This window comes from Anabrus simplex, chromosome X (assembly GCF_040414725.1).
Source record: "Anabrus simplex isolate iqAnaSimp1 chromosome X, ASM4041472v1, whole genome shotgun sequence".
NCBI classification, from domain to species: Eukaryota; Metazoa; Arthropoda; class Insecta; order Orthoptera; family Tettigoniidae; genus Anabrus; species Anabrus simplex.
In genome coordinates this window covers 151,574,215-151,718,393 of record NC_090279.1, presented here as the reverse complement: position 1 = coordinate 151,718,393, position 144,179 = coordinate 151,574,215, and positions in this window count along the sequence as shown.

Genomic DNA, 144,179 nt, shown 5'->3' with positions numbered 1-144,179 from the left:
TGGGAAGGAATCAGCCATGGCTTTAATTGAGGTTCAGCCCCAGCATTTGCCTGGTGTGAAAAAGGGAAACCATGGAAAACCAGCTTCAGGGCTGCTGGCAGTGGGGTTTGAACCCACTATCTCCTGAAAACTGGCCACACTTAAACAACTGCAGCTATCAAGCTTGGTCATTTGATAGTTGCATGTTGATGTATTCTTCCACACACATCATATTCGCTGCAAATGAAAAGGTTTATGAATTGTTATTGGGATGTGTAAACGTGTGGAGTACCCGGCCTCGCAGTGTAGGGATAGCATCTCTGCCTCTTACCTGGAGGCCCCCTGTTCAATTCTCAGGCAGGTCAGTGATTTTTACCTGAATTTGAGGGCTGATTCGAGGTCCACTCACCGTACGTGATTACAATTGAGGAGATTTCTGGTCGGTGAGATGGAGGCCGTGGTCTAGAAAGCCAAAAATAATGGGTGAGGGGATTCATCATGCTGACTACAATACTTCATAATCTGCAGGCCTTTGGCATGAGCAGCGGTCGCTTGGTAGGCCATGGCCCTATGGGCTGTTGCACCATCGGTTTGGTTTGCTAAAGTTAGTATTTGTATACACACTGCTTTTCGAAAGGATACTTGTTGTATACAACTTGATTTGCTCTTTCCAATACATATAGATGTCAAAGATGTTGCAATGAACAGTATATAAACTAAGTATAGCCAAATAGAACTTTTGATCTTGCTAGATTAAAGATTCATTTCAACTAACTTACCTGGAACACAGGTTGCTAAATTACACATTCCAAGAATGCAATGTTGAAGTGATGTGACGCAAGTGAATCCGTCGCTACACCTCACCATCGCACAGTCGCTGATGCCCAGTGTTCTCTCTGGAATATAGATAAAGAGGCATTGAAGAACCTTCATAAAAAAATCGATATTTACATTTTATCACATATGAAATTCTTTCTTCCAAATAGACTGAGCCAAAAATACATCCTGTTCTATCCAGACATGTCCTCCTTTTCAGACCATTGTCCAGGGTCCGGGTATATTATTTATAAAACCAGAAATGTCCTCTTTTTTTTTTTTGAAAGTGAATCTGTTTATTTTGGGGTAATCTATTTTACTACTTCATTTTTACAAGTATTCGTCATTACACCACAGCATCATTGATATACAGAACTTAGATCCATCTTGAACCTCAAATGGGAGGACCATGTCACCGACCTTGCAGTTCTTGAGAAACCGCATACTACCATCATTGGCCACTGTCTCAGATGGATAGGCCACGTCCATTACCAGTGAAACCAAGGCTCTTTGTTGACTTCTGTATGGTGAACTCTGTTCTGGCACAAAACCCCTTTGAGGCGTTTCAAGGATCAGCTAAAGCATACTATAAAAAAAGCTGGAATTAACACTCAATCCTGGGATACGCTTGCTGAGAATGGTACACTTTGGTGGCACACTGTTTTTACACCAGTTTCAGCGTCTGAAAAGGAACAACAGCGATGTGAAGAGGATAAAAGACAAGCATGGAAGCTCCGTCAATATCAGTTCCGCCTTTCCGCAACCATATGAGTAACAACACAGTAAAGGTTTCCACCTATTCAATACAAAATATATTCACAATATTTTAAAATTACATGGGACTAGTTTCGACCCATCTAGGGCAAAGATCACTCTTGACGAAATCCTAAGAACATGTTAATTTTAACAGTAAGATTATTATGGAATAACAAGTGAATGTGGTAAATGAAAAGAGATGTTAGTATGGGACAGGTGAGTAATAGCTAATAAATATACAAGGAATATACATAAAAGGTTTGGAACAAAGTATAAAAGGGAGCTTAGTGTTGTAAAAATTATATAATCATGGAAAACAGTAAGTCCTTATAATGAAGAATGCAATGTGAAATGACATATATAAAATTATATATGGCTTAGGAAGAGTGGAGGTGGTTTAGGAGGGGAAGAGGGCTTAAGGTGGGGTTGAAGGGTGCGGGAGAAAGGGTAATTTTCTCGGAAAAGTACCTTTGATTAAATTTAGGATTGAGTTTTGGTTGGCTGCATTATTGTTTCTGAGGAAAGTGATAAATATATCGAAGAGTATGTTGGCTTTCTCTGAGATTTCATTGAGATTGTGACTGGCATTAAAGTATTGGTCTGGGTGTATGTAGTAATTTTCCATTATGTCGAGTAAAGGGCCCTTGTTTGCTAATACGAGGATGTCCATGTCTTGTTCGATGTTGGTGAAATTATGGTTATAATCTTGCATGTGTTGGCCAATGGCTGAAAACTTGTTGTATTTTATTGCGTTAGTGTGCTCGTGGTATCTGATATTGAAGTTTCTACCGGTTTGCCCGATGTAGGTTTTTCCACAGGTGTTACATTTGATCTTATAAACTCCTGATTTTAAAAAACTGCTGGTCTTGTTGATGTGTGAAGTATTGTGTAAAATGTTCATGTTCTTATAGTTGGTTTTGAAGGCTATTTTAACACCTTGTTATTCTCAGTTCAATACGGACCAACAACATGAAATTTATAACCCTTAATTTCCCCAACCATTTCATGTGATCTGTGTGGACGTATGTTTCAAGCCAAGATTGGGCTACGTACTGTAAGTCATATGAAACATATTCCCAAACCTTTGTGATTGTGAAAATGTAAACTGGTGAAGAATATGTTTACTTGGATACGAATTGCAGCCGCTGCCACCAACGATACAGAAATGTGATGATGGATATACAGTACTTGTGATTTTTCTATGCATGTCTTGTATTGTGATAATAGATGCTATGTAGTACACTGTGTATTGCATGCTTCTCTCTCAACAACACCCTGTCAGAACACTGCTGTGTTAATGTGTGACAGCTGATAATGTGACAAACCAAAAGAGATAACCGTATTTGAAAGAAGCCTATTTTAAATGGATGACACAAAAAAGTTATATTGAATATTGTGATCTTGAAAAATGTATTTTGTTTTTGCAAGTTAAGTGTAAATCATTTCGAACTGATGCTGTGAAATCTTTTGATCAGTTCTGCAATTTCAAACAATTCCTGAATGAGATTAGTAATGAACCTAAATTTAATAATATTAATGTTATTTGCTTTACGTCCCCCTAACTACTTTTACGGTTTTTGGAGACACTGAGGTGCCGGAATTTAGTCCCACAGGAGATCTTTTACGTGCCAGTAAATCAATCGACACGAGGCTGACATATTTGAGCTCCTTCAAATAGCACCAGGATCGAATCTGCAAAGTTGGGGTCAGAAGGCCAGCACCACAATTGTCTGAGCCCAGTGACCCTGAATTTAACAAGTTATGTTGTAGTCCGAAATGGGCAAAGTATTTCAAGTCATGTAAGACATGTATTTCAGAGTTATTAAAACTTGCAGAATACATTTTTCTATACCAGGGCACAATGAGAGCATAGAAAAACTATTTTCATTGATCTCAGCACAATAGAGTGATAACAGGAACCATCTCTAAGTAAAACCTGAGAAAATTATTTTAGATCAAAATAAATCAATATTATCTAAAGGACCAGGTGAGTTGACTGTGCATTAGGGGTGCGCAGCTGTGAGCTTGCATCCAGGAGATAGTGGGTTCGAACCCCACCGGCCGCAGCCCTGGAGATGGTTTTCCATCCTTTCCCATTTTTCCACCGCTTCCTTCCTATACCACCTATCTGTGTCGGGGCAATGTAAAACAAATTGTAAATAAATAATAATCTTAAGGAATTCACGTGTGTGTCTTTTTATAAGTATACTAGCAAGATACCCGTGCTTCGCTACGGTATTATACTGAAATTTACAATTGAATGCTTATTGTTTTAGATATATAATCCGCCGAAATTCGCGATCTGACTCGTTTTCTGCGAGAATCCACCAAAATTCCCGATCTGACTTGTTTTCTATTAGATTAGGGCACGTTTCCTCCCATTTTTCAATCTTCCTTTCCAGGAATCAATTTCGTACTTCCCAGGCTAGGCTCAGGTATTCCTCTCGGTCATTTGGGTCCGTAAATCTTTGCCATCTTTTCCTATAATCATTTTTATATGTATAAAATCCTTCAGAAGATCCGGCGTGGTGTCATATTGGGTGCTTTGGCGGCACTGAACCCGCGGCCGGACTGCATTCTTAGTCATTACCCGTCCAGGAGCCGTTTCCAGCGCGGTCCGCACATTTGACGACGGTCCGGAACATTATTATTATTATTATTATTATTACTATTATGTGTTGCTGGAATGGCTGATGACAGGGAAAACCGGAGTATCCGGAGAAAAAACTGTCCCGCCTCCGTTTTTTCCAGCATGAATGTCACATGGAGTCACCGGGATTTGAACCACGGAACCCAGCTGTGAGAGGCCGGCGCGCTGCCGCCTGAGCAACGGAGAATACTTATAAGTACATTAAGAACAGTAAAATCAATAGGTCTCACCTCCTTCTACACCCCACCGCCGTTAAGTTTATTTACCGCCACCCCTCCACCCCCCCTCAAAAAAAATTAAAAGAAGGCTTGTTTCTTTATGTTTAAAGGTGATTCCAAACACCAATGTTCACGTCTATTGCCTTCAGTTTTGAGATATAAGTATCCCCATAAAAATAATTTACTTTTTTCACTTCATTTCACACTACTCCCCCCCCCCCCCCTAAGTGAATTTTCCCGCAAAAAATACTTGTTTCTTTAATAGTAACAGATCTTCTAAATACCAATTATCACGACTCTAACTTCTTCAGTTTTTGATTTATGTGTCCTCATGAAAGGAATTCAACTCCTTTACACTCCCACCCCCCAAGATGGTTTCCCCACCAAAACGCGTTTTTCTTTGTTTTTAAAGGAGATCGAAATACGAATTTTCACGTCTGTAACAACTTTAGTTTTTATTAGATGTATGCATTCTCATACAATTAAGTCAATTAAATTTTCAATTCTTTCACCCCCCCACTTTCATTGGATTTTCCGAGAATACGTCTTTCTTTACTTTTAAAGCAGATTGCAATATCAAATTTCACGTCTGTAATATCTTCATTTTTGAGATATCAGTAGCCTAATTAAAATAATTCAACACCATTTTCAGTCACTTTTACCCACCCCCCACCACCAAAGTAGTATTTCCGAAAACTAAAAATACACGATTCGTCATGTTTAATAGAGATAAAAAATACCATTTTTCACTTCTGTAACATGTTAAGTTTTTTTAGATATACTGTAAAAATTCTCATTTTAAAATTTCACCCCTTTTGAGTTCCCCTTAAGTGGAGTTTCCAAAAACAAATCACCTATGTTTCCTTACATTTACAGGAGATTCCAAACACCCACTTTTTACGTCTGTAACATTTTACGTTTCCAAGATATTCTGTAGATATAGTCTTTAAAAAAATTCACCCCAATTTGTCACTCCTGTTTAAGAGCCATTAATTGGATTTTCCAAAAACTAAAATATACGTGTTTCTTTATTTTTAAAGCAGGTCCCATATACAAATTTTCAATTCTGTAATATCTTCAGGTTCTGAAATATATGTATCTTCATTAAAGGCATTCAACCCATTTTTCACCCTTTTACACCCCTCCTATTAGGATTTACAGGAAACCAAAAAATACGTGTTCCTTTATTTTTAGAGGAGATTCTAACTACCAACTTTTACATCTGTAAATTTTAAAGTTTTAAGATGTAGACACACTCATTTTAAAAAATTCACCCCCCTTTTCACCCCCCAATATTTGGATTTTTAAAAAACGAAAAAATACGTGTTTCTTTACTTTTAAAGTAGATACAAAATACCAATTTTCAGGTCTGTAATATCTTCAGGTTCTGAAATATAAGTAGCCTCATTAAAACCATTCAACCCATTATTCACCCTTTTACACCCTTCCTATTGGGATTTTCCGAAAACAAAAGAATACGTGTTTCTTTATTTTTAAAGGAGATTCTAAATACCAATTTTTACATCCATACACTTTAAAAGTTTTGGGATATAGATACACTCATTTTAAAAAATCACCCCCTTTTCACCCCCATTAATTGGATTTTCCAAAAACAAAAAAACACGTGTTTCTTTATTTTTAAAAGAGATCCCAAACACCAATTTTCAGGTCTGTAATATCTTCAGGTTCTGAGATATAAGTAGCCTCATTAAAGGCATTCAACCCCTTTTTCACCCCTTTTCACGATTCCTATTGCGATTTTCCGAAAACAAAAAAATACGTGTTTCTTTATTTTTAATGAAGATTCTAAATACCAAATTTTACATCTGCAAACTTTAAAAGTTTGGAGATATAGATTCACTCATTTTAAAAATTCACCCCCTTTTCACACTCCCATTAATTGGATTTTCCAAAAACAAAAAAATGTGTGTTTCTTTATTTTTAAAAGAGAACAAAAGTACCAATTTTCAGGTCTGTAATATCTTCAGTTTCTGAGATATAAGTACCGGTATCCTGATTAAAGGCATTCAACCCATTTTTCCCCATTTTCACCCTTTTTCACCCCTCCTATTGGGATTTTCTGAAAACAAAAAAATACGTGTTTCCTTATTTTTAAATAAGATTCTAAATACCAATTTTTACATCTGTAAACGTTTAAACTTTTGAGATATAGATACACTCATTTTAAAATTTCACCCACCTTTTTACCCCCTTCGCGACGGAATATCCAAAACTCCTCTCTTAGCGAGCACTTACTTGTTAATACGAATGTATCCTCAAAATTTCATACCTTTATGTCCAGTAGTTTTGGCTAGGCGATGATGAATCAGTCAGTCAGTCAGTCAGTCAGTCAGTCAGTCAGTCAGGACAAGTTACTTTATATATATAGATGGTAGGCACGCCAAAACTCCTGAAGACATCACGAGAAAAGTACCGGCAAGGTGTGTAAATTAGTTTCACTCCCCTGTGGGTGGGGGCGGTAGAATAACACCCAAGGTATCCCCTGCCTGTCGTAAGAGGTGACTAAAAGGGGCCTCAGAGGCTTTGAACTTTGGAGCGTGGGTTGGCGACCACGGGGTCCTCAGCTGAGTCCTGGCATTGCTTCCAATTACTTGTGCCAGGCTCATCACTTTTATCTATCCTATCCGACCTCCCTTGGTCAACTCTTGTTCTTTTCCGACCCCGACGCTATTAGGTTTGCGAGGGCTAGGGAGTCTTTCATCTTCACGCCCTTCGTGGCCCTTGCCTTCCTTTGGCCGATATTTTCATTTTTCGAAGTGTCGGATCCCTTCCATTTTTCTTTCTGATTAGTGTTATATAGAGGATGGTTGCCTAGTTGTACTTCCTCTTAAAACAATAATCACTACCACCACTAAATTAGTTTCATTGTTTAAATCGTAAAGAATTCACTGTATAATATGAAAATGGATACATTTTGTTTATGTACGAGAACGTTAGAATATACGGCTAAATTCAGACTCTCAATGGAGAATATTTGTGTCCTCTTCTGGCATTGTCCTCCTTTTTAAATAATTTTGTCTTCTTTTAATCTATTTGCATCTGGTGACCTTCTGACATTCAGGAAATAATAATATCATCAACATTAACCATCAACATGAAATATATCAAGAAAATGGATCGGTAGATACTGAAGAAAATACTCATACCCAAGCTTCAAGATGTTATCTGGATGCTCAGAAGAACTGTATTCATTGACTGAATGATTCTCTTTAATTAAATAGTTTATTTTCCAGGTAGTTTATGAATTTATTTATTCTTAAATAGTTTTGGCAGACTGAAAAACGCGGCCTCTCACCGCTGGGTTCCGTGGTATAAATCCCGGTCACTCTGTATGAGATTTGTGCTAGACAAAGTGGAAGTAGGACAGGTTTTCCCTGCCATCTTTCATTTCATCAACACTCTTCAATATCATTTCATTTGATCTGTCAGTCATTAAACATAGCCCCAGAGGAATGCAACAGGCTTTGGCAGCCAGCACAGTTCCTGTCCTTGCTGTTAGATGGGGCTTTATTCATTCCATTCCTGACCCAGTCAAATGACTGGAAACAGGTTGAGGATTTAATACTGAGGAACCTAACAGTTATAAGTTAATTCCCCTCTGTAATACACCGTAATAAGTTGTAGCGACAAAAGAATCGTTTAGGAGCGTATACCTCTGCCATCTCTTTGTAAATTTTAGAGTTAACTACTGACACTCATAGCACGGAGTATTTAGAAAAGGTTGATATTTATTGTAATGTTTAGTGATCTTTGGACAGTAGTTTAAATGCCTTTGGAATTATGTGACGCACTTATCATGGAAAGGTCGCACTCGATGTAAACAGAGATGGCAGCACGGTGAGCGGTGGGTTGTGTTACTGTTGAGGAAATACCACATTTGCAGGATGAACGTGTTAATTTAGGAGGTTATACTAATTAAAGTGATAGCTACGGCAGTGGTCATAGTGGTTTTGAAATAGAAATCAAAGGATTTGAAGATGAGAAGTGTTAAATAAGAAAGATGATGGACCTCCGCTGGCGAAGGTATCTCAATGAATTAGGCCTATGACTGTACAATGGTCTAATAATTTGGATTATGTTGCACCCGATCCCTTCATTGAATATCAGGGTGTGTTCCACAACTTATCCCCCTGTGGGTGGGGGCAGTAGAATAACACCCACGATATCCCCTGCCTGTCATAAGAGATGACTAAAAGGGACCTCAGGGTCTCTGAACTTTGGAGCGTGGGTTGGCGACTACGGGGCCCTCAGCTGAGTCCTGACATTGATTCCACTTACTTGTGCCAGGCTCCTCACTTTCATCTATCCTATCTGACCTCCCTTGGTCAACTCTTGTTCTTTTCCGACCCCGATGCTATTAGGTTTGCGAGGGCTAGGGAGTCTTCCATTTTCACGCCCTTCATGGCCCTTGTCTTTCTTTGGCCAATACCTTCATTTCTCGAAGTGTCGGATCCCTTCCATATTTCCCTCCGATTAGTGTTATATAGAGGATGGTTGCCTAGTTCTACTTCCTCTTAAAACAATAATCACCACCACCACCACCTGTCCCACAACTTACTAATAGGATCAGGTGTGTGTGACTAGTTTTCATTGTATTTTGGAGAGTACTATTTTAAACTTTCAGCAGGAAATAGAAACCAGTATGCGGAAATGAAGCAACAAAATAAAGAGGATCAGAAATGGGAATCTACAATCACATAATATACTGAAAATAAATATTCAAAACTAATATATGCCCTTAGAAATAAAAACAAAACTGTTATATTTGTACCGAGCAAGTTGTCCGTGTGCTTAGGGGCACGCAGCTGTGAGCTTGTATCCGGGTGACAGTGGGTTCGAACCCCACTATCGGCAGCCCTGAATATGGTTTTCCATGGTTTCCCATTTTCACACCAGGCAATTGCTGGGGCTGTACCCTAATCAAGACCACGGCCGCTTCCTTCTTACTCCTAGGACTTTCCTCTCCCATCGTCACCACGAAACCTATCTGTGTTGGTGTGACGTAAAGCAAATTGTAAAAATTGTGTTATATTTGAACAATGAGTTACGTCTCTTTGGTTGTTCAAATCACACACTATAAATTTTCCAAACTATTTTAATCTGTCAGAATTAATCTGCCCAATTTTGGTTAGTGAAATTTTAATTTTCCTTTGCCGCACTGTTACATGCATCCCTCATAAAAATTACAGGTATATAGGAGTAGTAATTTTATATGTATTACTGTTCAAATGTTGGCTCTACAGATGTTGAGTCATATCCCCCTGTGGGTGGGGACGGTAGAATAACACCCACGGTATCCCCTGCCTGTCGTAAGAGGCAACTAAAAGGGGCCCCAAGGGCTCTGAACTTTGGAGCGTGGGTTGGCAACCACGGGGCCCACAGCTGAGTCCTGGCATTGCTTCCACTTACTCATGCCAGGCTCCTCACTTTCATCTATCCTATCCGACCTCCCTTGGTCAACACTTGTTCTTTTCCGACCCCGACGCTATTAGGTTTTCGAGGGCTAGGGAGTCTTTCATTTTCATGCCCTTCATGGCCCTTGTCTTCCTTTGGCCGATATCTTCATTTTTCGAAGTGTCGGACCCCTTCCATATTTTCCCTCTGATTAGTGTTATATAGAGGATGGTTGCCCAGTTGTACTTCCTCTTAAAACAATAATCACCACCACCACCACCTGTCCCACAACTTACTAATAGGATCAGGTGTCTGTGACTAGTTTTCATTGTATTTTGGTGAGTACTATTTTAAACTTTCAGCAGGAAATAGAAACCATTATGCGGAAATGAAGCAACAAAATAAAGAGGATCAGAAATGGGAATCTACAAATACATAATATACTGAAAATAAATATTCAAAACTAATATATGCCCTTAGAAATAAAAACAAAACTGTTATATTTGTACCGGGCAAGTTGGCCGTGTGCTTAGGAGCACGCAGCTGTGAGCTTGTATCCGGGTGACAGTGGGTTCGAACCCCACTATCGGCAGCCCTGAATATGGTTTTCCATGGTTTCCCATTTTCACACCAGGCAATTGCTGGGGCTGTACCCTAATCAAGACCACGGCCGCTTCCTTCTTACTCCTAGGACTTTCCTCTCCCATCGTCGCCACGAAACCTATCTGTGTTGGTGTGACGTAAAGCAAATTGTAAAAATTGTGTTATATTTGAACAATGAGTTACGTCTCTTTGGTTGTTCAAATCACACACTATAAATTTTCCAAACTATTTTAATCTGTCAGAATTAATCTGCCCAATTTTGATTAGTGAAATTTTAATTTTCCTTTGCCGCACTGTTACATGCATCCCTCATAAAAATTACAGGTATATAGGAGTAGTAATTTTATATGTATTACTGTTCAAATGTTGGCTCTACAGATGTTGAGTCATAAAAAAAGAAGATGTCTGGAAAGTTTCATTTGAGTAGCCTCAAAGATCCGAGGAAGAGGGTTAGCTGAGTAGAAACTGAAAAGGCATGGCTTCGAATATTATGAAATATGTATGGAATTCTTAAGGATATACAGCACGAATGGACGACTCACGCTTAACCAAGAAAATCTTCCTCATCATCAATGGAACATGAAAAGCCAAGTTCATTCCCCGTGGGTGGGGATGCAGATGAAGAATACACCCACAGTATCCCCTGTCTCTTCTATGAAGTGACTAAGAGGGACGAACAAGGAATGATGGAATTAGAATCATGAGACTACTTGCGATTAGTACCACCATGTGAGGAACACGGCGAGTCTGAGCATTTAAAGATAAAAATTTCTTTGTTCCGTACTGAAAAGTATCACAGTTAAAATTGAAATAATAAATAAAGAAGTTCAACCTATTCAATACCAAAGAGTAAGAAATGCAGTGATTACATTCTTATTTAATAATAAGTAGAAGTGGTACCGGTTTTGACCCTAGTCCAGGTCATCATCAGCCGATTAAAACATGAAAAACAATGCATAGGAAAAAGAAAATAAAAGATCAAGTTCAGTCTGGATCAGTAGAAGAGGTGATATAAAAAAATAACGGGGATAGACACTGTAAAATTCGGAAGAAGTAAAATGTAAGTCACTTAAAAGAAACAGTGCATAATTTTCTGAAGAAAGTGTTGTGATTGGTCAATCTGGGCAGGCTCCTGTGTTCTAATTGGCTACTCCAAGGCCAGGTTTCCCTTTAAAAGGGGCTAGGCAGCATTTCGTGTGTGGTCTTAAGTCCTTGAGCCGTCAATGGATTCATACACTACTCGAGTTTACGTTCACTGTTCGTCCTTCCATCAACAGTCAGTCAGTGGAAAGCTTTGTGTGTAAGTCTCGTCGTTGCCACCATGTGCGACTTATGGTGTTTGCCATCTGCAGTCTTTGTTGTTGTTGGTATAGAAGTGTTTTGTGAGATTCATGGATATATTTTTCGTTAACACATTGTGGACCGCGTGCTCATCACACTGCCCTACCACTGTGCCCGGCCATTTTCTGTGCAACTTATTGCTACAGCATATGTGACACAGGTGTAGAATATATGGGAAATGGAAAGTGTTTGTAGAAGATTTTATTTGTAAATATTTTTAAGTAGTACTTACTGTATGATCTGGAGTGTTGTGCTAGAATATTTTATGTGTAATCCATTCAGCTACCTAACTGTACAGTGTAAGAAATATTGTTCTACATAGGTTGGTTGTAACTAGTAGATTACATTTCGATAGTTACTGGAACAGTCCAGAAAGTTTGTGATGCAAATTTTTGAACAGGGTGTTGGCCTTTGTTAGTTATGCATTCTAAAAATATGTTCCTACCTTTCTGGAAATAGATTCACGATCGCATGTGTTCGAGAAAGTAATTTAAACATCACGACCGAAGAAAGTGTTGTGATTGGTCAATCTGGGCAGGCTCCTGTGTTCTAATTGGCTACTCCAAGGCCAGGTTTCCCTTTAAAAGGGGCTAGGCAGCATTTCGTGTGTGGTCTTAAGTCCTTGAGCCGTCTTGGTCTTGGCCTGCCGAGCCTGCCGAAGTTTTGACGTGGTCGATGCCGTCTTGCTACCAGAATGGGCTGCCTTAGGGTAAGCGCTGTTGTTTTCTGTCCAGTTTTAAGTTAAATTTAGTTTTTGTTGGTGTTTCACAGGAGATTGCCCTAATTGCCACTATTATGTTGTTCAAATGTTTTGAAAGATAAGTTTAACTTCACTCTGTATTGTAATAGCGTATTGGTTTCCTCTTACCTCCTAGATTGTATTGCCAGCTTGGTTTGTAAATTGATGTACCATATTTGCTTGACTCTTTGAACTTATAGGAAGCTCTCATCAAGGAATATCTAACTTATGTGTCTCTAAGAACATGTATCTGTATCTTAGGAAAGGTGTATCGGTATTTTCCGCATTGACTGAAACTGTTCATAATTTATTTGTTTTTGTAAAGTCCATTTGGTAAATAATATTTTGAAAATCAAAGATCACTGTTGATTTGTCCGAAAACCGCAACCTAGACATCTCCATCCCCCTGGTAGGTTCCCAGTACCGTCCCACGTTCCTTGTTTGTTATCATCAAGTTGCCCTCACTGATATTTACTTCTGCTGTTTTCGCTACAGTTAATTACATGATTATGGTGTGTATAGTGTTTAGGTCCCTTATAATTTGATTTACTTTCCTCCCTTTAACTGTGTTTATGTAACCGCTGAAGCACCGGTAACAATATGCACATAAACAAATGAGTTTAGCTTCACTAACCTTGTACCGATTGTGGCAAAATTTACTGGAGACCTTTGGTAAGAGTCCTAATAATGTTTCCTGGTGTGGTATCTGCTCAAATCTATTTCTCCTCATTGTTTTGGAATATATAGGGGTTTCAACGAGGGGATCATTTGAACAGTAGTCTTTCCAATATAACTTTTTTTTACCTGTCCCATCAATATAAACAAAGCAAAAAAATGTTTGCATCTCACTACTAGTTACATCGGTCCACTTCAATCTCTTCAGGAATATTTTGCGTGATGATGCAGTTTGCTGATGATACAAGTTTGTCTGCTTGGCAACAAGTTCAAAGAAATCAAATCCAAAATTAAGCCCTACTACTTCTTCAATGTTTTGAGGTTTATCGAGTCTTTCCATTATGCCAAGAGCTCCTGGGAAATCCTCTAAAGTCAGTGAACTATTATTTTCTATCCATTCATCAGAAGAAAGAGACACATTACTTCCCTTTACACTCAAACATCACTTTCAGCCTCATTCTTGACCACCACTACTTCACGTTGATTTGGAGGGCGTACATCATTATTATCACCCGAGACACTTTCGTCAGAATAGCTTTCAAAATCGAATCGTCAACATCACTGGGACAATCCGAATACTTATCCGCATATAATTCATTAAAAATCTTCTCTGCACCTAAGCACATGTTCAGTCTGGGAAGTGCCATCTTACCCACCACATGGCTCCTTGAATGATGTAAACATGAGGTCGGAAAACTTAGCAAAGCAGAAGAATAACGTAAAGCAAAGCTACCATGGAATGAACAAAAGCTTCAACACCGAGATTGTAGTAACCTTGACCGCCGGCTAGTTTCAGAAGTTTCGACAGATGCCATCAAATGTATGAGTCCCATGAAGACGAGTTAACTCATCTCCCGTTCGCAACGCTCGACCAGCCAAACACGAGTAAACTCGTTTCCCATCCACAATGTGTTAATAATACAATGTGTTTTGCTATAAAAGCTAGTATTTTTTTTAATGGATATACTTTCTTACACAATTATGATGCATTTTGCTACAAAAACTGGTATATTATACTCTCTGGTCAAATCGACTGTGCGCGACCCATCACGCAACTATTTTGACGTGACCCCTCACAACTTAACAATGAAGAATGGCTAATGAAATACTAATGTTTCGTTATTGACCTATCCAAGACCTTTGATAGGGTAGATCATGGGAGATTACTGTTGAAAATGAGAGCTATTTGACTAGACAGAAGTATGGTTGAATGGGTGGCTACATTTCTAGACAATAGAACTCAGATTCCCTATGGGAATCAACATCTATATCAATAGAACTCAGAGAATTAGAGTAGCAGAGTTGTTATCTGATCCTGTAATGTCTTGGAGGGGATCCCACAGGGCAGTATATTTGAACTTTATGTTTTCTTGTAGATATAAATGATATGAGTAAACAACTGGAATCAAAGATAACACTATTTGTGGATGATGTTATACTCTATAGAGTAGTAAATGAGTTGCAGGATTGTGAGCAACTGCAGGGGGACGTACACAACGTTGTGAGATGGATAGCGGATTATAGTATAAATGAAAATGGGATGAAAAGTTGAGTTGTAAGTTCCACCAAGAGGAAAAGTCCTCTCAGTTTTTTATTACGGTACCTCATGGGGAACACTATAAGTACCTAGATGTTAATATGTGGAATAATCTTCATTGGGGTAATTGTATTAAAAAGGTTGTTTATAAGGTTACAAATACCTTCACATGGTTATGAGGGTATTTAGGTGTTGTAGTAAGGATAAAAAGGAGAGGGTGAATAATTCTCTGGTAAGACTGCACTTAAGAGTATGGCTCCAGTGTCTGGGACTCTCACCAGGATTACTTGATTTGAGAACTGGAGAAAATTCAAATGAAAGCAGCTCGATTTGTTCTGGGGGATTTATGACAAAGGAGTAGTGTTATGTTAATGTTGCAAACTTTGGGCTGAGAAGACTTGGGAGTAAGGAGACAAGCTGCATGACTATGTGGTATATAAGTTATAAATTTTATTCTTGTTCCATATTGACTTTGAATATTCAGAATATATAGAGATTTGAGGATTTCCACCCAATCAATACAATTTTTAATCACTCTTAGCAATTAATTATATTTTTAAAACTATGCAGTACATGTTTAATCTCCTAGGAGACATCTTTAGCTGCTTCACTAAAAGTTGTAACTATACTAGATCGTTGTCATAGCCTATTATGTTTATTTTATGTTAATTTTAATTTAAACTGTGTTATTTATTTTTTTTAAATACTTTTAAAAATATCATTAATCTCTAAGAGTGAGGTTAGAGTTAGGATTCGACGGGAACCGGCCATAGGGAGGAACGTCCCCCTGTGGGTGGGGGCGGTAGAATAACACCCACGGTATCCCCTGCCTGTCGTAAGAGGCGACTAAAAGGGGCCCCAGGGGCTCTGAACTTTGGAGCGTGGGCTGGCGACCACGGGGCCCTCAGCTGAGTGCTGGCATTGCTTCCACTTACTTGTGCCAGTCTCCTCACTTTCATCTATCCTATCCGACCTACCTTGGTCAACTCTTGTTCTTTTCCGACCCTGACGCTATTAGGTTTGCGAGGGCTAGGGAGTCTTTCATTTTCACGCCCTTCGTGGCCCTTGTCTTTCTTTGACCGATATCTTCATTTTTCGAAGTGTCGGATCCCTTCCATTTTTCCCTCTGATTAGTGTTATATAGAGGATGGTTGCCTAGTTGTACTTCCTCTTAAAACAATAATCACCACCACCACCACCACCACTAGGGAGGAACGTCAATTTGAGAGTAAGTTTCTGTATTATGTATTCGTAATAAAAACTCACTTTTCTTATCTCTGAAAGTTCAAACCCACTAAACTATATATAGGTATTTTATTTTCTTTCCAGACCTTGTCTCTTGAATGCTATCAGATTGAAAGCTTCAATATTGTCTAATTGATGATTTAAGGAATGATAAGATCCTATTCTCTCATTTCCGAGGCCCAAGTTTAACTTCTACCTCATTCAGTACACTGAAGCTATGTCAAACCTCAAGCAACATTAATTAGAAGATAATGCTAAGAATAAAATTTTAACATGTAAAAGATTTCTTTCTAAGAAAGTGGTGGATTGTATTACAGAAAAACAGAGTGTATGTATCCTCTCTAGAAAGAGTAAATGCTCTATACATAAAAAGAGCGATTGGAGTATCCAAGACAACAAGATCAAGACTTGTCTACCTCCTAGCGCGAGAATCTTTCCTTATTGAAGACTTCAGAACACACCTGAGCCTACCCAACACCAGAGCATCAGAAAATCTCCTAGCAACACTCAACAAAAAAATAGAAGACATTCCTTCAGAATTTTTTGAAACTGGGGCCATGATAGACCGGACATGGACAACATCCAACTTCGAGATGAGGCACATGTTCACAAGACTGGCAGTACATGGTTTCCACTATCTAATTTGTACCAACACGTTATACCATGAACCGAGAGAGATATGTAAATGCAAACTATGTGGATACATGTGTGAACATTACCACGTAGAACTCTGCATCAAAAGAACAAAAACAATTAAAGAATATGGAATCCAAGGCGCAAGCGTGCAAGTACAGTGTATATAAATGTATTATTTTTCTCTCTTTCTGTATGGCTATTTGGCTGCAATAAATATTTTTTATTATTATTAAACATTCTAGAAAGGATATGGGTTCATCAATTTTAAATTATTGGACAGTAATATTTCTCTATTTTAATTAGATAAAATAATTTTTTGATGCTATGGCCTGCAGTTCTTGATGTAAAGCTTGTTATTGTGTGGTAGAAGGCAATGATACTTTTAATTGCAGTTCTGCTATATGGAACGGTGTGAGCTCATAGGTTAATCTCAAAGGAATGTTTCTTGCCAGGCAAAGAACTTTCCTAAGATACATGGCCTTCACTCTTTCTAGTGTCCGCCTCCGTTGTGTAACGGTTAGTGTTATTAGCTGCCGTCCTCGGGGGCCCGAGTTTGATTCCCGGTACTGCCAGAAATATAAGAATGGCAGGAGGGCTGGTATGTGGTTGAAATGGTACATGCAGCTCACCTCCATTGGAGGTATGCCTGAAAAGAGCTGCACCATCTCGAGATGTGGACACGAGTTTAGTTTACTCTTCTCTTTCTAGTGTAGCAAGGTTATCCTTCAATAGGTGTTCCCACTCTCTCTATTTTTTTTTTCCTACTGACTTTACGTCGCACCAAAACAGATAGGTCTTATGGTGATGGTGGGATAGGAAAGGGCTAGGAGTTGGAAGGAAGCAGCCATAGTCTTAATTAAGGTACAGCCCCATCATTTGCCTGGTGTGAAAATGGGAAACAATTTTCAGGGTTGCCGACAATATATCAATCAATCAGTCAATACTGATCTGCATTTAGGGCAGTCGCCCAGGTGGCAGATTCCCTATCTGTTGCTTTCCTAGCCTTTTCTGAAATGATTTCAAAGAAATTGGAAATTTATGGAACATCTCCCTTGGCAAGTTATTCCAATCCCTAACTCCCCTTTCTATAAATGAATATTTGCCCCAGTTTGTTCTCTTGAATTCCAACTTTATCTTCATATTGTGATCTTTCCTACTTTTATAGACGCCATTCAAACCTATTCGTCTACTAATGTCATTCAACGCCATCTCTCCGCTGACAGCTCGGAACATACCACTTAGTCGAGCAGCTCTTCTTCTTTCTCTCAGTTCTTCCCAACCCAAACATTGCAACATTTTTGTAATGCTACTCTTTTGTCGGAAATCACCCAGAACAAATCGAGCTGCTATTCTTTGGATTTTTTCCAGTTCTTGAATCAGGTAATCCTGGTGAGGGTCCCATACACTGGAACCATACTCTAGTTGGGGTCTTACCAGAGACTTATATGCACTCTCCTTTACATCCTTACTACAACCCCTAAACACCCTCATAACCATGTGCAGAGATCGGTACCCTTTATTTACAATGCCATTTATGTGATTACCCCAGTGAAGATCTTTCCTTATATTAACACCTAGATACTTACAATGATCCCCAAAAGGAACTTTCACCCCATCAATGCAGTAATTAAAACTGAGAGGACTTTTCCTATTTGTGAAACTCACAACCTGACTTTTAGCCCTGTTTATCAACATACCATTGCCTGCTGTCCATCTCACAATATTTTCGAGGTCACGTTGCAGTTGCTGACAATCTTGTAACTTATTTATCACTCTATAGAGAATAACATCATCCGCAAAAAGCCTTACCTCCGATTCCACTCCTTTACTCATATCATTTATATATATAAGAAAACATAAAGGTCCGATAACACTGCCCTGAGGAACTCCCCTCTCAACTATTACAGGGTCAGACAAAGCTTCACCTACTCTAACTCTCTGAGATCTATTTTCTAGAAATATAGCAACCCATTCAGTCACTCTTTTGTCTAGTCCAATTGCACTCATTTTTGCCAGTAGTCTCCCATGATCCACCCTATCAAATGCTTTAGACATGTCAATCGCGATACAGTCCATTTGACCTCCAGAATCCAAGATATCTGCTATATCTTGCTGGAATCCTACAAGTTGAGCTTCAGTGGAATAACCTTTCCTAAAACCGAATTGCCTTCTATCGAACCAGTTATTAATTTCACAAACATGTCTAATATAATCAGAAAGAATGCCTTCCCAAAGCTTACATACAATAGGATTCAAACCCACTATCTCCTGGATGCAAGCTCACACCTGCGCGCCACTAACCGCACGGCCAACTTGCCCAGTTGTTTTCTCTTAGCAGCAAGATATTAGATATTCTGCCATCTGGTGAATATATTTCGAAGCTGGGGAAGGTTAGAGAATCAAAGAGTATCTAGCAGGGAATAGTATTCTTCCGTGATAAGAGGAAATTTATACTCTCTGGCTTAACAGGAAGTAATCAAACATGGCTGAATGCAATTATATTACTAAGGATGAAAATCACGTATCAGGATATTAATGAAATTGTTAGTCGCTTAGCAACCTGCTAAGTACAGAATGTGTTGCGGGTTACGGTAAGCCTTTGCCTACAGTTATTGGAGTAATCATTTCATGTTTTGATTTTATGATTACTCCATGTTGGCTGTACTTAGAGACCTACCAATGTCTCACGATTCACCAGCAGGTAATTTCAGAGAGAATAAAATATAAATGAAGCAGATCGGTCCAGTAGAATGGACGGGCAGATTTGCCAACGCTGTTTTTAGTAAATACTTTTAATATATACCAGATGGATTACCAGCCCCTTGCGATCCACTTTCATGCATCCCTTCACATTTACTACAATTCCGAAACACATCAGTCCTTCTCCCTAAACTGGGGTAATATAACAAGATGTGTGTTTACGGGCTAGAAGACAGCAGAAATTGTGAGTGCCACTGTTAATTCATTATGGGTACCTCGAATGAACCTGTAAAACAAGTGCAGATACGCAGAACACATACTTTAAGACAGGAGGTTGAGGCACGGGTTCATTCAAGGTACCCATAATGATTTAATAATGGTGTCCACGATTCCTGCTGTCTTCTAGCCTGTAAACACACATCTTGTTACGTTACCCCAGTTTAGGCAGAGGGACAAATGTCTTTCAGAATTGTAGTAATTGTGAAGGGATACATAAAACTGGATCACAAGGGGCTGGTGGACCACCTGGTAGATAAGCACTGGAAAAATATGTTCAAATTTACTTACCAACCAAGTCCTTGGCACAGTAAACCATTCTTGGGCACCTGCCTTCCTCGCATTTGAGATCTTTTACCGTACAGACCAATGGTGTTTTGCAGTTCAAGAGATAGCACATGTTCTTCGAATCTGTAAAGACACATAAAAATAACATATGACATATTAGCAAATACTTAGAATGGGTAGACATGAAACAGACTAGACGAACGAGAGATATAATCAAACACGACATCGCAGAAGCACAGCCCAATCTCCCTCCTCCCTCACATGTTATTTTAGATGACGATAAAACTCTACTTCCCTTCTCTCCAGAGCTTTCCATGAACTGTCAAACTGTATCACATCGTTACTTCACCAGGTTGCGCTCAAAGACAGACCCTCTAGACAGCGCAGAATAAACATCTTTTCCAAACAAGAACGAGAGGCAAGATGACCTATTCTGATGACCTCCATTTTTATCAAAGGAGTCTCCAAAGAACTTTTATTTGTGCTTATTGTCATAATGTTTTTCTTTTCAGTTCTTTATTTATACAGCTGAAGAGGACCACTAAGTGGTCGAAACATGTCCTGTAAGTTTTAATTTTATTCAATTTTGCCTGAGGCATTAATAAAGTATCGATTAGGTGGTTATTTATACTTACTTCTTGATTAAACATTGATACGGTCATGAAATGGACAACTTGTGATATGAACCCTGTCAAACATTTATGGAATGTGCTGGTGAGATCAATTCACACTCAACACCTGCAAGTAGAAGGATTCTGTGGATTGCTCTCCAAGCGGCATGGGTCTGGTTCTCCCCACAAGTGTTTCTTCCACTTGTGGAATCAACACCACGACTAGTTGTTGCACTTGGCTGAGTTAGAGGAAGGCCTACGTGATACTAGACCCCTGTCCCATGAAGTTTGGTACCGCAAAAAATAAATTTCATAATAAATCCGTATTGTCAGCCTCAACAAGAAATACGGTCTTAATGATTGAGTGACTCCACATTTACAATACAGTACATTTCTTTTACTTTATTTTAAGAAAAGGGAGATGTTTTGTCTCTTCTATTGTGAAACATCTTCAGCCTAAGCTATATGGTAAAACACACGATAATCTTAATGCTAAAAAATAATGACATAAGTTAAAATGTTGAAGAGTCAAGGTGACTCAATCTGTCACACGTAAACACAGAATTTTTAAAAACACAGTTCATGAATGTCTTAAGACCAATTGTTGAATGATAAAAGCCCCATTGAGCTTTTAATGTACAAAATGAAATTAAAAAGATGACCATAGCGTGCTAAAATTGGAGTTCAAACTTGAAATACATCTATTTGATCTCATGTTGGAAGTCTTGAGTCCGACACGGAGCTACACTCGAGCTGCCCGAACAAGAGAGAGAGAGACAAACAGGGCAGAGAAATCTTCCAAATAATGTATGGATTGTTGCATGTTATAAATCTAATTCCATATTGACAGTTATCACTTTACAACAAATAGTATTTATACGATCCTCCTTTTCAATACAAAACAACCATCTATATTAGATGGGACGATATCTATACATGTTTCAGCCTAATCTAAAGGCCATCCTCAGTAGAAGTTCAATTATTATATTATACAAACAAATTAAAAAAACTGATGAAGTGAAATTAAAATACAAACGATTATGATTGATCAAGTAAAAACATGTTGAGGTAAAATCCTCTTGTCTGAAAAATCATATTGATTGACAATAAAACTTGCTGATTCTTTTTTCTAAATGAGACACTGTATTGGGCAGCATAGCGAGACCATCAATAGTAGGATTAATAAGTGTGCATCATTTGTTAAAAGGCAGTCGTCTCAAGTGGTGCGACCTTGTCAGTCTTATTGACAGTCTCACTACACTGCCCAACACAGCGTCTCATTTTTTAAAAAGAATCAGCAAGTTTTATTGTCAATCAATACGATTCTTCAGAATGCATCAGAATAGACATATAGTATGTCCTATATATCACTCTTTTGCTTTTCTGAGGTACATCCTTGCTCCAAACCAGGCTTCTGACACTTTTCAGGAATGCTCCTGCTTGTCTTCCATGCTCGATTCTTTCCTTATCATTTTTTACACTCTCCTCTATGATAGTTCCCGGGTACTTAAACTCCCTACCTTCCTAGCTGTTACCCTCTGATAGGTCTCTCCTTCTTTCTAGTTGTGATAACAATCTTGCCCTTTTTGGCATTAAATTTAATTCCATATCGTTACACCTCATCTTCCCATGCATCTAACTGTTCTTGGATATCCTCTTCCTCTTTCCTCCAGATTAACAAGTCATCTGTAGCCATCATCATATTGACTCGTTGGCTGAACGGTCAGCATACTGGCCTTCGGTTCAGAGGGTCCCGGGTTCGATTCCCGGCCGGGTCGGGAATTTTAACCTTCATTGGTTAATTCCAATGGCACGGGGGCTGGGTGTATGAGTTGTCTTCATCATCATTTCATCCTCATTGCGACGCGCAGGTCGCCTACGGGAGTCAAATAGAAAGACCTGAACCTGGCAAGCCGAACCCTTCCTAAAGCCATACGACATTTCATTTTTCATCATATTCATTTTCCCCCAGTTTTTGTTGCCACTTTTGTCATTAACTCGTCCATTACTACAATGAAGAGCAAAAGTGACAGAGCATTTCCTAAGGATACACCTGTCAATCAATCAATCAATCAATCAATCAATCAATCAATCAATCAATCAATCAATCAATCAATCAATCAATCAATCAATCAATCAATCAATCAATCAATCAGTCAATACTGATCTGCATTTAGGGCAGTCGCCCAGGTGGCAGATTCCCTATCTGTTGTTTTCCTAGCCTTTTCTTAAATGATTTCAAAGAAATTGGAAATTTATTGAACGTCTCCCTTGGTAAGTTATTCCAGTCCCTAACTCCCCTTCCTATAAATGAATATTTGCCCCAGTTTGTCCTCTTGAATTCCAACTTTATCTTCATATTGTGATCTTTCCTACTTTTATAAAGGCCACTCAAATTTATTCGTCTACTGATGTCATTCCACACCATCTCTCCACTGACAGCTCGGAACATACCACTTAGTCGAGCAGCTCTCTTTCTTTCTCTCAATTTTTCCCAACCCAAACATTGCAACATTTTTGTAACGCTACTCTTTTGTCGGAAATCGCCCAGAACAAATCGAGCTGCTTTTCTTTGGATTTTTTCCAGTTCTTGAATCAGGTAATCCTGGTGAGGGTCCCATACACTGGAGCCATACTCTAGTTGGGGTCTTACCAGAGACTTATATGCCCTCTCCTTTACATCCTTACTACAACCCCTGAACACCCTCATAACCATGTGCAGAGATCTGTACCCTTTATTTACAATCCCAGTTATGTGATTACCCCAGTGAAGATCTTTCCTTATATTAACACCTAAATACTTACAATGATCCCCAAAAGGAACTTTCACCCCATCAACGCAGTAATTAAAACTGAGAGGACTTTTCCTATTTGTGAAACTCACAACCTGACTTTTAACCCCGTTTATCAACATACCATTGCCTGCTGTCCATCTCACAATATTTTCGAGGTCACGTTGTAGTTGCTCACAATCTTGTAACTTATTTATCACTCTACAGAGAATGACATCATCCGCAAAAAGCCTTACCTCCGATTCCACTCCTTTACTCATATCATTTATATATATATAAGAAAACATAAAGGTCCGATAACACTGCCTTGAGGAATTCCCCTCTTAATTATTACAGGGTCAGATAAAGCTTCACCTACTCTAATTCCTGGGTACTTGAAACTCCTACCTTCCTAGCTGTTCCCCTCTCATAGGTCTCTCCTTCTTTCTAGTTGTGATAATTCTCTGAGATCTATTTTCTAGAAATATAGCAACCCATTCAGTCACTCTTTTGTCTAGTCCAATTGCACTCATTTTTACAAGTAGTCTCTCATGATCCACCCTATCAAATGTTGTTCTGTTGTCCTCCTACATGTCAATTGTGCTGGTGACCTCTTTGATGTGGTACCATTCATGTGGGACTTACTCAAACCAGTTAACATTAATTCAATTTGACAAAGCTTTTATTGGCTCACATATAGTAATTTTAAATTTTTAAAAATTCTTTATATGTAGTATTTTAATGCATTTTCATGTTTTTGAATGGTTTTTTTCTAGGTTTTAAATGTTTTGTATACTTTTATTAACTTGCCAATTTTAAATTACATGGGTGAAATATGAAATTGTGCAATTTTTTGTTATTCCATTTAAGTTTGTATTGAAAGGTGGACAATTCCTCTCCTATTCTCCTGAATACTGTGTCAATATGGATCAAATATGAAGTTTCTTACTTATGATATCAATGGTAAGTTCAGGTGGAGCGTTTTTGATCTTCTTTTCTTCTTCATCCCTTCCCTTTTCCAGATTCTCTCTGGGTATGGTAGTTTACCAAAGCCCTCCACCTTACTCTATCTTTCCACCAGTCCTCTTCCAGTACTTTATTGCTATCGACTCCTCTATTTGCAGTACAGTCCACAACACAGCTCCTCCATCTCATTCTAGGCCGTCCCCTAAGACCTCTTTGCAGTCTCTGTATCATGAATGTTCTCTTTGGTATTCTATCTCCTGGCATTCTCATCAAGTTTCTAAACCATTTCAGCTTTGCTATATCAGTCTCTTTTTGAAGTTTACAAACTCCCACACTTCCCTTTATTTCCTCATTTTGTATTCTATCTCGTCTTGTCTTTCCCTGCTTGGAGCATTTTTTTATATTTGCCATAAACTTATTTATTTCATATGAGATTTTAAGTCCTATTTTTTGTTGCTTGCTCTTCCAGTATAGCAATCTGTTTCTGTGCGTCAGAGATGCCTTTGGTAGTTAGTGCCATATCATCAGCAAACGCTAGACAGTACCTTTTATATTTGGTCCTAGTCAGTGACATGGTGCATCTGTTTTACTCCAGTCTCTGACAAATTTTTCAAGAGCACAATTAAACAATAAAGGGGAGGGCCCATTATTTTGACGTACACCTGTTTTTATTTCTAACTCATCACTACATCCACCCATAAACTTTACTTTAGTTTTCGTTTCAATGTATCCTTTACATCCTTTACATTATTGGACCTTTTAGTTTTTTTATATATTGTATATCAATGATATGTGTAAAGAAGTGGAATCAGAGATAAGGCTTTTTGCAGGCAGTGTTATTCTGTACAGAGTAATAAATAAGTTACAAGATTGACCTCAATAATGTTGTGAGATGGACAGTACACAATGGTATGTTGATAAACGGGGTTAAAAGTCAGGTTGCGAGTTTCACAAATACGAAAAGTTCTCTCACTTTTAATTACTGCATTGATGGGGTGAAAGTTCCTTTTGGGGATCATTGTAAGTACTTAGGTGTTAATATAAGGAAAAATCTTCATTGGGGTAATCACATAAATGGGATTGTAAATAAAGGGTACAGATCTCTGCACATGGTTATGAGGGTGTTCAGGGGTTGTAGTAAGGATGTAAAGGAGAGGATATATAAGTCTCTGGTAAGACCCCAACTAGGGTATGGTTCCAGTGTATGGGACCCTCACCAGAATTACTTTATTCAGAACTGAACAAAATCCAAAGAAAAGCAGCTCGATTTGTTCTGGGTGATTTCCGACAAAAGAATAGCATTACAAAAATGTTGCAAAGTTTGAGCTGGGAAGACTTAGAAGAAAGGAGATGAGCTGCTCGACTAAGTGGTATATTTCAAAAATAATAAAGGTGTTCTTTAATCCACCTATTCAATACTTTAATTTCCACTTATAGTGGTTACATAAACAGACTATCAGTTAAATGGGACATGTTTCGCCCTCAATTTAGGGCATCTTCAGCCTAAAAACAATCTTCAAGAATACACCTTATATTAATATGGAAGCTAAAAGTTTAGCCAGTTGCTAAAATTCAGTACATAAAAATGTGAAAAATGATACATTATAAAAACATGTTAATGGAAACACTGTTGTCAATGATTAAACCATAAACTATTTTGTCAGAGACTAAAACTTATTCCATTAAAAATTCTAATTAAAATGGTTCATTTAAAATTGTTAGTGAAATACCAAAGTGACAATGACATAATGCCAACAACAATTTTAAATGAACCATTTTAATTAGAATTTTTAACGGAATAAGTTTTAGTCTCTGACAAAATAGTTTATGGTTTAATCATTGACAGTGTTTCCATTAACATGTTTGTATAATGTATCATTTTTCACATTTTTATGTACTGAATTTTAGTAACTGGCTAAACTTTTAGCTTTCATATTAATATAAGTTGTACTCTTGATTATTGTTTTTAGGCTGAAAATGCCCTAAATTGAGGGCGAAACATGTCCCATTTAACTGATAGTCTGTTTATGTGACCAGTATAAGTGGAAATTAAAGTATTGAATAGGTGGATTAAAGAACACCTTTATTATTTTTGAACTGTAAATTTTCAATACGGACCAAAAATGAGGTTTATAACATGTATTAAGTGGTATATTCTGAGCTGTCAGTGGAGAAATGGCGTGGAATTACATAAGTAGACAAATAAGTTTGAGTGGTGTCTTTAAAAGTAGGAAAGATCACAATATGAAGATAAAGTTGGAATTCAAGAGGACAAATTGGGGCAGATATTTATTTATAGGGAGGGAAGTTAAGGATTGGAATAACTTACCAAGGGAGATGTTCCATAAATTTCCAATTTCTTTGCAATCATTTAAGAAAAGTCTAGGAAAATGTCTGATAAGGATTTTGCCACCTGGGTGAGAGCCTTAAATGCAGATCAGTAGTGATTGATCAATTATTGATTCACTGTGGCTGTTTGTATATTTTGATTACATTTTCCAAAATGGCAAATACACTCATTTATTATTACAATTCTTATAATTCCATTATTCATTTTATAAGTCTATTCATTGGTTATTGTATCTGGTAAAAAAGATTTTCCCCTGTAGAACATAAATAGATCGCTTGAAAGAACTTCATCGTCTCCTCAAGTGTACCAGTTTTGAACCAGCAACTCCTATGAAATACCCACACCATGCCACTGCAAATTTCCCATTAACATAAATATGTAATGATACTGATGATGTAGCACTCACCTATAGAAAATCCTGAAACACTAAGGAAGGTAGCGATGAGGATTATTCCCAGCATGGTTGCCATCACAAGCTTATAGAAACAGGACTCAGCAGGTATCTGGAATGGTAAAAGAAACATTGGTGTGGTTATAGACAACAACATTCTACATACTCGTAAATATGCAGCATGTGCATAAAAGAATGTTCCAGTTTCAGGGATGTTAACATAGGCGTCAGGATTAATGTCAATGTCATTAATAACATCCACTTTGCTGATGATACAGCCAGTAGCCTAAATGTTCTAAAATTATTACTAACAAGCTGATGTACCCGTGCTTCGCAACGGGATTCTCAGAAAGACTGACTTTGTGGTTTTCCTAACTGAAATCAACATAGGTCATTACAAAAACGTAAGTATGAATGTAGCGATTAAAAGCAATGCTATCATATAAAATACTCGATCAAATGGAAAGCCGCACGTTTTATCACTTTTAACGAACAGTGCTGAGGTTAGATTGCGGTGCCAATCTAATAGTCCAAAGTTCCAGAAATGGGATGACCAGGCTGCAGATTGCCATGAACACTTATCTGCCATTATTCCGTTAAATATGCACACTGTTCATTCCAATCAGTGCCTCAGAGTAGGGATTGAATAGCCCGAATGCTATGATGATCCAGTGTGTTACGTACCAGTAGTATCAGAAAATTTATAAACCAGGGGAACGGCATGCTAAAGAAGAAAGTTATCTAACTTCACAGCTACTTCCCATCAATATTCAGGCAGGCTGTTACACTCTGTACGACTGGGAGAGTTGACTGTGTGGTTAGCGGTGCGCAGCTGTGAGCTTGCATCCGAGAGATAGGATTCGAACCCCATTGCCGGCAGTTCTGAAGATGGTATTCTGTGGTTTCCCACTTTCACATCAGTCAAATGCTGGGCCTGTACCTTAATTAAGGCCTAAGGTACTCCTAGCCCTTTCCTATCCCATTGTCGCCATAAAACCTATCTACGTTGGTGCGACGTAAATCAAATAAAAAAATACTCTGTACACAGCAGTAATCCTATCTACCGGACATGAGGGGCAACAGAAGACAGAAAGCACATCACGACAAACAATGGTCAATGTAATGGTATTGTTGATCAATGTTATAAGCTTTCTATATTGTAGGTCTTCACATTTAGTTTTCTTTCAACTCTGTGATTTGTAAAATATTTTATACCGTAAACTGTAGTTTCTTATTTTCCAAATTTACACACTAATTTTCATTAAATACTGTTTACCCATTTTCTCGTTACTCGGTGCTGATATGGACTTAGTAACAAAAATCCAAATTCGTGAATATCTTTGTGATCATAGCCAGTACAGTAACAATGTATAAGACATGAATAATAGGAAATTTAATACTATATAACCTTAGTTATGTAGCATTCATCGATTACACCTCTAATAAGAAATATTTGAGAATTACATTTTAGGCCTTCCACTAAACTACCATTTCACTCAGCGTGAATAAAATAATTTACAGCCTAGACTATAGCAACTTATTTCCTGACTTTACATACCGATTTTCATCAAAATAGGACTACTAATAACAATATTTGAGAATTCAATTTTAGGCCTTCCCCTAAACTACCATTTTTCTCAGCGTGAATACAATTATTGATAGCTTAGATTGTAGCAACTTATTCCCCAACTTTGCATACCCATTTTTTTTTTTTAAATACGACCACTAATAACATAAATAATTGAGAATTCAATATTAGGCCTTCCCCTAAACTACCATTTCACTCAGCGTGAGTAAAATAATTTATAATCTAGATTGTAGAGGTTCATCCCCCGACTTCACATACCAATTTTCATTAAATTCTCTTCAACCGTTTTCTCATGATGCGTGTACATACATACAGACAGACAGAAATTACGGAAAAGCAAAAAGTGCATTTTCTGGTTACTATGGACATGACCGATACAGAAATACCATTATTTTCAAATTCTGAGCAATGTACAGACAAAACTCTTATTTTATATATATAGATATATAGATAACATTATAATATTCAGTATTTATTTAGTGTATGGCATAAAATCTACATTTATACAATTGAATATATTACAGAAACAAGAAAACAATTTCATATCAGAATGTCCATCCCTTTCATTCACTCTAACACTGCCTTTGATGATATAAAGAAATCAGTCCAGCTACTCAAGTAAGCATGTAGCTTGTAGCTGCTGACGATGTGAGCGATGGTTTGCCGTGGGGCACCACAGTCACATTCCGGTGATGTTATGCAGTTGCACTTGTAGAGTGAGTCCCTGCATCTTCCGTGGCCTGTCCGAACTCTGTTAACAACGAACCACTGCATGCGCGGTAGATGGAATCCACTAATAATTTACGCACCAGAAAACATGTTGTGAAGGGACAGGTCTATTGAAGATTTCCAGCAGTCTTTCCAAACTTTCACAGTGTTAAAGTTGTTGAGGATCATATCAGCAGCATCACGCAAAGGTGGATAGCGTGACTTCAACCTTTGAAGATTGAGCACAGGGATGTCTTCTTGTACTGGTAGCTGGTTTTTTTTTGTAGTTTTACAATACTCTCTTAAGAGGGCGTTCGATATGTGCAGATCAGGTGGCATCATTCCCATGAACAGCAGGATCTGATTGTGCCCGAAATAAGGTGCATGCTGTTGATTGATGTTATTTGCTTTACGTCCCACTGACTACTCTTTTACGGTTTTGGGAGACGCCCAGGTGCCAGAATTTAGTCCCGCAGGAGTTCTTTTACGTGCCTGTAAATCTACAGACACGAGGCTGACGTATTTGAGCACCTTGAAATACCACCGGACTGAGCCAGGATCGAACCTGCCAAGTTGGGGTCAGAAGGCCAGCGCCTCAACCGTCTGAGCCACTCAGCCCGGCATTGTGCATGCTGTTCTTCAGCTGTGTATCAACATAGCGGGTATATGCGCTATTAAGCCATACAGGAGAACAATACTATGCACTGGAATAAACCAAACCAAGGGCAGAATGTCATAGAGTTCTTGCAGTAGATTCCCAAGTTGTCCCACACAGTTTCTGAAGAATATTGTTTAGTTTTCAGTTGCTCATATCTGTAGGTATAACCTTAAAGTACCCTACACATGACCTGTGGGTGGTGCTACATGAGCAACAATATTCTGGCAGCCAATCTACCTGTAAAGATCTCCTAGCTATCACATGATGTAATGTCAGTGCTACATTCCGTCTGTTCATGAATATTGACAAGACCTAGGTGATTCTACTTTCAAAAACACCAAAGCAGGCCTCTGTGCACATCACAATTGTTTAGCAAGTTTCATACTTTAGAAATGCGTTGAGACTCTAGTGAACGAGGATTGTGATTCCAAGAAAGAAATCTTATCCAGGATTGGAGAAAAAATATATTTGATAGTAGAGATCTCAATCTTCAATTCTGAGTTCAGCTATTGTGATGCTATATTTTTCCTGTCCTTCTGTATGGTTTAGGAGGCTGGATGCACAGCCCTCTGCTGGAGAGGCAGATTGAAGCTTTCGAAATGTGCTTGTACAGAACAATACTCTGAATATCGTGGGTAGAAAGTCCTGAACTTGTAATACCAAGTATTTCATATTCCCTTTGGGAATCAACATCTATGTCATCCTCAACTTGCTACATAAGATAAAAAGAGCTTCTACAAAGGTAATCCCAAAACTAAGGTCTCCTACATTTTTATAAATGCATAGATCTGTTTATATCTACAATGGTTTACATCATTTCACAGCTTGAACATTTAGCTGTTTTTCTACATAATCACCATTTCGGTCGATGCATTTTTGTAGACGCTGTGACGGTTTTTGTATGCCCATGTCATACCAGCTCGCCGCCATGCTGTTCAGGAAGTGTGGTCTTCAGTCAGCATGCGTGGCACCCATCTTGCACACACCTTCTGGTATTTCAACTTTTCCGTTAAAATTCTGTGAGCGGCGCTTCGGAAAACCTCGGGAACCAAAGTGCAGAGATCATCCAGAGTGATCCAAAGATCTTCACGCATGATTTGCTCAACCCTCATGACTGTCTCCATGGAAATTGACGGTTTCCCGCTCCTTTGTTCGTCAATTAGCGATGGATTTCAATCGGTTCAGTAACTTTTGCGTTCAAAAACCGAATAACTGCACGCACTTTGCACTTGGCAGTAACATCCAACGGGAGCTCCATCCTCAACGGCTGCCAAGCCAAGACTGAGTGCCTCAGCGCTACGTGCGCATGTTTATATGTGAGCACGGGAAACACTCTTCACAATATTGTGACCAACAGCCACACAAACAGAGTTCTGTATTTATAAAAAAATAGGAGACCTTATTTTTGGGATTACCCCCATAACAACCATCAAGGAGTGAAAGCTCAGGTACATGATGAGAGGTGAATGATATGCACTTCTACAACTCATCATCAAGGGGAAAATGATCCGTGGGGAAACAGAGAAATTCTTGGCTTAAAGTTCTGGGTCACTGATATGGATGAACTTCGATTGAAATCTTTTGAGACTCTGTTTCACAAGTAATCATAATGAATGGGATTGCCAACCTTCATTGGGAGGTGGCGTCCTAAGAGGCCTGCGCAGTTAGGGGTGCACAGCTGTGAGCTTCCATTCGAACCCCACTGGAAGCAGCCTTGAAGATGGTTTTCTGTGGTTTCCCATTTTCACACCAGGCTGTACCTTAATTAAGGCCTTGGTCACTTCCTTCTCACTCCTAGCCCTTTCCTATCCCATCATCTCCATAAGACCTATCTGTGTTGGACCAATATAAAGCAAATTGTAAAAAAACGAACAAAGAGGATATATTTATTTATTATTGTATGGCTTGGTGAGTACTGTACATGCAAATGAAAATCCACAGTCTGTTTCCAGTCATTGGACCGGGTCAGGAATGCAATGAATGGAGCCCCCATCTAGAGACAAAGATAGGGACTGCACTGGCAGCCAAAGCCTGTTGCATTTCTCTGGGCAGTGATTAATGACTGACAGATACAATGATATTGGAGAGTGTTGCTGGAATGAAAGATGACAGGGAAAACCAGAGTACCCAGAGAAAAACCTGTCCTACTTCTGCTTTGTCCAGCACAGATCTCACAAGGAGTGACCAGGATTCGAACCACAGAGGCCAGCGCACTACTGCCTGAGCTATGGAGTCTCTGATAAATAGATATATCAAGTAGCAAAATCAGGCAGCAAATATTTAAGAATAATTTAAATATTATATTTATGCAGTCTGCCTATTCAATACGTATATAATTTATTAAATCTAGCTCATGTTTCCTCCCTTAAGGGACATTGTCAGCTAGAATAAATCACACAATCTATCAGATACAAAATTACATTACTAGATTGGTAAGACAAAAAATGAAGCTGTTAAAGCTTGTTACATGTAAAGGACATATATAAAATAAATATGTACAACAATTATAGTGATAAACAACAAATATAGGCAAAAGTCAGGCATTTATACAAGTGGAGGCACATGCTTCCCGTAGTGCACCATCACTACATTGTCCTACATAGGAGACTTGCAGTGGTGTCTCAATGGCGCACTAGCCGCCAGCATCTTGGAAAGGTGTAGCATTCCAACTGATGAGCCTACTGCTACACTGGGATGAAATGCTGGTAATTTCATGGTTGAAAAATCCTAAAGACTTAAGAGCTTAAATGTTTTTAACAAAATTTGTTAATGGGCTAAAATATTTGACAACAAGATTTATCTTGTGCTTTTCCAAATGAGATAGGATATAAAGTTCTATGATATATATTTTGCGCCTGTGACCATTTGCCTAATTCATGATACAGGCCAGTAATACCACAGCTACACTGTAGCTCTATTTGTACCTGAATATGCAATTAAAGATATCCAGAGGTTTCTGCACTTGGCATCATGCCACAACCAAACCTTCTCCGAATGTTTGAAGCAGTGGCGAATATAGAATATATATTTTGGGGGGGGCCAAGATTGATGTAAGGTTAGATTAAGTAAATTTTAAGAGGTCAGACGATTTCAAACACTTTAGAAAGGAAAAAGGAAACATTGATTTGGGCTGATACATACATACATACATACATACATACATACATACATACATACATACAGTACACCAATGGTTACAAAACGAAGTCCAGGTTTCTTGGTACACTTGCAAACTTATCAAGAACTTCTTCGTCACTAACTATAATATATCTGTGGATAGAGAGTAAAGCAAGCCCGTTAAGCCTACTTTCAGATGTGCTGTTCCTTAAGTAAGTCTTCAGTCTCCTTATGCTAGAGAAAGTTCTTTCTACGGTTGCGATAGAAACAGGAAGAACGGCGAGTAATTTGAGAAGGGTATACATGTTGGGGAAGAAAGTCTTGTCACATTTTTCTAGAGAACTTACAGCCATTTTGGGAAGATTTGAAGGATTTTCCTGACTCCACTTTTCTTTCCACAACATAAACTCACTTTGCACAATCTCTTTATGTGACAGATTTCCTTTGTAGAAACTAAAAGCAGCCTCCAATGAACCGAAATCTGTTACGATACACAATTGTGGAAGGATGTTTTGTAAGGATGCAACTATTTCCTTGTGAGATTCGAAGCATTATTTTAGTGAGTTACAAAAATCGTCCAGGTATGGCACATAAACTGCTAACTGTTGGCTCGGAATCTCAACAACGACCGAAAATTCCCATCATTTTGGTCCGGTTCTTCAAGGCTTATACATTTTTTTGGGGGGGGCCTGGGCCCCCTGGGCCCCCCCCCCCCCCCCTTATATACGCCCCTGGCTTGAAGTGAGCAGTTCTCCACAATGTGTGTCATTGTTTGTTGTTCTGCTCCACAGTTGTCTATCAGTCCTCTTGTTTGAATCATAAGACTACATGTCCCATGACAAAGACAAAGACAAAGTCACCTCCATACAGGCCATGAAGGCCCTTGGAGGAGTGGAAGGTAAAGGCTTCCACCATTGTTAACCGCGGCACGTGATGGGGTAGAGTGGTTAGCTCTACGCCTGGCTGCCTTTGCCCCCAGGAATTAACCTGGTACTCATTTTTGGTGTAGGCTGAGTGAACCTCAGGGCCATATGCACCTCCAGAAGTGGAAATGTTGTTTCTTAAATTTTACGACTTCCTGACGGGGATTCGAACCCACGTCCTTCCGGGCGAACCGAGCACACCTTTACCGCCTTGGCCAGGCAGCCCCTACATGCCCCAAGGCCTGTTCTAATTTGCTTTAGTGTAGTCCACTCTTTGTGAGCCAGATTGAAGCCCTCCACTTTTCTAACAGGATTCTTAATCAAGTGTGCATTATGAGCTGTATGTTATTTTCCAACATTATCTATATTTTTTCTTCTTCTTAATGAATGGGTCACTGAGGACCACACGGAATCAACATTTGTTGGGCTTTCCTTCTTGCTTAATAGTTCTTCATTTTCATCAATTGTTGTAACTTCTGTTCCTCCAACCAGGTATGTTGTGTTAGTTTCTTTTCATCTTTTTCAAATCCCCTTGTGTGAAAAATTTTCCTGACCACATTTCTATTATGCTGATTTGGTGATCCTACTTCAGTGATCCCCCTGTGGGTGGGGGCAGTAGAATAACACCCACGGTATCCCTACCTGTCGTAAGAGGCGACTAAAAGGGGCCTCAGGGGCTCTGAACTTTGGAGCGTGGGTTGGCGTCCACGGGGCCCTTATCTGAGTCCTGGCATTGCTTCCACTTACTTGTGCCAGGCTCCTCACTTTCATCTCTCCTATCCGACCTCCCTCGGTCAACTCTTGTTCTTTTCCGACCCCAACGCTATTAGGTTTGCGAGGGCTAGGGAGTCTTTCATTTTCACGCCCTTCGTGGCCCTTGTCTTCCTTTGGCCGATATCTTCATTTTTCGAAGAGTCGGACCCCTTCCATATTTTCCCTCTCATTAGTGTTATATAGAGGATGGTTGCCCAGTTGTACTTCCTCTTAAAACAATAATCACCACCACCTACTTCAGTGAGGTATTTCTCTACCTGCTTATACCATTTTGATCTTGTACGTTTGGTTTGAAAAAATTTTGTATAATAGATAAGTCAGTCTGTTGTTATTCATTCTTTCCAAATGACTTATAAATTGAATTTGTTTGCACCGGGCGAGTTGGCCGTGCGCGTAGAGGCGCGCGGCTGTGAGCTTGCATCCGGGAGATAGTAGGTTCGAATCCCACTATCGGCAGCCCTGAAGATGGTTTTCCGTGGTTTCCCATTTTCACACCAGGCAAATGCTGGGGCTGTACCTTAATTAAGGCCACGGCCGCTTCCTTCCAACTCCTAGGCCTTTCCCATCCCATCGTCGCCATAAGACCTATCTGTGTCGGTGCGACGTAAAGCCCCTAGCAAAAAAAAAGAAAAAAAAAAAATTGAATTTGTAGCACTCTCATTGTATCAGTAAGTTTAGATTTTTTAAATATACTTCCCAGATGGGTTTTGGGGTAATGTATTCCATTCTTAATTCTTGGGCCTAAGATTTTTCTCATGATTTTCCTCTCTTTAATTTCTAATTGTTCCTTTAAATTTTCATGACATAAATTGAGTGTTTCTGAAGCATAGAGAGCTTCAGGTTTCATCACTGTTAAGTAATGATGAATTTTACTGTTCCAGGACAAGCATTCTTTGTGTGTTGAAAAGTCATTTCCATGTTTCTGAATTCTTGAAGCTACTGATTTATTTTCACTGCCATTTTCAGTGATGCATTCAGCTAAGTACTTAAATTCCTTTACTCTTGCTATTTTATTCATATCAGTTTGATATTTGTTATACATTTAGTTTTATCATACGAGATTTATTATTAACATTGAAATTTTTCAGTTCTTGAAGGTCATTCCATGGTGGTCTACATTATTTTAATTGGATCTCTATAAGAATTTGTTCAAAAGTGAGATTTTTTGGGACTCAGTCTTATTGAAAAGTATTGCATTTGAAGTTTTCTTCTGAAATAAGGAGGAGCAATATTTGACAAGGCTGGTGATCTGACAGTACCAGTGGTAATCCCTCATACAATACAGTAATTTTTATATTTAAGAAGTTTACTAAAAACACCTCTTTAGCTGTCCATCTCGGGCAAAATCATTTGAAAATATTAAAATCCAGATACACCCAAATGGTCAAAATAAAGTGAATATTCTATGGAAAGAAGTATTACAAACTACAAATGAATGAATCAATTACTGGTATTATATACCAGTATTAAATTTTCATCAAACTATTGATAAGGGCAGGCAAAACAACATGACTCTTTGTTAGGCGTATCAAGGCGAGTTATCTGACCTATTTATAATCCGGTCGTACTCCTGGACCGATTTGCTTCATTCCTTTTTATTCTCTCTGGAATTACCTGCCGGTGAATCATCATACAACGACAGGTCTCTAAGTTCAGCCAACTTTGAGTAAAGTCAAATCACTAAATGGTCACTCCAATTATTTGCAGGTGAAGGCTTGCCCTAGCCTGCAATACATTCTGTACTTAACAGATTGCTAGGAAATTAACACATTTTTTAATATTCTGATAAATGTGATTTTCATCCTTAGTAATTTGATTGGATGCAGCCATGTTTCCCCCTGTGGGTGGGGGCGGTAGAATAACACCCAACGTATCCCCTGCCTGTCGTAAGAGGCAACTAAAAGGGGCCCCAGGGGCTCTAAACTTTGGAGCGTGGGTTGGCGTCCACGGGGCCCTAAGCTGAGTCCTGGCATTGCTTCCACTTACTTGTGCCAGGCTCCTCACTTTCATCTATCCTATCCGACCCCCCTTGGTCAACTCTTGTTCTTTTCAGACCCCGATGCTATTAGGTTTGCGAGGGCTAGGGAGTCTTTAACTTTCACGCCCTTCATGGCCCTTGTCTTTCTTTGGCCGATATCCTCATTTTTCGAAGTGTCGGACCCCTTCCATTTCTTCTCTCTGATTAGTGTTAAATAGAGGATGGTTGCCTAGTTGTACTTCCTCTTAAAACAATAATCACCACCACCACCTGCAGCCATGTTTGATTACTACCTGTAAAGCCAGTGAGTATACACTTTCCCTGATCACAGAAGAATACTATTCTCTGCTAGATACTCTTTGCTTCTCTGACTTTCCCCAGCTTCTGAATGTACTCAAGAGATGGCAGATCATTCCATAATAACTTACATGCTGCTAAGTTAAACAGTCGACATATGCACTGCCGGGAAGGTATAAAGTTGACAAGTCTTCTGCATGACCATTAATAAAGCGCAGGGAATACTCTTTGAAAAGTGGGTGTCTACTTACCGAACCAGTATTCAGTAATGTATCGTATTGTAATTGTATGTTGCACTATCTTGGGCAAAATCATTTGAAAATATAAAAATCCAGATACACCCAAATGGTCAAAGTAAAGTGAACATTGTATGGAAAGAAGTGTTATAAACTACATTATGTATTAATCAATTACTGGTATTATATACTGGAATTAAATTTTCATCAAACTATTAATAAGGGCAGGCAAAATAATATGACTTTGTTAGGCATATCAAGGCGAGTTATCTGACCTATTTATAACAACTGCTGCAGAGCAGGATGGGTTCACTAGTAAGTAATAAATAACAAATAGATATACTGTATATACCAGGATATGCATCGTACACATATATACTGCAATATGGCAAACCACATCACGTACAAGTGTTATGGTATTAGCCCCAGTTTAAAGTTTTTGGTAAATCTAAGACACTGAACGCTAGATGAAGTTTAAAGCTTGAAATTTCTGTCATAAAATGCAAATGAACAGTTAAGGAAACATTAAGTTCCAATAACACTGCCTTGAGAAATTCCTGTCTTAATGATTACAGGATCAGATAATACTACTTCACCTACTCTAATTCTCTGAGTTGTATTTTTGAGAAGTTGAGCCTCCCATCAGTCACTCTTTTGTCTAGTCCATCATATTTTTTTCAGTAGTCTCCCATGATATACTCTATCATCTATCAGCAGCTAATAAAGAAATAAAATTACAAGTTTTGTAATGACTTGTGTCTACTTACCGTAGCTGATGAAGTGAAGAGTTTGGCTGTAGCTCAGATGTCCCCAGCTTGAAGTTCCACGACAGAATGGCTAGGAGCGATGCAGACCTGCTTTATATATCATGGGTTGGAGAAAGGTGGGGGAAGTTTAACCATTGCTTGATTGGTCGAATTACAAATATTTAAGATACTCATCACCCTGTTGAAGTATGACAGGTGAAATATGATAACATTCCTGTGATTCACATGACAGCTGTAAGAGATTAGACTGTTTCTACAAAGAAAGTTAGGGAAGGAGACAGCTGCAACAACCAGGGATGAACAAATGATAGCTCAGTTTTGAAATTTCAACAACACGGAGCAGCAGAAAGAAGAGGCAAGGATAGGGTGACCAGATACAAATAGATTTAAAAAAAGAGGACAAAACTATTTTAGACGGAGGGCAATGCTGGAAAAAAAGAGGACACAAAATTCCTCCATCTGAATTCAGACATGTATATTCTAAATAGCTGTTACCAGTGGCTTCGTGGAATTCGTAATTTGATCAAAGTAATCATTCCTCGGTACTGCATTAAGACATTATATAAACATTCCTAAAGTATAAAAACTACCAAAAAGTTGAGTTTTAGTTACCCCAGAACGTCATAAAAAGAATTCAGCCCATTTTTGGTCTTCCCCACTTCTCCCCGCCCTTAAATGGTTTTTCCGAAAACAACAAACTATGTTTTTCTTTATTTTTAAAGGAGATTCCAAACACCAATGTTCATGTCCGTAACATGTTCAGTTTTTGAGATATAAGTAACCTCATAAAAAGGAGTCAACCCCATTTTCACTGATTCTTACCCCCCTTAAGTGAATTTTCCGAAAACAAAAAAATTGTGTTTATTTTTAAAGGAGATAGCAAATATCAATTTTCACACTTTTAAATTGTTAAATTTTAGAGATATATCCCCAAACCCCATGGCACTACAGCCCTTGAAGGGCCTTGGTCTACCTAGCGACCGCTGCTCAGCCCAAAGGCCTGCAGATTACGAGGTCTCATGTGGTCAGCACGACGAATCCTCTCGGCCGTTATTCTTGGTTTTCTAGACCGGGTCTGCTATCTTACAGTCAGATAACTCCTCAATTCCAATCACGTAGCCTGAGTGGACCTCGAAGCAGCCCTCAGGTCCACGTAAAAATCCCTGACCTGACCGGGAATTGAACCTGGGGCCTCCGGGTAAGAGGCAGGCACGCTACCCCTACACCACGAGGCCAGGCTTTAGAGATATATACATTTTAAAAATTAACCCCCTTTTTCACCCCCTTAGCATCCTCTTCCGTACTGTAATGGTCGGTGCTATAGATGGGAGCTCAAGGGAAGAGTTTCACTAGGAATGTGGCCGGGAATGCGTTAGCCCTCGCTTCTCACCTTGTCCCTGGGTTCTCGTCACCAAGCTTGTGTACGTACTTGAGTTTCTGAAAACGTTCGCCCTCGCAATCGCAGTGTCCTCAGGTGGTCTCTTCCTGCAAGGCACTCGATGTATTTTTGTATATGACAGGTGGGTAACATTATTCATCTATTAATAGACTACATCTGACCAGCGAAATATTAAGAAAAGGCAGTTTCCAACTAACAATAATCTAGGTTATTTTCCACTGACACTGGGAATTTATGCCATCTTCAACATTAGATTTTTATCACGGGCAGAGTCCATCCTCAAGGTGCAAATTGAAAGAGCTTCTGTTATTATTTTAATTTTAATATATATACTGTATTATTATAATATCTTTTACATATTTTTACAAAATGATCGCCAACGTCCGATGACGGTTACAGTACTAGAAGAAGACGATATTTATTTCCTATATTTCAAATGTAGTAAGTTACACGAAGCGAGCTACAGGCAGGTCAGTTTCGTTCGTCAGTGTGCCGAGTTACGAATTCATTCTCTCTCACACACATGTCCCGGCGTGTTCGTTACGTGAAGAAAATAATAATAATAATGAACCAGATTGAATATGTGCGCGTATAACAATTTAAGATTACGATCCAATCATGCAACTCATCCAGACATGCAGTCATTCACTCATTCAGCCATTCTGTTAATTTATAATGTTTATTGTAAGCTAAGGAGAAATCTGGTCGGACTCTTAAAAAAACTTACACTAATTAATAATAGGAGTACCGGTAAGATACATATTGTCCTAGACAATATAACACTGTAGATGTGTAGGACAAAAAGAAATAAAAAGAAATAAAATTAAAAACTGTACTTTAGAGATTGGGTGTAAATAGTGATTAGGAGTAATTATAATGTTTAATGTAGTAATAGATACAAGAAAACATTCATATCAAAAATAGCAATAAATGATTACTCTGTCCACAGTTCCAGGCGATCCAGAACTCAGGGATGGGACTATTCTATTCTACTATTTTGTATAACAATGTTCTCGCTTGTACGTCATGAATTCTGTGCCGCAAGGGTTATTTTCCATGTCGATAAATCTGTCGACACGACGCTGACGTAGTTCAGCACCTTTAAATACCATTGCACTTAGCCGAGATCGAACCCACCAACTTAAGCTCAGAAAGCCAGTGTTGTACCGTCTGAAAAGGGTGAGAGAGGACGGAATTTATTCATTATTCGACGAGTTAGTTTACTGAAGAACTCGATTTTATAGAATTTTATTTAATCACAAAATATTTAAAAATGCTGTAGGCATAAATTAGCTTCATCTATCCTTGTGTCCATATGTCACTTGTCTTGATACACAAAACTATGAAATAAAATAACATTTAAAACAATACACTGTAGGCCTAAATTAGCTTTATCAAAACTTGTGTCCCCATGTCACTTTTTATACACAAAACTATGAAATAAAATAACATTTAAAACAATGGACTATAGGCCTAAATTAGCTTCATTAATCCTTGTGTCTCTATATCACTTTTCTTGATACACAAAACTATGAAATAAAATAACATTTAAAACAATACACTGTGGGCCTAAATTAGCTTTATCAATCCTTGTGTCCCTATATCACTTTTTATACACAAAACTATGAAATAAAATAACATTTAAAATAATACACTGTGGGCCTAAATTAGCTTTATCAATCCTTGTGTCCCTATGTCACTTTTTATACACAAAACTATGAAATAAAATAACATTTAAAACAATACACTGTATGCCTAAATTAGCTTTATCAATCCTTGTGTTCCCATGTCACTTTTTATACACAAAATTATGAAATAAAATAACATTTAAAACAATACACTGTAGGTAGGCCTAAATTAGCTTTATCAATCCTTGTGTCCCATGTCACTTTTTATACACAAAACTATGAAATAAATTAACATTTAAAACAATAGGCTGTAGGCCTAAATTAGCTTAATTAATTCTTGTGTGTCTATGTCACTTTTTATACACAAAACTATGAAATAAAATAACATTTAAAACAATACACAGTAGGCCTAAATTAGCGTTATCAATCCTCGTGTCCCCATAACACTTTTTATACACAAAACTATGAAATAAATTAACATTTAAAACAACAGACTGTAGGCCTAAATTAGCTATATCAATCCTTGTGTCCCTATGTCACTTTTCTTGATACACAAAACTATGAAACAATGTAACATCTAAAGCAATAGGCTGTAGGCCTAAATTAGCTTCATTAATTCTTGTCTCTCTATGTCACTTTTTATACACAAAACTATGAAATAAAATAACATTTAAAACAATACACTGTAGGCCTAAATTAGCTTTATCAATCCTTGTGTCCCTATGTCACTTTTCTTGATACACAAAACTATGAAACAATGTAACATCTAAAGCAATAGACTGTAGGCCGAAATTAGCTTCATTAATTCTTGTGTCCCTTTATCACTTTTCTTGATACCCACAACTATGAAATAAATTAACATTTAAAACAATAGATTTTAGGCCCCACGGAAATTCAATTTTCTCCTTGATGGCACTCAAAAGCTTGGGGCATGTTGGCACTTTCTTCTGGACTACATCAAAGTCTTGAATTACTTCTCTTATTACCCCTCTGTTAAACCCATCACACTGCACTTTTCTTTCTTCGGGCTGTGGGCGATGCTTCCCTGGTGTTGATAGTGACGTATAGCCAGCTGCTGTACTTTCCTTGCTAATTCTACTCATTGTGCTGACTGAAATGCCTGTGTAATTAGATACACGCAAATTACTTTGCCTCAGTAAGTGTTTCAGTTGCCCTTCTTGTGCCTCTTCATCACATTCTGGGATAGCATGTCTGATAACCTCCCTAACTTCGCTTTGGATAATCTTTCATTTCTTCCGGCAGGGTACAAAGTAGCACTATAATAACATAAATGTTTTATAACACAGTTATGTAAGCCTCAATATATAACACACAGACAAGATCAACACTACCGAACTGTTCGACTGGCCACTTGTATCATAGAATAACACCCACGGTATCCCCTGCCTGTCGTAAGAGGCGACTAAAAGGGGCCCCAGGGGCTCTGAACTTTAGAGCGTGGGTTGGCGACCACGGGGCCCTCAGCTGAGTCCTGGCATTGCTTCCACTTACTTGTGCCAGGCTCCTCACTTTCATCTATCCTATTCGACCTCACTTGGTCAACTCTTGTTCTTTTCCGACCCCGACGCTATTAGGTTTGCGAGGGCTAGGGAGTCTTTCTTTTTCACGCCCTTCGTGGCCCGTGTCTTGCTTTGGCCGATATCTTCATTTTTCGAAGTGTCGGATCCCTTCCATTTTTCCGTCTGATTAGTGTTATATAGAGGATGGTTGCCTAGTTGTACTTCCTCTTAAAACAATAATCACCACCACCACCACCTCACCTCCATTGGGGGTGTGCCTGAAAAGAGCTGAACCACCTCGGGATGAGGACACGAGTTTACTTTTTACACACAACCCCCCCCCCCGGTGACAGAATATCCAAAAATCCTTCCTTAATGAGCACTTATACTGTAATATAAATGTATCCAAAAAATGTTGCTACTTTATGTCCAGTAGTTTTGGCTCAGCAGTGATGAATAAGTCAGTCAGTTAGAACATATTATTTTATATACAGAGATTTTCACATACATAAACACAGTTTATCCATTACAGTACATCCTTACAAAATTTAAACAATGAAACTAATTTACGTGCTTTGCTAGTACTTTTCTGAAGATTCAGTTGCCTTCAGGAGTTTTGGCATGTCTAACATGTAAAAAGTTACACAAGTAAATTACTTTGGATTATATTGAACCATTAAGAGGATTTTCACAGATTCTACTTTGAAATTGTTCCTATTTTCAGTCCGTTGTGCTGAGATCAATGAAAACTGTCATTCTACATCTGCATTGTGCCCTGGTATAGAAAAAAGGTATTCTGCAAGTTTTAATATCTCTGAACTACTATCAACTGACACGTGAATTGAAATACTTTGCCTGTTTCTTACTACAAGGTAACTATCTCTGGATCATGATGTCGTGTTCCAAGGTGTTCGAGCTCTTGCCCACACCAGCCACTACTAACCAAACTAATCCCATGTCACTACTGCCCTGAAGGGCCTTGGCCTACCAAGCAACCGCTGCTCTTCCCGAAGGCCTGCAGATTACGAGGTGTTGTGTGGTCAGCACGACAAATCCTACATATGGAAATCCTTATTGGCTGCCAACCATGTATTACTTAATTGATAGCCAGTGTTCCTGTTGAAATTGTTAGGATTTCTACGTATTTCCACAGCTTCCTGTATAATTCTGGACCTGTAGTGTCTAGTGCCGGCCCCGTGGTGTAGGGGTAGCATGCCTGCCTCTTACCCGGAGGACCCCGGTTCGATTCCTGGCCAGGTCGGGGATTTTTCTCTGGATCTGAGGGCTGGTTTGAGGTCCACTCAGCCTACTGTACGTGATTAGAATTGAGGAGCTATCTGACGGTGAGATGGCGGCCCCGGTCTAGAAAGCCAAGAATAACGGCCGAGAGGATTCGTTGTGCTGACCATACGACACCTCGCAATCTGCAGGCCTTCAGGCTGAGCAACGGTCGCTTGGTAGGCCAAGGCCCTTCAAGGGCTGTAGTGCCATGGGGTTTGGTTTGGTTTGGTTTTATAACCCCAGTGATGGAGTTATACTGTTTAGGATGCAAAACAAATATATGATCAGTGTCAATCCATGGTATGGGGTGATACCGATCATAAAATACAGTTTTCATCTATTTTATGGAAAGCTGAAAAAATTAAATTCATTGCCAAAATAATGGCAAGTTATAATTAAACATAATTTAATTTTTGCAGTTCAGTATTTTAATTCCTGGAAAAGTTACACTAAAAAACCAAGAAAATTGGTCAGTGTTCTACCACATTACGGTACAGACAAGATTTCCTTCTGAAGATGGGGGGGGAGGGGGAGTTCTCTGCAAAATGTAAAGAATTTCACCTTGTTTTCTTGACATGGCAAAAGCTTATTAATATGTCTAAAATTATGGGCTGTGAAAACCTCAGTCTAAAAATTCTAAACAAATTTTATAAAGAGAATATTTCCTCTAAATGTGATGTTTTGGTTCTCAGAGAAATAATAAATTAATTTTGATTCATGTGGGGTATATCAACAATTTTGTACTTAAAAACTGTTATTTTTTTCTTCTGAAAAGTTTAAGATAGGAAGTTACATTAGTTTCACACTAAGCCTTTGAATTTTACGATAACATGACTAACTATTCTTATCAACAGCTGACTAGATTTGTGGTGAGCAGCTGGAACACTAGGAAGAGGGACATGATTATCTTTTCTTCAGGTGACCAGATAGGACACTAGTCAGTAGACAAAGTTATCTGAATATGAGTCACGTTATGAGGAACTTTGATATCTGCCAGGTGAAGAGATTGAATCATCATCTGGGTCATCAGCAGCAATGATTGCGAATTAGAAGTTGTGGGGCACAAAAATGTATAGATACGGTAATAGAAACTACCCAGGTTTGAGCGGGTGGGGAAGGGTACATCGAAATTGAAAGAAAAAGTAGCTACAATGTTTTTTTAATGCTCTCTGAGTGAATGTTGACATAAAGGTAAAGAATATATGAGTAATAATGACACAGTAAACGTTTCCACCTTTTCAATACTAAAATGTATTCACAATATTATAAATTACATGGAACTAGTTTCGACCCATCTAGGGGTCATCATCAGCCATATCAAAGCAAAGATCACTCTTGGCGAAATCCTAAGAACATGTTATTTTAACAGTAAGATTTTTATGGAATAACAAGTGAATGTGGTAGATGAAATGAGATGTTAGTATGGTAATAGTTAATAATACAAGGAATATACATACTAAGAGGTTTGGAACAAAGAATAAAGTATAAATGGGGTGCTGTAAAAATTATAATCATGGAAATCAGTAAGTCCTCGTAATGAAGAATGCAATGTGAAATGACATATATAAAATTATATATGGCTTAGGAAGAGTGGAGGTGGTTTGGGAGGGGAAGAGGGCTTAAGGTGGGGCTGAAGGGTGCGGGAGAAAGGGTAATTGTCTCGGAAAAGTACCTTTGATTAAATTTAGGATTGAGTTTAGGTTGGCTGCATTATTGTTTCTGAGGAAAGTGATAAATAGATCGAAGAGTATGTTGGGTTTCTCTGAGATTTCATTGAGATTGTGACTGGTGTTAAAGTATTGGTCTAGGTGTATGTAGTAATTTTCCATTATGTTGAGTAAAGGGCCCTTGTTTGCTAATACGAGGATGTCCATGTCTTGTTCGATATTGGTGAAATTATGGTTATAATCTTGCATGTGTTGGCCAATGGCTGAAAACCTGTTGTATTTTATTGCGTTAGTGTGCTCGTGGTATCTGATAATGAAGTTTCTTCCGGTTTGCCCGATGTAGGTTTTTTCACAGGTGTTATATTTGATCCTATAAACTCCTGATTTTTAAAAACTGCTGGTCTTGTTGATGTGTGAAGTATTGTATAAAACGTTCATGTTCTTATTGTTGGTTTTGAAGGCTATTTTAACGCCTTGTTTCTTAAAGATGTTGGTATTATTCTCAGTTCAATATGGACGAGCAACATGAAATTCATAACCCTTGATAAAGGTAAAGATTCAAAACTATGAGATTTGCTGATGATATTGTTATTTTGTCTGAGACTGCAGAGAATCTGGATAAATTGATGAATGGTATGGACATAGCCTTGGAGCAGGAGTACAAGATGAAAATAATTAAATCCAAAACAAAAGTAATGGAGTGCAGTCGAACAAAGTCTTATGATGCAGGAAATATTTGATTAGGAAATGAAGTCCTACAGGAAGTGGATGAATATTGTAGAATAACTAATGAACGTAGAAGAAAGGAGGACATAAGAAGCACAAGAAGGAAGGTCTTTCTTAAGAAAAGAAATTTGATCACTTTGAACATTGATATAGGAAGTAGGAACATTTTTTTTAAAGACATCTGGAGTATGGCATTGTATGGAAATGAAACAGGACAATATCTAGCTCAGAAAGAAAGAGAATAGAAAATTTTGAAATGTGGTGTTACAGAAGAATGCTGAATGAGATGGGTAGATAGAATCCCAAGTAAAGAGATACTGAATCGAATTGGTGGCAGAATGATTTTTCAGAATTTGACCAGAAGAAGAGATAGAACTATAGGACACATCTTAATACACCCAGGACTTGTTCAGTTGGTTTTTGAGTGAAGTTGAGGCTGTAAAAACAGTAAGGTCAGACCGAGGTATGAATTTGATGAACGGATTAGAGCAGATGTAGGATGTCGTAGTTTCGTAGATATGAAAAGGACAGGATAGGGTGGCATGGAGACTGCATCAAACCAGTCTATTTACTGATGACTCAAATAACAACAATTTCTTATCGCTAGATCACAGTGATGTTGATGGGGACGTTGAGCCTCGAGCAGACCCAATGATGTTATTCGGCATGAGTGTGTGCTGATCCCACGTCTCCCTCTCCCTATCTATTCATCATCATCATCTGACAACCAAATGAACAGGTTGCCCGTGGGTGTCAAATAGAATGACCTGCTCCATATGAGCCGAACATGTACTCAAACAAATAAATAAATGAATAAAAGTTGGAGAGAGTGAATTACAATTTGAGAGTAATTGTTAAAAGAAAACAATATTGTGGTCTGGGGAACAAACAGCAAAGAAGTACAAGACCAAATTGGTGCACTGAACAAGAAAATTGAAACGTATGGTATGAAAATCTGTGCCAATAAAAGCAAGACCATGGTGATATCAAGAAGAGAAAGACAAGGGAAAGGCATTGTGAAATTGGTGGTTAAAGCCTTGAAATTGTTGACAGTTTCAAACACTTAGGGAGTGAATTAATGCAGAATACACAGCTGGACATGGAGATTAGCAAGAGAGGGCAACAATGCATTCTACCAGAGTGTAAGAAACCTTGCCTGGAATAAGTGTAAAGAGATAATGTACAAAATGTATTATGTACACATATTGATCTATAAAGCTGAAATATGGACAATGACAAGTGGGGAGGAGAGTAGAATTCAAGCCACGAAAGGAAATACGAGGTGTGTTCAAAAAAAGACCGAACTGTGGCTAGAAAAACTTTATTATGTAGCTTACATCATTTCACAGACTGTCCCCTTCAAAATAGTCCCCTGCACTATCAACAGCGTATTGCCAACGTTTCTTCCACTTTTGGAATGCTTCCTGGAATGCATTTTCTTTGATGGCGCGAAGTTGCCTCATCGCATTCTCCTTGATCTCTTCAATGTCTTGGAAACGATGTCCTTTCAAGGTGGTTTTCAATTTGAGGAATAAAAAAAAGTCTGCTGGAGCCAAGTCGGGAGAATACGGCGGATGGGGCACAACAGGAATTTGGTGTTTTGCCAGATAACTGCGGACCGAGAGAGAGGCATGTGCTGGCGCATTGTCATGGTGCAACATCCAGGATTTGTTTTCTCACAGTTCAGGCCTCTTCCTGCGCACAGCATCTCTCAAATGCGTTAAAACATTCTGGTACAGTTCTTTGTTCACTGTCTGGCCTCGGGGTACAAACTCGTGATGGACAATGCCTTTCCAATCAAAAAACACAATCAGCATCACCTTGATGTTTGAATGACTCATTCGTGCTTTTTTCGGTCGAGGAGAACCTTTCCCCACCCACTGTAATGATTGCCTTTTGGTTTCGACATCGTAACCGTACACCCACGTCTCATCTCCAGTGATGATGTTCTTCAGGAAGTTGTCATCAGCATCTGCGTTAGCAAGCATTTCCTGACTGATGCTGACTCGGTTCTCTTTTTGATCGTCAGTCAGCAAACGAGGGACAAATTTTTCGGTTAAAATTGCATGACATGATCCTACGCTGATGCACACCTGATCAGCAACCTCTCGGACTGTCAAACGACGATTTCCACAAATCACTTCACGAACTCTCTCGACATGGCGGTCGTCTGTTGATGTGGAAGGTCGCCCAGGCCTAGGGTCTTCAGTGACAGACGTTCTACCGTCTTTGAAAAATTTAAACCAGATTCACAATGAAGTATTTATTTATTTATTTTCCACCTAGTCGAAAATAAATAAATAAATACTTCATTGTGAATCTATTGAAGTGCGATACGGACCATGAAGCTGATTTTATGTAACATTTAAACCACTCGTAGCAATGTGTACGACTCATGCATTCCTCCCCGTATGCTAGCTTCAACATTTCAAATGTTTCCACGAACGTTTTCCCAACTTTGAAGCAGAACTTCACGCACACGCGTTGTTCCTCAAGCTGTTTCATTATAGAATTCGACGAACATGTGACACACGCAATCACTTCAGAGGTTCTAACTCAACTGATAATGCAGGCAATGGAATGCGGAAAGCAGCGGTCTGTTGTCAGAAGTTGCCGCTAGGCGCCGCCATAGTCACAACTCGCTCAATGTTGCGGTTTGCGCGCAATTTATAAAGTTCGGTCTTTTTTTGAACACACTTCGTACATAAGAAGTGTGATAGGAAGGACAGATTGAGAAATGAAGATGTGAGAAAGGAGGTCAGAAAGCTTAAACAAGAGAACTGATAAGCATAAACTAAGATGGTTTGGACATGTAAAAAGGATGGAGGGAGATCTAGAACAAAGTGGACCTATTCAAAAAGGAGTGCAAGAAGAAATAACCTGGACTGGGACAAAATGGAAGAGGAAGTTGGAGAAGTGCCATTAATGCCGCATTGTTGCAGGAGTGGGATAATGGGAAAGGAAGAGGATAATGATGATGTTGAAAGCTATTTTAAGAATACCATAAACAGTAGTTATTCATTATCTCTCCAGGTACAATATCAAACTTATTCTGGGCCCAGTGGGCCCCACTGCATTGTAGGTCCTCTGGGGTTATAAGATATGCCCCTGGAGAGGAGTCATATCTGACATGATTGGGCTACATCTGGATAATGATTAACTAACAGCAATAGTAATTTGCACTGCTTAATCTTGACATTGTATGCCAGCTAAAATATACTGGGCTTTGCTTTAAAGATATTATCATAATCAAGAAGCTCAATTGAAATCAGACAACTCACATCAAAACTGGAGACTACATTACTGAAGAGATCATGATGAAATGAAATGGCAAATGGCTTTTAGTGCCGGGAGTGTCCAAGGACAAGTTCAGCTCGCCAGATCCAGGTCTTTTTGATTTGACGTCCGTAGGTGACCTGCGCATCGTGATGAGGATGAAATTATGATGAAGACGACACATACACCCAGCCCCGTGCCAGCGAAATTAACCAATCAAGGTTAAAATTCCTGACCCTGACGGGAATCGAACCCGGGAGCCCTGTGACCGAAGGCCAGCACGCTAACCATTTAGCCATGGAGCCGGACAGAGATCATGATATAAAATGTTGTTACCTAGCAAACGTGCAGGCTGTGATGGGAGTAACAATGGATGCCCATGGCTGAGAGGCATAAAAGGCATATCTATGATCATTTGATTTTTAACTTAAACTATGCTTCTATTTTTCAAATTCCCTTGATAAAGTTGATAAAAGACCATGGTTTCCCACTTCTCTAGGCAAACACCACGATGGTACCTAACTTACGGCCACGGCCGCTTCCTTGTCTATCCCTTCCGATATTCCTATCCCCCACAAGGCCCCTGTTCACCATAGCAGGTGAGTTGATACAACTCCAGTTGTAGGCCTATCCCCGTTCACAAGTCTCATGCTCCAGGATACTGCCCTTGAGGCACAGATGGTGGGATCCCTTGCTGAATCTGAGGGAAAAGCCAACCCTGGATGGTAAACAGATTGAGATAGAAAGTTGATAAAGGAATTAAGTACTTTTAATATACCATACTTATTTGAAAAAATAAAAATAAAACCATACCAAAGTTACAAATGGAACTTTACATAATGTAGCAAAGCTCTATGATGTGATGTGGTGATGGTGATTATTCTTTTAAGGGCGGATGTCAACAATAATTCAGTGTTTGTTTAAAAAAAATCACTGTGGGTTTGTTTTTCAAGATAGAATTTTCATATTTTGCACATGTAATAAAATGGTATTAGTGAGTCTAAATGCTTTATTACAGTTAGAAATATTATACAGTGTGGTCAAAAAGTTGATATCATTTTTTAGAAAATCCATTGTAACAAAAGTGCACCTTTCTCCTAAGACCAATGGACATATCACTATGAAATTTGTTGTGCATAATTTACAAACATATGTTAGTTTTGGGAACTAGAATTTTTTATCTGAGTGAAATGATTGGGTAGAAAATAAATTTTTAATTTCCAAAATTTTTTCAACCCCATTTTTCAGTTCATAATAACCCCATAATTTGGTTTCTAATAACTGTAGTCCCATTATTCTAGTTCCTAAGGGATTTTGTGTTGCCATAAGCAAGTACTGAAAATTACATAACTCTGGCTCTAATTGCTGCTGAGAAAAGGTACAAAATATTTTGAAAACTGTGATTGTGAGAAATGAAGGTTTAAAATTTTTTCTTTGCATTCAGTATGAAAATACTCGTTTTTTAAAGCCAGAGAATTAATGTCCTCCATAAGAATAGTGTTCTTCATCATCCTCTTGCCTTCACTTCTCTGATCTTCTGTGTTGTCTTGCAGTCTGCTGTAATTTTGGTAGACTGGCTTCAGCTTTTGCAATCCTCTTCTGATCTATTTCATTCAATATCTGGATAGTATGTACTCCTGGTTCCATTCCTGCCTGCCTTAGAACTTCAATTCCGCCTTTATTTCCCTCATTAAACCACAACAGAGCATCATAAACAGCAATAGATAACACTTTCAGTCCACAGAATGTAGTTTTTGGACACCGACCCCACACTAGGTTGTCAAAACTTACATTATTATTATTTTGTGTCTTCCCATGAATACACTTTTTTAGTAATTCTGGGTCAGCCAGAACTCTGAATGTTGGCTTTATTTCATTCATAACGCCTCAGGGAGTGAATGTAGTCCCCCTGTGGGTGGGGGCGGTAGAATAACACCCACGGTAACCCCTGCCTGTCTTAAGAGGCGACTAAAAGGGGCCCCAGGGGCTCCGAACATTGGAGCGTGGGTTGGCGTCCACGGGGCCCTTAGCTGAGTCCTGGTGTTGCTTCCACTTACTTGTGCCAGGCTCCTCACTTTCATCTATCCTATCAGATCTTCCTTGATCAGCTCTTGTTCTTTTCCGACCCCGACGCTATTAGGTTTGCGAGGGCTAGGGAGTCTTTCACCCCCGTCGTGGCCCTTGTCTTCCTTTGGCCGATACCTTCATTTTTCGAAGTGTCGGATCCCTTCCATTTTTTCCCTCTGATTAGTGTAATATAGAGGATGGTTGCCTAGTTGTACTTCCTCTTAAAACAATAATCACCACCACCACCAGTGAATGTAGTTCTATAAATATTGTACTTACACCAGTCATCCTTGGGGCATCCAAAAGCAACAGAGTAGGTTGAAACTTGGGGCGATACATTCGCGCACCCACATAAACATTAATTTTTTCAGCCACTTCTAGGAAAGATATTACCATGAAAATTTCACAAGATGAAAACAACATCCCAAATATTCAAAAAGCACCATTTTCAAAAAATCAAAATTTTAAACCATTCTCATTGACATCCCCCCTTAAGGTAAAGCTATACAGATATTGTATGCCACCTTACTGTAGTTGCATGCCAGCATGTTCCCCAGTCAGTCAATTGCTCCCCTAATCTTCACTTTGAAATATGTAAGAATGAGAAGAATGTTTCACAAATGTACATTAATTTGAATATAGGAAGCAGCTGATATGCAGGAAACTTGGAGTATCATTCTTGCAAACTGTGTGAGTGGAATATAACCTATCATTAAGCAAGCGCAATTCTACCCTTTGGTCACACGATCATGTGCCTGTTCCATCCATAAACCATTTAAAATAACTTGAATTAATGACATTATTTTCCTTTAAAAGATGCTCCTTTAGCTTTTATGTGCTATGCTCCTTTCCCGAATATTGTAAGGAACTCCAGAACTTAGAAGTGGTCAGATTATACTTATGGACTTCCTCTCCCTGTTGAGGATCCAACCAGCCTTCGGGCTGAGTACCCAACATATACAAAGCTGCGAGGGACGGGTGGTTACAGTGAATACAACAGACTAAGATCACAAAGATTTTGTGACCTTCTGCATAATTGATATTCAGTACACTAGTTGATGACAAGAATAGTCAACAACTTTCACTCAGCCACACCAACATTCTCATCAGTGCAGCGGAGCCAGCATAGGAACTCCTTCTATAAGTATCCATTTGACTTTGCTTTAAGTCTCATTACCAATTCAATGTTTTACGAGACAAACTTGTGTCCTCGTTCCCCTACATTTACTAACTTTAAATTTAATGTAATAATCAACTGCCAAATAAATTATTATATGCAAATGATGCTTCATAGCAGAAACCTCAAGACAACTTTTAATGTGTTTTCTTGAAACGTTTTATCTTGGCCTTATTTTAATGAACATTGTTAGTCATTTTATAATACAATTGGATTTGACAAAAGACAAAAACTAAGGAAGCCCTACAGTGTTCCTATCATTGTGCATGCCTTGTTTTATACTTTTTATGGCCAATTTTAACTCATGTATTTGAATATTGGATGTCTTGTAATTGTCTTCATCAGTTGAAGATGTCTCTAACTAGGAGACGAAACATGTACTGAAATGTTAAAGATGTAATGTAATGTATTGAAAAGGTTGACTCCTTCTCCTTTAAATAATATAATATTAGTTTTGTTAAATTTCTTTAGAGCTTTCTTGAATGTGAAAGGAAATTTCTTTCTTTTTCCTTTTCTTTTTCGTTGCTCAAGCATTTCTGGAAGCGACTTAGGAAATTGTTCATTACTCTCTGCAGTTCCCTCTGAGAAATGGCAGCAATTTCTTGACGAATTTTATTTCGAAGTTCATCTAAAGTGTGTAGTTTTGTTTTGTACACTTTCTCTTTCAATCACCACCCCCTACCCCCAGAGATAAAAATCGCAGGGGTTTAAATTCGGGAACCGAGGAAGCCATATGTTCGTTGTGATAACTCTGTCTTCAAACACTGCATGGATTTTGTGTAAGGAGAACTGGGCTATTTGTGCCGTCACAGAGTCTTGCTGGACACTTCTTTCCCTCTTAGTTAATTCTCCAAAAAACGGCCGTAAAATGGTTTGCACATACCCAGTGGCGGCTGGTGGTATCTGAAACTGGGTGTTGCACCAAAATTATCAGTGTCATATTTTTATAGCTTACAGAAGTACTAAGAAACTCTAGTATCATTAAGTATTGAACTATATTTCTACTAAAACTGAAATATATCTGGCAGTTACAACCCAGGAAATAAGAGGCTAATTATACACTGTAACTACAGTTACTCTTAATAATAATCTTATTGGCTTTACATCCCGCTAACAACTTTTTATGGTTTTTGGAGACGCCGAGGTGCCCGAATTTAGTCCCGCAGGAGTTCCTTTACATGCCACTAAATCTACTGACACGAGGCTGACATACTTGAGCACCTTCAAATACCACCGGACTCAGCCAGGATCGAACCTGACACGTTCGGGTCAGAAGGCCAGCGCCTCAACTGTGTGAGCCACTCAGCCTGGCACAGTTAGTTTTGCCTCGCATGAACTGAAAATTTTCCGTCCTGTTTTTCATTGAAGCAAGGTGGCAATATTATGGGTGGTTGGTTGTGGCTTGGGAAAGAAATCGCCCAGCAAGTTGGCCATGCGGTTAGGGTTGCGTAGCTGTGAGTTTGCATTTGGGTGATAGCGTGTTCAAACACTATTGTCGGAAGCCCTGAAGATGGTTTTCCGCTGTTCCCCATTTTCACACCAGGGAAATGCTGTGGCTGTGCCTTAATTAAAGCCAAGGTCGCTTCCTTCCAGTTCCTAGCCCTTTCCTATCCCATCGTCGCCGTAAGACCTATCTGCATCGGTGCAACGTAAAGCAAAAATTGTAAATTAAAAAAATAGAAATGAAATAACTTTGCGAGAGGAGAGAAAGTAGGAAATAAAGTGTAATCTCCACAGAGTGGTGCAAGCTAACAGGGACATTTGGAACTGTTTCTCGATAGGGGACTTGCTAGTCTCGTCCTCGTGCAACTCCCTGAGACCGATACTGGCGAGCATGCTACCTGATGCTATGCAGGCTTAGGCTCGTCCCTGTTGAGGTACATTGCGCCGCGCTGTCCGCTAGGGAGTTGCCGTAGGAAAGCAAACCCCCTGAGTTTGACTCGAAGCCAGCAGCATTTATTGGTCCGTTCGTACAGCGAACAACCAAAGATGGTTGATTTTATCATATTTTCGAATATATGTTAGGTTTATTAAACTAAAACATTAGAAGAAAAGACGACAAATGAAGTGCAAAATTATTGGGAGGTGTGCAACACTGCATCAATACCACGCACCGCCCCTGCACATACCTATCACTTTTGATAGTTTCCGAAAAAAAAATTGGGCCTATTATTCTCTCGCCGCTATGAGCGCACCCCTTTCCTATTTTTGCATCGTGCAGGGATACTTGTTGAAGCTGATTAGTCTTTTCACTACTCCAGTAACGATTACTTTGTGTATTAATATACCCACTTAGGTGAAACCACGATTTGTCCGAAAAGAACGTTAGATTAGGGTCAATTTCGCCATCATGTATCGCATTCAAAGCCCGGTTTAAGTTCTTGAATTGCAGTAATTTTATACGGCTTTAACTTCAGTAACTTTGTACCCGTTTGAACAGAACCATAGGAACTTTCCATTTCCTGAGCAAGTCATCAAAGTAATTTTGCCGGCTCACTCACTCAGGAATTCCCGCACACAGGATGGAGCGGTTCCACTTTATTCTGCTCACCCGGTATAATAAAGTATGGGAATATATTCTTTATTTTAATTATCGCTATCTGGTCGATTACATTAGCAGTTTGCCTTTTTCTAACACTATGAGTGCAAATGTGAATCAAAGCAGAGTTTCATTTAAGCCCTTATAACTACATTCGGTGTGGAGATTTTTCAGAAAGTCAAAAGACACCTGAGGGTATTGAACCAAGGAATCCACAGAAAGAATTACGTAAATAAGCTAATTTGGTTAGGAGATGTTCAATAAATTTCCAATTTCTTTGCAATCATTTAAGAGGGGGCTGAGCGACTGCCCTAAATGCAGATCAGTAGTGATTGATTGATGATGATGATTTGAATAAAAATAAAATTAATAAAGAAACAACAATTTGAAACCTTTCCAGGCTCGTTAGCCTGCAGATGTCGGCAGGGAAATCAAAAGACTAAATGAGAATAAGTCTCATGAAAGTCGAAAACAATGTGTCTTATATACGCTAATGTAGAATTAAACAAGGAAAATATTGGTATGACTCGCATTGCAATACGGCTATTGGTTCGTTTGTTTGTAATTAAAGACTAAACTCGAGTGTCCATAATAAAAAATCCGACAGTAGACAATGTTGTGAGATGGACAACAGGCAATGGTATGATGGTAAATGGGGTGAAAAGTCAGGTTGTAAGTTTCACCAAGAGAAAAAGTCCTCTCGGCTTTAAAATATGTTACATGTTATAAATCTCATTTTTGGTCCGTATTGAAAATGTACAGTTCAACAACAATAAAGGTGTTTTCATTTAATCCACCTATTCAATACTTTTATTTTCACTTATAGTGGTTACATAAATAGACTCACAGTTAAATGGGACATGTTTCACCCTCAATTAAGGGCATCTTCAGCCTAAAAACAATCATCAAGAGTACAACCAATATTAAAAGTGAAAGCTAAAAGTTTAGCCAGTTATTAAAATTCGGGACATAAAAATGTGAAAAATGATACAATATAAAGATGCTAATGGAAACACTGTCAATGATTAAACTATAATCTTGTCGGAGACTAAAACTTCTTCCATTAAAAGACCAATTGAAACAGTCCATTTAAAATGTTAGTGGAAAACCAAAGTGGTAATAATATAAAGCCGATGACATGAGGGCGTGAACACAAGCATAAACATGATTGTCATAAATACAATATGTCCAAGGCCGCTGATGAAATTCGTCAGCATGGAATGAGACAGAAAAATCAGTTGAAAAATTGTAAGTGGCCCTTAGCACCGGTAGGTAATACTATTGGCTGAAACCTTGCCAGGAAATGTCAGTAGATACTGAAATAATGTTTTATGTTAGTTGAAAGTTGTTATTTGTTATCTACTGTTGTGTTGGTTGCTGCCCTTCTGTTGGCTCTGAGTCTGGTGTTGTAACTAGTGAGAAAATGGGAAACCATCTTCAGGGCTGCCGAAAGTGAGGTTCGAACTGACCATCTCCCGAATGCAAGTTGATTGGTGCATGGTCAACTCGCTCGGTAGAAAGATCTTCATTGGAATAATCATATTAATGAGGTTGTATTTAGGGGTTGTGGTAAGAATGTAAAGGTGAGGGTTTATAAGTCACTGGTAAGACCGCAAGTAGAGTATGGCTCCAATGTATGTGACCCACACCAGACCTACTTCATACACGTGCCGCTGCAACCATTCTGCTGTTTTCTTCATTTCCTATCAAATTTCAGGATATGACCTACACGTTTTAATAAATTTACTTCTTTCCATCTCCTTTATCAGTCTCCGTTTCTAATTGACTTCGTTCAGAAAATCTCGATTAGTCTTTCTTTTTTTGAGTCCAGCATGTCGTCGTCATTTTCCTCCTAATCCACATTTCAGTTGTTTTTTTCATTGAATCTCTTCACTGATGCCAGGCTGTATGTAGTGGTTGTGCTAAGAATGCCGAGGCAATTTTCATGAAAATGCACACACTAAGAAAAAAACATTCTCCTACTTAGATTTTTGGAGGTAAATCCCTACTATTTTTTTCTGTAACAAACAGGTCAATAGAGAACATGTGAGTGTGACTATAATTGCAATAGAGTTTCATTTTCTTCATTTAACACGTTGACGACGGCGTATTGTTTTCGGAGTTTATTCATTAGAAACGAAGTGAAAAATCAGAGATACTTGAACTCTAATGGATATATTACATACTATTACACATCTTAAATAGAGCCTATAGGCGTTAGGGTGCACTGTGTGCACTGTGTGCTTAGACCGCCCGGCGGGTCTCATCGTCCACAAGTAACGCACGGGGTTCGCGCGCACTCTGTGACCCGCCGGCGACCTCACTGAAATTGGCGGTCTTTATGCAGCATTGTTCGTTTTGATCGAATGTAGTGTTGTGAAGCAACATGTTAAGTGCGTGTCTATTCTTATATTTGTACATATTTTCTTCATATAAAATGATTTAAATAATGGAACAAGCATATTGAATAATTTCTTAATTATCCTAGCTCCTATGTACGCCCTGCATGTCCCACTGTATACAAAGTTAGATTGCCTTATGTAGAGACGAAACAGAAAGGAAAAAAGCATAATCTGTGAACGGCGCGCGATACAGCTCCAGTATATATAATGTGTCATGAGACCACCGGTGAGTCTCACCGTCCAGAAGTAAAGAGTTGGCGTGACCCGCCGGCGGGTCTCATAGTCACCAAAGTGTTAAAAGTGTACACATTTTAAATTATTTTTTGGAAAACTTTTATCTCAAAATTTGACCTAATTTTTATATGTATAGTATAATCTTATCGTGGGTATGATACCTTTATGATAATAGTCAGCTAATTTTGAATATAAACTAAAGCTTTACCCAATTATTGATAGTAATATCTGAGAATTACGAATTTTTACAAACGTACATCATCGGCTGTAACTCGATCCGAGTATATATAACTTCCTCCTGCATACATTGACCAGTTCAACTCAGTTTATGGATGTGTTTACGCTAAACAGACCAATCCTGGCATAAAACATAAAACGAATCACACTGAATGGATGGAGGAGAGCGGTGTTGTAATTGACGGAGTTTTCTTGCTTGTCGCTTGGCCTCTTGATGTCTCCGGTGTTCTCTTTCAAACAAGATGACAGCGGTGGACGTAGTGTTCCCCCACAGTGAATGGTCCACAGCACTTTCTTCTCATGTCTGTATTTCTATACCAGTTGTCCTCATGATGTATTTTAGCTGGTTCTTAAAACGCTTAAGAGGGGCTCCATGAGGTCTACTGCCGGAGCGAAGTTCACGATAAAGAATTTGGCGGGGAAGCCTGGTATCACCCATGCGGTGAACATGGCCTGACCATCTCTGTTGATAAGCGATGATTGTTGCCTCAATGCTATTTAGCTGCGCTTTGTCGAGAACTGCCGTGTTGGTCACCTAGTCATCCCACTTAATATTCAAGATTAATCTCATTTTCTGTTGGTGGAAGCGCACAAGTTTTTTGATACCACGGCGATAGGGTGTCCAAGTTTCACAGCCATACAGTAGCGTGGAAATGACAACAGCTTTGTACACCATGAGTTTGGTATGCAGTTTTAGGTCGTTATTCATGAAGACTCTGTGTATTAACCATCCGAATGCTGCATGAGCAGCCCCAATTCTTTTATCAACGTCTTGTTCACAGGTACACCGTTTAGACAAGATGCTTCCAAGATATGAAAAGTGATCAACCTGTTGCAGTGTTGTGTCTAAGATGGAAATACTGAAAAGAAGAGTTCATCCTGGGGCAAGTTCTGCAAGTATCTTCGTTTTTCTCGCATTAAAGGCAAGACCAAAGCGAACTGGAGTGTGTATCGTAGAGATAGGATAGGAATGGTGGGAGGGGGAGTGTTTATTCTGGTGAAAGAAGAATTTGTAAGCTACGAAAAAGTTAAAGATGAGACACATGAAATTCTAGGTGTAAGGCTCATATCTAAAGATAATAGGCAACTTGATATATTTGGAGTGTACAGATCGGGAAAGGGTAGCACTGACGTGGATTCGGAATTATTTGATAGGATAGTCAGCTATGTGGGAAACGACATGGAAAGAAATGTGATTGTAGCTGGAGATCTGAATTTGCCAGATGTAAATTGGGAAGGAAATGCAAACGACAGGAAGCAACAAATGGCAAATAAGTTAATATGGGAAGGACAGCTGATTCAGAAAGTGATGGAACCAACCAGAGGGAAAAATATCCTGGATGTGGTGCTGATAAAACCAGATGAGCTCTATAGGGAAACTGAAGTAATAGATGGTATTTGTGATCATGAAGCTGTTTTTGTGGTAGTTAAAAATAAATGTGATAGAAAGGAAGGTCTTAAAAGTAGGACTGTTAGGCAGTACCATATGGTTGATAAAGCAGGCATGAGGCAGTTTCTAAAAAGTAACTATGATCGGTGGAAAACGGTAAATAAAAATGTAAACAGACTCTGGGATGGGTTAAAAGAAATTGTTGATTAATGCGAAAACAGGTTTGCACCTTTAAGGGTGGTTAGGAATGGTAAAGACCCACCTTATTATAATAGAGAAATAAAGAGAATAAGAAGGAGGTGCAGACTGGAAAGAAATAGAGTTAGAAATGGCTGTGGAAGTAAGGAGAAATTGAAGGAACTTACTAGAAAATTGAATCTAGCAAAGAAGGCAGCTAAGGATAACATGATGGCAAGCATAATTGGCAGTCATACAAATTTTAGTGAAAAATGGAAGGGTATGTATAGGTATTTTAAGGCAGAAACAGGTTCCAAGAAGGACATTCCAGGAATAATTAATGAACAAGGGGAGTGTGTATGTGAAGATCTTCAAAAGGCAGAAGTATTCAGTCAGCAGTATGTAAAGATTGTTGGTTTCAAGGATAATGTCGAGATAGAGGAGGAGACTAAGGCCAAAGAAGTAATAAAATTTACATATGATAACAATGACATTTACAATAAGATACAAAAGTTGAAAACTAGAAAAGCGGCTGGAATTGATCAGATTTCTGGGGATATACTAAAGACAATGGGTTGGGATATAGTACCATATCTGAAGTACTTATTTGATTATTGTTTGGTCGGAGGAGCTATACCAGATGAATGGAGAGTTGCTATAGTAGCCCCTGTGTATAAAGGAAAAGGTGACAGACATAAAGCTGAGAATTACAGGCCAGTACGTTTGACATGCATTGTATGTAAGCTTTGGGAAGGCATTCTTTCTGATTATATTAGACATGTTTGCGAAATTAATAACTGGTTTGATAGAAGGCAATTCGGTTTTAGGAAGGATTATTCCACTGAAGCTCAACTTGTAGGATTCCAGCAAGATATAGCAGATATCTTGGATTCTGAAGGTCAAATGGACTGTATCACGATTGACCTGTCTAAAACATTTGATAGGGTGGATCATGGGAGACTACAGGCAAAAATGAGTGCAATTGGACTAGACAAAAGAGTGACTGAATGGGTTGCTATATTTCTAGAAAATAGATCTCAGAGAGTTAGAGTAGGTGTAGTTTGGTCTGACCCCGTAATAGTTGAGAGGGGAGTTCCTCAGGGCAGTGTTATCGGACCTTTATGTTTTCTTATATACACTGACTGACAGAGCAAATGCAACACCAAGAAGGAGTGGTCAGAACTTTATGCCAATTGCAGGGTAGACTGACGTCACTGAGGTATGCTCATGATGTGAAATGCGCCACTGTGCTGCGCACGTAGCGAACGATAAATGGGACACGGCGTTGGCGAATGGCCCACTTCGTACCGTGATTTCTCAGCCGACAGTCATTGTAGAACGTGTTGTCGTGTGCCACAGGACACGTGTATAGCTAAGAATGCCAGGCCGCCGTCAACAGAGGCATTTCCAGCAGACAGACGACTTTACGAGGGGTATGGTGATCGGGCTGAGAAGGGCAGATTGGTCGCTTCGTCAAATCGCAGCCGATACCCATAGGGATGTGTCCACGGTGCAGCGCCTGTGGCGAAGATGGTTGGCGCAGGGACATGTGGCACGTGCGAGGGGTCCAGGCGCAGCCCGAGTGACGTCAGCACGCGAGGATCGGCGCATCCGCCGCCAAGCGGTGGCAGCCCCGCACGCCACGTCAACTGCCATTCTACAGCATGTGCAAGACACCCTGGCTGTTCCAATATCGACCAGAACAATTTCCCGTCGATTGGTTGAAGGAGGCCTGCACTCCCGGCGTCCGCTCAGAAGACTACCATTGACTCCACAGCATAGACGTGCACGCCTGGCATGGTGCCGGGCTAGAGCGACTTGGATGAGGGAATGGCGGAACGTCGTGTTCTCCGATGAGTCACGCTTCTGTTCTGTCAGTGATAGTCACCGCAGACGAGTGTGGCGTCGGCGTGGAGAAAGGTCAAATCCGGCAGTAACTGTGGAGCGCTCTACCGCTAGACAACGCGGCATCATGGTTTGGGGCGCTATTGCGTATGATTCCACGTCACCTCTAGTGCGTATTCAAGGCACGTTAAATGCCCACCGCTACGTGCAGCATGTGCTGCGGCCGGTGGCACTCCCGTACCTTCAGGGGCTGCCCAATGCTCTGTTTCAGCAGGATAATGCCCGCCCACACACTGCTCGCATCTCCCAACAGGCTCTACGAGGTGTACAGATGCTTCCGTGACCAGCGTACTCTCCGGATCTCTCACCAATCGAACACGTGTGGGATCTCATTGGACGCCGTTTGCAAACTCTGCCCCAGCCTCGTACGGACGACCAACTGTGGCAAATGGTTGACAGAGAATGGAGAACCATCCCTCAGGACACCATCCGCACTCTTATTGACTGTACCTCGACGTGTTTCTGCGTGCATCGCCGCTCGCGGTGGTCCTACATCCTACTGAGTCGATGCCGTGCGCATTGTGTAACCTGCATATCGGTTTGAAATAAACATCAATTATTCGTCCGTGCCGTCTCTGTTTTTTCCCCAACTTTCATCCCTTTCGAACCACTCCTTCTTCGTGTTGCATTTGCTCTGTCAGTCAGTGTATATAAATGATATGAGTAAAGGAGTGGAATCTGAGGTAAGGCTTTTTGCAGATGATGTTATTCTCTATAGAGTGATAAATAAGTTACAAGGTTGTGAGCAACTGCAACGTGACCTCGAAAATGTTGTGAGATGGACAGCAGGCAATGGTATGTTGATAAACGGGGTTAACAGTCAGGTTGTGAGTTTCACAAATAGGAAAAGTCCTCTCAGTTCTAATTACTGCGTTGATGGGGTGAAAGTTCCTTTTGGGGATCATTGTAAGTATCTAGGTGTTAATATAAGGAAAGATCTTTATTGGGGTAATCACATAAATGGGATTGTAAATAAAGGGTACAGATCTCTGCACATGGTTATGAGGGTGTTTAGGGGTTGTAGTAAGGATGTAAAAGAGAGGGCATATAAGTCTCTGGTAAGACCCCAACTAGAGTATGGTTCCAGTGTATGGGACCCTCACCAGGATTACCTGATTCAAGAACTGGAAAAAATCCAAAGAAAAGCAGCTCGATTTGTTCTGAGTGATTTCCGACAAAAGAGTAGCGTTACAAAAATGTTGCAATGTTTGGGTTGGGAAGAATTGAGAGAAAGAAGAAGAGCTGCTCGACTAAGTGGTATATTCTGAGCTGTCAGCTGAGAGATGGCGTGGAATGACATTAGTAGACGAATAAGTTTGAATGGCGTTTATAAAAGTAGGAAAGATCACAATATGAAGATAAAGTTTGAATTCAAGAGGACAAACTGGGGCAAATATTCATTTATAGGAAGGGGAGTTAGGGATTGGAATAACTTACCAAGGGAGACGTTCCATAAATTTCCAATTTCTTTGAAATCATTTTGGAAAAGGCTAGGAAAGCAACAGATAGGGAATCTGCCACCTGGGCGACTGCCCTAAATGCAGATCAGTATTGATTGATTGATTGATCACATGCAGTTTTAAAGCAGTTGACTGACTGTTGTAGTTCTGCAGGTGTTAGAGCTGGCTGGTGGTGGTGATTATTGTTTTAAGAGGAAGTACAACTAGGCAACCATCCTCTATATAACACTAATCAGATAGAAAAATGGAAGGGACCGACGCTTCGAAAAATGAAGATATCGGCCAAAGGAAGACAAGGGCCACGAAGGGCGTGAAAATGAAAGACTCCCTAGCCCTCGCAAACCTAATAGCGTCGGGGTCGGAAAAGAACAAGAGTTGACCAAGGTAGGTCGGATAGAATAGATGAAAGTGAGGAGCCTGGCACAAGTAAGTGGAAGCAATGCCAGAACTCAGCTGAGGGCCTCGTGGTCGCCAACCCACACTCCAAAGTTAAGAGCCCCTGAGGCTCCTTTTAGTCGCCTCTTACGGCAGGCAGGGGATACCGTGGGTGTTATTCTACCGCCCCCACCCACAGGGGAATGTTAGAGCAGTAGATGCGGTGTCATCGGCATACTGCAGTTCTGTCACCCGGGTAACCAGAGTACATCTTTGTGAGCGAAGTCTTGCCAGATTGAAAAAGCCTCCATCAAAACGAAATTTAATCTCCATGCCTAAGTTGTTTGCAGATGATTCATGCAGTATGGCAGCCATGTACAGTGCAAAGAGTGTAGGAGCAAGCACACAGCCTTGTTTCAATCCATGAGTGATTGGGAACGAATCTGATACTGAGTTACCATGAAGAGCTTGAACTAATTCCACATAACATTCGGGACATCCAAAGTGTCTCAATACTTTCCACATAGCAGATCTTGGTACTGAATCAAAGGCCTTTTCCAGATCATTGGAAACTAAATACAGAGGCTGCTGTTGTTCTCTGAATTTTTCCTGGAGTTGTATAGAACAAAAGATCATATCTGTTGTGTCTCTGGACGTTCGGAAACCACACTGAGACTCAGGCAAAATTCTTGCGAGAATTTTACCTGCAGTTGATAAAACTGATATACTACGGTAGTTCCCACATACACTACGATCGCCTTTCTTGAAGATAGTGATGACGGTAGAATTCTTCAAGTCATCAGGTACTTCTGGAGTTTCCCAAATCAAGAGGATGAGTGTGAAAAGTCTAGTCTTCAAGGGTATACCCCCATTTTCCAGAGGGATGTTATCAGGACCAGGAGCCTTTCTTGATTTTAGTTGATTGGGTGCTTTGGTGAAGTTTCTCTATGTAGGTGGAACTGCCATCCATGGTTGTTGAGGCTGCTGAGTGACATTACGAAGAAAGTCCTCAGCAACATTGAAGACACGATTTGGAAACGCAGAGAAATGTTCCTTCCAACACTCTAATAAAATTTCTCCATTATAAGTTAAAATGATGGAGTTGTCAGCAGTCTTCAATGACCCCGATGAAGATCGAATTGGACCATATAGCTCCTTTATGCCAGCATAGAAGTTTTGCAGGTCACAGGCATCAGATAGACTTTGCAGTTCATCAGCTTTCTGTTGCCACCATTTATTCTTACTTTCCCTAATTTGTGTCTGACATTTTCCTTTAAGTTCCAAGAAATGTGATTGGGATTGTGGTTGGGATGGGGTGGCATATATATAAAAATAATCGAAAATAGTTCGAAACTGTAAGTTTCGGGTTCGTTGAGATGAACAGTGACACTCGGCATGTCGTTTAAGTCCAAGTTCAGTCCCCATCGGCGTGGGGGTGAGAAGTACTGAAAAAAGTCCAAAGTGATCCAGTTTATGGATTTATGTGTGTGCACCCCTCTGAGCGGGAGTGAAAATGGGATGAAGTAAGAAAGTAATACAGGGTGAAGCGAAATTCACGCACTCGGGTATCGCAGCGCGACTCCTCACATGCCAGCAATAAAAAAATATCTCTCACAAAAGTTCGTCCTGCGAGTATATCCGGGAGAAAAAGGTCGTTGAATAGTGGCAATCTGGCAACACGGTAACCACATGTAGCGTAACTTCCTCTGTCAGCACGTAGTAGTCGAGCTGTACAGTTCGTACAATGGATAGAGTCTTGGGTTAGCACACAAGAGGTCGAGGGTTCCATCCTGGGTTGAGGGGTATGTTTTTTATTTCGTAGATGTAGTCCAGGTGGTATCGTATCTGGCATCTTAATCGTCAACAGCAACTGCAGCGGGTCCGTTAGAAACACGTAATTAACAGGTAATAAAATACATAAAAGTAAGCAATCAGTAAAATGCCCTGGCAGCGCCGGGTGGCATATTAAAGATGAACAAGCGTGTAACGGGTTACTTTTCATCAATTAAAACAGGAAAATAATTGTATTAAATTAGTTGTAAGTATTGGAATGTCTCAATATAACCCTCTATATATTAAGAAAATGCAAAACAAAAGGGCAAGAAAGCTGTACAGCACAGCTATAGCAAAATATTAGAATTATTTTGCTCTGTTACCGTACCTCACGGGTTGATCAGTTATTTAAAATAGCTTTCTCAGTTGCAGTTGGTTTTTATATCTATATCTAAACGTTAATTAGGAAGGCTCCTCGAGGAATTAGGTATGAATTTAGACGTCATAATAGAAGTGGAAGTAGTATGTTCATTCGTTACCAGATGGCTCACCGGACTTGGTACAATGCCAGCGTTCCAAGCGGAAGCTGACGGAACCATCAAAATCAGTCTGAGGGAGAGTAACATATGAAAGTATGGCATTGACAGAAGCCTGGAATGAAACATCTGGCGATGAGGAACGTACGAATTTGGAAAACACAGAAACGAAATAACAATCGTGAAGGTACAAGGAAGGGAACTACCTATGTAAATCCTCAATGGCTGGCAACCAGGTATTACTTAATTGATAGTCAGTGTCTCTTTTGAAATCGTTAGGATTTCTACGTATTTCCACAGCTTCCCTTATAATCCTGGATCTGTAGTGTCTAGTGTTGGTAAGAGCTCGAACATCCTGGAACACGACATCATGAGCCGACGATAGAGCGTGCTCAGCTATTGCTGATTTGTCTGGCTGGTTGAAACGAATATTTCGTTCATGTTCCTTGATACGAGTACCAATGGACCGGCATGTTTGGCTAATGTATACCTTGCCGCAAGTAAAGGGAATTTCGTACATCCCAGGATGTAAAAGTGGGGACAATTTGTCCTTGGTTTTACCCAGACTATGAGCAATTTTAATGACGGTGCCAAACCCGGTTTTTGTGTTGTATATGTGGAGGACCTTGGCAATTCCATCTATGGTGTTGTGAATGTAAGGCAGGTAGGTAGTTCCCTTCACTTCTTCTTTAAGTGAGCTTTGCTTGGTCGTTTCTTTGCGACGCAGGGCTCTATGAATCTGCAAATCGCTATAACCATTACTCTTGAACGTGCTTTTGAGTGTGTCCATCTCCACCTGGAGATTTGATGACTTGCAAATTTGTCTCGCACTCTTGGTGACTGTCGTGAGAAGGCCTTATTTTTGTGTTGGATGGTGGTGAGAATCTGCATGAAGATAGTGATTTGCGGGGGCCGGCTTACGATAGACGGTGGGTATGTCCTAAGCAGCCGTCCTGTTTCTTTCTTACTAGAACATCCAAGAAAGGAAGGCATCCGTCCTACTCCATCTCCATAGTGAATATAATTGAAAGATGTTGCTGATTTAGGTGGTTTGGAATTAGATGAAGTTTCTCAGGACCTTCTGTCCAGACCACAAATGTGTCATCAACATACCTCCACCAAATCGTAGGTTTGACGGGCGCTGAAGCAATAGCCTCTTCCTCAAAATGCTCCATAAAGAAATTGGCCACTACGGGCGAAGATGGACTTCCCATAACCACTCCGTCTGTCTGTTTGTAAAAAATCCCACCCCACAAGAAATAGCTGGACGTCATGCAGTGGTAAAACAGCTTAGTAATGTCCTCAGGGAACAGATGATCAATGAGAGACATGGCCGAGTTAATCGGCAATTTAGTGAACAAGGACTCCACATCGAAACTCACCAAAAGTGTATTAGGTTGAAGGGTTATGGTTGACAACTTGTTGACGAAATACCGAGAGTCCCTAACGTATGATTCAGTACGTCATATGTGTGGATGAAGCAATTTTGTTAGGTGTTTAGCCAGAGCATTCGTAGGTGAACTTATCACACTAACAATAGGTCTGTGGGGAACATTTTCTTAGGAAGTCCATACAATCTACGTGCCACTGCGTCCCCCGGAGACAGGTGTTTAGCCTCCTCTTTTGGAACTGAAGATTGCCTTAAGAGCTTCACGGTGGCGTTGGACACACGAGTGGTGGGGTCACGTGAGCTCAGTCTGTGAACAGGCTCTGACAATATAGCCGAGATCTTATTCTTATACTCGTCAGTGTCCATGACCACTGTCGCATTAGGTACCCTTATCAGCTGAGAGAATGTTCAGTTCAGAATCATCTCTAAGTTCCTTCAGCGCTCTCCGCTCTCCTCTTGCTAAATTGGGTTGGGACACAACAGCGGACCTTATGAGTCTCACACATTTCTGTCTTAACTCCTCAGCCTCATCCGTAGGTAGTTTGTGGATGGCTGCCGCAACGGAAATAATTAACTCCTCAGTGGAAATTTTAGAGGGAGCGACAGTGAAATTAAGACCCCTAGCGAGAACTGCCGTTTTATTCTCATCCAAGGATTTCTTGGAAAGATTGACGACAGTTTTACTAGCATCCGGGTTCGTGCGAGAGACCGCCTGTTTCTGAGCTCGTCGGAGGAACTTAGATTTCTCTCTGAATGACACCTGGTTGAATTTGCGCTCAGGCTGTATAGCAGTAATGCGATCGAAAGACAACCACAATTCCTGCGAGAGAGTGTTGTTTAGCAGCAGGTGTAAATGAAACAACTCTCGGGAGACTGAGTCCAATTCTTTACGAGTGTAGTGCACTCTCTCGATCACAAGAGCCTTTCTAGCGCGTTGATAATAATATGTTCTCCTGGGCTTCGGATTATTTAACGTGTGCTTCAGATTCACACAGTTGGGAATGATGTTATGGTCCCGGCATCTCACAAGGGGGCATTCCCTACTCGTTACCGTCGATTTATCTCAAATTTATCGAATATGCAGGGCTTGGCTAGAAATGAAAGTACCCACAGTGGGAACTCCAGATGGCCAAGCGTATAGAAAATAAAAATAAAAATGTTGACGCGGCTCTCGTACCCTATAAGCCACTTACGTTAGTGCGCACGCCGTGCAGTTGTTGGCGTTGCGGTAAGAGCTCGGACTGGTAATTCGGTCGTCGTGGGTTCAACTCCGCGTGTGGGGACTGTTTTTTTTTCTGTCAACTTTTAAATTATTCATTTTCCAATTAAGAAGTGAATAATTCATCATCATCATCATCATCATCATCATCTGTTTACCCTCCAGGTTCGGTTTTTCCCTCGGACGTAGCGAGGGATCCCACCTCTACCGCCTCAAGGGCAGTGTCCTGGAGCTTCAGACTCTTGGTCGGGGGATACAACTGGGGAGTATGACCAGTACCTCGCCCAGGCGGCCTCACCTGCTATGCTGAACAGGGGCCTTGTGGAGGGATGGGAAGAGTGGAAGGGATAGGCAAGGAAGAGGGAAGGAAGCGGCCGTGGCCTTAAGTTAGGTACCATCCCGGCATTCGCCTGGAGGAGAAGTGGGAAACCACGGAAAACCACTTCCAGGATGGCTGAGGTGGAAATCGAACCCACCTCTACTCAGTTGACCTCCCGAGGCTGAGTGGACCCCGTTCCAGCCCTCGTACCACTTTTCAAATTTCGTGGCAGAGCCGGGAATCGAACCCGGGCCTCCGGGGGTGGCAGCTAATCACGCTAACCACTACACCACAGAGGCGGACGAATAATTCATCTTATTTATTTATATGCAAAAGGCATAGAAAAGGTAAAAGTCCGCCTATGTGGTGTAGTGGTTAGCGTGATTAGCTGCCACCCCCGGAGGCCCGGGTTCGATTCCCGGCTCTGCCACGAAATTTGAAAAGTAGTACGAGGGCTGGAACGGGGTCCACTCAGCCTCGGGAGGTCAACTGAGTAGAGGTGGGTTCGATTCCCACCTCAGCCATCCTGGAAGTGGTTTTCCGTGGTTTCCCACTTCTCCTCCAGGCAAATGCCGGGATGATACCTAACTTAAGGCCACGGCCGCTTCCTTCCCTCTTCCTTGCCTATCCCTTCCAATCTTCCCATCTCTCCACAGGGCCCCTGTTCAGCATAGCAGGTGAGGCCGCCTGGGCGAGGAACTGGTCATACTCCCCAGTTGTATACCCCGACCAAGAGTCTGAAGCTCCAGGACACTGCCCTTGAGGCGGTAGAGGTGGGATCCCTCGCTAAGTCCGAGGGAAAAACCGAACCTGGAGGGTAAACAGATGATGATGATGATAATTCATCTTATTTATTTATATGCAAAAGGCATAGAGAAGGTTAAAAAAGTTGGGATTTAATTGTAAGACTTTTTTTCTACCTGCGCCAAGAATCTATTGTTTGTGTACAGCCGCCAGGAGCAACCTTCACTTGTCGGGTGAAAACGAATCTTACAGCGAAACGACTATTCACGTTTATGGCACAAAGAGGGGAGAAAGCCAATAAAGGAGGAATTTCTGTTTGAACACGTCGAGAAAGTTCGCAACTCTAAATTTTCTACAATTGTGCGCTCATAAAAAAAAATAACGTCCTATGTGCATTTTGCGTACAAATAAATAAAATAAAGTAAATGAATAATATAAAACTTGAAAAAAAATTATTCACAGAGAGAGTCGAAGCCACGACCATCGAATTACTAGTTCAAGTTCTTACCGCTATGCCAACTACTGCTCGGCGTGCGCACTAACGCGTGGCTTATACGGCGCGAGAGCCGCGTTAACTTTTTAATTTTTATTTTCTATACGCTTGGCCATCTGAAGTTCCCACTGTGGGTACTTTCATTTCTAGCCAAGCCCTGCATGTTCTATAAATTTGAGCGAAATCAGTGGTGACGAGTAGGGAATGCCCCTTTGTCAGTAGAAGGCATAAAGAAGATAGAATAGATTTCATCATCATCATCATCATCTGTTTACCCTCCAGGTTCGGTTTTTCCCTCGGACTTAGCGAGGGATCCCACCTCTACCGCCTCAAGGGCAGTGTCCTGGAACTTCAGACTCTTGGTCGGGGATACAACTGGGGAGTATGACCAGTACCTCGCCCAGGCGGCCTCACCGGCTATGCTGAACAGGGGCCTTGTGGAGGGATGGGGAGATTGGAAGGGATAGGCAAGGAAGAGGGAAGGAAGCGGCCGTGGCCTTAAGTTAGGTACCATCCCGGCATTCGCCTGGAGGAGAAGTGGGAAACCACGGAAAACCACTTCCAGGATGGCTGAGGTGGGAATCGAACCCACCTCTACTCAGTTGACCTCCCGAGGCTGAGTGGACCCCGTTCCAGCCCTCGTACCACTTTTCAAATTTTCGTGGCAGAGCCGGGAATCGAACCCGCACCTCCGGGGGTGGCAGCTAATCACGCTAACCACTACACCACAGAGGTGGACAGAATAGATTTCTTTCTCCTTAATTTGCTATATTTTGAAGCCTTCTAAAAAGTATCCTCCCCATAGAGGTTTTTAATGTTGCCATTGATGATTTCACTGCCCGTACTTACAGACATGATATAGGCCCCTGGGCCCACGCCGTGTCAAGAAAGTAAGGTTAAATTCCTTAAGTTTCGCAGAGAACTTTGCTCTGCGTCATCGAAAGAAAATCTTGACTGTTCACGAGAAAGAATTTCACCTTACCCTCCTGACACGGCACAAGCCCAAAAGCCCATATGATGTATATTTTATGTAGCTGTGTAAGGAAGTACGTATTCAGATGTTATGGGACATGTATGTGGACTCGCGGGTCGATGAAAGCCTCGATACGGCCAGTATATCACGAAGGAAGTGCTCTGAATATCTGGAAATAATATTGCGGTTCAGTTTTGTGAAGCTTGACATGTCGGATATGTTTCTAAGGAAACGTATACATTTATTATTGCCACAGAAACGTATTAATGTATGAGAAAATGGCAGCTTATAATACACTGATCATTGAGCATGATGCATCATCTCCAGGAGTGAGGTAGAAACACTACTACAGTATTTGATATCCTTAGTGGAAGATGTGTCCAGAAGACAATGCGAGGGCAGGAGTTTCACAGCCCAATTCAACAATCCTCCAGTAGGAAACAATATAATATACGAGAGAAACTCAGTTCTTTTTCTTACGACCTTAATTCTTAATTTTAATTTTAATTTTAATCTTAATCATAATTTTAAGATCTGGTAGGAAATGATGGGATTGGGAGAAGCCTTCATTCTGCTCTGTAGTCGCAACACATTTGGTGCACAATCAACAATAAGACACAACAGAAACATAGTATTGTTGAATAGCTCGCTCACTGTGCAGTCCGCATTCAGTTAAGATATGAAGGCTAAGAAAAGTGTCGCTATTCCCCGTTCACCCAGCACGCGTCCGCAAGGATTCCGGGGGCAATCAAGCGTGCTGACTCTCTGGATGGTTGCCACGGGTGATGGCGGGGAGGGGCCATCACTACGGGGAAGCCTGCTGCGATCGCAGTTGGTACTCCCCCGCTGTACTAGTTAATATCGTCGGAGTGACAGTCGAACTCGACACGAGGTACTGCTCCTCAGAACAGGGGTTTTCTCTGTTTGGGGATTCAGTCCCGAGTGTCGGAAACGACTGAAACTTCGGGGATATTAACAAATACGCGGGATGAGGTGCGCGTCCGAAAGGATTCCGGGGGCGACAAAGCGCATCGACTTACTGGATGGTCGCCACGGGTGATGGCGGGGAGGGGCCATCACCTCTACAAAAGCTTCCTGGGTAGAGTCAATGAGACAAGACAACCTCATCGTATTTGGTGGTATGGAGACGTTCTACCCAGTATCTGACAAGAAAGAAGAAACGTGCGGTGAATCGACAAAATGATGCATGTTCAGTTGATGTGAAAAGTTTCAATTGTAAAATTTTGTTATCAATGGGTGGTAATAAAATCTATATATGGATAATTTTGTCTACCTCTGTGATATTCGCTAAATAAAATTCATCACTGTTCTTAACTGCAGTATTATTTAACATTGTCAAATAAATAAGGCTAAATGTATTTACACTGATGGGTTATTGATAAGCTCACAACCATAATTTCGGAAACCATAGGTCCGGGAGAGGGTATTGATTATTTTAATCTTAATTTTCGATACCTGCAGTTTACAAAACTGAATATAGTATAATTGAAAAACATGCACTAAAATCACAAATAAAGAGTAACGTGTCCGGAAAATGTGAATCAAAATTTAATATTTGTAAGTAATTTAGAAATTAAGCAGAGAAAAAATGGCCTGAAAAGTATTAGAAATATGATTGTAGGTAATGAAACTTCTCGGACATGCTATCGAGGAAACATGACACCCGCACCAAGGATGTCATCACAGTAGTTATCCTCAGTCCCTCCATATGTCCGACTCCCAAGATGAATATTAATATTGACTACGGTATCGAAAGACAAAAAAACGTGCAGACTAAGAGAACAACGACGATAAACTAATTATTTGCTATATCTATAATCTACGTAGCTAACTGCTCTACTCTTCAAAGGAGTTATATTTTCTAGTTGCCTTCAATTCTGTTGGTAACAAGCAAGTATAACTTCTTTTCCTTTCACCAATTTACCACTCCACATTCCCCTAATAATGATGAAACATTTTTCAGTTCTTTCCGAATGCATTCACTCTCTGTTCAATAACATTACAACCGATACAGCTGAAATCGTTACCAATGTTTCTCATATCCCCCTCATTACTTCTCTTGTCTCGAAACAATCTTTTATAAGGTGTGCCCATCCCATTTCTTCAGAACATAGTAAACATTTATTTACATCTCTATTATGTCTGTATGCTTTATTTTTGCATAACTCCATTAACCACCATATTATGCCCCTCATTTCTTTATTTATATTATCTATATTTATCCTCATTATCCCAATTAAATTACAAAATTCCCCTAGTGCTTATTTTTACACTGTGAAGCAATTTGTTGCTCTTCAATATCATTAAATCTTAGAATTATTATTTTACATATTCTTAGCAGCTCTATACAATCAATTTCTCAGCAGTATCCAATTCCTATCGTTTCCAAAATGTTCCGTACCCCATCAACCCAGTATCCTTGTTTCTGATATTTCATTTACTGTTGGTAGACCTTCTGTAACACTTCGCCACCTGATCCCAACTTCAGTCTCAGCCAATATTTGATTATCTTTTTTAACAATATACCAAAGGGACCGTGCTGCATCGCAGCATTCGTTATAAATATGTCAGATAACTCGTCTTGATATTCCTGACGTAGTCATATTGTTTTGCCTGCCCTTTTCAGTTGTTTTATGAACATTTAATAAGAAGCGCGTTATGTTATGCCACAGTTCATAGTTAGAATTAATCTCATCTTACGTCGGTTTGATAAAAATCTCTCCATAGATTCGTTTTTTTTTTTTTTTTTTTTTTTTTTTCATCCTGGGTTGCGTTCACAAAATACTACTCTCCAACTCCGAGTAAACTCAGAGTTCACTCTATCCGTTCACAAAAGTAAAGAGTTAACTCTAAAAGGCGTTCAGAAAATGCATTCGAGTTAACTCAGTGTATACTAGTTTTACTCCGCGTAGATTTAACTCGACATGCGCACTAAGCAATTCGTTGGTGGCAATGAAAAACAAATGCGAGTATTTTATCTTGGCAATGAATTCAAATTATTTTCTAGTTGTTGACAAAGAAGGGCATTATGTATTGAATAAAGGAGATATTTTGGTTTAAAACAGGAAAAAATAGGTACCAATTTTAATAATCGGCTGAAATAACACGATTGAATTTTTATAATAATACCCATGTTATGAACGATCACCTGATTTATTAACCTCAACTTTTTAACATTTCCTTGGTAAATGTATAATACGTATTTTCTTAAATTTTAGATGACCTTCTGAATGAGACCATTTAATTATATGATCAGCACAGTGCATTTATAACTCTCACGGAACGGATCTGTACGAATCAAGTGCTAAGAGCCAAATTACAGCCAGAAGTTGCTTTCGTGGGTCTTGCAATGGTCTTTCTCGTTCACCGATTTTGGATTTAGAAGGTTTAGGGCCAATTGCTGAGTAGATGTTCGAATGCTGATCCCGGCAATCGAGAATGTTGTTTAAATTCAGTTTCGTTGTAGTTGTTAACAACATTATCTACATAGTTATTTGTCCTAAATGGTTTATCGGGCACCAGTGTGGAGCCGATGTATTGGTATTCGTCATCAATGTAATCAGATTGTTCCTACGAGATAAAGAATAACGGATACTGTTTTGAGGCACAACTTGGTGAGGAAAGTAGTAACAACTCATATAGCACGCTGCTATCAAGAAACTCACCTGGAAATTATACATTAAATTCCTCTCAAACGAGCTTATGGTAAAACAAACAACCTTCTTTAATTGATTAGCCATATTCCGTTACTCTGTACTCACTCCAAGCGTTCACGAAATACCATTACTCAGAGTTAACCTTACTAGTTACCGGTACTCCGCGATACTCTACTCTACTCCAACTCTACTCGAAGTCGTATTTTGTGAACGCAGCCCTGGAGTTCTTGATGTAAAGCTTGGTATTGTGAGCTCATAGGTTAGTCTAGCAGGAGCGTTTTTTGCCAGACTGAGAACTTTTTTTAAAGATACATAGCCCTCACTCTCTCTACAGTTGTGTAGGTAGGTTATCCTTCGATAGGTGTTCCCAAATAATGCCTAAGGCGTACGTCATGATGGGGTCTGTTTGTACGTAGACTTTTTTCTCTTAGCAGCATGTAAGTTATTAGGAACGCTCTGCTATCTTTTGAACATATTTCAAAGAGAATCAAATAGTATCTAGCAGGGAACAGAAATCTTCCTTGATCGGAGGAAGTGTATACTCTCTGGCATGACAGGTATTACCGTAATAAAACATGGCTCCATGCAATGTCATTCCGAAGGATGAAAATCGCATATATCAGAATATTAATGAAAGTGTTAGTCGCTTAGCAACCTGCTAAGTACAGAATGTATTGCGGGTTAGGGTAACTCTTCGCCTGTAATTATTGGAATGATTATTTAATGATTTGATTATATGATTACTCAATGTTGGCTGAACTTAGAGACCTATCAAAGTCTCATGATTCACCGTCCGCTAATTCCGGGGAGAATAGAAAAAACCAAAAATGAACCAAATCAGTCCAGTAGAACGGACGAACGGATTTGTCAAAGCTGTTTTTAATAAACTCTTTTAATATATAGATGTGTGCAAACTTACATCATTGTACATCATTCTCACTCTACAGTTAGCTGTACAACTAGGTAGTCCCATAACTATTTTAGCGAATCTACTCGTAATTTCATCAAGTGTATAACATTTCCCTTCAACTCACTTGACCTCTGCTCCGTACAACACCCTAGATTTAACTAATGAATTAAAATCCTTTTTATACACTCTGTAATCAGTAAAGCCCGGATTTTTATGCAGTAACAGGTTAGATTGCAAACTAATTTATTTAGTAGGAAGTGTCGGCCACCCTCTATTCTACAATGTAGCAATAGTAACATAAATTATAGGGGTTCTGATGAGCCGTACCCCTAAAGTTTATGCAAACCCCATAGCATAATCGTTGTGAAGGTAGACTATACTTGCTACTCGTTCCACTAAGTTTGCATTCTAACCTATTAAAGCATAAAAATCCGCGCTCTAGTAATAAGTGTTGGGCATCTTTTTATCCGAAACGTTAATAGCTGTCAGTGAACTCATACTCTTTAGTTTAACTCTTTTTATTTGTTCTGATCACTTTCCATTTCCACTTAATTCATTGTTTCATTCGTTTCCGTGTCCGGTCAGCATATCCAAAAAATTGCCGTTGTGATGGCCTTGTTTTATCCTCTAACAACATCTTGTGATGTGGATGGGTTGTCCAGGAGGGGACAGATAAGGTGCTGAAAGGATTCCCCATTTCTTCAGGTTGGTCTTGCATCGAGTGACGCCCACTCCTAAGCAGCTGAGGGACCTCAATACAGGGTAAGGTAGGTCGGCGCTAGGAGCTAGTTCTTCCTTTGGTGACATGTCTGTAGGCAGTGAGCTCCTCCATCTGTTAAAACGAGTTGTCTCCGGTGTTCCCTCCAACGGCAGAGTCCTAGCAAGGAAGCTCTTGCGGGATCTGAGGCGAGACCTTGCATCTTGGTGACCATCCAGTGGATGTCGGCGGTCATTCTCCTGTTTTGTTCTCTCGTCGTTTGCAGTAGTGGCCCTCAGGATGTTGCAAGGTGCGAAATCGTGGGGGGGGGGGGATGGAGGGTTTTCCCCCCACCGGTGATTTAATCTCAAATTGCCCAGGGGGATTCTTTCATTATAAAATGAGGAAAATGTAACACATATATTAATGAAATCAATGTATTTTACTGGGCATATTTTCATAAAAGCATCAACAATAATACACATAAGATAGAAATAATAGGATGACTGCCAGACCTTGAGCAATAAAATAACGCAGCGGTGGTAACTCCGCACCTTCAGCCTATTTTTCCTGTTTCATTCTGGCAAGTCCATCTGAAAACCGGGAATGATTTTCCATTGAACACCATTCTTGTTATAACAACATAATTCAAACAAAAACCTTTTAAATTTACATTTTAAGGGGGAGGGGGTAATTTACTTACGATCCTTCCCCCCCCCCCCAACATCATCTTTACATACACCAATCAAATTTCTTGTTAAAAATTCGTGTGAGAGGCCACTAGAATATAATGAATTGAAATTTATTCACTATACTCTCAGAAGAACCAGACTCCAATTACTGTATAGCGATTTTTTTTTTTTTTGCTAGTTGCTTTACGTCGCACCGACACAGATAGGTCTTATGGCGACGATGGGACACGAAAGGGCTAGGAGTGGGAAGGAATCGGCCGTGGCCTTAATTAAGGTACAGCCCCAGCATTTGCCTGGTGTGAAAATGGGAAACCGCGGAAAACCATTTTCAGGGCTGCCGACAGTGGGGTTCGAACCTACTATCTCCCGAGTACTGGATACTGGCCGCACTTAAGCGACTGCAGCTATCGAGCTCGGTATAGCGATTTAAAGAAAATTATTATTGTTTCGTCACCAGTGAAATATGCACGGATATATACTATTAAAAGTATTTCTGATGATATTGTTGTCGATTCTTCTATAATAACCGAAAATTTAGAGAATCAGCCGCAACTACTTCCTCGCATGATATTAAAACAATTAATTGTACTGGAGGGTGATGTAGGACTCTGGAGGACTATACCACTCTCCAGTTCACTGGCTACTTGTAGATTTATTAAATCAGGGTATTTGTTACATCATATGAAATGCAACATTTTTCTACACTGTATGCTGTACGAAAAAACCTTATTGGTATCTGCCTACTGTGTAATATGATCTTCAATAACTAGCCAAGGACATGTTTTCAAGAAGTTTTCTAATTGTTGAGCAGTACAGGTAGAACTACTGTACTACTGGCATTTGAACTTAAATCACATACAATAACCATGTGGACATTCTTCTTCTTCTTAAGACGCCGTCTCCGAGCGGAGGTTGGCGTTCCACGTAACTAGATCTGATCTTGACAGCGCAGAATGGAATGCCACTTCTGAAGTACAGCACTGCCATCTTCGAAGGTTTTTCAGCCATGAATTTCTTCTTCTCCCAACAGATCTCTTCCCCTGTATCTTCCCTTCGATAATAAGCTGTAATAACTGATACCTCTCTCATCTCTCATGATATGTCTTAGGTATTGTGTTTTCCTCTGTTTTATGGTGAGCAGTAGTTCTTTTTGCTTTTTCATCCGACGAAGGACCTCGGCATCGGGGATTTTCATTACCCAGGATATCTGCAACAGACGGCGATACAAGAACATTTCGAAGGCATCAATATGTGTTTCTATGATTGGATCCAATGTCCAGCTTTCATATCCATGTAGGAGAACAGAAAATATATAGCAGCGGATCATACGAATTTGTAGTTGGAGACTGAGATCTGACCTCACAAAGAATTTCTAAGAATTGGTAATGAATTGTTTCCTGGCCTGCTCATTTCTAGATATTATCTCCAGTTTGGAGTCACATTGGTCATCCAAGATGGTACCCAGATATTTGAGAGAAGACACTTGCTCAACTATTTTATCTTTAATTGTGAGATTTGTCCAAATTATCGTCTTAGAGAACACCATCAGTTTCGTCTTTGAGGGGTTAACATATAATCCAAACTCTTCACTGTGCTGAACTAAGGAGTTTATCATGCTCTGAATGGCAGGCATGTCATCAGCTATGACAACAGTATCATCTGCATATCTGATGTTGTTATCTCTAACTTATTTTTGTGTGATTAGATTCCCCAGATTCCTTACAGTCCCTCCGTTTGTTAAAATAACTGAACGAGGTCTTCTTCATCTTCGTGAAACAGACATCTGCTGTTTATTAAAGTTAATTTCTTATACACTGTACTTTATAAACTTGATCAAGACTCAAGACTTCCAGAAGCAAAAACCGACACAAGCCGGATCAAGGAATAATACAAAAAGAAAGAAAGAGCGAAAGAAACGACACTACTGAAAACGGGTAGTATTTATTTCCGTAAATTTAAAAATTAATAGTTCTGCCACGTTTAGAAATGTGAAGGAGGTACTATCAAACATTCCAGAGATTTGATGAAGCAGTGTAAGTTGAAACATGACGAATATAAGAACAAGTGCGAGGACTCCTCGAGTTCAAGCGCGCCCCGCCAGGCAGCGCTAGAGTGGAAACGCTCCACAGTACCGATCAACTGATCATAAGAATGTCAGAGAAAACGTATTAGCCCGTAACTCATAAGTTGTATACACTGTCTTTTAAAAAACAACGAGAGATTACAATGAAAATACCACGGCAGGGTACAGTGGAAAAAGTCATGCATGCGGCCTTCATCCCATGTTGCGGAATGTAAAGGCAAATACAATACAGTAGAGACAATACGCGACACTCAGCGAGATATCGAGGGACAGCTATTAGAGCTCTCTCTAGCGCGTAGACCTGAGACCTACTGATTCTGTCATAAGAGTACGTGTATTTGTGTGTGAAGTTTTTGGTGTTATTTATGCGTTTTCAGTGATTTGACATAATTAAATAGTAGCGTGTGTCATTCCTTGATATCTCCTCTCAATATAAGGGGAAAGGTATGTGCTGTGTTTGGCTGCAGTAACTACGAAGTAGAGAAGAATGCGCGGTCTTTCTTTCGCTTCTCTCATGACAAGAAAATGTAAGTAATATTGTGTTTGCATACGTATTCTTCCAGTAACAAAGAGATTTTTATAGTACTTCATAATCTTCTGACCTGCTCGACCCATATTTTAACTGGCTTAAAATATAATACGCATATTTTATTGTATAGTGCAGCAGTTAACCTTCAATACCGATGTGTTGTTGTAGGTGTGATCTGTGGGTTTTGAAATGTCACAGAAGTGATTTGGATAAGGTGTACAAGAAAGAAGGGACGTTACGCTTAAATAAGAATTATAAGATCTGTTCAGATCATTTCCAGGCCAGCGACTTTAGAAATCCTCGACTATACAGCCAAGGGCATGTTACTTTTTTCCCTAATTGTACGTAAATATTCCTCAAAGTTTCACTATCGACAACATTTTCATACTTTTCTTTCGTTTACACCTCTTCTCAGATTAAAGCCGGGATTTTATAGATTTTCTTTCTGTTAGTAGGCTTCATGTTAAGAGGAAAATCGTCCAGCTTTTAAATGTCAATTCATTGCATCATGTGTGTAAGGAATGTTCCGATATTTTTATTGACAAGTGTCTTAATGTGATGATACAATGTTTTTTAAATGAGAAAAAAGACAAATATAACCGTAAAAGTTCAGGCAGGAATGCTAAAGCAAAAGAAGTAATGCATAAATGAAAGATCAAGCCATTTCACATCTTGTTTATATGTCTAATTTCAGTCTTTATATAATAACCTTTTAAATAATTCTTCATTCATTTATCCAGAATTGCTTTAGCAATACTTTCTTTCCAGACGTAATTTATCAATTTTCGTATATGCATTTCCATTGATATTTGAATTTAGCGCGACTTTTCAGGTCAAGTCACTAGGAGCGCCACCGTCGAATTGTCTCCCATTTTAACAAAGCTAAATCCGTAAGTGTCGCGTATTGTCTCTACTGTATTTGGTACAGGTTACTTGAGTGTACATATATGGATAAATAACACATAACTCCCAGCATATTAAGAAAACCATGAACATCAGACTGACCTTTTAATTCCCCATTCGCGGCTGCACTCCCGCCTTCAATCTTCTTTATTCTTTTCCTGATGGCGTCTAGGTTCTTTTTCCTGTTGGGAGTTTCACGGGACTTAATCTCACTTGAAATGTATTTCGGCAAATCAGGGAAAATGTGAGGCACTGTTCCTGGACGTGATTTCCATCTCACGCGAGAGATATCTTTTTTTTGTGTACAATTGGCTTTACGTCGCACCGACACGGAAAGGTCTTATGGCGGCGATGGGATAGGAAAGGCCTAGGAGTGGAAAGGAAGTGGCCGTGGCCTAGAAAATTGGAAACCACGGAAAACCATCTTCAGGTCTGCCGACAGTTGGGTTCGAACTCTCTATCTCCCGGATCCAATCTCATCGCTGCGCGGCCCCAACCGCCCGATCACAACGAGAGAGATCCAATTTTTCACCATTTACTATACAGGTCGAATCATCAGAGAAATGAACACGACAAATTCTGCTATTACGCCTTAACTCAATATCCTTCCGTCGAATAGCTCTGGCCCATTTTTCAAATTGATTTATATCCTTCGGCGGTGAAAGCAGTCTCAATCGTTAATTACTCTACCATAGTCAGACCCTCAAATAATATCACCAAAGGTTATAGGGAAACTACAAAAAAAAAATGGCAGCACCAAAATGAGGCGTACTAGGCAATATGAGGAGTGAGGTAGTTCAACATTGCTTTCTTCACTGGGCTAGCCAGTGCTATTTCAGCACGACTGATCCTATGAGCAACAGCTCAGAGCACTGGTTGTGTTCGGAATGTCATTACTCAGCACCATCATACCTCTGGGACTCCAGTGGAAGGTGCGATTTGCTCTGATGTGCGCCAACAGACAGATGCAAACGAACTGCATCCATCAAGAAATGGCAGGAATCAGACTCGCTTCCCCTGTGGTATTTTGTTGTAAAATGAAGAATCGTTAACGAAGAGGACGAACGTAAATGTATAGTTTAAGGGACACTGGGACTAACATTTCTAGTTCCATTAAATATTGAGATACCATCTTAATATTTTGTTGGCTCGAAGTACGTAGTAGTATGAATACCTGTACTGTAACTGATTTGATGAATACTAATAAATAATTTCATGAATAAAATATATAAATAAAAATATGTAAATAAATGGCATTACTCAAACTTCATAAAATACTTGAAATAAATTAAATTATTAAAAATATTTAATCGAAATGTCCGTAGTATGGGCGCCAGAGTTCACCAGAATGGATCCCTCGAATTTTGATAGAGCATGATAAACTTTATATTCCAGGGCGTGTACATAATGCTGCGTACTGGTACATCTGCTGCAGGCCTTACCTAACCTCCTGAAAACGACTAAATAGGTATGAATTGCACCTAGGTTCATCAATAACTCCACTGATTCTAAAATAGCTAACTATATTCTTAAAAAAATCCGTGCAAGATCACCTCATCAACACACAAAATTATACATATAATACACATATAAAATATTGCTGGAAGACTCCATATTTACAACAATAACAATGAAAACAATGGGAAAACGAAAGCGAGAACTAAACTACCATTTGTACATAGTCCGATGAACAATGTACATATATGTAGATAAATACCCTTCACTGTCTTTGTATCAATACTACTTGCCGATTCTCATAATCGGCAGTTATCACATCACACAGATACTTTACCTTGTAATACTGTGTTCACATATTTTAACACTTGTTGTAAAGATATATATACATTTGAGCAACACACGCCTGTCGATCCTCAACATAAATTATGGAAAGTCTGAGATAGCTTTCACCAACATCCTCCACAAGTACTACAACACTTAATGCGTACGCCCTCCGCAATTTGTTGATCAGCCACTTTCCACGAACATAACAAGACTACGTTCCTCGAACATTGTAGCCGTGTCACTCGAATACAGTATATCAGCACTACTTCCTTCTCGTACAGTGTGTCAGTACTCCTTCTTGTCCGTACCGAGTGAGGTTCCCGCCATTTGATCAACCTTAATAGGCATCAGCATTCCCCTTCCTCTCACATAATACGTCTGGATTGGTCCTTGCCAGCCAATCATGAGTGATCCACCGTTCAGGGTTGCCCTCAACTTCTTCATGCTCCCAAGACATAAAAAAACGCTGGGGTATATCACATGCCTCATAGAACTTTCCTAGTACAACAACATCAACAAACACATCTCATTAGACATTGGGATGTCCGCATGAGTCATACGAATTACCAGAGTCCAAGATAGCAATGTTTTCCCACTCATGCAAAACAAATTATTCATACTAGAGATATCTTCCAGCTTACAAATATAAATGACAAAATATACAAATGAAGTATTGATAATAATAATAATAATAATAATAATAAATCGAATACTGACAATAATATCTCACTCTTCTACATGTAGTGCGAGGGTGTGATATATGTACTATCACAGTACCAACTCTCAACAATGTAACCTTACTAATTTCAAAGATATGAATTATTTTCCAATATGTATATCCAAATTGTTCAAATATTATAAATATCAAGCGTGCCAAACCGATCCAGATAGCACAATTTTTCTATAATTAGCTAGTAACTTATTCATGGTGTTGTGGTGTCGGCGATTACAGTGAATAGGTGAGTTGCAGACGACGTTACGGACTGAGGATCGCCGTGAGCCAGCGAGGGAAGCCGCTATCGTAAGTGGACCTGTGTCAATGTTCGCTGTTGTGAGTATCGTTCTGCTGTTGAATACTGTTGAGCTGTTTGATTGTTCACTGCATGTGACTGTATGAATTACAGGACTGTCTGTGAAGTCGCAGAAATGAACAGTCATCGTGTGTTGAATGGTCCGTAGCCCTGTGTTCAGATCCAGCGGTCTACACACAGCTGCTCTATGATCCGTCCCAGGTATAGCAGCGGGCCGGACCGCCTGCTGTGCCATCAGGAAGAGAGACTTGTAAATAATAGGGAGGTACATTCAGGGAAACGGGATGGCCTAGGGAGCGGTGATAAGGGAACAGGGAACTGGAAATCAAGTAGGGATGACATAAAATTGTTAGTGTTGAACTGTAGAAGTATTGTAAGGAAAGGAATAGAATTAAGTAATTTAATAGATATATATTTACCAGATATTGTAATAGGAGTTTAATCATGGCTGAGAAATGATATAATGGATGCAGAAATTTTCTCACGGCACTGGAGTGTGTATCGTAGAGATAGGATGGGAATGGTGGGAGGGGGAGTGTTCATTCTGGTGAAAGAAGAATTTGTAAGCTACGAAAAAGTTAAAGATGAGACACATGAAATTCTAGGTGTAAGGCTCATTTCTAAAGATAATAGGCAACTTGATATATTTGGAGTGTACAGATCGGGAAAGGGTAGCACTGACGCGGATTCGGAATTATTTGATAGGATAGTCAGCTATGTGGGAAATGACATGGAAAGAAATGTGATTGTAGCGGGAGATCTGAATTTGCCAGATGTCAATTGGGAAGGAAATGCGAACGACAGGAAGCATGACCAACAAATGGCAAATAAGTTAATATGGGAAGGACAGCTGATTCAGAAAGTGATGGAACCAACCAGAGGGAAAAATATCCTGGATGTGGTGCTGATAAAACCAGATGAGCTCTATAGGGAAACTGAAGTAATAGATGGTATTAGTGATCATGAAGCTGTTTTTGTGGTAGTTAAAAATAAATGTGATAGAAAGGAAGGTCTTAAAAGTAGGACTGTTAGGCAGTACCATATGGCTGATAAAGCAGGCATGAGGCAGTTTCTAAAAAGCAATTATGATCGGTGGAAAACGGTAAATAAAAATGTAAACAGACTCTGGGATGGGTTTAAAGAAATTGTTGAGGAATGCGAAAACAGGTTTGTACCATTAAGGGTGGTAAGGAATGGTAAAGACCCACCTTATTATAATAGAGAAATAAAGAGACTAAGAAGGAGGTGCAGACTGGAAAGAAATAGAGATAGAAATGGCTGTGGAAGTAAGGAGAAATTGAAGGAACTTACTAGAAAATTGAATGTAGCAAAGAAGGCAGCTAAGGATAACATGATGGCAAGCATAATTGGCAGTCATACGAATTTTAGTGAAAAATGGAAGGGTATGTATAGGTATTTTAAGGCAGAAACAGGTTCCAAGAAGGACATTCCAGGAATAATTAATGAACAAGGGGAGTGTGTATGTGAGGATCTTCAAAAGGCAGAAGTATTCAGTCAGCAGTATGTAAAGATTGTTGGTTACAAGGAAAATGTCGAGATAGAGGAGGAGACTAAGGCCAAAGAAGTAATAAAATTTACATATGATAACAATGACATTTACAATAAGATACAAAAGTTGAAAACTAGAAAAGCGGCTGGAATTGATCAGATTTCTGGGGATATACTAAAGACAATGGGTTGGGATATAGTGCCATATCTGAAGTACTTATTTGATTATTGTTTGGTCGGAGGAGCTATACCAGATGAATGGAGAGTTGCTATAGTAGCCCATGTGTATAAAGGAAAAGGTGATAGACATAAAGCTGAAAATTACAGGCCAGTAAGTTTGACATGCATTGTATGTAAGCTTTGGGAAGGCATTCTTTCCGATTATATTAGACATGATTGCGAAATTAGTAACTGGTTCGATAGAAGGCAATTCGGTTTTAGGAAAGGTTATTCCACTGAAGCTTAACTTGTAGGATTCCAGCAAGATATAGCAGATATCTTGGATTCTGGAGGTCAAATGGACTGTATCGCGATTGACCTGTCTAAAGCATTTGATAGGGTGGATCATGGGAGACTACTGGCAAAAATGAGTGCAATTGGACTAGACAAAAGAGTGGCTGAATGGGTTGCTATATTTCTAGAAAATAGATCTCAGAGTATTAGGGTAAGTGAGGCTTTATCTGACCCTGTAATAATTAAGAGGGGAATTCCTCAAGGCAGTATTATCGGACCTTTATGTTTTCTTATATATATAAATGATATGAGTAAAGGAGTGGAATCGGAGGTAAGGCTTTTTGCGGATGATGTTATTCTCTATAGAGTGATAAATAAGTTACAAGATTGTGAGCAACTGCAGCGTGACCTCGAAAATGTTGTGAGATGGACAGCAGGCAATGGTATGATGATAAACGGGGTTAAAAGTCAGGTTGTGAGTTTCACAAATAGGAAGAGTCCTCTCAGTTTTAATTACTGCGTTGTTGGGGTGAAAGTTCCTTTTGGGGATCATTGTAAGTATCTAGGTGTTAATATAAGGAAAGATCTTCATTGGGGTAATCACATAAATGGGATTGTAAATAAAGGGTACCGATCTCTGCACATGGTTATGAGGGTGTTTAGGGGTTGTAGTAAGGATGTAAAGGAGAGGGCATATAAGTCTCTAGTAAGACCCCAACTAGAGTATGGTTCCAGTGTATGGGACCCTCACCAGGATTACCTGATTCAAGAACTGGAAAAAATCCAAAGAAAAGCAGCTCGATTTGTTCTGGGTGATTTCCGACAAAAGAGTAGCGTTACAAAAATGTTGCAATGTTTGGGTTCGGAAGAATTGAGAGAAAGAAGAAGAGTTGCTCGGCTAAGTGATATGTTCCGAGCTGTCAGCGGAGAGTTGGCGTGGAATGACATTATTAGACGAATAAGTTTGAATGGCGTTTATAAAAGTAGGAAAGATCACAATATGAAGATAAAGTTGGAATTGAAGAGGACAAACTGGGGCAAATATTCATTTATAGGAAGGGGAGTTAGGGATTGGAATAACTTACCAAGGGAGACGTTCAATAAATTTCCAATTTCTTTGAAATCATTTAGGAAAAGGCTAGGAAAGCAACAGATAGGGAATCTGCCACCTGGGCGACTGCCCTAAATGCAGATCAGTATTGATTGATTGATTGATTGATTGATTGATTGATTGATTGATTGATTGATTGATTGATTGATTGATTGATTGATTGATTGATTGATTGATTGATTGATTGATTGATTGATTGATTGATTGATTGATTGATTGATTGATTGATTGATTGATTGATTGATTGATTGATTGATAGACAGTAATTAGTAAGGCTGGCCACTTTTGGTTCATTAGAATTGTGTGTGTACATTTATTGGGTCATCCTGAAATAAACTGGGTAATAAAACAGACGGAGTTCGATTCGTAACAATATGTTCCCCTGTTTCTTCTTATAGGACACATATAATACAATTCTGAAGTAGCGTTCGGGTGTGTTATTTGAAACTATGAGCTTGTTCTACTTCTAGGACTTTTTCCTTGGCAAGATTATTATAGAACAATTTTAAGGACTCATGTTCCAACAGTAATAGTAAATTTAAATATCTTTGCCTAGGAGGGATCGTGTGTTTAAATCCTGCACGTTCATTGACCTTCAGTTCGCTTCGTCTCCTGTGCGCGGGTTTCTTCCAAGGAGCACTTGGATTTTGCTGTTCTGGAAGTAGTGCCTTCGAAACAAAATCAAAATCCATGCCACAAATCCCAGGCAATTGCGTTTTCAAAATGAAGGCCTACACTTGATCATCTTACTATTTACGGTGTCCCATTGTCCTGGACCAACAACGGACAGTGGACAACGATTATATAACAGGCCCTGCAAGGAGTATCGGCACGTCTGGCTGACCTAAGACCTCTGCTTTACAATAAATACATCTCTACTAACAGCAAGAGAAATATTTATTCAGCGTGTATGCTGCTCCATGGTTGCGAGGCCTGATGCTGTATTCCCAAGACTTTTCTTTCTAATATAAAATCGTCTAAAATACCGTCAAGATTCTTTGTTAACGTTTAAGAAAGGGCTCGGTAAACTATTGATAATAAATCTGCAATCTGGGCTACAGTCTTTCAGTGCCAATAACTGCTTTTAGAATAAGAATATTCATCTTTAAATTTGAGCAGTGGGTTCTTCAAGGTATTTAGAATATTGCTGTGTAGCTGAAATTGTATGATTGTATTATTCTTTATTCTTTCTTTCTTAATCTGTTTAGCCTCCAGGGTTGGCTTTTTCCTCGGACTCAACGAGGGATCTAAACTCTACGGCCTCAAGGGCAGTATCCTGGAGCGTGAGACTTTGGGGTTGGGATACAATTGAGAAGAAGGATCAGTACCTCGCCCAGGCGACCTCACATGCTATGTTGAACAGGGCCCTTGTGAAGGGATGGGAGATTGGAAGGAATAGACATGGAAAAGAGAAGGAAGCGGCCGTGGCCTTAACTTAGGAACCATCGCAGCATTTGCCTGGAGAAGAAGTGGGAAACCATGGAAAACAACTTTGAGGATGATTGAAGTCGGAATCGAACCCTTCTCTACTCAGCTGACCTCCCGAGGCTGAGTGGATCCCGTTTTAGTCCTCGTACCACTTTTTGAATTTCGTAGCAGAGTCGGGAATAGAACTCGGGCCTCGGGAGTGGGGGGTGGGGTGTGGCAGCTAACCACGCTAAACCACTACACCACAGAGGCGGACGATTGTATTTTTCCTTAACGAAATTCCTCTACTGAGGTTTAGTAACAAAATATAAATTAGAAAATTAACTAACCAAATTGACCTCGAAGGAATGAAATTTCACCAGCAAAGAGAAGGAAAAAGAAATCGCATAGGGCAGTGTGAAAATGTGAAAGGGCGTTGAAGTCTAAACGGTCAGACAACGAGGTTAACCGGTTCGAGTTTCGTTCGTTAAAAAAATAAATCTCCGACAGAATGTTGGTCGGCAGGGTAGGGAACCCCTGTGGGTGGGGGCGGTAGAATAACACCCACGGTATCCCCTGCCTGTGGTAAGAGGCGACTAAAAGGGGCCCCAGGGGCTCTGAACTTTGGTGGGTGTGGGTTGGCGGCCACGGGGCCCTCAGCTGAGTCCTGGCATTGCTTCCACTTACTTGCTCAGTTTCATCTATCCTATTCTACCTCTGTTGGTCAACTCTTGTTCTTTTCCGACCCCGACGCTATTAGGTTTGCGAGGGCTAGGGAGTCTTTCATTTTCACGCGTTTCGTGGCCCTTGTCTTCCTTTGGCCGAATTCTTCACTTTTCGAAGTGTCGGACCCCTTCCATTTTTCTCTCTGATTAGTGTTATATAGAGGTTGGTTGCGTAGTTGTACTTCCTCTTAAAACAATAATCACCACCACCACCACCACCACCGGCAGGGTAGGGGAGGTGGTGGTATACAATTTCTAATGACTAGATTGCGTGCCAAAAGCCTGGATTTCATTCCAAACCTCTCCGCTGTGCTCTTATGGAGTGAGGGCATATGACACTGTTGATTGTGATTTGTCCGTCGGATGGAGACGTTAAGCCTTGAGCAGACCCGTTGGTGCTATTCAACAGGAGTAGGCTATGTGCCGGCACCGGGTTTCACCCTCTCCCTTCCTAATATAATATATCACATCATTCATTTCATCTCATTAACTCCTCTGATGAGGTTGACGTCATAAAAACCCGCCGCGACAGATTCATCTCACCTCACACCCGACTTCGTAGGAAAACGGAGAAATATTAAGGAAAGTAACCAGAACCCGAAGTCGCATTCCATCTATTAGATCTCAGATAAACAAAATAGCTAAGATGACCAAGTGTTCTTCTAGCTCAGTCAATTGACCCTAATCTGGTTCCATGGCTAAATGGTTGGAGTGCTGGCCTTTGGCCACAGTGGTCCCAGGTTCGATTTTCGGCAGGATCGGAAATTTTAACCATCACTGGTTAATTTCGCTGGCACGTGTCGTCTTCATCACCATTTCATTCTCATCACGACGCGCAGGTCGCCTACGGCGAGCCGAACATTTCCTCGTACACTCCCGGCACTAAAAGCCATTTCAGCTGACCCAAGCATCTCCTTGGACCAAGACCCCAAACACGATTTAAATATCCCCGCCCTTCGCTCACTTACTGTATAACTTAGTTTAAGACCTCTTTCGACCTGTTCCAAATTAATAGCACTATATCCACTAAATACTAAAAATTTCAACTTAAGAAGAGGAATTCCCCCCAGCATCTCACTAAATAATTAACCTCAAATCTTTTCTAAACTCATTCAGAGAAGAGGGGGTTTCTGCTCTGACTGGAGGAAAGAAATACACTAGCAAATGTACCTGTGCCTCGTCACGGCACTGTACCTTGTATACGGAGTTCTACGCAGGTTACTACACACGCAGTGAGTTAGATTATATTAAACTGCACGTCTCTATCCGAGAAACAAAACGTTGCCTCCGATGTAAAGTACACGTTGGGGAAATTTAGTTGATAATAGGAGGCCACATTTCCTACTGCCATTCACAATCGATTTCGGGAGTTTCAACAACGGCAAGCTCACTTATCAGCTGCCATTCGCAATAGAGGTGAATAGTTTTCAATATAATGACAGGCCCCCTTTTATAACGAGTTGGAGAGATTTGATTGCAACCGAGAAATGCTGCACTATCCAAAAATATCGAGATACGACAATAAGGGACAATAAGGCATATGAGCAAAGTTGAAGATCTCTTCAAATTGAGCAGCGATTGTGTAATCTGCTTTGTGAAATGACCGTTGTGGAAATTGCCTCCATATTTCGATATTTTCCGGGGCCTTAAAGTGATACATTTGAACAGCCTGGAATATTCCCACAAAGGAAAGAGTATGAAGTGCCCAATCGAAATAATGTACATAACAAAGGACGCAACGTATAAGGGATGTTTCGCACTTAGTCCACGGATTCTATAGAAAATCAATAGTAAAACAGAAAATGGAACAAAACTGTTGTGGTTTCCCATTAAAACCCTATTCTATTCAGCGATTCCCAAATCATGCACATGTCCAAACCTTCCGCTGGATCAGTATATGAAGCCTGGTCGAGATCCATCCAGCCGCCTCGCCACGATGGTGGAACAGACGAACAGACACGATAGCCAAAAACCACTGATACAGTCTTGAATTGACCCAAATTGGATAAATATATGAAAAAGTGACAAAAACAAACGAAACTACAGACAGTGGACCTCGCTGAACTCCATTTATGTAGATAATCGTGGAAACGTTTATAAGTGCAGACCTTCATTTCGAGATTTAATGCTTTTAAACGGCACGTCATATCAACAAACGAATTCCTCCCCTTCGTTTCCGCCCCTTTTAGTGTTCCGCATGGTTGGTCCTGTGACATTTTGTCGTATCTCCTATATTTATGGGTTAGATCGAGTTAGAAACATTAAATAGGGTAAAAGTAAACTCGTGTCCTCATCCTGAGGTGGTACAACTCTTTTCAGGCACACCCCCACTGGAGGTGAGCTGCATGTACCATTTCAACCACATACCAGCCCTCCTGCCATTCTTAAATTTCTGGCAATACCGCGAATCGAACCCAGGCCCCCGAGGACGGCAGCTAATAACACTAAGCGTTACGCTACGGAGGTGGACATTAAATAGGGTGAAATCTGGGTACTTTATTTTTCGGATACATATGTAGCAGCTGGAATCATAAAATTTGGCTAACATATGACCACTGGTCGTGTCAGTCTGCGTACTGCGTTTGATGATTGTATCTTTTTCTATAAGAGTGCCAAACGGTAAGATAAACGTGTGATAAGTGCAAAATTAACTTAATATTGAGAAATGCAGCTCTATCTAACGTATAAGGGATCTAGATACGACAATATGTCATACGACCAAAGTTGTAGATCTCTCGAAATTGAAACGGGAGTGTGCATTCTGTTTTGGGATACGACTTGCCGTTTAGCCACCAATTATCCCGGAACAAATCCTCCGTGGCTCAAACGGCAGCGTGTCGGCCTCTCACCGCTGGATACCGTGGTTCAAATCCCGGTTACTCCATGTGAGATTTGTGCTGGACAAAGCGGAGGTGCGACAGGTTTTTCTCCGGGTACTCCGGTTTTCCCTGTCATCTTTCATTCCAGCAACACTCTCCACTCTCATTTCATCGCACCTATCAGTCATTACTAAATCACTTTGGTAGTGGCGACCCCATCGTACTAATAGCCTATATATGATTCATTTCATTACATCCCTGACCCGGTCAATGACTGGAAAACAGGTTGTAGGTTTTCATTTTTCATTTTCATATCCCGAAACGAAGGTCTGCACCGTCACTGAAATTGCCTCCATATTTCGATATGTTCCGGGGCCAAGAAGTTATACATTTGAACAGATTGCAATTTTTCCTCAAAGGAAAGAGTGTCCAGGTTTCTGGATTAGCATTCGCATACATACGGAGTAAGTAATAGAAATTAGGCTTATAACTGAGGACAGCCGGATGGGACAAATATGCCTATGTAAATACCCACTGGATGTATTGTAAAATGAAATGTCCTTCACTAAAGAGTGATGATATGAGTTAGCAAGCAAGATTTACAGGCTTTAACCATTTCCCTGATTTCGCCGTCCATATTCTTCCAGATGAACATTTCTCTAATTTTTTCTCTGGTTTTCAAGATGCCTGAACGTCCCACTAATGGGGTCTTACGATAGTACTTAAAGATCATGGGCACAAGAACAGCTGGAATAACTACATTTATCTTCTGATTGTGCCTCGAAGGGCAGCACATCCTCAGCACATAAGCCAAAATACGTTCCCCAGCAGAAATATTTCCATTATAGGAGCCAGCAATGGATCTTCCCGTTGATATTTCTCGATGTCACCAAATAACATAGGGACATCAGTCAAAATAGCTCTAACACAAGAATGTTCGGAAATGGAAGGAAAAGAACTGTCCTGTTCATTGGACTCAACTTCAGTAGAAAACATGCGGCTTAATCCACCTGCGACCACATTCTCTGATCCTCTAATGTATCGCACGTCGAATTGAAAAGCTGAAATACGGATAGCCCAACGGGCGATACGTCCTGTACGAGGCCTAGCTAAAACCCAACTTAAAGCCTGATTGTCAGTTTCTAACTCAAATTTAACATGCTCCAGGTACAGGCGGAACTTCTCCAAGGCAAGTAGGACTGCGAGTCCTTCTATAGATGAAGTACTTGGCTTCTTTAGGTAATTAGGTCCTGGACGCACAGGCAATAGGTCGCCTTTCAAGTTCGGTTTCTTTAAGGACGGCAGCAACATCCCCCTGTGGGTGGGGGCGGTAGAATAACACCCACGGTATCCCCTGCCTGTCGTAAGAGGCGACTAAAAGAGGCCCCAGGGGCTCTGAACTTTGGAGCGTGGGTTGGCGACCACGGGGTCCTCAGCTGGGTCTTGGCATTGCTTCCACTTACTTGTGCCAGGCTCCTCACTTTCATCTATCCTATCCGACCTCCCTTGGTCAACTCTTGTTCTTTTCCGACCCCGACGCTATTAGGTTTGCGAGGGCTAGGGAGTCTTTCATTTCCACGCCCTTCGTGGCCCTTTTCTTTCTTTGACCGATATCTTCATTTTTCGAAGTGTCGGATCCCTTCTATTTTTCCCTCTGATTAGTGTTATATGGAGGATGGTTGCCTAGTTGTACTTCCTCTTAAAACAATAATCACCACCACCACCACCACGGCAACAACAGCAGATAAAGAGGCATCGGTTTGAACTATGAATCTCTTAGAGAAATCTGGCATAGCTAATACTGGGGCGTTACAGAGAGCTAACTTAAAATCTTCAAACGCATCTTGCTGCAATGGCCCCATTCGAACTTGACACTTTTCCTACGAAGTAGGTTTAGGGGCGCCGCCCTATTAGCACAGTTGGGAACAAATTTCCTGAAGAAATTCACCATGCCAATGAATCTAGCGATTCCTTTAACGCCATTAGGAGGCTTGAAGTCAAGAATTCCTTGCGTATTAGAATCTTTGAAATCATTTAGGAAAAGGCTAGGAAAACAACAGATAGGGAATCTGCCACCTGGGCGACTGCCCTAAATGCAGATCAGTATTGATTGATTGATTGATTGATTGATTGATTGATTGATTGATTGATTGATTGATTGATTGATTGATTGATTGATTGATTGATTGATTGATTGATTGATTGATTGGTCGATAGAAACTCCATCGGGCGACACAATATGCCCTAAGAAAGACATAAATTATTATCTACTGATTCACTTAATGTTAAAACATTGCGTATTTTAATTATCTTTCATCTTTACACTTTCGGAAGTATAAACAAACGGGATAACAAGCAACTGACACGAAGCGGCAGAGTACAGGACTACCACGCGCGAACTTACAATGCGTCGAAAGAAGTATTTTGTAAAACCAAGTTGGTCTTGGTAAAACCAAGACCGACTCCAATCCTCAGACCGTAATATAAGAAAAACATGGCGGCCGAAGTAGCCGAATTGCTGGTATTGGCTAACACGAAAATATCACGTGCATTTTATATAAACGGCCGTAATTTAATATGATAAATGTAACATCGTAAGGAAAATCACTTTTACACGTATGAAATCGCTTCGCCAACAAGTACGCACCACATATAATCAACTAAAATCACATATATTCTACTAGAAAAGAGACCAACAAGCTGATTATTTAGACATTTCAATTCGTCATATAACGTTTTCTCTTAGATTTCACTTCGCTGGATAGATGAAAATATGTGATAAAACTGTTAAAATGATATTTCTAGCATCATTTTGAATATTTCAAAATAAATTAAGGTGCAAAATTCCTCGATTTATTCGCTCTCATGAGAACTGTGAAACACAAACATAACTTGTTGTCTTAGTTTTGAAGTGGTAGATAATTTCTTAAATTCACCACCCAATGAATGGGAAGTACACCCGAAATCATAATGTTATTCGTTTTACGTCCTACTAACTAAATTTTTTACGGGTTTCGGAAACGTCGAAATGCCGAAATTTAGTCCTGCAATAGTTCCTTTACGTGCCAGTAAATCTACCGACACGAGGCTGACGTATTTGAGCACCATCAAATACCACCGGACTGAGTCAGGATCGAATCCAGCAACTTGGGATCAGAAGGCCAGCGCCTTAACCGTCTGAGTCACTCAGATCATTGCTAGTTTTTTGATAATTGCTTTACGTCGCACCGACACAGATAGGTCTTATGGCGACGATGGGACAGGGAAGGTCTAGGAGTGGGAAGGAAGCGGCCGTGGCCTTAATTAAGGTACAGCCCCAGCATTTGCCTGGTGTGAAAATGGGAAACCAAGGAAAGCCATGTTAAGGGCTGCCGACAGTGGGGTTCGAACCTACTATCTCCCGAATACTGGACACTGGCGCACTTAAGCGACTGCAGCTTTCGAGCTCGGTGTCACTCAGATCAAGTACACCCGAAATGATTATGTTAACATGATGTTAATATAATGTTGACATATGGCATAACAGCACTTCACGCAAGGAACCTTAGTAATGAAACGTTCAGACACTAAATATATAGCCTAATAGGTTTTTACCCATTAAATAACATGAGTGGAAAAACTCTATTGACTAAACATTGATATTTAACCACATGCACGAGCTTCAGTTCGGCACAGTCAGCTTAATAACTGATAGCCACAGCATGAATCGGAAGGTGTTGGTAGTGTAAAACCCTACGTTAGAAACCCAGTTAATCCCTCTAAGTCACTATTTCTTTTGTGTAACAGTATGCAGATTGCTCCATCCGTCACACTTATAAGTTTTGTTATACTCCAAGTACCAGCCAAACATTTCCGCAGGCAAAGCTCAGATTATTGTAAAATACACTTGCATCTAAATCACTAGACACTTTGAAGCACATAGACACTGACGGAATAACACAATATCAAGTATATTCTATCTAAGTTAATATTTTTCGAGGAACACGAATAGTTTGGAAGTAGAGGACTAGATTTCCTAACCTCAGACTTATTCTCAAAATTATGTATGCACGCTACTGTTTTGCCATGGACTTCAAAATAATCACGATGTATATTCCTAATCGATTTCTCTTCTAATGTTCTATTTCGTAGGAAACTTAAGAATTGTTGTATGAGAGGCATTGCCATAGTTAGACTAAAAACTGGTCCACCTAGTGCACTCATGTTTTTTAATGAGTAAAAATACGATCAAAACAAGCACATTCTCACATTACTGCGTATAATTACAGATCCTATGTACCCACCGAATCATATAAATACACTCGCACACTTATATTCTACAAAGAAACTAACATTTATCGTCAAATTTAATAAAATTACACCGACTACATACGATAACAACAAACCAAAACAAACCCACATTTCCAACAATTTCGGCTACTCGATTCGCCATCTTTGAACGATCGAGAGTAGCATTAAGGTCTTAGGGCTCTCTAAAGACTAGGTATGCTCGCCCGCCATTATGGTTCATTCATGCACTGCGTTGGTAAGGCAGTTGACCGCCCCAGCCTTGTATATCCCTCTTTTACTGTTCTCCTCTCTAGAAAGTAATACTAAACTAACATATTGTAAAAATACTCATTCTCAGTATTACTCAAACGGTTACTCAACATTCATTTGCTTTTAAATAAACTAGGTATGAACTCTCACTGGAGAAATATTAGAAGAAATAGATTACTAATAAACCGGTCTTTATTGTTATTATATTATTGATAAGTAGAATAAGTTGTTCGTAAGCTATGCGCCGCGGTACCGTCAAATGAAATGAGGGACACCGTGGTATTGATATAGGCTACTGTCATTCTTAAATCGTGGAATCTCACGTGGTAATCGGTCAGTGTCGAAGATATATAAATTGTGATATAAGATTTTGATACCATATGATCTCGGACGGTATTTCATACTTGCGTGAAATTGATTCAGCGCTATTTTCAATGTTGCCGAAATAATAAGAAAAATATTCTGAAATGTGATGTACGAAGACGAACACACCCAAGTAACTAGGAATCAATCAATCAATCAATCAATCAAACAATCAATCAATCAATCAATCAATCAATCAATCAATCAATCAACCAATCAATCACTATTGATCTGCATTTAGGGCAGTCGCCCAGGTGGCAGATTCCCTATCTCTTGTTTTCCTAACTTTTTCTCAAATGATTGCAAAGAAATTGGAAATTTATTGAACATCTCCCTTGGTAAGTTATTTCATTCCCTGGCTCCCCTTCCAATAAATGACGTTTTATTACAGTATTTACAAGCAATAATATTCCATTCCGTACATTCTTGTTAAAGTCCACAACAGCATGGGATCGAATTTTGAAGAAATGTCTAACAATTTTTCTTTTAAATTATAGCATGTTGGAGAACATGTACTGGTACATTTATCATTCAAAATTATCTCCTTTACAAGATTTGCACCATTTTGCATTATATAATGCTTATAGTCCCTATAGAAGACCTCATATTTGAAAATAAATTTCATAACTTCACAATTCGGTTTCTTTAGACCAGCCAAATAAAAAAAATACGAACGTTTCAGAGCTTGAGTCGGAAAGCTCATAGTTCTGTCTGCATATAGGCTTACCACAGATCTTGATTTTCAATAATGCATTTGCTGTAATGCCACTAACGTTAAACAAATTATTTCTGTCATATAAAGTTAGTTTTGACAAATATTGTAGCTGTGGTGTTTGGATGTTGAACTCCTGTTGCCGGACTTTGGGGGCAAAACTGAATATTGAATGATCAATGAGACTGAATTAACGGGTGTAGTAATGTCAGTGGGAGCTGGATGCAGGTTTAAGTTAGCAGTTGAAGTAGAAGGTGTAGCAGAGGCAGTGGAGGCATAATGCAGACCAGAAGGGAATCTAGACTACCTGTATCCCGCAGTAGAGACATTACTGCAATTAAGTGCAGAATAACCCACCATTATGTAATAAATGTCCACACAAATATAGCACTATTCTGTCCCTCACGTGGTGATTAAAGCAATACGTTCGATATGACGAAGCGAGCGCTCGTAGGAGAAACTAGAGTTTGATCACATGGCCCATTGTGCATGTATGAACCAAAATGGCGGCTAAGCATACCCATCTTATAGAGCCTTAAAGGTCTGAGGATTGGAATCGGTCTTGGTAAAACTTCACTGATATCGATATCGCATGTTATCGATATTTCTAGAGAGTAAAAGATTCAGTATTTCCGGCAAGTATTACTTACGCCGCCATCGTGCAGCAGGGATTGAAGATACAGACGAAAGAAAAACGTGGCCGACAGATCGGCCCCCGGCATTTTTAGCAGCAGCTCTCATGGCAGATAGATCGGCCACCTGGCACTATAAGAGTTACAACATCTCGATTAGTCTTTTTTTTTTTTGTCCAGAATTTCCTCTTCATTTTCCTCTAAATCCATTTCATTTGTTTTCAAAGAATCTCTTTCATTTGTTTTCAATAGTATACTCCGCACGGCCTTACTTCTAAATTGAAGTTTCGCAAAACAAATGAGCTTCGCCTTCCCTCCGTTGCCAGCGCGCTACGCCTGCGAGAACAGCTGATGCAATATGACCGCGGTAAACAGCCCTTTTAAATTGTAATACATACTCAGAAAAACGAATGAATATGGATTGAAAACAAATTCACAAGAACTACACTTTCTAACAATATCTGGCACTAAAAGAGAATATATTATTAACAATAAAAGATAATGAGGAAATAATACATCACTAACGGCTAATGGCTGGCACAGAAAGGAGGTTATGGCCTACAAAGGGAACACTCTACTGATCTCAGAGTCACTGGAACCCTCCAACAATATGAAAAACACACTAAATATTGAAGGAAAATGCAAAAGATCGCGAACCGTACCGTATACCACACACGCTGAGCGAGATAGGTTAACCACGTGGCGAATGTAAATATTAGAGTTGGCAACTGGGTTTCGAGATTGTGCTCTGCCGATATAAATCGATATGAATGGCAGCTTGGGATTGGTTGGATGTCTATGCTTCAGTGCATAACCACCAAACAGAGGCAAAATCTGCCAAAACGTCAATTTAGAAGTAGAGCCGTACGGAGTATAAATGTTAACAAACTCTGGGCTGGGAAAACTTGGGAAGTAAGGAGAAGAGCTGCCTGACGAAGCGGAATGTTCCAGGCTGTCATTGAAAGGATGGCGTAGAATGACATCAGACGACGAATAAGTTTGAGTGGTGTTTTCAAAAGTAGCAAAGATCATAATATGAAGATATAAACTTGGAATTCAAGAGGATAAATTGGGGAAAATATTCGTTTATAGGAAGATTTGTGAACTGGAATAATTTACCGAGGGAAATATTCAATAAATTTCCAACTTCTTTGAAATTATTCCAGAAATTGATATGAATCTAACACACGGGCGACAGTCATAAATGCAGATCAGCTGTAGCTGAGTGAATAAGAATGTACAAAAAAATATCTCTTCTTATCAACAGCTGACTGGATTAGAGATGATCAACTGGAATGCTTGACGAGAAATGATCATGTTTCCTTCAGATGTCGGGATAGGGGATAAGACAGGAGATAAAATTGTATGAATATGACCTTTGTTATGAGGAACTTTCATTTCTGCCAGGTGCAGAACTCGAATCATCATCTGAGTCATGACGCTCTTGTAGGCTGTCAGTGTTTGTAGCATCAACCCAGTGTTGCCAGATTCAAAACTATTATTTCGGAAGGTAGGACTTGGAATTTTGGAAGATGTTTATGATCAATCAATCAATCAATCAATCAATCAATCAATCAATCAATCAATCAATCAATCAATCAATCAATCAATCAATCAATCAATCAATCAATCAATCAATCAATCAATCAATCAATCAGTCAATCAATCAATCAATCAATCCTGATCTGCATTTAGGGCAGTCGCTCAGGTGGCAGAATCCCTATCTGTTGTATTCCTAGCCTTTTCTTAAATGATTGCAAAGAAATTGGAAATTTATTGAGCATCTCCCTTGGTAAGTTATTCCAATCCCTATCTCTCCTTCCAATAAACGAATATTTGGCCCCAATTTGTTCTCTTGAATTCCAACTTTATCTTCATATTGTGATCTTTTCTACTTTTAAAGACACCACTCAGACTTATTCGTCTACTGATCTCATTCCACGCCATTTCTCCACTGACAGCTCGAAACATGCCACTTAGTCGAGCAGCTCGTCTCCTTTCTCCCAAGTCCTCACATCCCAAACTTTGCAACATTTTTGTAACGCTACTCTTTTGTCGGAAATCACATAGAACAAATTGAGCTGCTTTTCTTTGGATTTTTTCCAGTTCTAGAATCAAGTAACCCTGGTGATGGTCCCATACACTGGAACCATACTCTAGTTGGGGTCTTACCAGAGACTTATATGCTCTCTCCTTTACATCCTTACTACAACCCCTAAATACTCTCATAACCATGTGCAGAGACATATTTATGTGATTACCCCAATGGAGATCTTTTGTTGTATTAACACATAGGTACTTATAATAATGTTTGTTACTTCAGTGTAGATCTAATACGATCGAAACAGTTTATTGCGACATCGCGATATATCGTATAATACGACGTATTTTGATAACATTTTCTGAAAAATGTACGGGCTATAACGTTCAATGTTGATTTTGTTTTCTTACGTATTTGGGGATTGCTGTCAACAATGTAACCCTTATTAATGTAGATTACAAATCAGTCAGTCTGTTAAATAATCAAGGCAAGCAAGCATCGCTGAAAGGATGTCGCAGAATAAAAGGAAAGAGTTTGATATTGAAAAAGTCACACATAATATGGCGATTAGAAAATGGAGAAACAAACGTCAGTAATAAAAACGGAAGGATTGTACGCATCGTGAAGGAAAGAAATGCTCTTGCAAAATTGTATTTTAATATTTTGTTTTTACCCTCTCTTTCTTAGCCGTCAATATTAGTAATTCTCTTGCTTAGAGCTACTAGACAAACCCTATTTTTACATTATGACTTATGCCAGAATGCACGTGTAGCATAAAACAAAACAGTTTCTTACCCTCTAGTTCGTTCCATGATATTTTTTTCTTGAACAAGCAGGAATTATTATTATTATTATTATTATTATTATTATTATTATTATTATTATTATTATTATTATAATACAGCGAGTTGAGCCTCTTTGGACTGCGTCGTAACAACCAACTCATTTCAGTGTCTAGGCAACACCTCCTAGATAATAAGGCCTAACAACAGCGTAGTGACGTCACGCTACGGAGGCGATGGCAATGCAGAGAAACGCGGAACATAGTTAAACACAGACATGAATTTAATATTTTTTGCCAATGGAATAATTTATTTACTAACAAATAGCGTTTCAAATTTGAAGGACATTGAATTATACTGTCGTTATTACCGTATTTTAGTGACTTTGCCATTAAAGATAAACAGCAGACAGTTGTAAAACACGACAGCATTTTGCAATGTTAACTCACTTAGGCCGAATTGCTAACATCACAACAGAATGTTACAAACATATTTCAATTTAAATAGGTATTACGTGATCTTAAAAGAAAACTAGCACGTATAATATTAGCATAGGCCTAACATCTAAGCTGATGTAGCATCACTGGCAGTATTTGCACATGAGCCTACAATGTTTCCTCTCTTGAAGTTCATGTATGGTTTAATGAGAATTTCACCTGCCATCGATGTTACTAATTTGTAATTCTGTTCGAAACCTTTATGTATTCCATAAAGTATGTAAGTTTCTAACCTAATATTGGACTACCATTCGGACTGGAGCCTACTCTTTTAAAAGTATTGACATATTGTGGCAACATTAAATTGCTACTGTCTCATAAATTTGTAAAAATCGCACGGCGCAACAGCCCTGAAGGGCTTGGCCTTGATCCTGCTCAGCCCGAAGGCCTGCAGATTACGAGGTGTCTTGGGTTCCGCATGACGAATCCTTTCAGCCGTTATTCTTGGATTTCTAGACCTGGGCCGCTATCTCACCGTCAGATAGCTCGCAAATGTAAACACGCAGGCTGAGTGGACCTCAAACCAGACCTCAGATCTAGGTAAAAATCCCTGACTTGGCCTGGAATCGAACCGGGGCCTCCGGGCAAGAGGCAGGTATTATATCCCCTCACCACGGGGTCGGCCATAAATTTGTAAACATGAGGAGATATCAGACAGAAGGTTGAACAAATAACAAGAAAATCATGCACATACTCCTTTATGAACTAAGAAATGTTTTAACTATGGCTATTAAATTAACTGTGGGGACATCATCCTCGGTGTCCAATTCACCAACTAGGACTAGAATTAACTTATTTATTGAATCTTTCTACACATTGTTACACTCATTCCTTGTGATGCAGCTATGATGTTTTGTAACTAAAGAATATACCGCATTTATATTAGTAATATTGTCCACATATACATTAGAAATATTTTTACTTTAATAAAACCCGTTTAGAATAAAGGCCATGTCTTATAAGATGATTACATATGCCATGCAGTATGGTTGCCTTGATGTATCGACGTACAGAAAAATTACTTACGTTCCCTTCATCACAGTACAACAACCATCAGGTAACAACGTGCTTATTGTACTTTTCAGCTGTGTTGAAATTCTGTGTATGAGATATGTACTATCTTCAATGGCTCTGTTTATTGCTCCTTTCTATTCTACATTTTTGCCTGGTTCTTTTAACTACTCCTCTTCCAAGATCATGATTGTCAGAGACAGCAGTGGCTTATATCTTTTCCAACTGCCCATCATATTTATAGTCACATTCTGGCAGGATCAGTACCAGTTACTTCCCATAAAATATCACCGACTTTGAAATGTCTGTGGCATACCTGTAAAATAATGTATCACCGTGAGCGAAATTCGTGCATTTACAGAGTGAATCGGCCTACACCAGCAGCTCCTGTAGGTGGTATGTTTTAATGCGTATAATAATAATAATAATAATAATAATAATAATAATAATAATAATAATAATAATATAATACCGTTGAAATAATGTATCCCATGATTGTGATCTAACATAACCTTATATCATTAAAGAGTAAATATGCCTACATATCACCAGCTGTTGCGTGTAATTAAATACGTCATAGGCCTATACTCATTATGATTGTGTGAGAATGTAATAATAATAGTTACTCACCATTGAGTTATTAGTAAATCTGTAGTCTTTTCTTGGAATTGCACGGAAACATATCTGCCGCATAACCTCGTCTTTCGTAAACTTAATGCATGCACTTCGTTATCACTGCCGGAATTATCCTTAAAGTTGAGTACGCAACACATCAGTACCATTACGTACAACGGTATTAACAATTGGCACCATTAAACGAATTAAAACTCTTCAAATTTCAGCGTTACATGGCCAAACTCATTGCTGTGTTATTACTGAAAAGGTTCAAGCTTGCCTCCCGATTTTGACGTCACAGTATATTCCCAGAACAGTTGTGAGGCCTTATATATCTAGGAGGTGTTGGTCTAGGTCTTGTTCTTGTTCCGGCTTTGACTTCCTGCCAGTATCTTCTGAGCCCAGCGACGAATGCCTGTTTATGCTCTTCAGACAAAGGTCCTTTCTGTCTTCTGGAAGTTGATGCCATCTGGAAACCTTGATAGTTGTTCACCAATCTTCTGAATGCGTTCCTGTCATGAATTTCTTGGTCTGAAATACCAATCTGCCTCAGATCTTTTTCGCATTCCTGGAACCATCTCGGCCTTGTTGCCTTAGATCGAATAATAATAATAATAATAATAATAATAATAATAATAATAATAATAATAATAATAATAATAATAATTGAGAACAGCTGTTCTGAGAACTGAGTTACAGCAGATGGATTTAATGCATTGGTGGTAAGACTGATTTAGAATTTTTATTAAAATACTGTACCACACGCTTTAATTACAGTACTGTAATAAAAAACAGTATTCAGTTCAGTAACAACAAACAATTGTTTAATTATTTCAGATCGCGTTGCGCTTTGTTGAACGAAACAATGCATCTACACCAGCTGATGTATTGTGGCGACATAGCTGCACGACAGCGCTGCGCCAAGAACATTCAGAAGAAAATCACTTATTTTATACAATGAGTGACATGTAAATATTCTAATGTTAATATTCAGTATGCACCTTTGCATAAAAGAGTTTATGCATTTTTACTTCGACATTTAACTTCCGAAAATATTTACCATGTGTCATCCGAAAAAACGCGTCAACCGAAGTGGCTCCGCCCCCTTTATTTCGGATAAACGGGGTTCTACTGTACTATTATACAACCCCCTGTGAGTGGGGGACGCAGATGAAGAAAACACCCACGATATCCCCTGCCTGCCGTAAGAGGCGACAAAAAGGGGCTCCAGAGAGTCATGGGTTGGCAACCATGTGGCCCTAGCTGAGTCATGGCATTGCTTCCACTTAGCTGTGCCAGTCCTCACTTTCATCTATCCTGTCCGACCTCCCTTGGTCAACTCTTGTTCTTTTCCGACCATGATGGTATTAGAGCATCCGAGGCCAAAGGAGTCTTTCATTTTTACGCCCTTCGTGGCCTTTGCCTTTCTTCGTCCGTTATTTCAGTTTTCGAAGTGAAGGATCCCTTCTTTTCTCTCTCTCTCTCTCTCTCTCTCTCTCTCTCTCTCTACCCCCTGTGGGTGGCGGACGCAAACGAAGAATACACCCACGGCATCCTCTACCTGTTGTAAGAGGCGATTAAAAGGGGCGACCAAGGGATGATTATATTAGAACTATGAACCTACTTGTGATTAGAACCACTCTGTTAGATACACAATAGGTTTGTAATTAGTAGCAGCAGAGAGTGGTTCACTGTGGGTTTACAGTACCACTATATATGGAACACCGCGGGAATATCGTCACCCGTGATTAGTAAACCTAGGTGAGTAACACCATGGGTTTGCGTCGCCTATGAATGGCGCCATTATGAGAGAAACACCATAGGTCTGCGTTACCTGTGCGACGTACAATACTTGTGAGTAGTACCATAATGTGCGGAACACCGCGAGTCTACGCTACTTTTGATTAGTACCGCAACATGACAAATACCATGGTTCTACTTTACTAGCGGTAAGTACCATTATGAGGGGCCGTTGACGTGAGTAGTATAATGGGACAGTTCGGGCGCCTCCTCCTCCGCCCGCGGCGCGGGAAATTTGAATTCTGGCGGGAAATTTGAATTTTGGCGGGAGATTTGAATTTGTAAACAAAGCCACGTGCTTTTTGACAGCTGTCATCGACAACAACGCATCGCTAACCTCACTGCTGCCATCTTGACGGGCCTAAACCCCACTAGTGCCAACTAAACCTAACTAGCATGAGGTAAACAAAGCCACGTGTTTTTTGACAGCCACGTGCTTTTTGACAGACAACAACGCATCGCTAACCTCAGTACTGCCATCTTGACGGGCCTAAACCTCAGTAGTGCCAACTTAACCTCACTAGCATGAGGTAAACAAAGCCACGTGTTTTTTGACAGCCACGTGCTTTTTGACAGATTTGTAAACAAAGCCACGTGCTTTTTGACAGCTGTCATCGACAACAACGCATCGCTAACCTCAGTACTGCCATCTTGACGGGAATAAACCTCGGTGGTACCAACTTAACCTAACTAGCTCGAGATAAACAAAGCCACGTGCTTTTTGACAGCTGTCATCCGCCATCTTTAAACTACAGAGCGCTGTGCTGCCCTCTTTCGTCACCTGTCATCGGCAGTGCTGCCATCTTGGCGGGCCTAAACCTTAGTGCTACCAACTTAACCTCACTAGCTCGAGATAAACAAATCCACGTGCTTTTTGACAGCTGTCATCCGCCATCTTTAATCCATAGAGCACAGTGCTGCCCTCTAGCTACTTACCTTTGAAATGTGGTGGCGGATAATTTGAAAAATGCTTTTTGACAGCAGCCATCTTGCATCGCAAACCTCAGTGCTGCCCTCTTTAGCTAGATACCTGTGGTGGCAGACAATTCCACGTGACAGCAGCCATCTTTAATCAAGAGAGCACCGTGCTGCCCTCTATGTGGTGGCGGCAAATTGAAAAATTCCACGTGCTCTTGTTTGGAAACAAACTCACGTGCTTTTTTTCTGACAGCTACCATCCGCCATCTTTAATCTATAGAGCACAGTGCTGCCCTCTATGTGGTGGTGGCAAATTCCATGTGCTCTTGTTTGGAAACAAAGCTACGTGCAGCTGTCATCCGCCATCTTTAATCAACAGAGCACCGTGCTGCGGGCAATTTCATCACCTGTCATCCGCCATCTTTAATCCACAGAACACCGTGCTGCCCTCTTTATGGCTACTACCTTAAGCACGTAGTAGCGGGCAATTTGAAAAGTTCTGCTAGTTATCATCCACCATCTTTAATCAAGAGAGCACCGTGCTGCCATCTTTACTTGAAATGTGGTGGCGGCAAATTGAAAAATTCCACGTGCTCTTGTTTGGAAACAAACTCACGTGCTTTTTTGACAGCTACCATCCGCCATCTTTAATCAACAGAGCATAGTGCTGCCCTCTATGTGGTGGTGGCAAATTCTACGTGCTCTTGTTTGGTAAACATAGCCACGTGCTTTTTTGACAGCTGTCATCCACCATCTTTAATCCAGAGAGCACCGTGCTGCCCTCTTTATCGTAGTAGATGTAAATTCGTCACCTGTCATCCGCAGTGCTGCCATCTTTAGCTACATACCTTTGAAATGTGGTACGTCATCCGCCATCTTGCATCCGAAACCTCAGTGCTGCCTGGTGACGGCAAATTCCACGTGCTCTTGTTTGGAAACAAAGCTTTTAATCCAGAGAGAACAGTGCTGCCCCGGTGGCGGCAAATTCCACGTGCTTTACAAACTTATATGCTTTTCTGACAGCTGTCATCAGTCATATTTAATCTATAGAGCACAGTGCTGCCCTCTATGTGGTGGCGGCAAATTCCACGTGCTCTTGTTTGGAAACAAAGCTACGTGCAGCTGTCATCCGCCATCTTGCATCACAAACCTCAGTGCTACACTCTATGTGCCGGTAAATTCCACATGCTTTACAAACCCATGTGCAGCTGTCATCCGCCATCTTTAATCACCGTGCTGCCGGGTGGCGGCAAATTCCACGTGCTCTTGTTTGGAAACAAAGCTTTTAATCCAGAGAGAACAGTGCTGCCCCGGTGGCGGTAAATTCCACGTGCTTTACAAACTTATTTGCTTTTCCGACAGCTGTCATCTGCCCAGCAATTCTCTTTCTATATAATAATTTCGTGTGGCTATTTCTAGCCAAGTGCAGTCCTAGTCTTGTTACATCAGGAAGGGTAACTGGCTAAATCCTGGTCTGTCAGCGTCAGGAAGGGCAACCGGTCGAAAACCATAGTGTAAGAGGCTAGATACTCCCAGTTTTGCATCAGGAAGGACAACTCAACAAATTCTTGCGATTTAAAAATCTTAGTCAGGAAGGGCATCCGGCTGTGAAACAATAGTTCGTGATTTACAATCTAAGAAGTACATCTAGCTGTAAATCCCCCGATTCTCGACAGATTCTTAATCCGAGTTGTCAGGAAGGGCAACCGGTCGAAAACCATAGTGTAAGAGGCTAGATACTACCAGTTTTGCGTCAGGAAGGGCAACTCAACAAATTCTTGCGATTTAAAATCTTAGTCAGGAAGGGCATCCAGCTGTGAAACAATAGTTCGTGATACAGCGATTTAAAATCTAGCTGTAAAACCCCCGATTCTCGACAGATTCTTAATCCGAGTTCTTTGACGTCAGGAAGGGCAACCGGTTGAAAACCATAGTGTATGATGTAAGAGGCTAGATACTACCAGTTTTGCGTTAGGAAGGGCAACTCAACAAATTCTTGCGATTTAAAATCTTAGTTTTGCGTCAGGAAGGGCATCCGGCTGTAAAACAATAGTTCATGATTTAAAATCTAAGAAGCGCATCTAGCTGTAAATCCCCGATTCCCGTGTTAGAAGTTGTAAAACAGATTCTTAATCTGAGTTGTCAGGAAGGGCAACCGGTTGAAAACTATAGTGTAAGAGGTTAGATACTGCTAGTTTTGCGTCAGGAAGGGCAACTCAACAAATTCATGCGATTTAAACACATTTTTATTCCCAAGAGAATCGAACCCGAGACTACTGGGTGAGAGGCATGCATACTGTAGGCTATGGGTTTGTTCTACAGTAATTGAAGTATCGGCACAGTCATTCTGAGCGAGTGTGGAATGCATGTGTTAGCTGAAATTGTACACGTATCTTCCGGCTTGTGTAACCTTGAACGAAAACACGGTGTGCTGATAAGCGACTTGTAACTCACGAACGTCTTCTTAGCTGAGTAGCATTCAGCCCATGTAAGCTCTTAAAACACAGTACTAATTAAGGTTGTAAAATATTCTGAAATACTCCTCCTCTGTAGTGTAGTAGTTAGTGTGATTAGCTGCTACCCCCGGAGGTCCGAGTTCGATTCCCGGCTCTGCCACGGAATGTGTAGCATTTAGCCTATGTAAGTTCCTAACGTAAACTATCATGATTGTACGGAGAGGTTAAAACACACACAGTGCCCACTCCCATCGAAAGAGCCTGCGCGGTGCCGGCATGTAGGCTTCTCCTGATGAAGGAGCCTGCACAAGGTTTAACGTCCCCATGAACAGCCCTTACTTATTGCTGGCTTTTTTTGCACATCCCGCCTCACACCATAGTTTTATACAACCGGTTGCCCTTCCTGACTAGGATTTTAAATCGATGTTCCGACATAGCCTACTCCTACTGAAGAAGCCAGCACAAGGCTTATTACCTCCATCCGACAAATGAATCACCATCAACGTCTTGTACTCAAAAATCATTTTCGAAGGAGCCTGCACAAAGTTTAACACCCCCTGTCAACAGCCCTTACTTAATGCTGGCTTTTTTGCACACCCCGCCTCACACCATAGTTTTATACGACCGGTTGCCCTTCCTGACTAGGATTTTAAATCGATATCCCGACATAGCCTACTCCTACCGAAGAAGCCTGCGCACAGCTCAACGCCTCCATCCGACAAATGAATCACACTCAACACTCTTCAATCATTCTCGCTACTTCGGAAGATAGCGGGTTCGAACTGGAAGCCGCAAATGCTAGGCGAGGGACCTGCGCGATCGTCATAACATGATCTAGCTAGATGCCCTTCCCGACGGCATAAGTTGCCAGGATTTGAATCGCGTACCCTGACTAGAAGAAGCCTGCACATAGCTTAACGCCTCCATCCGACGAATGAATCACCCTCAACACTCTTCAATCATTCTCGCTACTTCAGAAGATAGCGGGTTCGAACTAGAAGCCGTAAATGCTAGGCGAGGGGGGGCCTGCGCGATCGTCATTACATGATCTAGCTTTAGCTCAATACCTACAGGTAAGGAATACCGCGGATGTACCCTCGAGAAGTCGAGGATCGCGCGCTAACTTTCCAAGGCTCGAACTCTTAAATTCCGGCACCTCGGCATCAACAGGAGGTTCGAATACGTCAGCCTGCGGGACTACAGGGGGAGAGCTCTTGCTGCATAAACACTTCGTTCCGACTGTACCGCAGTTGTCAGCGATTATCACATCCGCTTGGTAACAAGCAGCATATTTAGTCGCTGCAGTCTGCGCGAAGTGCTCACAGTTCTCTGTATGCGTTTATTACGTACACACACATCTCCCGTCTGCTGTGAATATTATTCTTCAGCCTTTATCTTAAGGTAAGGTAGAACTGTTAGTTACTCTTTTATTTGCAAAGCAACTTCTACGCTAGACATCTACATTCATATATGTTTGTTCTTTTTTAGGTACCGTTCGAAAGTACGCAATTTTATTCATCCCAGTAACAGTCTGCAGCACGTGCATTTTTTAAAGGTATTTTTTTCGAACTTTGAGTTGTAAAGATAACTAGGTTAGATGATGTACCCCTACACACTACATTCATATATGTTTCTTCTTTTTAGGTACGACCAGAATATTATCATTCGAGTTTCAGGCTTGAACGCACGCATTTTATTTATCCGAGTAACAGTTTGCAGCGCGAAGATTTTAAGGTATGTCTGACCTCTATTCATTGAAACTTGGTTTCTTCTAAAACATCGTAACTTTAGTCTATTGATAAATAGTTGTTCTCTTTAATCCTCACGCTATAGACGAGGTGCGTACATAGCTATGTCTGCCCTCAACAGGCTGAAACTTGGTTTCTTCTAAAACATCGTAACTTTAAGCTATTGATAAATACTTGTTCTCTTTAATCTACATACTATAGACGAGGTGTGCACATAGCTATGTCTGCCCTCAACAGGCTGAAACTTGGTTTCTTCTAAAACATCGAAGCGCACATAGCTATGTCTGCCCTCAACAGGCTGAAAATTGGTTTCTTCTAAAACATCGTAATTTAAGCTATTGATAAATAGTTGTTCTCTTCAACCCGCATACTATAGACGTGGTATAATTTCAAACACGCGCACATAGCTATGTCTGTCCTCAACAGGCTGAAACTTGGTTTCTTCTAAAACATCGTAACTTTAGTCTATTGATAAATAGTTGTTCTCTTTAATCCACATACTATAGACGAGGTATAATTTCAAACACGTACACATAGCTATGTCTGTCCTCAACGGGCTGAAACTTGGTTTCTTCTAAAACATCGTAACTTTAGAGTATTTATAAATAGTCGTTCTCTTTAATCCTCATACTATAGACGTGGTATAATTTCAAACACGCACACATAGCTATGTCTACCCTCAACAGGCTGAAATTTGGTTTCTTCTAAAACATCGTAACTTTAAGCAATTGATAAATAGTTATTCTCTTCAATCCTCATACTTGGTTTCTTCTAAAACATCGTAACTTTAAGCAATTGATAAATAGTTGTTCTCTTCAATCCTCATACTATAGACGTGGTATAATTTCAAACACGTACACATAGCTATGTCTGTCCTCAACAGGCTGAAAGTTGGTTTCTTCTAAAACATCGTAACTTTAGTCTATTGATAAATAGTTGTTCTCTTTAATCCGCATACTATAGACGTGGTACAATTTCAAACACGCGCACATAGCTATGTCTATCCTCAACAGGCTGAAACTTGGTTTCTTCCGAACATCGTAACTTTAAGCTAATCATAAATAGTTGTTCTCTTCAACCCGCATACTATAGACGAGGTATAATTTCAAACACGTGCACATAGCTATGTCTATCCTCAACGGGCTGAAACTTGGTTTCTTCTAAAACATCGTAACTTTAGTCTATTGATAAATAGTTGTTCTCTTTAATCCTCACGCTATAGACGAGGTGTGCACATAGCCATGTCTGCCCTCAACAGGCTGAAACTTGGTTTCTTCTAAAACATCGTAACTTTAAGCTATCGATAAATAGTTGTTCTCTTTAATCCTCACGCTATAGACGTGGTATAATTTCAAACACGTGCACATAGCTATGTCTGCCCTCAACAAGCTGAAAATTGGTTTCTTCTAAAACATCGAAGCTTTAAGCTATTGATAAATAGTTGTTCTCTTCAATCCTCATACTATAGACGTGGTATAATTTCAAACACGTGCACATAGCTATGTCTGCCCTCAACAAGCTGAAACTTGGTTTCTTCTAAAACATCGTAACTTTAAGCTATTGATAAATAGTTGTTCTCTTCAATCCGCATACTATAGACGTGGTATAATTTCAAACACGTACACATAGCTATGTCTGTCCTCAACAGGCTGAAACTTGGTTTCTTCCGAACATCATAACTTTGGTCGTTCTCTTCAATCCTCATGCTATAGGCCTAACTCACAGCCATGTCCAACCTCTATACGTTGAAACTTGGTTTCTTCCGTAACTTTCACCTAATCTCTTTCGGTCGTTCTCTTTTCAGATGTTCCCCTGCTGCGAGGAATGTAATGTAACGTTTGCAAGGCGTGATAACTTCATGCGCCATATGAAATCAAAACACCCTAGCATAACATCTGCTTTATGTAAAGTTTGTAGTGTGTATTTCGCTAACGTAGTGCGATACGAGGCTCACTTAGCAGAGGTACATCAAATATCTACTTGCCCTCAGGTAGTAGTAGGGAAAAAGCGTGCAGCTACTGATGTAGCTGTAGAAAGTACTAGTAGTAAAAAACCTAGAAAAAATCATGAACTTCAAACTATTCACTGCGAGCACTGTAACACTGATGTACCATCTTCGCATTTTCAGGGACACTTACGGAGTAATGCACATAAAAATAATGCATGTAGAAGTGGTAGTAACGCAAACATCGAGGAAATTAATACAGCATTTAAAAGTAGGATTGCTAGTTACCGAATTCGCACCAGTCAAAAGTTTCAGAGCACTTCAAACTTTTTAAATTGCGTTCAACCGGATGTACAACAGCTTCTTGCTAAATCTTTGTCCAATCATAGTTTATTTAAAGTTAATTTTGAACTTTTCGCCTTGTACATTAAAAGCACGGATGAATCCGCAATAACGGACATTAAATCATTTAATACGAAGAATTTTGTCATAAGTCAGTCGACTAATTTTGGTGATGTACTTAGGGATGTCTCTAACATTATTTCAACTAAGAGCGAGGAATTTCAGGAAAAGGAATCAGGGTGGGCTTTAGTTGAAATAATGTATCTAGAAGTTAACATCAATAAGTACAATCCCATGCGAGGTTCATCGTACATCGAGCTGCCGACATGGATTCAGCGAAAAGAAGCTGTTGTAAACATCCAAAACAATGACGAAGCATGTTTTGCATGGGCGGTGATGTCAGCTTTAAATCCTGTGAAACGGAATGTAGTGAATAGAACATCATCGTATCCACACTATTCAACGCAGCTAAATTTCGATAGTATAGAATTTCCTGTGCAGATAAAGGATATTAAGCGCTTTGAGGAACTAAATAACATTGGTATTAATGTTTATGGTGTAGAGAAAAAGTCTGTAGTAGGTCCTCTGTATTATACATGTCATAAGAAGAGTACTCATGTTAATTTACTCTATATTGAAAACAGTGTGAATAGCCACTTTTGCTGGATTAAAAATCTGAGTAGACTTGTTGGCAGTCAGTTGTCAAAACATGATGGTAAAAAGTGGTTATGTGATGGATGCTTGCAGTATTTTAGAACTGAAGATCAGTTAACGAAGCATTCCAAGAATGACTGCAATCATGTACGTACAGAGATACCTACTACAGGCAATAATGTTTTAAAATTTACAAATTTTCACAAGCAGATGTGGGTACCGTTCGTGATTTATGCAGACTTTGAAGCCATCCTCACGCCATGCAACACATGCTCATCTAATCCTGACAACTCTTTCACTAATACTACGCACATGCATGTCCCGTATAGCTTCGCGTATTACATCAAGTGTAGTTACGATAGTATGCTTAACAAGTTAGAGCTGTATCGAGGACATGATGCTGCTAAAGTATTTTTAGAAAGACTTGAAAGTAATGCAGTTCGTCTCGGTCGTATTCTGAATAGTAATATTCCTATGAAGCCACTCACCGAAATTCAGTTAAATGATCATGAACGTGCTACAAAGTGTAGCATTTGTGATGGGGAATTTTCCTAAAATGACCCTAAAGTTTTTGATCATGATCATTTAACTGGTTTCTACAGATGTGCCGCTCATTATAGCTGTAATCTTAAGTATAGAGTTCCTGAATTTATCAGTAATTTTTCATAACTTATCTGGTTACGACTCTCATTTCATCATTTCACAATTTGGAGCTTCAGATGAAAAAGTAGATATAATCCCTCAGAATAAAGAGCGGTACATTGCGTTTGCAAAGTCTGTAAAAGTAGATGCTGAGCATTCTATAAAACTGAGATTCCTTGACTCGTTTCGCTTTATGGCGAGTAGCCTCGATAACTTTCTAGTCATTTACAGTCTGAACAATTTACGGAAATTCGACGCGTTTTTCCCGAAGAAGCGCAGTTTAATTTACTTCGGCGTAAGGGTGTTTTTGTTATGAATATCTCGACTGCTTAGACCGCCTCGAAGAACGTGCCTTACCATCGAAACAATCCTTTTACAGCTCGCTGAATTCAGCAGATATTAGTGATGATGACTATTTACATGCACAACATATCTGGGAGCAGTTCCACATTCAAACGCTGGGTGAATACTCCGATTTATATTTAAAGACAGATGTACTTTTGTTAGCTGATGTTATTGAAAATTTTCGCTGTGTTTGCATGAACACCTACAGCCTTGACCCATGTCAGTATTTTACTGCACCTGGGTTAAGTTGGGATGCCATGTTGAAACACACGCATGTGAATTTTGGAACTGCTGACCGATATCGATATGGTGCACTTCATAAAATCATCAATTCGAGGCGGTCTGAGTCAGTGCAGCGGGCGGTATTCGAGGGCTAATAATAAGTACATGCCGAGTTTCGATTCCAGTCAGGAATCTCGGTATATCGTTTACCTCGATGCTAATAATCAGAATGGGTGGGCGATGAGTCAGCATCTACCGGTGAGTGGTTTCCGCTGGCTGACGCAGTGCGAAATTGATGCTTTACAGCTACACGCCCTAGGTGATGAAGCTGATAAAGGCTATTTCCTCGAAGTTGACTTACAGTATCCTAAAGAGTTACACACTTCTCATAATGACCTACCGTTCTGCCCTGAAAATATGAAGCCCCCGTACATTGCATCAGCGACGAAAATGCTCATTGCTAATTTGTGCGATAAATCTAAGTATATCATTCATTACCGAAATTTAAAACAGTGTTTGCAGCATGGTTTGAAGTTACCCAAAATTCACCGCGTACTAGAATTTAATCAGTCACCGTGGCTAAAGCCATATATCGATCTGAACAATAATTTAAGAACGAATGCGGTTAACGAGTTTGAAAAAGATTTCTACAAGCTCATGAATAACAGTGTGTTTGGTAAGACTATGGAAAATGTTGACAAACGCGTTGATGTAAAATTGATTACAAACTGGGATAATATTAAGAAAAGGTATGGTGCTAACTATTTAATAAGTAAACCAAATTTCCACAGCTGCACCATCATACATGAGAATTTAGTTATTATACAGATGAATCGTGTCAAGGTTAAGTATGACAAACCTACCTACGTCGGCTTTGCAGTACTTGAATTGGCTAAAACACTCATGTATGAATTCCATTACGATTATATGATGAAGAAGTACGCGCATAATTCGCAATTGCTCTACACAGATACCGATTCGTTTATTTATCAAATCAAAACTGATGACTATTACAATGATATAAAGCCGGACTTGGGTAGGTTTGATACAAGTAACTATCCTGCAGATAATCAATATCATCTACCGCTAGTGAACAAAAAGGTTCTAGGTAAAATGAAAGATGAATGTGCTGGGAATATTATCGATTCATTTGTAGGTACTAAATCCAAGTCATATTGCATAAAACTCTTAAATGAATTACAAATAAAGAGATTGAAGGGGGTTAAAAAGAATGTCGTTCAGTATCAGCTAAGTTTTGAAAACTATAACAATTGCATTAAAAGTAATCCATCTGTTTTGCATAAGCAAATGTCTGTCATTAGAAGCAAGAAGCACCAGTTGTACACTCATTTAATTAGTAAGGTAGCCCTTAATAGCGATGATTGTAAACGGTTTGTCATTCCAAATTCTACCAACACGCTAGCCTGGGGGCATAGTAGTATTGATAGGTACTACTTTATATAAACATTATGCTAGAGGTGTGTACTTACGTTACGCTGTCTTACATCACAAAGAGGTACGCTGAGAGCGTAGTACAGCAAGTTTAAACTTGTACATTCAAGAATTGCATCGAGAAGTACGCAAACATCACTAGGGTAAAACGATTCAAGATAAAACTTGTACATACAAGATGTAAATAAATAATGTAGAGTTGGCATATTCTTTTATTTTAGGTTAGGTATTACCTTCCTCCCGCTCCTTATTTGCAAGATAGAGTTTTTGTTTATTACTCATAGAAGAAAGAAGGTGATGAGCAGTTTCGTAAGTATAGTATCGTCTAGTTCGGTAAGTATCTCGAGAGCAGAATTTTTTTGTCAAAAAAGCACATAGCTTTGTAAAGCACGTGGAATTTGCCGCCACCGGGGCAGCACTGTTCTCTCTGGATTAAAAGCTTTGTTTCCAAACAAGAGCACGTGGAATTTGCCGTCACCAGGCAGCACTGAGGTTTCGGATGCAAGATGGCGGATGACGTACCACATTTCAAAGGTATCTAGCTAAAGATGGCAGCACTGCGGATGACAGGTGACGAATTTACATCTACTACGTTAAAGAGGGCAGCACGGTGCTCTCTGGATTAAAGATGGTGGATGACAGCTGTCAAAAAAGCACGTGGCTATGTTTACCAAACAAGAGCACGTAGAATTTGCCACCACCACATAGAGGGCAGCACTATGCTCTGTTGATTAAAGATGGCGGATGGTAGCTGTCAAAAAAGCACGTGAGTTTGTTTCCAAACAAGAGCACGTGGAATTTTTCAATTTGCCGCCACCACATTTCAAGTAAAGATGGCAGCACGGTGCTCTCTTGATTAAAGATGGTGGATGATAACTAGCAGAACTTTTCAAATTGCCCGCTACTACGTGCTTAAGGTAGTAGCCATAAAGAGGGCAGCACGGTGTTCTGTGGATTAAAGATGGCGGATGACAGGTGATGAAATTGCCCGCAGCACGGTGCTCTGTTGATTAAAGATGGCGGATGACAGCTGCACGTAGCTTTGTTTCCAAACAAGAGCACGTGGAATTTGCCACCACCACATAGAGGGCAGCACTGTGCTCTATAGATTAAAGATGGCGGATGGTAGCTGTCAGAAAAAAAGCACGTGAGTTTGTTTCCAAACAAGAGCACGTGGAATTTTTCAATTTGCCGCCACCACATAGAGGGCAGCACGGTGCTCTCTTGATTAAAGATGGCTGCTGTCACGTGGAATTGTCTGCCACCACAGGTATCTAGCTAAAGAGGGCAGCACTGAGGTTTGCGATGCAAGATGGCTGCTGTCAAAAAGCATTTTTCAAATTATCCGCCACCACATTTCAAAGGTAAGTAGCTAGAGGGCAGCACTGTGCTCTATGGATTAAAGATGGCGGATGACAGCTGTCAAAAAGCACGTGGATTTGTTTATCTCGAGCTAGTGAGGTTAAGTTGGTAGCACTAAGGTTTAGGCCCGCCAAGATGGCAGCACTGCCGATGACAGGTGACGAAAGAGGGCAGCACAGCGCTCTGTAGTTTAAAGATGGCGGATGACAGCTGTCAAAAAGCACGTGGCTTTGTTTATCTCGAGCTAGTTAGGTTAAGTTGGTACCACCGAGGTTTATTCCCGTCAAGATGGCAGTACTGAGGTTAGCGATGCGTTGTTGTCGATGACAGCTGTCAAAAAGCACGTGGCTTTGTTTACAAATCTGTCAAAAAGCACGTGGCTGTCAAAAAACACGTGGCTTTGTTTACCTCATGCTAGTGAGGTTAAGTTGGCACTACTGAGGTTTAGGCCCGTCAAGATGGCAGTACTGAGGTTAGCGATGCGTTGTTGTCTGTCAAAAAGCACGTGGCTGTCAAAAAACACGTGGCTTTGTTTACCTCATGCTAGTTAGGTTTAGTTGGCACTAGTGGGGTTTAGGCCCGTCAAGATGGCAGCAGTGAGGTTAGCGATGCGTTGTTGTCGATGACAGCTGTCAAAAAGCACGTGGCTTTGTTTACAAATTCAAATCTCCCGCCAAAATTCAAATTTCCCGCCAGAATTCAAATTTCCCGCGCCGCGGGCGGAGGAGGAGGCGCCCGAACTGTCCCATTATACTACTGACCTGGATTTTGGACCCCTTTAGACAGCAAGCATCATCGATTCGGGGTTTTATTTAGCGGCAGTCCCTTGGTCAGTAATCATCATCATCATCATCTGTTTACCCTCCTGGTTCGGCTTTTCCGTCGGACTGAGCGAGGGATCCCACCTCTACCGCCTCAAGGGCAGTGTCCTGGAGCTTCAGACTCTTGGTCGGGGGATACAACTGGGGAGGATGACCAGTACCTCGCCCAGGCGTCCTCACCTGCTATAGTGAACAGGGGCCTAGTAGGGGGATGGGAAGATTTGAAGGGATAGGCAAGGATGAGGGAAGGAAGCGGCCGTGGCCTTAAGATAGGTACCATCCCGGCATTTGCCTGGAGGTGAAGTGGGAAACCACGGAAAACCACTTCCAGGATGGCTGAGGTGGGAATCGAACCCGCCTCTACTCAGTTGACCTCCCGAGGCTGAGTGGACCCCGTTCCAGCCCTCGTACCACTTTTCAAATTTCGTGGCAGAGCCGGGAATCGAACCCGGACCTCCGGGGGTGGCAGCCAATCACGCTAACCACTACACCACAGAGGCGGCTCCTTGGTCAGTAATACTATTGTTTTAAAGTAGTTTCTAGGAAGATGGGGCATTGCGGGTCAGATCCACCGATTGTTTTAAGTTCATATTCATTCATTCATTCATTCATTCATTCTTCATCATCACGTTTTAATTCTGGTCAGTGGATGAATTTTGGAGTTTATATTTCGTCTAATTTCGTCCCATTAGGGGTCGATGACCTAGATGTTAGGCCCCTTTTAAACAACAAGCATCATACTCATTCATAATCATACCATTATACACGAAATACGGCATAACAAACGAACAATATCCTACAAGGCTAAAATCCGACATTATTAATTCAGTTATAATAGCAGAAGGATTGTACGCTTCTGAGTGTCATTTTAAAATAAAAACAGGGGAGCTGCAAGAACTTGAGAACAAGGAAAGGAAGATTCTGAGGAAAATTCTGGAACCACAGAAGACTACTGATGGGGCCTGCAAGAAAAGGAGAAATGAGAAGCTGTACAAGTACACAGAAAAGATCACGACCACAATGGGGAAACGAAGGCTGAAATTCTACGGACATCTAGTAAGAATGGATGACAAATAACTGACCAAAAAGATCTTCAAATACAGTATGGGGTTAAAGTGGATAGGCAGTAGAGGCGATTGGGAATGAGAAGTGTTGTAGGAGGGGGTAAAAATGTACAGACTACAAAATACACAGGTTTGTCGGATATAGCGTATGGGGAGTGGGGGGGGGGGGGGTGAGGATAGAGTATTACATCAAGACTGAAAAAAAAAAACAACATGCAAAATGGTAAGTTTTTTTTTTCATGTGCAACTTTTCGATAGGAGGATGACAAGGGAGATATCATTAATGGACTGTTTTGCAGCTTGTCATGTCATTGCAAGTTGGGTTTAACTAAAGAGCCATTCTACTCTTTATGATAGGACTGATAATAAGAGAGGCTATGGTCAACGATTGGTTTCATGTGTCTTTAGCCATAGTGTCACTCCCGGTCCCAGAAAAACAACAGTATGTAAACGAGAAGTGGAGAGAATTAAGCACAATTTCGGACAAGGAACTGTATCGTTCAATAAATTCTGTGATCTACGTGGCAGTAGTTCACGTTACTGCCAGGTGCTTTCCTGGAAGTTTAATATGCCGTATTAACGTTTGAATACAAGTATGTAATTTCGCATAAATTCATGAAGGAATCGTGAAGTCGGTTACTAATTCCCGTGCGAAGAACGGGTGCATATGCTGGTTCAAAATATTAATTAAGTATCTGTCTTGGATCTTGTATGAAAGTGACTTGTTCTATATTGATGAGGCCTTATTTTCTGATGTGGACCAGTCAAAACCCAAGTGGTGTAAGTCACATTAGCTAGTACAAAGGGCACTAGGAAAGTTTTGCAATGTGAGTGAACGCTTTAGTCTTTTTCAAAATAATTTCCACCACACTCAATACACTTCTCCATACGTCGAAACCAGTCACTGAACCAACTCTGCCGCTTTTCTTCGGTTACATTTTCACACTCTTGATCCCATGCCGCCAGAAGTTCCTCGTCGGATGCAAAACGCCGCCCTTTCATCTTCATCTGCACTTCTGGGAAGAGTGCGAAGTCACATGGGGCAAGATCAGGACTGTATGGAGGGTGATAAAGCACAGTCAACCATGATCTGGCAAGAAAATCCATTGTTACATTAACACGATGTGCTGGAGCATTATCATGATGCAAGAGCCAAGTGTTGAGGCGTGACCTTGGACGGAACTGCTTGAGAGCTTGGATAACCTGAGGCAGACAAGTCTCACTGTACCACTTCGCAGTAACTGTCCCTTGTGTTTCTAGCACAACCCGAGTCAGGATGCCCCGTTTAGTGAAGAATACTGCAATCATCCTTTCCTTCACTGGCCTTGACTTTCGCACAGTCACAAGAATACCCTCATTTTCAAACAGCCACACCTTGTTCTGGGATTTTGTTGGGACATCGTAATAATGAAGCTAAGTGTTGTCACCTGTAACGATGCTATTGACGATACGCGAAGTCCCATTTTCAAACTGTTTTAACATTTCTCGGCAGCATTTCACTCGAGGTGCCCTTTGTTCCTCTGAAAGTGAAAGGGAACAAACCTTTCTAACATGGAGATGGTCGTGTAGAATTGAATGAATAGCTGATGCAGTGATGTACAGGGTCTCTTCTACTTGCCGATATGTCAACCGCCTCTCTTGCTGCAACATTTTCCTCGCAGCTTCAATGTTTTCCTCAAACACTGATTCAGACGGTCGGCCAGAACAAGGATCGTCTTCACCCTCAAAATTTCCCCTCTGGAACTCTTTGTACCAGCGGAAAATTGTTGTTCGATGTGGTGAGTCTTTCTCCAGCACGGGAGTCATTTCCTCCAGGCACTGGTCAACACTTAATCCACGAGCAAAACTGTAGCGGATAATTGCGCGATATTCACCTTTAGACCACACTGACATCTTAACTTGCATTCAGTCCCACTGCTTGGTAACACCTGGTATGAAGGTCGCGCCTTGCTGTCTTCTAGACCGTTTTTCACCCTCTTTTCATCCCTCACCATAACAGGGATGTCCAGCCAACCGTTTTTGCGTATTGAAAAACTTTCCTAGTGCCCTTTGTAAGATTTAAGAAAGACATATGTGTAAATTCATTAAATACAATAATGTTCACGTGCACAATACCAACAGAAAATGTACTACACACAAGACAAAGTGACATATCTGGTTGAGGTCTCATTTCTTTAACTACATTATTTTGGAATATTAACAAGATAACTCAACTTATCCGGTTCTTACCGGGGACTGTTTTGCATTCTTCAAAAATCTGGAAGTAGAATTTGGATATTTCTTCAGCATTATAACGAAATTACTTATGTTGTTAGTGTCAAAGGATAGAAAACATTCATCTTAGTAAAAAAAAAAAAATAAGAACCGAAAAAATGACTTATCTGATTTTTTTCCCGGGGTGAATAAACTATTAGTGTATTATCGAGCAGGTGCTCAGTATGAAAGATAAAAGTAGGTACTATCTGTGTCGGTGCGACGTAAAGCAACTAGCAAAAAAAAAAAAAAAAAAAAAAAAAAAAGTAGGTACGGTATTCTATAACGCACCATCTGCTCCGTTCATCATTCTGACTTCGTTTACAAGCATGCGACACTGATGTGATGATAAAGAAAGTCGTCATCATCTAGCTGGAAAGCACTGTCAGGCTGGAATGCACTGTCAGGTGTGTGATGAGTAGGCCCGCATTTTTATGTAATATCTTAGTGCGAAATATGTACATAAAATGCAGTAAATATCAGTGAAATATGTAATATTCATATATATTATAATGGTATGCCTAATATTGCACTAAATATACAAAAATGTTCGTATATTCCTTTTATTTATTTATTTATTTATTTATTTATTTATTTATTTATTTATTTATTTATTTATTTGCCCGCCTCTGGTGTAGTGGTTAGTGTGATTAGCTGCCACCCCCGGAGGCCCGGGTTCGATTCCCGGCTCTGCCACGAAATTTGAAAAGTGGTATGAGGGCTGGAACGGGGTCCACTCGGCCTCTGGAAGTCAACTGAGTAGAGGTGGGTTCGATTTCTACCTCAGCCAACCTGGAAGTGGTTTTCCGAGGTTTCCCACTTCTCCTCCAGGTAAATGCCGGGATGGTACCTAGCTTACGGCCACGGCCACTTCCTTCCCTCTTCCTTGCCTGTCCTTTCCAATCTTCCCATTCCCCGCAAGGCCCCTGTTCAGCATAGCAGGTGAGGCCGCCAGGGCGAGGTACTGGTCATCCTCCCCAGTTGTATCCCCCGACTCAGACTCTGAAGCTCCAGGACACTGTCCTTGAGGAGGTAGAGGTGGGATTCCTCGCTGAGTCCGAGGGAAAAACCGAACCTGGAGGGTAAACAGATTAAGAAGAAATTTATTTATTTATTTATTTATTTATTTATTTATTTATTTATTTATTTATTTATTTATTTATTTATTTATTTATTTATTTATTTATTTATTTATTTATTTATTTATTTATTTATTTATTTATTTATTTATTTATATACTTTCCGAAAGTGGAGATTGCCTCTGAGGACAAGACAAGATGAATATTAAAAGTAATTGTTAGTTGGTTAGCATATTTGACATACTCTATGGTACCAATATATTTGGTCCGTTATTGGACATTATACATTTTCCAGCTAACCCATTCCTGGTTGCCAGCGTTTCGCCCCAGTGTGCTAAGTTGGCCTCGTCAGTTGGTAAATAGCACACCTACCAAAGCGCACGGCTAAACAAATATTTCAGGTACTGTACAACCTTACCTTTTCTCCCCTGTTGATGGTGATGATGATGCTTGTTGTTTTAAGGGACCTAACATCGAAGGTCATCGGCCCCTTCTCCCCTGTTAGTACTGAAGGTAGTGATTATAGTTATTTTCTAACTGTAGGGTTCGATTCAGCGTCGCTAATCATACAATTTAGGGACCCTACTTGCCGATACGACCTCTTACAATTACTGTTAATCCTGAATGTTGGCACTATGTAGTCATGATCTATTCGTGACTTGCGAGAGTATATGTACTGGCAATGCCGCGTTGTGAAAATCATTAGTGTTACATTTCTGGGAATAAGAAAAGCATATTTTCTTTTTCTGTCTCGGTAAATCTGTAAATTTGTCTCGATAATACCAGGTAAGTAGAATTGTGACATGTTCGAATAACCCACTTAATAACGTAATTATTGTTAAATGACGACCGCAGCATTTTATTAATACAGTCTTATTTCGTCCATTTCGTATGTACAGAATTCAACTAGGATGTATAAGAAGCAAGCAAAATCTGCAAGAAATCCTCCGAGAAAGAAAGCAATGTTACCTCCTCTATAAAGATAAGTTCAGTTGAAATGGAAGGAAATTTCGTTATCAAGCTAACCTAACCTAACCTAACCTAACCTAACCTATTCTTGTCACGAATTTGGCAGGATTTGCAGACTTAGACTTTGTGTATTCTTATTGATTTACGGCATATGGACACTGACTGAGCAAATGTCATGGGATAGCGGAGCACTGATGCGCAGGTGTGTTGTCTGCGCACCACACGCCCCCTGTGCCAGCAGCAGTTGCACAGGAGACCTTGTGAGCAGTGGCTGTGCATGTGACAGGTGTAACATGGAACGTCGTTGTGAGCTGACACACTTCGAACGGGGTATGGTGGTCGGTGCCCGACGGATGGGAAGTGCGATTTTGGAAGTGGTGCGGGAATTCGGCTTCACACGATCAACTGTGTCCAGCGTGTATCGTGAATGGTTGAATGCGGGTGTCAACGTCCACAACAGACGAACGACCGGCCGTCCAGGCACCCTCGATGACCGTGACCGGCGACATCTGAGACGGATTGTCAATAGTGACAGACGGGCAACCGTGCAACAAGTCACGGCTCAATTCAACACAGGCCGTCCTAGACATGTCTCCCAGTGGACAATCCGTAGGAACATGGGTTCTTTGGGGTATGGGAGCCAGCGCCGCACACGGGTGCCAATGTTAACCCAACGTCATCGGGCACAACGACGTACATTTGTCGCCAGTCACCAGGGATGGACACTGGAACAATGGTGCAACGTGATATGGTCGGACGAATCACGATTTCAACTGCACCATGCTGATGGGAGGCACCGTGTATGGCGCAGACCACATGAAGCGATGGATCCCGCCTGCCTCGAAGGTGTGGTCGAGGTCGCTGGTGTCTCTGTTATGGTCTGGGGTGCATTTTCCTGGTATGGAATGGGGCCCCTAGTTGTTCTGGAAGAGACTTTGAATGGTACGCGGTGTGCTCGGAGACCATCTCTACCCATTTTTGGCTTTCCAGCGGCCAGACGATTCTGCGATGTTTCAAGATGATAACGCGCTGCCACATCGCTCCCACGTCGCCCGGGAATGGTTCCAGGAACATGCAGCTGGGGCCCAACGACTGCCATGGCCACCCAAGAGCCCTGATATGAACCCTATCGAGCATATCTGGGATGTCCTGGAACGCAGGCTCCGTGCCATGGATCCTGCACTCACGAACAGACCAGCATTGGCGGCCGCTCTGCAGATGATTTGGTGTCAACTGCGTCCAGAGGACTACCAGGGACTTGTCGGCTCACTTCCACGGCGTCTCACTGCAGTTCGCAGGGCCAAGGGAGGCCCCACACGCTATTAGGTTACTATCCCATGACATTTGCTAAGTCCGTGTACATGTAATGTATTTGCTTGTGTGTGTTATTACAGCGTGGTTTCACTTCACTTCGACGAGTAATAGCGTATTTCAAGAAGGGAGCTGAATTGTTTTCACAAGGCGAACGCCGAAGAATAGGGTTATCGTAAAGTGCATATCAAAATATAGAAAGAAATATATAAAAATAAAGTTGAGTGAGGATGGGAGAGAGTATTTCCTTAATTCCTCAGTGAGCTTGAAAATCGACTTAATTATGAATGTTTCGATTGACCATTTTCTTGGGTAAGTCATCCAGGTGGTAGATTCCCCATCAGTTGTTCAAGAAGTCTTTTCTTAAATAATTGCGAAGCTTTTCGAAATTTATTGAACATCACCTTTGGTAAATTATTCCAATCCCTAACTTCTCTTCCTTTAAACGAATATTTGACCCAATGTTGTCCTCTTAAATTCTAAATTTATCTTCATATTCTGATCTCTCGTACTTTAAAAAAGACTCAAACATATTCGTCTACTAATGTCATTCCACGCCATCTTTCAATTGACAGCTCGGAACATACCACTTAGTCGAGCAGCTCGTCTCCTTTCTCCCAAGTCTTCTCAACCCAAACTTCGAAATATTTTCGTATAATTACACTTTTGTTGGAAAATAAACATTCAGTCGAATGGATTTAAATGTGATACCTAAACAAAGTCAAATGACGAATTTTCATATCACTAGACAGAAAGAATGTAATAAACAAAGTCTTAAGTGACACGCTAGTGGACAAATTGGAGCAGACATTCATTTATAGGAAGGGGAGTTAGGGATTGGAATAACTTACCAAGACAGATGTTCAATAAGTTTTCAATTTCTTTGCAGTCATTTAAGAAAAGGCTAGGAAAACAACAGATCGGGAATCTGCCACCTGGGCGACTGCCCTAAATGCTGATCGGTAGTGACTGAAATTGAACTGAAAAATATACAGTAGAACATCTTCCGAAAAAAGCCTTATCTCTGATTCCAGTTCTTTAATCATAGCATTTTTAAATATACGTGGACATGAAGGTCCAAGAGTACAACCTTGAGGAACTACCAGCATGTGGCATGCAGAAAGGTCTTAGCATGATACTGAAAAAAAAAAAGAAGGCCCAGGAATAAGCAGACGACAATCGACTTATTTTTCAAATTACCAAATTTATTAGGCAATACAAGTAGTGAGTACGTTTAAATTTATTTTACCAGTCTTATTTTATATCTTACATATTATTATTTTACTGAATGTTAAGTTACCCATGAATTCCTACGTAACCCAACCTAATATTAAAATGTCCTCGCATAAATATGTTTTTTTTACATAAAACTTTATTTTCAGAGACATATATATAGTGGTATGTAATGCGCGGTTGAATTGATAAATAATAGTACTGTTAACTGGTTTATTATTAAAACTTAAAATCTACAGAGAAATTACTTCCTTATTATTCTGAGATAAGTAATATATGCCCTTAAAAACTATGTAGGTAGTAATGTATTAGTATACACTAAGAGTACGTTCTTGTACTTATTAATTAAGAATTTCCTTAATTTAATATTTACATTGATAATTAATTTAATCCAACTCCGACATATTATTATTCCATTAGAGATAGACCAATCGGACTCAGTATACGCTTAACATATTTGTTTACAATGGCTCATGTAAAAATGTGTTTGTTTATGCTTGTGATGGACTAATAGTTTGCACGATTTCTGCAACACCACTGTGACAATATCGTCTCGTAAAGATAATCCGAATTTCTTCCGAAACGATTCTAAACATTTCGTAACAACACTGCGAGACTCTGCTAGATGTCCTGTTACCCTTAGATGTTTCAGATGATATTTTTCCTTCAAATATCCAATTGTTGGCTCGTATATGGTCTTCTTCTTAGCATTTACATCTTCTGGCTGATTTCTTCCACTTTCAAATCTAATTGTTGTGTCTATTATGAATCCGTTTCTGGTGACATTTGAATATGCCAAGACTTCTAGTTTGTTGCAACACAGGATACTTCCTTCTCAACTTCCCATGATTTGTTTTTTCAGTATTACTGCTATTGGTTTCCTTACTTGGTGGTGCCGAGCGTTTCTAGGTAATAAACCACGGTCACATTGCTAATGAAGCGTTTCACAATAATGAATGCATTTTTTCTGCAAAACACTCTTTGATGTGACTGTGGTAAAATACTTAATATTTCTCCATTAGAAGCTATGGGAGAATACGACAAACATGAAAAAAATAATTAAATATATTGTATACATGTAGATTAATTCAACTTTAGGAATGTTTGTAGCAATGAATGATATACAATATTAACTACCAATCCTGCAGTAAATTTTAAAATTTCATTAAAAACTAGGATCATGAGGTTATCATAAAATGTTGAGAGAGTTATTTAAGTTTGAAATCAGTGAAAGAAAAATTCACATTGAGAAAAATCACTTCAAAATTTACGATAGTGTTGATTTTGGAATTCTCAATAGCCAACTATCAAAATAATACATTTTTAGAACAAGCATAAAACGAAGATTTATTTATTGTAAATATTACTTTCTGCAAACTTCGACCAAATTAGTTGTGTATACTAATACCTTAAATCAGTTATGTTAGTCATATATTTATCTCAGTTACATAGCAGACTGTTGTTTGACTTCATTTCTAACTTGTTCATCCTTCTCTAGATTAATTAATTTTTAAGAAGTCAATTTTTTCTGCTTTTACCAATGTTTTCACTATGGTTAGTATTTACAATTTAAGAAATATATTTGTGTATTTGTGATTGCCCACTATTGTGATGTTAGTATAGAAAAAGCCAAGTTCCATCAATCCTTGATAACATAGCGATCGTTGCTAATTCTAACGATGTTATTTTTCCAACTTTTGACCTTCTCTAGAAGGGCGGTGATGTTTCTCGACTCGATCTGAGAATGGATCTCGGGACTCTTAGCTTTGTCTACGCTGAAGTGATTGTTCTCTTCTTTGCGACCGCCTTCCCTTGCTTTGCCTTCATTCTGATGCATGTATTTTGAGGTGGTAGTTACTGTCATTTGGGTTAGAGTTCTTGGTTCCTCTACGATTTCTGTATTGTGTTCATCTTTCAAAGGAGCATGAGATGAACTGTTGCTCACTTTTTGGCTCGCATATGGCATCAAGGTCTCATGCAATGTCTTCCTTTCAACTTTTAATTGTTGATCTATGCGTGGAGGGTTCATGTCAGTTTCTGTCATTCGTGGGTGCAATGTGGTTGTATCGCTTGTTTTAGATCCGTTTACGTGTTGAAGTTCTATTTCTTCGACCTTATGACCAATATTCTCGTTAGTACCAATATTACTGCTTCGAGAGTTTGTTTTCTTCACCTTATGACCAATATTCTCGTAAGTGTCAATATTACTGCTACGAGGTTCTGGTTCTTTCACCGTATGACCAATGTTCTCGTTAGTATCAATGTTACTGCTATGAGGTTCTGATTCTTTCACCTTATGACCAATATTCTCGTTAGTATCAATATTATTGCTACGAGGTTCTGGTTCTTTCACCTTATGACCAATATTCTCGTTAGTATCAATATTACTGCTACGAGGTTCTGATTCCTTCACCTTATGACCAATATTCTCGTTATTGTTACTGCTATGAGGTTGTGTTATGCTAGAAACCACTGAAGTACTGTGCTCTTCATTGACGGTGGTGGTGGAAGTTGAATTAACATCGACAGTTTTATTGGACCTGCAGTCACTCGATGTGCCGTTGCGACACTGTGTACTTACACTCTTAGGGAACAGTTGTTCCTTTAGAATCAACAAGAGCTGTTGTGTAACGTTTCTATCATAGTGCTCAGTATTCCTCAGCATACTTTTGTCATCCTTAAGTGTCCTTTTCTTTTCTCCACGCAGAGTTTGGTTTGTTGAAGAAATGTTATGCTCTTTCCCATGGAGAATAGGAGACAATACTATTTTATTGTTTTCCCATTCATCTTGTTTCATTTTCCTTAATTCTGGAAGAGCGGTGTCAGTGGCATTTTGGTTATTAATGCTGCTGTTATTAATGTTCAAACTGTTCTGTAATTCACGCAGGATTTTCCCTGAATTCTCTTGTTCTGCTTCACTTGTCGAACTATTGTTTGTTATTCCAACCTTTTCACCAACGAATGCTTTTTTTGATGAAACGATGCCATTTATAGATACGCTTTCCATCCTTTCATTTCCAACCAGTCGTGCCAATCGCGTAATGTTACCTCTCTTCGGGAAGGTGTGGATTGGCAATGCAGCCTCCCGTTCCTTCTGAATGTAAGGAAAAAGGTCTTCGTATCGATTTGGATAGTTTCTTGTCGGGTTGCGATTTCCATTTGTGGGATTTTCCTGTATGTTTGGCTGAATATTGTCAGTTGGAAACGGTAGCACTTTTCTGTTATCATCACCAGAAGGATATTGAACTTGACCTGGTTTATCATTGACGAGCTGCTGTTGTGAAAAGTAAGATGGATAAAAGTTATATTTTTGTCTAGCCTCAGGATATCTTTGTCGAGGCATTTGCTCACCACCGTTCACCATGCTGTTATCAACGTTCGGTTGTACGGGAGTGTTGAATTTCTTGGCACTGTAATAGTCGGTTTCAAGATAAGGATTTTGAGGTTCAGAAATTTGGAGTCCCATGTTACTATTCATTACATTGTCGCCTCTTTCCCGATTGATATCTTGGAAATGTGAGTTACTCGGACTGGGATAATTCCCGTAATCTCCGGGTGCTGCAGGATTCTGCTGTGCATAGTAACTCACTTTCTGATCTGTACCATAAAGGTTGCTGCCCAAATGAGACCACATTTGCCTATTGACTTCTGGTGATGGTGGTCTTACTTCAGTAATTGGTCTGTTATTTTGCTGCATTAAGGTACCAGGAAGAATCCCCACTGCATATGTCGGTTGCTTCGGATTCAAAGGCAAAGGTATTCTGCCTGGCTGAGTATTGTCGTAGCTCCACTGCATATTTTGACTGATGGGTTCGGGCTCATTTAATTTCCTGGTGTCAATTTGAGGCATTCTGTCATATTCTGTCCACTGATACTGACGACTTACTGGCTGTACAAAGCGCGATGGCTGTCTTAGGTTATAAGGCTCGTATAATGTATTTCCCGATGTCACATTTCTGAACAATGGAATAATTCCCTCGCTTGTTGGCAAGAAATACTGGGGAATATGTCCAAATTCAAGCCCCCTTCCGCCATAATTGCCCTGTTCTTCTGAATTTCTATGAGCGTTGAAAACCTCTCTCGGCCGTTGAGATAGATCTTCGTTACGTAGATTTTGATAGACCTGGGCTGGTATGCCACCATTATGGAATGACCTGGCTTCTTCAAAGGGTGGAACTTGATGAGTTCTAAGATGGTCGTAATGTTTTTTATTATTTCTATATCGCTTTCTGATTCGCCTCTTTTTATGGTCATTTGATGCGGCACTGTCGTTGTTAGATAATGGGATCACTATTCTTTGGACTAGTGCACCCTTGGGGTCAATATTTTTTATCACGTCTGAAGAGGAATCTATCCAAGTGACCACAGGTGGTTTGCTCTTCGTGTCTGACAAGGAATTAGCTGGATTCATCACAAGCAGTTCTCCGCTCTTTTCTGTTGTGGAGTCATTTCCACTGAGTTGAAATGGAAGAATCTGACTGCGTTGGCCTTCCAGGCTGTTTGGATGTTGTTTCCGCCTGGTTACGTACACTATGGAAGATGCAGGAGACCTGGATGAATCATTAATTGCTTTTGTTTCATTTACTCCAGTCTGCATCTTAGTTTCCTCCCAATTGCTATTTTTTTGTTCGGCGACGACTTCTGATGGCGTACCGGTGGTGTTATTGCTGCATTTTTGCTTGAAATCTTTGCTTTCCAGTGTTACAGAGCCAACATCACTTCCTTTGTCTGATCCAGTTTTAAGAGTGTCTTTACCATCAGCGGTAGTGTCTGTTTTATTTGATTTTGTGTCGTTTAAGTGCAGCATCTGAGACAAGATCCATGATTTACTCCCGCTCTGTGATATATTATTGTTAGGCGACCTAACTGGGAACTGAGCATCTTCATGCAGACTTTCATTACCATCACTGATTTCCTTTGGCTTCACAGTTTCCGTCGTAATATTATTAAGAGCAGGAGAAGGAGATGAATTGTTGTTTCTGTCGAGTACGGTACTGGATGATAAATTAGTGGCTGACTTAATTTTATCACGGGGAGTTTCCTCAATATTAGAATACTGCGGCGTACTTGTTGGTAGAATTGTGAATTTTCTGTGATTCATATCATCTGAGATCATTGTTATGCTCGAAGGAACACCCGTTGTTTGTAGATTATCGCTGTTGTATTGCGGTAAATTATAGGAATCAGCTGGAAAATGTTTCATGATATGTTGTTTGTAGGTTGCTTGTTCTGTATTTTCTAAATTCTTTGCTCTTCCGTTTGATGATATACCTGTGTGTTTTGTGAATTGTGACCATACCGGGACAGGATTTGGTTTGGTCTTCAGTTGAGAATTATCGAAATCTGGTTTACCGAGTGACTCTAAAGATATGTCTTCTTTATTTAAGCCTGTTCGAGGTACAAAATAATTATTGTCTTCTGTGACGCCATGACTTGGTGTACTAGATACTTGACTCCAATTAGTATGTGCGTTCTCTTTCAAGATATACATGGATGTTGTAGACTCCTTGCTTGTTTCATCTTGGTATCTAGAACTTCTATAAAGTGGAGCAGTGGAACCACCTATTGTTCCGTTGCTTAATTCATAAAACGATAGAATACGAGGTATTTCTTCCAGTTGTACCGCTGATTGATGCTGCTGTACTTCTGATCCACTTCCTTCAGGTATTTGATGAAGAGAGGTTATTGGAGAAGTGTTATTGCCCTCAAATTCACGTCTTGTATCACTCAGTTCTTCAGAGGAAGATGGCATATTTTGTGCGAGGTTACTTCTGTTTTCTCTCGGAGGGAAAATATGAGAACCATTCTTGATGTCCTTGATGCCCGATTGTGGGTCTCTTCCTTGCTGTGGATGTAGAGATTTTTCTCTATCATAAACTGTTTTTGGTGATTGATCTTCTTTAGGCTTGTTTTCTGGGGCAAACCTTTCTTCGGTTTTAGCACCTTTGAGAGTTTCATTGCTACTAAAGTAGTCTTTGTCTGATTGTTTAATATCAAGGACAGATTTCGGTAAAGGATCGGGTACTTTCTCACTGATTACCTCAGATTTATAATCCTCTTCACGACGTCTCTGTTGAATGACCCCTGCTATGAATTTTGAGTTGGCTTGTAAAGGTTTTTCGAACAGATCATGTTCGCTTCTTGATTCATTTTTACCCCACACTTCCGCAACATGACGTCGAGTTCCAGTATCTGCCAGCTGTGTATCGTTTCTTTTATCCTGCTCCTTTTGATTTATGTGAGACTTGCCGTCCATGCTTATTCCCTCTGATCCTTTATCTGCCAGAAATAAGCCATGATCCTTCAATGTCTGTCCTTGATGATTTGGAAGCGAAGTATTCTCGAAAAGGTTCTGCAAAATTATGCCCTTCCTCGTGGATCTTTCCTCAGAAACACTGGGCACTAAAACAGAGGATGTGTTTTTACCATGTGTTTCTTCTTTTCCTTCCTCAAACAAATTCTTCAGGTTTAAGTAAATAGTTTGATGTGATTTCTGTGTACTTTTTGCAGCACTGTGTGTGGACTCTTTCTTACTTCTTTGACTAAGTTGTGGTTTAGATAATCTGTTACTGTGATACTCCCCTGAACTTGAACCATCCTTTACTGACTGTTTATTGAGATCATCAGATGTCGACAGTTTTCCTGCTTTTCCTCCGTGTTCAGATATGACCTCACCACCATCACTGCCATTCTGTTTAGGTGTTACTTTTGCTTCGTATGTATGCAAACTGACTTCTGTAAATTCTGAGTGTAAAATCGTGTTATTTTGTTGATAAACATTATCCTGACTTTTATTGTTTGGTTTATTATATGTTCCATTTTCTGTAACACTGTGGTTAAATAACTGGTATTTATGATGTAAGTCACTGAGATGCAACCTTCCTCGAGATAAGTGGAACAGTATATTTTGATTTCTTCGAAATATTTTCTCGTTTATCGAGGCGACATTCTGTTCAGTGTGATTTTTGCTAGAAGACACCCCTTTCTTCTTCTCAATGTTATGTTCTACCTGCGGCATTTCAAGCAGCATGTCGTGATTTTCAAACAATTCCTGAATTACATGTTTGCCATCTGTGGACTTATTCTGAACAATCATGTGAGCTTGCACATTACTCTTGGACAATTCCCAACTCGGCGTGCCCTTGTAATTTGTTCTACGATCATCTGCTGAAATTGCACCTTTGATTTTATTTTCAGTAGAGTTCAGTCTGCTGTTCTCATTATTGGACTTTGATACTTCCAGTGTCTGTATTTGTGTCTTCTGTTCTGGTTCGTTTTTATTGTTGTGACTGGTATTGCCTTCTTCTACTCTTGACGGTAAAACAGTGACATTCTGCGGTTTGCCAATTGACGGAGTCGCTCTTATCCTCCACATAAGCAGCTTCTCAAGCAGGGCCACATCTTCATCTCGTAAACCATACGTCTTGAAGTGGTTTAATATCATTCTTACGGCATTAATGTCCAGTAGAATATCACTGCCAGCATCGTATATTTCTCTCGGTAAGTCATACTGATTTGTCTTAGAATGGACGTCATCTGTAAGATTGTTGCCTTGATTCTTTGTTGACCGTAAATTTGGACTCTTGTTGCTATCATTCTCTTTGTTTAGTTCACCATCAAGTATTTTTGGAGCATTTTGTTTCCTCTTTGCGGTGCTTGACGAATTCTGATACATATCTCTTGATAAGGAGGAGATATTTGTTTTCTTCATCAGTTCTATCTTTGTGTTTCCTGGTTGGTACTTGTTCATGAGAACAGAAATTCCTTTATCTTGGTTTTGGAATTGTCTTCGGCCGTAATAAATGTTTGAGATTTTACGAATGTCCAATGATCTATCATCGATTGAATAGTCGTTGTTTGTTTGGTCGTTTATGTGGTCACTTATTGAGGCGAGCGAATTTCTCTTCTTAATTTTCAGAGGAAGACGAAAAGGACTTCGTAATTTGTTCCCAGCGGATACAGTCCTGTCAAGTTGCGGCCTCGTATGTCGAAAATTTGTCTGATTTTGAACGTCTACTTTAGTAATGTGGTTAATTTCTCTTCCCCAGATAATTTTTTTCGGCTCAGGAACTATTGTGTTATGAACTTTATTCGCTGCTTTTAAATAATCTAATAAAATTCCATCGTGTTTCTTTCTCATATCGCTTACATTTCTGAATCTTCCGCCGGTGGGGATTATTTGTGCACTTTTATCACCGAAGTACGAGCGAACGTCTCTTCGTCTTCTCGGAAATCTTGGCATTGGTTGATCACCTTCTCTCATGTTGAAGTAGTTGTATGGTGATCGATAGAGAGGACGAGCTAAATTTGGTGATTGAGTGGCAGGCTGAAATGAATCTCGTGATTGAACGAGAGGCTGAACTGAATCTGTTAATTGAATCGCAGGCTGTATTGAACCTGGTGATCGAAAGAGATGCTGTATTGAAGCTGGTGATTGAATGGCATGCTGAATTGAACCTGGTGATTGAATGGCATGTTGAATTGAACCTGGTGATTGAATGGCATGTTGAATTAAACCTAGTGATCGAACGGCAGGCTTAATTGAATCTGGTGATTGAGGGATAGTGTTACTTGAAGTTGAAACATTCTCAGGTGATGTCTCGCCAGATGATGCATTGGTGACAACAGGAAGATCTGAAAAAGAAATAAGATCATTCAGTTGTTAAGCAAGGCATGTACAATACGAATATGATTACACTAGCGCAGGGCACGACAAATTCTGGGCGTCTGTTCGGCATGGCGCCTTCTTTTTCTAATCTCTTCATTTATATATTTTAATACATTACCGTCTAAATGCAGCCATGAAAGCAATGTATGACATTAAACATCTGAGGAACTTATCTTTAGACACAGCAATAAAATTATTTCACCTATAGCAACATATGACTTGGAAAACATTTGAAATGACATGTCGTATGGCTTTTAGTGCCGGGATATCCCAGGACGGGTTCGGCTCGCCAGATGCAGGTCTTTTTTGATTTGACGCCCGTATGAGACCTGCGCGTCGTGATGAGGATGAAATGATGATGAAGACAATACATACAGCCAGCCCCCGTGCCATTGGAATTAACCAATTAAGGTTAAAATCCCCGACCCGGCCGGGAATCGAAACCGTCACCCTCTGAACCGAAGGCCAGCACGCTGACCGTTCAGCCAACGAGTGGGACTGGGAACATTTGAGTCAGGGTACGAACATACCGAAGATGCATCGCAGCTCGCGGTCGCGGTTTACATCGCGGTCGATGCCTCGATGTCACCTCCTGGTAATACAAACACACAGTTTTAAATGGAACAGTTCATGCCAAAGATGCTCGCTTCCATTCACCATCGCGATTTACCAGGAGGTCTAGCGCGATGACAAGAAAGTTTGTGTTTCCATCGCTGTAGAACGGGAGGCATCGATGTAGCTTGCTCCTGATTGGCTTATCCGGATTGAGATCACGTGATATATCCGCCCCATTCTACTGTGCCGTTGATCCAGGTGTTCACGGAGCCCACGTGTGTGTTCGTGTGGTAGTTATTGTACTTCACAGTATCAATTTTTGATTCCACATTGTTGTATATGTTTTGGAACGTCTCGAGGGACATTCTCATGTATGAATAGAATCTGTCCGGGTGGTGTTTCAGTTCTGCAATAAGTTGTGATATTCCCCCAGCGCCTGCCTTCTTTGATTTATAGGACGAGCATTCCACTGGTCGGCTGACTGATTTGAAAGTAGCCACCATCGTGTGCTTATGCACAATGAATCAATATCTCCACTGTCACTTGAATACATACTCTATACTTGTAAAAGCTCATGCAATAGAGGATACATTATCTTTAACTTGAACGCGGAGATCTAAACATAACGTCCACTCACTGTAAACACATCTCGGAACACTGAAAGGTAAACCTCCCCGATATGTTCACCCTCCATCGACAGCGACGTAAATCGTGACCGCGACGTAAACCTCGACCGCGACCGCGAGCTGCGATGCATCTTCGGTATGTTCGTACCTAAGGCAACTAGAAAGATCGAGAAGTTGAAGGCAAACTTCTTGAAACATGCACTATGCCTCTCCAAGGATTTCCCTTCCCGGCTTGTGTACGAGTTATCCAAGGAGGAATTTTATGTAGAGGAGCTAAGAATACAATCGTTACTCCCAGCCACAACATTGTATGTACATGTGATTCCAGACCTACGGTTCAAGAGAGCCAACATCTATGAATATTTCTACTCCACCGATGCCGTGATAAATCGCGAGTGGCTTCAAGGTGGATATGATCTGCGGCACATATTGACAAGGTTCTCCGTTCATGGGTTTCATTATAAATTATGTAACACACAGCATTATCATAAACCAGCTCCGAACTGCGTTTGCTTTAGATGTGGCACACGCTGTACTAGATAGCATGTGTCAAGTTGCAAACAACGATTAGAATCCTTCGTAAAATTTTGTAATGGAGATTGGTGTAATTTAATTCTTTGCACATTGTACACATTAAATGTATTATTATATATTTAGTAGTGGCTGCCTGGCCGAGGCGGTAAAGGCGTGCTCGGTTCGCCCGGAAGGACGTGGGTTCGAATCCCCGTCAGAAAGTCGTAAAATTTAAGAAACGAGATTTCCACTTCCGGATTCACTCAGCTTGCACCAAAAATGAGTAGCAGGTTAATTCCTGGGGACAAAGGCAGCCGGGCGTAAAGCTAACCACTCTACCCCATCACGTGCCGAGGTTAACTATGGTAGAAGCCTTTACCTTCCACTCCTTCAAGGGCCTTCTTGCCCTGAACGGAGGTGACTTTGCTTTGCTTGATTATATATTTAATTCCCGGTTTGGTGTCGCCGAACTAGTGACGAGACTATCGAATGATAACTATAGAATTATTCGATAATCGTCATCTACAGTTACAACCGATTGTTTCCGTTTGCATTCGGTTTTTCATTCGGATCGCAAATTCAAATAATTGTTTCCACTTGTCGGCGCTGAAATCGGCCTCCTCTTTCGCCATGGAGTAACGTCAGAGTTGATAGTAGACTATATATTCTTTGGCATGAACCCCTTGCCGGCGCGAATTATGATGTAAACATAAACTAATAAAGGGAATAATATGTTCGGATTCATTTCCCCCTCACAGACTCTGACTCAAATTTGTATAATGATAAATGAAATGTTATTATTGTGCACTTTATTAATAGATAATCATGTTTCAGTTCTTATAATACGTTCCGTGAACCTCAAATGATTGAACATTAACTTATATTGAATGGAATTATTTTTAAATTAATATATGCAGTATTACTTGGTCGTAGGAAAATACGTTGCATTTTCATTTTTTTTACTCTGCTGTATTCACATTGGCCGGCCCCGTGGTGTAGGGGTAGCGTGCCTGCCTCTTACCCGGAGGACCAGGGTTCGATTCCCGGCCATGTCAGGGATTTTTACCTGGACCTGAGGGCTGGATCGAGGTCCACTCAGCCTACGTGATTAGAATTGAGGACTGTAGTGCCATGGGGGTAAGGTATTCAGATTATTTTTATTTTAATATAGGGTGTCATTAAAATAAGGTGTAGCGTCTGAAATGACCTAACCCAAACCTCATGGCACTACAGCCTTTGAAGGACCTTGGCCTACCAAGCGACCACTGATCAGCCCGAAAGCCTGCAGATTACGAGGTGTCGTGTGGTCAGCTCAACGAATCCTCTCAGCCGTTATTCTTGGCTTTCTTGACCGAGGCCGCTATCTCACCGTCAGATGGATCCTCAATTCTAATCACGTAGGCTGAGTGGACCTCGAACCAGCCCTCAGGTCTAGGTAAAAATCCCTGACCTGACCGGGATTCGAACCCGGGGCCTCCGGATAAGAGGCAGGCACGCTACTCCTAGACCACGTGGCCTGAATTTACCTAACATTTGTTATTTTATGAACAGACTATCACACACGAATTAACGTGTGGTTAGGGACACAAACATGCATTTTATTTAAAAATAAACATAATGACTACAATTGTCCGCCTCTGTGGTGTAGTGGTTAGCGTGATTAGCTGCCACCCCCGGAGGCCGGGTTCGATTCCCGGCTCTGCCACGAAATTTGAACAGTGGTATGAGGGCTGGAACGGGGTCCACTCAGCCTCGGGAGGTCAACTGAGTAGAGGTGGGTTCGATTCCCAACCTCAGCCATCCTCGAAGTGGTTTTCCGTGGTTTCCCACTTCTCCTCCATGCGAATGCCGGGATGGTACCTAATTTAAGGCCACGGCCGCTTCCTTCCCTCTTCCTTGTCTATCCCTTCCAATCTTCCCATCCCTCCACAAGGCCCCTGTTTAGCATAGCAGGTGAGGCCGCCTGGGCGAGGTACTGGTCATTCTCCTCGGTTGTATCCCCGACCAAGAGTCTGAAGCTCCAGAACACTGCCCTTGAGGCGGTAGAGGTGGGATCCCTCGCTGTGTCCGAGGGAAAAGCCGACCCTGGAGGGTAAACAGATGATGATTAAACATAATGACTAGACCTAGAATTATTTTAATTGACAATTTTTAATTTCCAATCGGTGCACTCGAACATTGTGTAACGTTTGTTACTAGTCTCTATATTTCCACTCATATCACTGCCGACAAAACAATCATGCTGTACAAATCGGTAGTATAATGCAACAATCCACATTTTAACACCGATCTTTGTAGTTACTAGCAAATGACTTATTATCAGTTATCAGGAGTCGAGCACCACAGTAAAAAAACGTATTTCCCTACTTTCTAACCAATTTCAAACCAAATGAAAAATATCGAATGTTTTAATTCGATAGTCATGCTTCACAATCGATAGTCTACCGATAGTCTAAAACATTCGATATTCCCATCACCACACTGACTGTTATAAAGCGCATGTAATAATACACAACCTCTTGACATGCCGTACGATTTATCGAACTCGGTTGAACAAAAGAATGAGATTAGGTAACGGTGGGGATCTTGCTTTGATATTAATGTTATGAAATGAAATGTCGTATGGCTTTTAGTGCCGGGATATCCCAGGACGGGTTCGGCTCACCAGGTGCAGGTCTTTCTATTTGACTCCCGTAGGCGACCTGCGCGTCATGGTGAGGATGAAATGATGATGAAGACAACACATACACCCAGCCCCCGTGCCATTTGAATTAACCAATTAAGGTTAAAATCCCCGGCCCGGCCGGGAATCGAACCCGGGACCCTCTGAACCGAAGGCCAGTACGCTGACCGTTCAGCCAACGAATCGGACATATTAATGTTATTACCATTTCTGATAATCAGGAACAGTAGCGGCGGTTGAGTATTAAAAGAGCGGGGCTACTCGATTTAAAAATAGTTATCATGAAGTGCGTTAGCATACCCGTTCGAGAACTCTGGTGTGTAGAAATCCACCGCCTCCCCCACCCCCACCTCCCATCCGTATGAAGGGTAAACGATATTATCGAAACGTGTTTACTTATATAAAAATATATGTAAACCTTACTTTCAATTAGTTATGGAATGAAAATGAAATGTATGGCTTTTAGTGCCGGGAGTGTGCGAGGACAAGTTCGGCTCGCCAGATGCGGGTCTTGACTCTCGTAGGGGACCTGCGCGTCGTGATGAGGATGAAATGACGATGAAGACGACACATACACCCAGCCCCCGTGCCAGCGAAATTAATCAATTATGGTTAAAATTCCCGACCGTGCCGGGAATCGAACCCAGGACCAATGTAACCAAAGGCCAGCACGCTAACCATTTTGCCATGGAGCCGGACAGTTATGTAATATAACAGGGCCTCTCAGAATGCATGCACTGGTGCATTGCGCGGCACAAGGTGCATAAGACGCTATTTTTTCTATTTTCTTTACGTCGAACCGACACAGATAGGTCTCATAGCGACGATGGGACAGGAAAGGGCTAGGAGTGGGAAGGAAGCGGCCGTGACCTTAATTAAGGTATAGCCCCGGCATTTGCCTGGTGTAAAATTGGGAAACCACGGAAAACCATCTTCAGGGCTGCCGAACCTACTATCTCCCGAATACTGGATGCTGACCGCACTTAAGCGACCGCAGCTATCGAGCTCGGTGTGCATAAGACGACTTCGCTTGGTTGACCAGAGTGCAGACACCCCCCCCCCCCTCACTCCTTGATTTTAAGCAATAGCGGTGTCACTCTCTTCCCCTATGCCTGTCTCCCCTTCCTCACTTGTTCTGCAGCGCTCCATCATCCGAGCAAAGTTGACCCGACCTTAGCCGAGCTTAGCTGAGTCGCCCCGAGACGAAACGCTGGTCCGAACCGAGCCGAGTTGGACCGACGCATGGTACACAGAACCCCTTCGCCTCTTTGCACGCGTGAGATTTTGGGCGTTTGAGAGGCCCTGGAATATAACATCAAATGCAATACAGTTGGTATTTAGCAAAAAAAAAAAAAAAATCACAAAAAGTATTTAGATTATAATTTACTTGAAACTTGCTTTTCATACATACATACATACATACATACATACATACATACATACATACATACATACATACATACATACATCTTCATTATAGACTGTTATGGCTTCCAGCGTTCAGTCTGCAAGCCTCCGTGAATTTACCAATCACCGCCACAATCTTCTAGTTCTAGTTCTGTGGTCTCCTGACGCCGTCCCTCAGGCCAGGAGATTTGTATCGGAGAAGGTGAGAGGGTTGGCGGTCGTGGTCTATACTAGGAACTGTCCCAGCATTCTCTTTAGTGCAAGGGAATGGAAAACCACGGAAAACCATTCTCAGGACAGCAGACAGTGGGGACCAGAGGCGTAGAGCCACGGTAGAGCCGTGGCCACCCCTCCTCTAGTCGGTTGGTCGGTCGGAGTGCAGAGCTGTCGGACCACGGACCAGCCGTGGCCACTTCAGGGCCGAGACCCACTCTGCATCTCCCAACGCAGCAGGTGAATTCATTAAAACCGGGCGAGTTGGCCGTGTGGTTCGGGGCACGTAGCTGTGAGCTTGCATCCGGGAGATAGTGCGTTCGAGACCCACTGTCGGCAGCCCTGAAGGCGGTAAAGCAAATTGTAAACATATATATTTCAGAAGCCCATTAGTAGAGTCCGGCTCCATGGCTAAAAGTTTAGCGTGCTGGCCTTTGGTCACAGGGAGCCCCGGTTTCGATTCCCGGCAGGATCGGGAATTTCAACCATCATTAGTTAATTCCGCTGGCATGGAAGCTGAGAATACGTGTCGCCTTCATCATCATCATCGTCGTCATCATCACGACGCGCAGGTCGCCTACAGGTATCAAATCAAATGACCTGCACCTGGTGAGCCGAACATGCCCTCCGTCGGACACTCCCGGCACTAAAATCTACACGCCATCTCCTTTTTTTTCTTTTTCTTTCAGGGGCACAACCTCGTAACTGCAAACGGGAGATAAATCTCCACAGCAGAATTTTTGACCGCCTACCAATTCCTAATGGAAAGTCTACGTTCCTGATAAGGGACTTTGATTTTTTTTTTAAATATACAGTAGAGCAAAAGCCTGAAAAGCCTTACATCTAATTTTTGAAATGTTCTCTTGGTGGGAAAAAAAAGTCTAAGTCCCTCATTTTCCATTATTATAGCAACACACAATAATACTCTTTCTATGACGATATCGAGGCCGCGAGTACAACACATAATAATTACAGCGTGTGTGTGTGTGGGGGGTGGGGGGAGTATGCAGTAACGCACTTCATTATTCTGTCCCTATGTCAGTTATAGAGCCTCCAGTGTCCACAGAGATGATGAATCTCCCCGTTATGCTATCCAGAATTCCTTTATTTTTCTGAATAACTGCCTGTACGTCATTCACTGCATGTGCCCACCTCTCAGCTGTCACACGTTCACTTACAGTTTGCCGTGTTAGATTTTCTGCCTCCCTTAAATTGTAAGTTTTATTGTTACGGGACACGAAACAGATGGAGTTCGAGGTCTGTCGTCGGACATAGTTCAAATTCACGCTCAAGTGCAAGCTGCCGGAAAGGATATACTTCAAACATGCACGCTAATCCCTTCAGTCAAAATCTATATATATAAAATACGAGTTTTGTCTGTACATTGTACAGAATTTAAAAAGGATAGTATTTCCGTATCGGTCGTGTCCATAGTAACAAGGAAATACACTTTTTTAATTTTCCGTAATGTCTTTTTTTTTTTTTGCTTTACGTCGCGCTGACACAGATAGGTCTTATGGCGACGATGGGACAGGGAAGGGCTGGGAGTGGGAAGGAAGCGGCCGTGGCCTTAATTAAGGTACAGCCCCAGCATTTGCCTGGTGTGAAAATGGGAAACAACGGAAAACCATTTTCAGGGCTGCCGACAGTGGGGTTCGAACCTACTATCTCCCGAATACTGGCCGCACTTAAGCGACTGCAGCTATCGAACTCGGTCCGTAATGTCTGTCTGTCTGTCTATCTATCTATATGTATGTACAAGCATCACGAGAAAACGGCCGAAGAGAATTTAATGAAAATCGGTATGTAAAGTCCGGGAATAAGTCGCTACAATCTAGGCCATAAATCGTCTTATTCGCGCTGAGGGAAATGGTAGTTTAGAGGAAGGTCTAACAATTAATTCTCAAATATGTATGTTATTAGTGGTCGCATCTTAATGAAAATCGGTCTGTTAAGTCTGGGAATAAGTCGCTACAATATAGTCCATAAATAATCTTATTCACGCTGAGAGAAATGGTAGTTTGGGGAAGGCCTAAAATTTAATTCTCAAATATTTATGGTATTAGTGGTCCTATCTTAATGAAAATCGGTATGCAACGTCGGGGAATAAGTCGCTATAATCTAGGCTATAAATAATATTATTCACGCTGCGAGAATTGGTACTTCACGGGAAGGCCTAAAATTTAATTCTCAAATATTTATGGTATTAGTGGTCCTATCTTACTGAAAATCGGTACGCAAAGTCGAGGAATAAGTCGCTACAATCTAGGTTATAAATCATTTTATTCACGTTGTGTAAAATGGTAGTTTAGGGGAACGCCTAGGATTTAATTCACAAAAAATTATTTAGTTTGTAAAGTTATATAGTATTAAATTTCCGATCATTCATGTCTTTTTCTCTTGTACATTTGTACATCTTGTACATTTTTACCGTACCAGCTATGATAACAGAGATATTCATGAATTTGGATTTTTGTTGCTAAGTCCATATCAGCACCGAGTCACTAGAAAATGGGTAAACATAATTTAATTTAATGAATTTAATGAAAATCGGTATGTAAAGTTTGGCGGAAGTGCAAACGAAGAAGGGAAAGAACGAAGCAAGATAGAAAGAGGAAAGGACCAATCCAGTAGTCACGAAATAGGCCAAAGTAAGTACGAAGCAGTGTACTATAAACCTACAATTCAGTAATAACAAATATTAGTACGCAAAGATAAAAACTTCATGTCAAAACTGAGAAGCGGATCAGACTCGATTAGTGAGGTTAAGTGACAAAACTCACAAAACGCACACCACAAGAGAAACACGCAAAATTATTGTCAAGTGAGGTCAAGTAACAAACCGCACACCAGAAGAGAAACATAGAAGTCCGTGACAACGCGAAACGGGATTAAATCACGAAGAATACACAAAGGCAACGTACACACCATGGCACCAGGTAAAAACAACTGCAACGACTGCAAAAAGACAATCAAAGATGAAGAACAGGCAATCTTGTGCGACGGTAAGTGCACGACCGTGTATCACATAGAGTGCGTAGGCGTCTCCGTATCGGCGCATAACGTGTTAAAATCGAAAAAGAACAATTTCTTCTGGCTCTGTCCCAAGTGTAGGCATCAATTCGTCGCATACGGCATTAACATAGCGCCACCAGAAGAAGACGTAACAAGACGCGCTGTCCTGGAAAACAAAGAAATGTGCTCCAAATTACAGAATGACGTAAATGAAATTAAATCAACCATTGACAACCTCACCGAATCACTGCTAAGCAAACTAGCACTCATGCTAGAAGTGCAAGTGAAACAATCGGAAATAATGACGGACCAGCTGAAATCTACTCTGACCCAGCGAACATCAATAGGGAAGGAATCCACAACTGCGGGCAAGCAACCGTACTTAGGAGTAACTCAAAACCACGCACAGGAGACGAGAAACACACAAAACATCGCTCATAGCCCGACCCAAAGCCAAAACCACACTGTTAGAGAGCAAACCATCAGCGTGCTACGAGCAACCACGGACACACAGGGCACCAGCTCCTGGCACAAACGTAACCATTACGGTACAGGAACAGGAAAAGGAAGTAGCAACCTGAGAGCCGCCGAAAAACTAGCATGGTTCTACGTTGGAAGACTAGACCCCACCACTACAGAGGAAGACATAAAGAGCCACCTCGCAGAAAACGGCATAAAGGACGTTCGGGAAGTCACCCCCTTAAACTCCAAAGGACAGAACAAAGCCTACAGGCTCGCAGTTCCATTTTTCCGAAAAAGAAACCATGGAGGACCCATCGTTCTGGCCGAGAGGGTAACTTTTCGCCCCTACAAGTTCTAACAGTGAACCAACCAACCCGACCGTCAACACCAGCTCAACACTCGACAACGCCAATCGCTCAGCTCCCAACAGAGACCGAACTTACACATCAATCCAAACGATGCTATGGAACGTTGAAGGACTCAGAACGCTACTCTCCGGAGATGCAATCACAGAAGGAATTGACATCCAGGGATTCTACGGCACCCATATCGTCGCAAAACAAGGAAGCAGAGGACGCCCTGAAGGTGGGATCAGTTGCTACCTCAAACCACACTTGCAACCAACTCGAGTAGTTTTCAAATCACAGTTCACAATGTCACTATCTACCCAACTCATCAACATAATAATAGCCTATTTCAACCCAAATATCGATGCAGAAACCATTATAGACAGCTTAGGAAGAGCCATCGAAGCATTCAACGACAATAAGCCCCTCCTTGTGGCCGGGGACTTCAACTGCCGGATTGACAAAAGAAGCATCAAAACTGACAATGTTGTAGACTTCCTAATAGACAACGGGCTGAGACTAGTGAACACAGATGATGAGTATACATACATAGGACATAACGGGAAAAGTACAAACGACCTGGTATTCCTCAGTAATCAAGGGATATACCAAGTGAAGCAGAGGATCGCACTCAACAA